This window comes from Nicotiana tabacum, chromosome 7 (assembly GCF_000715075.1).
Source record: "Nicotiana tabacum cultivar K326 chromosome 7, ASM71507v2, whole genome shotgun sequence".
NCBI classification, from domain to species: Eukaryota; Viridiplantae; Streptophyta; class Magnoliopsida; order Solanales; family Solanaceae; genus Nicotiana; species Nicotiana tabacum.
Window position 1 is genome coordinate 109,983,622 of NC_134086.1, and position 144,179 is coordinate 110,127,800.

A 144,179-nucleotide genomic window follows, 5' to 3' on the forward strand; every position below is an offset into this window, starting at 1 on the left:
TTCCGAGCAAACTCAAGAACCTTGCTCATACTCTTAACAAGTGGTCTAGGGATACAATTGGGGATGTCTTTGAAACAGTCAAACATATGGAGGAAACTCTTAATATTAAAGAGGAGGAATATGAAACAGATGACTCAAAACTCAATATAATGGCTCTACACAAAGCTCAAACGGACTATATAAGGTGGCTTAAGACTCAGGACTCCATTTTAAAGCAGAAAGCAAGGGTGAAATAGGTAGAGGAAGGCGACACCAATTCAAAATACTTCTACAATATTATTAAGGGTAGGAGTAGAAGAGCTCAAATTTTCAGAATTAAGGACTCTGAGGGCAATTGGATGGTTGATTCTAATAATATTGCTCAGGCTGCCATTGATTACTTCAACAACTTATTCCTTCAACCTGAAGTTAGTAGTGATATGAGTATCCTCAGATACTTGGAAGATAGAGTCAGTGACCAGCACAATGAAATGCTTCAGGAATGTCCCTCTGAAGAAGAAATTAAATCGGCTATATTCTCTATGGATCCTAATAGCTCAGCTGGGCCCGATGGCTTCAATGGGCATTTTTTTCAATCTTCTTGGGAGGTGATCAAAGTTGATTTAATAGCTTTTGTGAGGGACTTTTCACTGGAGCTAATCTCACTAGATACTACACACATGCTTGCTTGGTTCTCATTCCTAAGGTGAAGGCCCCGAGTGATTTAGCCAACTAAGACCTATAAGCCTTTGCAATTTCACCAATAAAATTCTTTCCAAGATCATTGCCACGAGATTAGCCCCTATTCTCACTAGTATTGTTTCTAAAAACCAAACTGGGTTTGTGAAAGATAGCTCATCACTGAAAATATTCTTCTGGCTCAGAAAATTGTCCATGGTATCAAGGGAGGGAAGGAGGGTGGCAATGTGGTCATGAAACTAAACATGTCTAAATCCTACAACAAAATGTCATGGACCTTCCTCATATTAGTTCCCAGAAAACTTGGTTTCAAGGAATACTTTATTGAGCTCATTCACAGGCTAATTTAAAACAAATGGTATTATATCATAGTCAATGGAACAATGCATGGTTTTTTTAGATCCTTTAAAGGTCTAAAGTAAGGTGATCCTCTTTCCCCTGCCCTCTTCATTCTTGCTGCCGAGGCTCTTTCAAAGTCTTTGAATCATCTCCACTTCAACAACAATTTCAAAGGTTTCAACATGAATGTGAACGGTCCACAAATCAATCATCTATGCTATGCTAATGATGTGGTCCTATTCCACTCCATCAGAAGACAGTCCATCAAGTTAATAATGAAGAAGATTGAAAGCTACCAACATGCCTCTGGGCAGGAAGTGAACAAGGAGAAAAGTTGTTTCATCACACACTACGATCTTGATTCAAGGATTAACAGAAGGATTAAGAAATGGACCGGCTATGAGCAATCTAACTTTTCTTTCACCTACCTGGGCTGTCCTATCTACACAGGCAGGAAAAGAATCAATATTTTCACGGATCTAGCTACTATAGTGGTGTCAAAAGCAGGTGCTTGGCAAAGTAAGAGGCTAACGGCCAGAGGCAAAGCTCTAATCATTAAGCACATTCTCCAGTCACAGACTCTACACCTCTTCGCAACCATGGAACCTCCTATATCCATCCTATTACAGATAGAGAAGTACTTCTCCAACTTTTTCTGGGGAATGAACGAGGGGAGGAGTAAATACCATTGGTGCTCATAATGTGCTACCCTATTGAGGAAGGGGGCCTTGATTTCAAAAGACTCAAAGATATATACAATACCTTCATAGGCAAACGATGGTGGAGACTTAGAACCATCGACAATCTATGGTCTAAGTTCACCAAAGCTAAATATTGCCCAAGAACCAACATGATGGCTAAAGTCATTGCTCAAATAACTCCAATATATGGAGAAACTTACTTCAAATCAGACCTCACGTGGAGCAGTACATCAAATGGGAAATAAATGCTGGTAACATATTCTTTTGGTGGGACAATTGGCCTAGTGAAGGCTCCATTGCTCAAAGGTTACAACTCTCCAGAAAACCAGGGAGTATCATGGTTAAAGACTATATTCTCGACAATCAGTGGGATATCCCCAACCTCAGCACTTTTCTTCCTAACATGATTGTTCAAGATATTGCACAAATAGAAATTGGGGACAAAGAAAAGGCGGACAATGGTATTTGGTCTCTGGAGAACACATGCAATTTCTCATACTTTTCAACCTTTGACAAGTTAAGACAAAGACAAACAAAGGACCCTGTGGCTGATCATATTTGGGGGGGGGGAATATTCCTTTCAAGGTTTCCTTCTTCATGTGGAAACTTCTCAGGAAAAAGTTACCTATGGATGATATTATTCTCAAATTCGGCATTCAAAAAACGTCTAGTTGTACATACTGCAGAAACGCATATCCTGAAACTATGGACCATGTCTTCTCTACTGGCTACATGGACTCCAAAGCTTGGAATCATCTTTCGGGCCCTCTGGGCATCACGCACACAGGGACTACAGTTAATGAGGTCTTGGATTGTTGGCGGCAAACAAGACCAAAGAATGCACTTCACAAATTATTACTCAATATTACCCTTTGTTACACCATGTGGGAACTCTGGAAAGCGAGATGTAAAAAAAAATATAATAACAAGTCTACTACTGTATTTAGGATTGCTAATCATATTTTCTTCAATGTGCATGTTAACATTCCTAAATGCTATAGCATAGTAGACTACAACTAGAGCTGGCAAAATATTTATCACTTAGCAGAAACTTATAAACCCAGGATAACTAGTGTTCTGGTGTGCTGGAAAATGCTTCAAGAGAATACATGAAAGATTAACACTGATGGTAGCTTTGTTGCCATTAGCGGGCAGACAGGAATAAGGGGGATTGTTAGAAAGGGAAATAGGGACTTGATTATGGCTTTTGCCAAACCAGTACAATTCTCAACTAACATTCTTTGTGAACTGCAGGCCGCTATCTATGGAATTAATTGGTGCTACCAACAACTACCTCCACAACTCACGATAGAGATGGATTCACAGGTGGTCGTGAAGATGATCCAAGGAATGGTTAAACCACCATGGAAGCTTTGAAGAGCTGTGGAGGAGGTGAAAATTAAAAGAAGATGCTTGAAAGACGCTTCAACACAAAACACAGTTATAAGGAAGCTAATACGGTAGCCGACTCTCTTGCAAAACTAGCAATAACATTGGACAATGAGAGAATCTTTCTCACAGAGGAGGAATTACCATAGAATTCAAGAAGGCCCCTACGAATGAATAAATTACATTTGGCCTCCTTCAGATTCAAAAAGGGCAAACACTCAGGATGTCATTATGATCCTCCCTAAACAACTCTCGAGGGGAGGCCAAATCTGTGAAGACAATCCTCTCCTCCCCCGACCTGTTATTAGTTATAGTATTGTCGTATGCAATTCTGCAATTATAATGTATGGGTCCTTTTGGTGTCCTCCGGAAGTTTTGGTTATATGTCCCCCTCCTTATCAATAAACAAGGTAGGGGTCCTGCCAAACCCCCCATTGAATCAGGAACACAACCTGGTTGGGTGGTTTGAAATAAAAAAAAAAGCCAAGATAATATTGGGGAAGTGTTCCTAGGTCGACATTCGTCGAAAAGATCTAAGAAACGGCGAAGTCTTGGATCAAAGAGTTTTTAAGGGCTGAAGTCGAGGAATCAACAAGGACCAAGGCCGAGGTCGAGTACTTTTGACAGAGTTGTAACTACTAGTTTCAAGATAGGACATTAAAGAGAATATTTTAGTGGATATTCTCTGCACTTCTACTGTTAGGGTATTTTTTTAGGAATATGTTTCCTATAAATAAAAAGAGACACAATTATAGGGGACATGCGATATTCATTTCGCAAAAATATACTTTGACTCGAAAAAGTGAATCAGATCTCATTGCTAGTAAAAACAAATATCACTTTTTCATTAAGATTCTTGTCTACATTTTTTTCACTTGATCCGAGAATCACACCGATATTCAAAGGATTGTCCATCATTCATCATTATCAGAAAGAACATGCACTGATTCCATCATTTCTTGGGTGACCCATTTAGTCTATTTACTTAAATGACATTTATTGTTATTCATTAATATTGAATGCTACATTATTGCCTTTGATTCCTGGAATATTTATTGCACATTGCCGCCATTATTCAAATACACCTACATAATATCTGTTGCATTTTTGAGAAATCCATCTTGAAGATATTATTGTTAGCTAAGATTAACCCTTATTTATATAAATTTGATTAGTTTAACCAAGATCTATGTTTTTTTGGTCAAACATCGCATACAAGAAAGAAAAAGAAAAAGAACCAAGAGAATTGCGTAAATTACATCCTTATCCCTAGAAAGATTTCTGAAACTAACGAGTACTTCATTAGTTAAACAAGCCTTTTTAAAAAATAAAATAAAAAGAGAGATTCAAAGATATTTTCGTCATTCCATCTAGATTACCCCCATGAGGTAATCTAGATACCCCCAAATACCCCCCAAAACAAAATAAAATTCTTTCCCGCAAACCAAACTCCGACTGTAACAATATCTCTATCTCCATAAATAAATGAAGAAATCAGCAATATCAACGGTGAAAAATAGAGGAATCCAAACCGAACCGGAGAAGCTGACGGAGCCGGAGATGAACGCGGCCTTGCAGCTTATTCAGCTCAGCGGCGATTCCGATAGCAGCGCCCGTGACATTGATCATACCGCCGGCGACAGTTGGAGAGTAGTGATTGCAGAAAAGGAGCACGGCGAAGAAGAAAGCGTTGGTAACACGGCGGAGGTATCATCAACAGCCGTCAATATGGAAGAGACTTTTGATGAAGCTTTTCCCTCTACGAAAAGGAAGTTTCGATCCATCTCCGCTCTCTATCAGGTTACAAAACCTTTGATCCTTAAGAATAAGCATCGTAAGTTTAAATCCAGGAACTAAATGCATTTATTTGCCCCCCAAAAAATAATTAAGGAAAACGAGATGTAAAATATTTTGTGTATACTCTAACAATATCAATATATGCTGACAAGTACTTCTCTTGTAGATATTTTGGTGTAGCATATAGGGTTATTATCCTTTAGGCTTTAACTAACTGAATGTTCATCTGTGCTTTTGTTTCTTTGGTTGGATCGGGGTTTAAGGGAGGGGTGGGGGTTAGTCAATGGGGGAGATTCTCGTGTGTTCCAGTATATTCTTAAGCTTGCAGGTTGAATAATCGTTCTGGCAAATAAAATCAAACTACTTGAAGGTTAATTTGAATTGCATGTGTTATAAATTAGTTTAGTGATGATTATTATAGTACGCTACATGAATTAAAAGCCAATCTAGAAGGCATATTGAAACGGACGACGTAAAGTTGGTTGAAGAAATTGGTCAAACAACAATTGTATCAAGTTAGTTTCTTCTTTTATTCTGCTTTGGCCTTTTTATCTGTAAATTCTTTCTATTAATTTGTGGTTGGAGTTGGAGTTTGAGTTTGATCAACAATATAATGATCCGTTTCATAGCTCACTTTTTTGTCAACTCATGTCTGTCCGCAACGCACCTTCTAGAACTTTTAAAAGCTAAGAGGTTGTTTGCTAGGAGATATTAGAAAAAATAATGCAAGCATTAGCTCGATGCATTACTAATACCTTGTTTGGTACATTTTTTCAATTTGTGTATAGCTAATACTTGTATTAGTTATACATCATACTTGGTATTATCCTATGTAGATAAGAAATAATATTTGCATAACTAATGCATACATTACTAACTCATGCATTACTAATACGTCTTATTCCGCATTATTATTGTACATCCTACCAAACGACCCCTAAGGCTTATATTTGTAGGTATTACGATCGTTTATTATGATTCAAATTCTAGTTTTGCGACTCGGTCATTCTTGGTTTTCATTCGCTACCTAGCTAGCCAAACATGCATAATACATTTTCAAGTTGGGATCTCGATAGGATGCAATATCTTTCATTCATATTCCAACACCTTAAGTTTAAACTATGACACCCTAAAATATTTTAGTTTCTTATATTTTTTGAATAGTTCTCCAATTATCTCGATGTAGAGAAAATAAGGCATTATGTTCTCATCCTACAATTATTCACCTTAATGGAATAAGCTGGCCAGGACACTAATGTTGTTAAAAAAAAAGAAAGTAATATTCACCTTTTGATAGCAAAATTTCAAGCATAAATCCTGCGCCAAGTTATTTAGCACAACGGGAAGGAGAAGGTAGGAAACCCTTATCCGGATCAATTATTCGCTTCCATGATAGACTTTTAATTCGTGTTTTTTATGATTCCTCGTCACTATTTGGAAGGAGTACATACCGATTTAAGAAGTAAAAGTTTTCTTTATTATAATGTCATCGTATCTTGAAAAGTTATGAAAATAGACCGTTTGAATTTATTTTTCATATGATACTTAATATGTGAGTTGTGGTTCCCACTCCTTGTAGAGAAAGATAGAAGGTATGAAATTACCTAAAGAATGATAACCACCAGAACAAGTGACACATTTCTAAATTTGGAAGTAATTCAACTACTCTTTCATTTTACTCATTTACCCTTAATGAGAAGCTTTTATAACCACACAAATGTCATGGCCCCACAAATTTTTTACCGCTTAAGATTTTAAGACCACAAGTTTCAAAAGTCTATTTCTTTTTTTTTTAAACTCCATGCCGAGTCAAACTATCTCATCTAATATGAACAGAGGGAGTAAGTTTTAGATTCCTAGAAATGACGCACAATCGATCGTTTCTACTTTTGGTTGAGAAAGCAAAGGATCATTGGTAACACCAACTTACCAATATCGAATGTTGTTTGAAGTAGAAAGATGGTACTCAAAACGAAGTACATGTAGTTGCAGTACATGTAACACTTTAATGGAGCCTTATTTGTTATATATAGGCAAGGCGGCATTAGACTTTACGCCCCTCTGGATGATGGATTGGACCGAGTCGATTATTTTTAGTGTTTTTCTTCCTTGGTCCGTGTATTGGTCAAAATCTGATCGCTACGGTCGGCCCATCCGAGATCCCGTCCAAGCAGCGAGACAATGGATGACGATATGGTTTGTTCCAAACCCTGTGCTCACAAAACCCGACAAGTCGAAAAACAACACTCAGGGAACGACAAAGGTGGCGTGGTATGAAAGTGTGTTGACCGAGAACGCGATAAGGATTCCATAACTATATATAGGGACGAAACTTTCCTAGAAAGGACGAAGGGGGAGGGGGAGGGGGGCTTCTTCTCTTTCTCTTTCCTCTCCTCTACAATCTTCTTAGCACAAAGAAGACAAATCAATCTCCCATGGAATATGTAAAATAGTAATCTCCACCGATTAATGAGAGGAAAAATGAAAAGCATCAATAGGATTGATCGCTCATATTTCTTCTTATGCATTATTTTCTGATTTGCTTATAGATCTGGAGTTCATTACGTTTGACTAAGATTTACATCATTATCTTCTTTAATTGATTTAATAAAAAAGATTTCAATATCTTTTGGGTCAAATAATTTGGCGTCATCATGGGGATTTCTTAGTGAAAACTTCCTAGTCTCCTCCAAATCAAAAATTTCGGAAACACGATCACCCATCGAAACGAATGGTAAGTAAACATCACACGCCAACCCAGATCAATTTTCTATACTATACACAAGTTGAAGTTGCAACCAACATCCTCCCTTGCACGTCGGGCAGCCCACGAGCCAGCCAAAACGAGCGTAGCCCGCATAAGACGAAGGCACAAAAAAAGGGGGAAGGGAAAGAGAGCTGAATATGGCTACTGAGTTCAGAAAATATCACCTCAATCAACCATTGAAATTCCAAACAAAGCAAGCAATGCCACAGATCCACCTTCTGATGTTTGCTCAAACAAGAACGCAAACATCGCACGGGCAAGCGAGCAAGGAAACATCCCAACTGAAGAATGGGGAATTGCTACAAAAGACCAAAATATCGTCTGCCAGACAAACCCAACTCATAGGAAATGACACCCCTTGAGCGATACCCCCTCTCCCTCACCAAGAAGGTTTCCTTAGAAAGCCTCTCGGGGACATAAAGACCGGGACAACGAGGGAGAACTCCCCAAGATCAAAAGGCCGACGAGGGTAAACTCCAATAGGTGCGTGAAACGAGTGTGAGCAAAGCAGCAGAGTTTTCTGCTCTCCAACACCACATTCCCTGACACAAATAAAATCAGGCAAACTGGGACTCCGCTAGAAGATACCCAACTCTCCGGAAAATTGGGACTAACAATGGGTTAATATTTCGACGAAAGTTCGAAATAACACCCTTAAGGCCAAGGGCCTTCGCCAAAAAGAAGAGTTCAACCTCGATCGAACAACGATGGGTTAATATTTAGACGAAAGTTCGAAATAACACCCTTAAGGCCAATGACCTTCACCAAAAAAGAGTTCGACCCCGATCGAACAATGATGGGTTAATATTTCGACGAAATTTTAAATAACACCCTTAAGGCCAAGGGCCTTAGCCAAAAAGAAGAGTTCGACCTCGATCGAACAATGATGGGTTAATATTTTGATGAATATTCGAAATAACACCCTTAAGGCCAAGGGCCTTCGCCAAAAAGAAGAGTTCGACCTCGATCGAACAACGACGAGTTAATATTTCGACGAAAGTTTGAAATAACACCCTTAAGGCCAATAACACCCTTAAGGCCAAGGACCTTCGCCAAAAAGATGAGTACGACCTCGATCGAACAACAATGGGTTAATATTTCGACAAAAGTTCAAAATAACACCCTTAAGTCCAAAGGCCTTCGCCAAAAATAAGAGTTCGAACTCAATCGAAAAACGATGGGTTAATATTTCGACGAAAGTTCGAAATAATACCCACAAGGCCAAAGACCTTCGCCAAAAAGAAGAGTTCGACCTCGATCGAACAACGATGGGTTAATATTTCGATGAAAGTTCGAAATAACACCCTTAAAGGCCAAGGGCCTTCGCCAAAAAGAAGTGTTCGACCTCGATCAAACAACGATGGGTTAATATTTCGACGAAAGTTCGAAATAACACCCTTAAGGCCAAGGGCCTTTGCCAAAAAGAAAAATTCGACCTCTATCGAACAACGATGGGTTAATATTTCGACAAATGTTCGAAATAACACCCTTAAGGCCAAGGGCCTTCGCCAAAAAGAAGAGTTCGACCTCGATCGAACAACGACAGGTTAATATTTCGATTAAAGATTGAAATAACACCCTTAAGGCCACAGGCCTTCGCCAAAAATAAGAGTTCGACCTCGATCGAACAACAATAGGTTAATATTTCAACGAAAGTTCGAAATAACACCCTCAAGGCCAAAGGCCTTCACCAAAAAGAAGAGTTCAGCCTCGATTGAATAATGACAGGTTAATATTTTGACGAAAGTTCAAAATAACACCCTCAAGACCAAATGCCTTGGCCAAAAAGAAGAGTTCGACCTCGATCGAACAATGCTGGGTTAATATTTCGACGAAAGTTCGAAATAACACCCTTAAGGCCAAGGGCCTTTGCCAAAAAGAAGAGTTCGACCTCGATCGAACAACGTCGGGTTAATATTTCGACGAAAGTTCAAATAACACCCTTAAGGCCAAGGGCCTTCGCCAAAAAGAAGAGTTCGACCTCGATCGAACAACGATAGGTTAATATTTTGACGAGAGTTCGAAATAATACCCTTGAGGACAAAGACCATCGCCAAAAAAACTGGGAGTCACGACGGGATAATACTTCGGTATAGGCTCGAAAGTAACATCCCTGCTGTCGCGCCCTTTTTTCCCTTCGCAGAGAGTGAAAAGTCCAGGTTCCGATGTTCATGGGGGTAATAACTCATTTCCTTTTGGGAATTGGGTGTTTTAAAGAGTCGACACCTAACGGATTATGGTGCGTTAGGGCACCTAGAGTAATTAACTCTTAGACTAGTTTGTATTATCAGAGATTTAGGGCAAGGGCTTGAAATAGCCTCGAGGGAAAGGTGTTAGGCACCCCTTTTGGTCCACAACGGTAGGTTCCGGCCGAACTTATACTTATGAATTAGTCCATTAACAAATAAATAGTTAAACACATACTTGCAAATAAGGGCATGTTTTGGACACTGTATGACTCAAAGAATTTGAACAAGTTGCATATAAAAGAGTAGGGTTTAAACATTGGGAATTGGGAAAGAGGGGTCCTAGGTTGGTTAGCCTATAGGATCATCCCACACAATGCCCGGTAAACACTCCTCAATGAGGGGCTACACGTGACGTTAGCGCGTAGTCATCATATCCTTTTCTACCCATGTCCCTCCCCTTGGTCACAACCTAAAGCGTTCTAGCAACCTTGAAAATGTCCTATGCGTGCACTACCCGTCCCTTCCTTGTGGCCTTGGAGGTATTTTAGGACCTTTACTTTGGACAGTTCTAGACCTTCCTAAGGTTTTAAAGGACAAAAGTCTAGGCGTCAATCAAGAACAAGTAGGACTGCATTTAAAAAGAACAAATTACAGGCTCACAGTAACCTTCACAAATATAACAAGTAAATGTACGTCTTCAAACAACAGTCAAGTATTTAAGAGAAAATCCTAGAGCATGATATCTAGGTGAGCAGGGATTATACAGTATTGAATTAGGACAAAGTGTCAAAATCCTATTTAGCTTGCCTACTGATTTAGACCTATTAAATCTGAACAATTTTAAATAACAAAGCACAGTTTTATAGTTGCAGAATTTAAATCACCCTACAGGCCTGCGTAAACGCAAAACAGTGGTCCTAAGAGCATGATATCTACATTCATACAGTAAAATAGTAACAGTTTTTAAACGGACACTTTGGGATCCTATAGGCATGATTTCTAGCGGTATAGATTTAAGGTAGTGTTTGAAAACTCATTTAAAGAAGCGGACTGCTGATTAAGCCAATTCAGAATGAATAACGTGAATTAAGCTGATTTGTTAACTAAACTGATTTTAAGTTCTATAGGCAGGATTTCTGATTTTAATTCCTATAGGCATGACATCTAATTGTTAAGAGTTGATTTTCGAACTTATATGCATGATTTCTAGTGAGACGAATGTAAACACATGTTGTAGCAGAAACTGAACTCAAACACTTTACACTCTATAGGCATGATATCTAATTATGAAGTTGATTTTAATCCTATAGACATAATTTCTATTATTGCAAGCCATTTAGATCCTATAGGCATGATTTCTACTATTGAAGCCATTTAGACCCTACAGACATGATTTCTAATATTGTGAAAGTAAAGCAAATATAGCAAGTGCATTAACACAATTCTATAGGCATGGTATCTACCCGAGTTACCCAACAGATATTTAACTACCAACCCCTTTTCACTAATCACCCCAATGTTGTTTACAAAAAATTATTACAGACCAGTTGAATAAATTACATAAACAAATAAAGAAAAGAAGAAGTTATCTATAGGGAGCCTGAAGCAGGCCCAAATGACTTCCAAGCCTCCAATATCCTCAAATGCCAAAGTTCCATTGACAATATCATGTCTAGGTGTGTCAGAGTTCCCTAAGGACCTCAAGGATCCCGGGCAATGCTCACACCTAGACTTTCTCAAATAGTAACTGATTTAGGTGCAATGTAGAAGGGACGACTTTGACATGCTAGAGTTCAGAGAGATCTCAAGGATCTCAAGGCAATACACAGTCAGGGGGACAAAACCTAATATTCTAGGAGTAATGTGAGAGTGCTTCACATAGTTTTGAAATGGTTTTGATATAAAAAACAATGTTGGAAATGGCTCAATTAAGTGAAGAAGTTTTATGAAAATAGGAGTTGACTAGTAATAAAACAGTTTTAAAAATAGTGAACTTGTGAGAAATCAGCAAACAGTTTAAACAACACCATTCAGACACAGATTTTACTCAGGGAGTATGGGAATTGGGGACACATAGAGCATATTAATGTAACAACAAGAGCACATAAGTTTCTTTTTTCAGAGTTCTTTATAGGATTTATGAGTCAATCATAGTTATACTAGGCAGAGTTGAACATAGGGTCAGAAGTACTTAGGGAGTAGTAATCAACCTAGCAAAGTATATTACTATTAGGAATTGGGTAAATAAACAGACAGACAATCAAACATACATACATGGAGTAGAGTCAATTTGAGATATGCTAGAGAAAACAATAAACAAGTCATCAGACATGTTAATCATACATTGAATAGGTAGTACTCATATATGCTAAGTGAAACCAGGATTTAAGCATGCTAGTTACATATAGAAAAGCCAAGTGATAGACAGGAATCAGTAAACTAATGCAGTAAGAGAACACATAGAGTTTTGAACTTGTAATTAAATTAGAACGTACCACTTAAGGAGAGCAAACACAAAGTATAGTGCAGTGTAGTGCAATAACTAGCCTTGGCTTACAACCGACTAGTTTAATGGGAGTAGCAAGTAACAGAAAAGAGCAGAAAGCTTTAAGTATAAGAGAGAGTTTTTTGAACTAGTCTCGTTGTTGTTCAGAATTTAGAATAAGAGGGGGGGATTTATATAGTAGTTAAAAACTAAACAAACAAGGTAAGAGATCAATCAAGTAGAAAAATCAAGGAAATCACATGTAAATCAGCAAGATATTCCCTCAATCAAGGGACAATTAAATCAACGGTAAAACTTGCTAAGTATTTAAGGAAAAAATCAAGTAAAGTTTAGGTATATAATAGGTAATTAGGGGTGAATGAACATCAGTTTAATTAAAGAAATAATCAGTAATAATCAACGGAATACAAACAAGGCAGGAAAACAATTAAGGCAAGCAAATTCAATCAAATTGAGTAAAGAGGTAAGAATCAGACGTTTAAAGGAAAGTGTTCAAATTAAACCAGGAAATAAGGGATTTAGAGAAATCAAGGGTTCAGGAAGTCATGAAAGAGTCAACATATAAAATAAGGTAGAACATGGATAATCAGTATTTCACATAGCTTTAACAAAACACATAATTAAACGATATTGTTCAAGGAGAAATATACAAGTCTTAACATGAATGGTCAGAACGAGCACAAGCACATAAAATCAATGACAGGTCGAACTAAGAAATTTAGTAGAAGCATATTAGGACAAGAAAATCACGGGAAACCAGAAGAACCCAAAGCAAGAACATAGTCAGATGCACCAGTACTCAGAAACCAAACGAAAAATCCTAGAAAATTAGGGCTTTCGGTATAAACGGGCTAATTAGTCAAAAACATATATGAGAAGCAGGAGTTGAAACACAAAAAATCATCAAACAAATTTTAAGAGAAATTCCGGAAACCCTAGTTTTAGGAAAAGATGAAAATCGCTTGAAAATTACCCGATTCTTGTAAAGAATCCCAAGGTTGTTGTAAGACTCACATGAAACAAACCCAAATCATCTTAGATTTGTACATATCTAAGAGGTTTAGAAAAGAAATTAGGGTTTCGAAAAGAACCATAGAGAGGTGAAAGAACCTGTTTATAAAACCATAAATCGAAGTCAATATAGGACGATCTCACTGGTGGGTTGGATAAACGGGTCAGGGGTCGGGTAATTTAAAATTGCAATTTGGTTTAATTGGGGGGTTGATTTGGGCTACAATTGAAATGAAATAGGGCTAGTATTTAAATATTCACTTTCCCTTTTTCATTTTATAAAAATAGTAAATGATTTCTGAAAATAAATTAAAGGTACCAAGCTAATTTATAATGTATAAATATTAAATAAAAATATTGGAATCAATTTTGTAATAATAAACACAATTAAATCTTACAATACGCTGAAATTATAATTATATGCAATTTAGCTTTAAAAATACTAAATAAATTTGTAAAAATGTGTAAAAATTACCTTAACTATATTTTGGTATAAATATGAGAATAAAATAAGTTAATCACGAAAATGATAATTTGAGGAATATTATTGGTTTTTGTACTGCTAAAATAGGGCAATAAATTGATTTAATAATCTTTAAATAATCAGGAAAAATACTAAAACATTTGGACACACTTATATATGCATACATATGCTATTTTGAAAGTATTTTACATTTATAAAAAAAATATATACAGGGAAAAATTGGGTGTCAACAGTACACCCGAACATGTTATTTAGGGGCTACAAACACCGGAGGCACCACCAGCCCAGCCAGTTGCACCTGCTCAGGATTTTGTGGTTCTAGTTATGCCTGATGATGAGCATCGTCGATTGGAGATGTTTGGTAGAATTTGGCCTCCAACTTTCAGTGGCGCAGAGTGCGAAGATGCCTAAGGTTGCTTGGATAAGTATCAAAGGATATTGCATACAACGGGTATTCTGGAGACTAGTGGGGTCTCATTTACTACTTTTCAGTTTTTTGGAGTTGCCTTTACTGGGTGGGAAGCTTATGAGAGGCATAGGCCTGTTGGTGTACCGCCCCCTTACCTGGCATCAGTTCTCCATTCTCTTCCTAGAGAAGTATGTACCGCATTCCCGAAGAGAGGAGCTGCACATGCAGTTCGAGCAGTTGCGTTAGGGGGATATGACCGTGTCGCAGTATGAGATAAGATTCTCCAATTTGGCCCCTCATGCTATCTGGCTAGTTCCCAAGGATAAGGAGAGGATCAAGAGGTTTGTTGATGGCCTCAACTATCAACTACGGATTTTTCTGACCAGAGAGAGAGTATCTGGCGCTCCTTTTGAGGAGGTGGTTGACATTGCTAGAGAGATAGAGTTAGTTCGCCACTAGGAGATATATGAGAGGGAGGCCAAGAGGTTTCGGGGATCTAGTAGTTTAGTGGTGTTCCTTCGGGAGGTCAGTCTCAGCACGACAAAGATCATCCATTCAGACATACTCAGCCATCCCGTTCAGGTCACCGTGGTGGGTCATCTGGCCATAGTTCTCACAATTCACATCATGGTCACTCATCTCTCAGTGCCCTTCCAGCTCAAAGTTCGACTCAGGCACCATTAGTTCAGGGCTGATCTATGTCTGGTTCTTCTAGTGGGCATCTTGGTGCATGAGGCTCCCTTCAGTCTTCGCCGCCATTTGTCAGGAGAGGTTGCTTCGAGTGTGGAGATTTGGGTCATATCAAGAGGTTCTGTCCCCGTGTTATAGGAGGTTCATCCCAGCAGAGGAGTCATCCTTCGGCTTCAGCACCAGTTACTTTTCCACTCGCTCAGTCAGCTCGGGGTGGAGGTTTGTCAGTTAGTGGTCGCCCTAGAGGGGGAGGTCGATCAAATGGTGGTCAGGCCCGTTTCTATGCCCTCCTAGCCAGACCAGATGCTATTGTTTCATATGCTATGATTACAGTTATTATATAGTCTGCCACAGAGATGCCTCTGTATTATTTGATCCTGGTTCCACTTTTTCATATGTGTCATCATATTTTGCCCATTATTTGGATATGCCCCACGAGTCTCTTATTTCATCTATTCATGTATCTACTCCGGTGTGCGATACTATTAGTATAGATCGTGTATATCGGTCGTGTGTAGTGACTATTAGGGGTTTGGATACCCGAGTGGATATCTTGTTTCTATGTATGGTTGACTTTGATGTGATATTAGGCATGAATTGGTTATCTCTGTGTTGTGCTATTTTGGATTGTCATGCTAAGACAATGACCTTGGCTATGCCGGGGTTGCCACGGATTGAGTGGTGAGGTTCGACGAATTATGTACCCAGTAGAGTGATTTCATTTTTGAAGGCCCAGTAGATGGTTGGGAAGGGTTGTCTTTCTTATCTAGCCTTCGTGAAGGATGTTAGTGTAGAGGCTCCTACCATTGATTTAGTCCCAGTAGTGAGGGACTTTCTAGATGTCTTTCCAGCAGGCCTGCCGGGCATGCCACCGGAAAGGGATATTGATTTTGGTATTGACTTGGTGTCGGGCACTCAACCCATTTCCATTCCACCGTATCGTATGGCACCATTAGAGTTGAAAGAATTGAAGGAGCAACTTCAGAAACTCCTTGATAAGGGGTTTATTCGGCCTAGTGTGTCGCTGTGGGGTGAGACTGTCCTATTTGTGAAGAATAAGGATGGCACTATGATGATGTGCATTGATTACAGGCAATTGAACAAGGTCACAATCAAGAACAAGTATACTTTGCCTCGTATTGATGATTTATTTGACCAGCTTCAGGGAGCGATAGTGTTCTCCAAGATTGATCTCCATTCAGGGTATCACCAGTTGAAGATTAGGGACTCGGACATTCTTAAGATAGCTTTTAGGACCCGATATGGTCATTATGAGTTCCTTGTGATATCTTTTGGGCTGACCAATGCCCTAACAGCATTCATGCATTTGATAAACATCATGTTCCGGCCTTATCTCGACTTGTTTTTCATTGTGTTCATTGATGATATTCTGGTGTACTCGTGTAGTTAGGAGGAGCACGTGGAGCATTTGAAAGTTGTGTTGCAGAGATTGAAGGATGAGAAGATTAATGCAAAGTTCTCCAAGTGTGAGTTTTGGCTTAGTTCAGTGGCTTTCTTAGGGCACGTGGTGTCCAGTGAGGGTATTCAGGTTGATCCGAAGAAGATATAGGTGGTTCAGAGTTTGCGCAGACCGTCTTCATCCACAGAAATTTGCAGCTTTCTTGGTTTGGCAGGTTATTAATGCCTGTTCATTCAGGGATTTTCATCTACAACATCACCCTTGACCAAATTGACTTAGAGGGGGGCTCCATTTATGTGGTCGGATGAGTGTGAGGCGAGCTTTTAGAAGCTCAAGACTGCCTTGACCAGAGCTTCAATGTTAGTATTGCCATCAGCTTTAGGTTTTTATTCAGTGTATTATGATGCTTCGAGAGTTGGTATTGGGTATGTTTTGATGCAGGAGGGTAGAGTGATTATGTATGCTTCTTATCAGTTAAAGCCCCATGAGAAGAACTACCCTGTTCATGATTTGGAGTTGGGTGCCATTGTTCATGCGTTGAAGATTTGGAGATATTATTTGTATGGTGTGTCATGTGAGGTGTTTACTGATCATCGTAGTCTCCAGCACTTGTTCAAGTAGAAGGATCTCAATTTGAGGCAGCGGAGATGGTTGGAGCTGCTAAAGGATTATGATATCACTATCTTGTACCATCTTGGAAAGGCCAATATGGTGGCCGATGCCTTGAGTAGGAAGGCGGTGAGTATGGGGCGTTTGCCGTATATTCTTGTTTGATAGAGACCTCTTGTAGTCGATGTTCAGGCCTTGACCAATTAGTTCATGAGGTTGGATATTTCGGAGCTTAGTCGGATATTAGCTTGTGTGATTTCTTGGTCATCCTTATTTGATCGCATTAGAGAGCGCCGGTATGATGATCCCCATTTGCTTGTCCTTAAGGACAAGGTTCAACACGATGATGCTAGAGATGTGACTATTGGTGGTGATTGGGTTTTGAGGATATAGGGACGGATATGTGTGCCCAATGTAGATAGGCTTTGGGAGTTGATTCTAGAGGAGGCCCATAACTCGTAGTATTCCATCCATCCAGGTGCCGCGAAGATGTACCGGGATTTGAGATAGCATTACTGGTGGAGAAGAATGAAGAAGGATATTGTGGGATTTGTAGCTCGGTGTCTAAATTGTCAGTAGGTGAAATACGAGCATCAGAGACCGGGTGGCTTGCTTCAGCATATAGATATTCCAAAGCGGAAGTGGGAGCAGATCACCATGGACTTTGTAGTTGGACTCCCATGGACTTTGAAGAAGTTCGATGCTATTTGGGTGATTGTGGATCAGCTGATCAAGTCCGCGCACTTCATTCCTATGAGTACTACCTATTCCTCAGAATGATTGGCAGAGATCTATATCCGAGAGATTGTTCGCTTGCATAGTGTCCCAGTTTCTATCATTTCACATAGAGGTACTCAGTTTACTTCACAATTTTGGAGGCCGTGCAGTGAGAGTTGGGCACTCAGGTTGGAGTTTAGCATATATTTTCACCCTCAGATGGATGGGCAGTCTGAGCGCACTATTCAGATATTGGAGGACATGTTGTGCGCTTGTGTCATTGATTTTGGTGGTTCATGGGATCAGTTTCTACCCCTCGTGGAGTTTGCTTATAATAATAGTTATCAGTCGAGTATTCAGATGGCTCCATATGAGGCTTTATATGGGAGACAATATAGATCTCTAGTTGGTTGGTTTGAGCCGGGTGAGGCTAGGCTTTTGGGTACAGACTTGGTACAGGATGCTTTGGACAAGGTGAAGGTGATTCAAGAGCGGCTTCGTATAGCATAGTCCAGACAAAAGAGTTATGCTGACAGGAAGGTCCGTGATGTGTCTTACATGGTTGGGGAGAAGGTTCTACTGAAGGTTTCACCCATGAAGGGTGTTATGAGATTTGGGAAAAGGGTAAATTGAGTCCTAGGTTCATTGGGCCTTTTGAGGTACTTTGGAGGATTGGGGAGGTGGCTTATGAGCTTGCTTTTCCACCCGGTTTATCGAGTGTGCATCTGGTATTTCATGTTTCTATGCTCTGGAAGTATAGTGGCGATCCGTCTCATGTTTTGGATTTCAGCACGGTTCAGTTGGACGGTGATTTGACTTATGATGTGGAGCTAGTGGCTATTTTGGAGCGTCAGTATTGAAAATTAAGATCAAAGGATATAGCTTCAGTGAAAGTGCAGTAGAGAGGTCGGCCCATGGAGGAGGCTACCTGGGAGACCGAGCGGGAGATACAGAGCAGATATCCTCACCTATTTGAGGCTTCAAGTATGTTTCTTGACTCGTTTGAGGATGAACGTTTGTTTAAGAAGGGGAGGATGTAACGACCTGACAGATCGTTTCATGAGTTACCGCTCCATTTCTACCATTTCTGCTTCTTTATGTCTTGTTCAGTTGTAATATGTGGTATTGGGTTGGTCGGTTCAGGTTAGGAGTGGTTTTGTAGAGGAATGTGACACTTAGTCTCTTAAGTTGGCTATTTAGTTGTAAAAGTCAATCGGAAGTTGACCTATGAGTAAACGATCTAGGAATTTGGTTTTTATAAATCGGATAGCTTTGTGAGGTGATTTGGGACTTAGGAGCCTGTTCAGAATGTAATTTGGAGGTCCATGGTAGATTTAGACTTGAATTGGCGAAATTGGAATTTTGGCACTTTCCGGTTGGTAGTGGAAATTTTGATATCAGGGCCTGAATAGAATTCCGGAAATTGGAGTAGGTCTATTGTGTCATTTGCGACGTGTGTGCAAATTTTAAGTCATTCGGAGGAGGTTTGATATAATTTTTGATCGTTTGCGGAATTCGAAAGTTTTTGGAATTCTTAGGCTTGAATCCAAGGGTGATTTGGTATTTCGGCATTGTTTTGAGTATTACGAGGATTGGTACAAGTTTGGATAGTGTTATATGACTTGCTAAAGTGAGAATGAGACGCAGATGCGGCCACAAGTGAAAAGAGCGGAAGTCGCAGATGCTGAGGAAGGAACGCACCTGTGTGACCGCAGGTGTAGATATTTAGTCGCAAGTGCGGTTGGATGGAGTGCAGAAGCGGCCCCGCAGGTGCGGGAAATGGACCGCAGGTGCATAATCGCTAGGTAGAAGGTATAAAAAGGCCCTCTTCGCAAATTTTGCTAAGTTTCTCCATTTTTGAAGACTGGAAGCAAGCTAGGGCAGTGATTTTTCAAGGGAATCGAAGGTTTTCAGTTGGGTAAGATACTTAAGCTTTATTACTTGTGTTTATGACCATTTTTACATTGTTTAGTCATGGTATTAGTGGAAAATTAGGGAGGAAAGTTTGGAGATTAGGGCTTGGAATTGGAGATTTTGATTTAGGGATTTGAGGGGTCGTTTGTAGTCGGATTTTGGTGTATTTGGTATGTATGAACTCGTGAGAGAGTAAGGATTCTAGTTTTGTCAATTTTCTTAGAATCCAAGACATGGGCCCGGGGGTCAGGTTTGGCTAATTTCGGGAATTTTGAGTTAAATTGATAATTTTCGTATGGGTTTCACTCCTTTAGCGTATATTGATGGTTATATACTGATTTTGGTTACATTCAAGGCATTTGGAGGCAAAATTGAGAGGCAACAATGTCGCGGGCTAGAGTTTGGCTTGGTTTGAGGTAAGTAACGCTTCCAAACTTGATTCTGAGGGTTCGAAACCCTGAACTACGTGTTCTATGATTACTATTGAGGTGATGGAAATGCCAAGTGACGGACGTGTGGGCGTACACCGTGAGAAATGCATCCTGGATCATTCCTTGGCACCGTTTAGAGACTCTTTCTAGATGTTATCTGTGTTGTAATTATGTGATTAAGTTAATAAGTTGCAAATCATGCTAATTATCATGTTAAGGCTTCACGCCAATACTGTTGAGACCTAAGAGGTCGTTTCTTGTTGTCATGTCATTAGCTTCATTTATATTTTGTACTCAGTCCTGTTCATGCATATTATATCATGCCTCAGTCTCGATTATTGCTATTTGACATATCATATCATTGTTCGGGCTAGTATCATGACATTTTGAGCCAGTGTGTGTGAGAATGGAGAGTAATGACTGAGTGAGGCCGAGAGCCTAATATTGAGTGACAGTATGGGATTGGGCTGCATGCCGTTGCGAGATATTGATCATGCCTTCGTTGCCTTAATATAGCTCTTGGGCTAAGAGAAGCCCCGTCCTGAGTCTTTACACCCCTGGAGAACGCAGTTGATGATATTAAGGGATGGATCTTCCCTGGACATGGATCTTGTCCAAAGTATTGATACCTAGAGATGGATCTTCTCCATAGGGCTGGAATGGCCTTCCTCAGTACTGGATGACTACGATCAGTGATGTACATATATTCCGGGATGGATCTTCCCTGGGCTAGATGGCCATATACAGTACCGAGTGGTTGAGCACTTGTGAGTGGAGGTTTAAGGATCATTGGTCATGCTATTTATGCATTGGTACTTAGGAGTTTCCTTAGCTTTATACTCAGTACTGTTCATACTGTGTTTAGTTACTGTTGAGAATTTACTTGAACTACAAGCATGTCTACTTTCTGTACAATTAAATGTTGCTACCTGTTGAGGTTTGGTTTGTCACTACCGTCGGTCCATAATTTGGACTTGTTACTTACTGAATTGGTATACTCATGTTACCCTTGCACCATGTGTGCAGATCTAGGTGTTTTGGGCCACGGTAGCGGTTGCTGATCATATTGGTTGGAGACTTTCCTTGGAGATTGCGAGGTAGTTGCCTGGCGACCGTAGTTCCACCTTCTCCTTCCTTATCTTACTTGTAGTACTTTTGTTGGATATTCTCAAATTATGTAGTCTTGTTTATTTCGAACTATTGTAGTATTTTGCTCATGGCTTAGTGACACCTGAGGTCGAGCTTGTATTTCTTTCCGCTGGTTTTGATTTCTAGTTTTATCTTATTGGATTTTTGTTAAAAATATGATTTTCTTAAGTTTTTAATTGAAAATTGTAGTATTTGGAAATAAGTTGGCTGGCCTTGTTTCACGATAGGCGTCATCACAATCATGTCGATTTTTGGGTCGTGACAGATGTATACGGTTAGGAGTGGCAAAACTAATCCAAACTCATTTGACCCGCCTAACTCGTCCAAGTTTTAAAGGTTTGGGCTATAAAGATTTTGAATTTTGGTTGTTTCGGGCTAGCACAAGTTAACCCATAAAACGTTATCAGCCCAATTGGACCTATGATGATGCCCAATCTTGACCCATGAAAATGCTCAATCATAGAGTTATACCTTGACACATGTGCTAGAAAATAGTAAAAATTGCACGGGGCTCCCTATTTGGTCACCCCCATTTAACTTATATCCATTTTTTTAAAAGTTTTAACTTGTACCCACTTTTTAAACAACTTCAACCCACTTCCTCCTCCTCCTCCTCCTCCTCCTTCTTCTTCTTCTTCTTCTTCTTCTTCTTCTTCTTCTTCTTCTTTCTTCTGCTACTGTTGTGATGCTATGAAACATCAGTTCATGGGGTTGGTTTCCATAAGTATGTTTTTCAGATTATTTAAAAATAAATTATAAATAACTTTCTAAAGTAAGTACGTACATGTATGTAAATGTAAGTCCATTTCCTTTAATTCACATTCTATTATTTTTTTTTGGATTTAGCTTTGTACATTACCAATGCACTTTAACTTGTTGTGCTAAATCATTATCTAGTTTTGTAAGTTACTAATTCTACTTATGATAAACTTATTATCTATAGAAAAAATTAATTACATGATAGTATAAAACATGCTGAAATTCAGCAAATATAGAATAAAATTTCAGCTAAAACATGATGAAGTTCAGTAAATAGAGAACAAAATATCAGCTACTAGAATGCTTAAGTTCAGCAATTACAAACAAAAATTTCAACAAATTAAGAAAAAAACTTCAGCTACTATGCTTAAGTTAATCAATTACAAACAAAAACTTCAGCAAATAGAGAACAAAACTTCAGCTACTATGCTTAAGTTCAGCAATTACAAACAAAAACTTTAGCACACTTGGTTCAGCAATTTTTGCTACTTCGGGCCCGTCTACTAGAATGCTGAAGTTTTGCGTGCCCTTTCTACTTCAGGTCCGTATGCTGAAGTTACGCAAAAAAGTGGGTACACTTGCAAATATTTTTTGCAAAGCGGGTACAAGTTAAAACATGACCCAAAAAACGGGTGTAGATGCAAATGCCCTTAGAAAATATTTTCTAATTTTTTCATGTTTGGTTGGTTTATTGAAAAATATTTTCTTTATGAATTTGTTTGTCTCCAATTAGAGATTGAAATGTTTTCCCTGTCAAGAGAATAGAAAATATTTTCCAAAAGTTTTTTTCAACCTTCCAAAACTAATTGTTGTTAGTATTGTAAGATGAAGAACTGTCAAATAAAATTTTAAATCTACATTGAGGAAAGAAATCATTTCACATGAATTGACATTTATTCCAAAACATAAGACATTTTTTATATATGCTTGTTTAAAAGTTGAGAATATTTTAATGATTGTGGTCAATATGGGCGGGTTGGGTTACAACCCATTATTTAGTCCATCTTGACCCAGCCCATTTTAATCCAAATGAACTTTGGGCAGGCTATGCATTAACTGTAACGATCCGACCGGTCTTTTCATGAGTTACCACTCTATTTCCCTCATTTATGCTTCTTATTGCCTTGTTCAACTGTATTTTGTGTTACCAGGTTGGTTGGTTTGGGTTCGAAGAGGTTTGTTAAGGTTTGGACACTTAGTCTCTTTTGAGGAAGCTTAAGTTGGAAAAGTCAACCAGATGTTGACATATGTGTTAAAGGGATCGGATGTGAAGATAGCTTCGGGAGGTAATTTGAGACTTAGGAGCATGATCGGAATGTGTTTTGGAGGTACGTAGTAGATTTAGGCTTGAATTGGCGAAATTGGAATTTTGGTGTTTTCGGTTAATAGGTGAGATTTTGATATAGGGTTCGGAATGGAATTCTGGAAGTTGCAGTAGGTTTGTTGTGTTATTTGGGATGTGTGTGCAAACTTTTAGGTCATTCGGACATAGTTTGATAGACATTTTGATCGAAAGAGGAATTTGGAACATTTTGGAATTCTTAAGCTTGAATCTAATGCAAATTTGGTGTTTTGATGTTGTTTTGAGCATTCCGAACATTGGAATAAGTTTGAATTATGTTATGGGATATATTGGCATGTTTGGTTGAGGTCTCGGTTTCCTCGGGTGAGTTTCGGGTGGTTAAACGGACCATTTTATGTTGTCAAAGATTGCAGAAAAACTATTGTGTATGTTGCAGACAATTGGCCTTCGCGTTCGCGAAGGGTTAGTAGGTGAGGCTGAAGATTTGGCCTTCGCCTTCGCGAGGGAGGTCCCACGTTCACGAAGGACTGGGCTATTGAGCTACGCATTCACGAGAAGGGGAGCCGCGTTCGCGAAGGTTGGAGTCAGGAAGCATCGCGTTTGCAAGAGGTCAGATGCATTCACGAAGGAGGAAAATGTGGTCAACGTCAGTTTGTGCTTCGTGAACGCGGGGATTTGACCGCATTCGCGAAGAAGGTTTTTAATGCCTGGGTAGAATGTTTAAATAGCCATTGTCCGCAATTTTGGGGCTAACTTTCACCATTTGTGGGTGATTTTGAAGCTTTTTGAAGAGGATTGAAGAGGGATTCAAGGGGGAACACATGGAGGTAAGATTTATGGACTTAATACTCAATACTAATGTGTTTTCTACCTAATTAATCATGGAATTTAAGCCTAATATTGAAGAACTAGGGCTTATAATTGAAGACCTGGAATTTGGCATTTGAGGGGTCGTTTGTGGTTGGATTTTGATGCTTTTGATACGAATGAACTCGGGGAGTGATAAGGAGTCTATTGATATAATTTTTATCGGAATCCATGACATGGGCCTGGGGGTCAGATTTGGCCAATTTCGGGGTTTGTGTTATAATTTGATTTCTTTCGAGTGGGCTTTGTTCCCTTAGCATATTTTGATGGTTTTGCACTGATTTTGGTTAGATTTGGAGTATCCGGAGGTCGATTCAAGAGGCAAAGGCATCGCGGGCTCGAGATTTGGACTAGATAAAGGTGAGTAATAATTGTAAATGTTGTCCTGAGGGTAAGAAACCCCGGATTTCACATCGTTGTGCTATATTGAGGTGATGCACACGCTATATGACGAGCGTGGGGTCGTGCACCATTGGGGATTATGACTTAGTCCATCCCGAATGACTGTTTTACCATGTATTTGACTGAAAACTGTTTGCTATTATCATGTTTTGGGGTGAATGCCATATTTGGGACTTGGACCAACTATTTGGACCCTTAGGGGGATTTTTACTGATATTTTCTCACTATTTTGACTGTATACTTGTACTAAGTCATGCTATATTCTACTGATTTCATAACTCAGCCATGTTTACTCTGTTTTAATACATTAAATGATATTCTAAATGATAATTTGAGTTGGGTATCATGTTTACTATTGTCCGAGTGGCTTATGATATTCTGATTGAGTAAGGTTGGGGGCCTGTGTTGTGAGGATACACAGATTTATGATTATGAGGCCGAGGGCTTGAAATTGTACGCCACGAGATGGCTTGTTGACATGAGGCCGAGAGCCTACTGACTATGCCATGAGATGGCTTGATATTGCCCTTGGGCCGTAAGGGGCCCCTCCCGGAGTCTGTACACCCCCAGTGAGAGCGGGTACCTATTGTGATATGATATATAGCCTGAGGGGCTGGTGTTGTTCCATGATATTGCCTGAGGGGCGGATTCTGTTGACATTGTGCCCAAGGGGCGGATTTTATGTATTTATCTGTTCTAGCTGCTTTTTGTTTAATTGTTTAACTATTAAAAAGGTGTTTTTAAAGAAGCTTCTTCTAAACTAAGGTGTTTTTATATGTTTTCATTGTTTCATTATTTTTTACTGGTTTTATACTGCATCTTTATAGCATGTTGATGTGCTTTTACATGATTTCTTATCATTCAGTCTTCATTTATTATTATTACTCACTGAGTTGGAGTACTAACTTTACTTCATGCATCTTGTGTGCAGATTCAAGCTCTTCGGGTTCCACTAGCGAGTGTTGATTCTTCCAGCTCAGGCGGATTCGGAGATTCACTAGGTAGCTGCTCGGCATTCGCAGCCCAGTGCTTTTCCCCCATCTTATTTTCTCTTGTTTTCGTTCTGTAATAGACTATGTAGACTCTTCCCCCAAGGCGACACACTAGGCCGAATGCGCCGGTTCTTTTTGTGAAGAAGAAAGATGGCACTATGAGGATGTGCATTGATTATAGGCAGTTGAACAAAGTAACAGTTAAGAACAAGTATTCTTTGCCTCGTATTGATGATTTGCTCGACCAGCTTCAGGGAGCGAGAGTGTTCTCCAAGATTGATCTCCATTCGAGTTATCACTACTTGAAGATTAGGGACTCGGATATTCTTAAGACGGCTTTCAGGACCCGATATGGTCATTATGAGTTCTTGGTGATGTCTTTTAGACTGACCAATGCCCCAGCAGTGTTCATGCATTTGATGAACAACGTGTTCCGACCTTATCACGACTCGTTTGTCATAGTTTTCGTTGATGATATTCTGGTATATTCGCGTAGTCAGGAGGAGCACGCGAAGCATTTGAGAGTTGTGTTATAGAGATTGAGGGAGGAGAAACTTTATGCTAAGTTCTCCAAGTGTGAGTTTTGGCTCAGTTCAGTGGCTTTCTTGGTTCACGTGATATCCAACGAGGATATTCAGGTTGATCCGAAGAAGATAGAGGCGGTTTAGAGTTGGCCCAGACCATCCTCAGCCACAGAGATTCGCAACTTTCTTGGTTTGGCGGGTTATTACCGCTGGTTTGTTCAGGGATTCTCATCTATCGCATCACCCTTGACCAAGTTCACTCAGAAGGGTGCTTCATTTGCATAGTCGGATAAGGGTGAGGAGAGCTTTCAGAAGCTGAAGAATGCCTTGACCACATCTCTAGTGTTAGTTTTGCCATCAGCTTTAGGTTCATATACGATGTATTGTGATGATTTGAGAATTGGTATTGGGTGTATGTTGATGTAGGAGGGTAGAGTTATTTCTTGTGCTTCTCGTCAATTAAAGCCCCATGAGAAGAACTACCTCGTTCATGATTTTGAGTTGGCTGCCATTGTTCACGCGTTGAATATTTGGAGGCATTACTTGTATGGCGTGTCTTGTGAGGTGTTTACGGATAATCATAGCCTCCAGCACTTATTCAAGCAGAAGGAACTCAATTTAAGGCAGCGGAGATGGTTGGAGATGCTAAAGGATTATGATATCACTATGTTGTACCATTCGGGGAAGGCCAATGTGATGGCCGATGCTTTGAGCCAAAAGGCAGTGAGTATGGGAGTTTGGCATATATTCCAGTTAGAGAGAGACCTCTTGCAGTTGATGTTCAAGCCTTTGCCAATCGGTTCGTGAGATTAGATATTTCGGAGCCCAGCCGGGTATTGGCTTGTGTGATTTCTCGGTCTTCCTTATATGATCGCATCAGAGAGCGCTAGTAAAATGATCCTCATTTTCTTGACCTTAAGGACAAAATTCAGCACGATGATGCAAGAGATGTGACTATTGGTGATGATGGGGTGTTGAGGATGCAGGGCCGGATATGTGTGCCTAATGTAGATGGGCTTCGGGAGTTGATTCTGGAGGAGGCCCATAGCTCGCGGTATTTCATTCATCCGGTGCCACGAAGATGTATCAGGATTTGAGACAGTATTATTGGTGGAGGATAATGAAGAAGGACATTGTGGGATTTGTAGCTTGGCGTCTCAATTGTCAACATGTGAAATACGAGCATCAGAGACCGGGTGGCTTGCTTCAGCAGATGGATATTCCAAAGTGGAAGTGGGAGCGGATCACCATGGACTTTGTAGTTGGGCTCCCACGGACTTTGAAGAAGTTCGATGCTATTTGGGTGATTGTGGATTGGCTGACCAAGTCCGTGCACTTTATTCCTGTATGTACTACCTATTTTTCAGAGCGGTTGGCAGAGATCTATATCTGGGAGATTGTTCGTTTGCATGGTGTCCCAGTTTCCATCATTTTAGATAGGGGCACTTGGTATACTTCACAGTTTTGGAGGAACGTGCAGCGAGAGTTGGGTACTCAGGTCGAGTTGAGCATAACTTTTCACCCTCAGATGGACGGGTAGTCCGAGCGCACTATTCAGATATTGGAGGACATGTTGCATGCTTGTGTCATTGATTTTAGAGGGTCATGGGATCAGTTTCTACTGCTTGTAGAGTTTATTTATAACAACAATTACCAGCCGAGTATTCAGATGGCTCCATATGAGGCTTTGTATGGGAGGCGGTGTAGATCTCCAGTTGGTTGGTTTGAGCCGGGGGAGGCTAGGCTATTGGGGACAGACTTGGTGCAGGATGCTTTAGAAAAGGTGAAGGTAATTCAGGACAGGCTTCACACAGCGTAGTTGAGAAAAAAGAGTTATGCTGATAGGAAGGTTCGGGATGTGTCCTACATGGTTGGTGAGAAGGTTCTGTTGAAGGTTTCGCCCATGAACGGTGTTATAAGATTTGGGAAGAAGTGTAAATTGAGTCCTCGGTTCATTGGGCCTTTTGAGGTGCTTCGGAAGATTGGGGAGGTGGCTTATGAGCTTACTTTGCCACCCAGCTTGTCGAGTATGCATCCAGTATTTCAGGTTTCTATGCTCCGAAAGTATAATAGGGATCCATCTCATGTTTTGGATTTCAGCGCGGTGCAGTTAGATGGTGATTTGACTTATGATGTGGAGCCAGTAACTATTTTGGGGCGTCAGGTTCGAAAGTTGAGATCAAAGGATATAGCTTCAGTGAAAGTGTAGTGAAGAGGTCGGCCCTTGGAGGAAACTACCTAGGAGACCGAAAGGGAGATGCGTAGCAGATATCCTCACCTATTTGAAGCTTCAGGTATGCTTCTTGACTCGTTCGAGGACAAACAGTTGTTTAGGAGGGGGAGTATGTAACGACCCGGCCGGTTGTTTCATGAGTTATTGCTCCGTTTCACCCATTTTTGCTTCTTATTGCCTTGCTCAGATATATTTTGTGTTACTGGGTTGGTTGGTTCGGGTTCAGAGGGGTTTTGGTAAGGTTTGAGACACTTAGTCTCTTTTGAGGAAGTTTAAGTTGGAAAAGTCAACCAGATGTTGAGTTATGTGTTAAAGGGCTCGGATGTGCGTTTCGATGGTTCAAATAGCTTTGGGAGATGGTTTGAGACTTAGGAGCATCATCTTAATGTGTTTTGGAGGTCCAGAGTAGATTTAGGTTTGAATTGGCGAAATTGGAATTTTGGTGTTTTCCGGTTGATAGGTGAGACTTTGATATAGGGTTCGGAATGGAATTCTGGAAGTTGCAGTAGGTTTGTTGTGTTATTTGGGATGTGTGTTCAAATTTTCAGGTCATTCGGACATGGTATGACAGACTTTTTGATCGAAAGAGGAATTTGAAAGATTTTGGAATTCTTAAGCTTGAATCCGATGCAAATTTGGTGTTTTGATGTTGTTTTGAGCATTCCGAAGGTTGGAACAAGTTTGAATGATGTTATGGGATATATTGGCATGTTTGGTTGACGTCCCGGTGGCCTCGGGTGAGTTTCGGGTGGTTAAACAGACCATTTCATGTTATGAAAGATTGCAGAAAAATGATTGTGTATGTTGCAGACAATTGGCCTTCGCGTTCGCGAAAGGTTAGCAGGTGAGGCTGAAGATTTGGCCTTCGTGCTCGCGAGGGAGGTCCCATGTTCGCGAAGGGCTGGGCTATTGAGCTACGCGTTCGCGAGAAGGGGAGCCGCATTCGCGAAGGTTGGAGTCAGGAAGCATCACGTTCGGGAGAGGTCAGATGCATTTGCGAAGGAAGAAAATGTGGTCAACATCAGTTTGTGCTTCGCGAACGTAGGGCTTTGACCGCATTCGCTAAGAAGGTTTTTAATGCATGGGCAGAATGTTTAAATAGCCATTGTCCGCGATTTTGGGGCTAACTTTCACCATTTTTGGGTGATTTAGAAGCTTTTTGAAGAGGGATTCAAGGGGGAACACTTGGAGGTAAGATTTATGGACTTAATACTCGATCCTAATGTGTTTTATACCTAATTAATCATGGAATTTAAGCCTAATATTGAAGAACTAGGGCTTGTAATTGGAGACCTAGAATTTGGGATTCGAGGGGTCGTTTGTGGTTGGATTTTGATGCTTTTGATATGAATGAACTCGGGGAGTGATAAGTAGTCTATTGATGTAATTTTTATCGGAATCCAAGACGTGGGCCCGGGGGTCGGGTTTGGCCAATTTCGGGATTTGTGTTGTAATTTGATTTCTTTCGAGTGGGCTTTGTCCCTTAGCATATTTTGATGGTTTTGCACTGATTTTTGTTAGATTTGGAGCATCGAAAGGTCGATTCGAGAGGCAAAGGCATCGCAGGCTAGAGATTTGGACCGGATAGAGGTGAGTAATGATTGTAAATGTTATCCTGAGGGTAAGAAACCCCGGATTTCACATCATTGTGCTATATTGAGGTGATGCACATGCTAGATGACGAGCGTGGGGTCGTGCACCATTGGTGATTGTGACTTAGTCCATCCCGAATGACTATTTTACCGCATATTTGACTGAAAACCGTTTGCTATCATCATGTTTTGGGTTGAATGCCATATTTGGGCCTCGTGCCAACTATTTGGACCCTTAGGGGATTTTTACTGATATTTCCTCAGTGTTTTGACTTTATACTTGTACTCTGTCATGCTATATTCTACTGTTTTCATAACTCAGCCATGTTTACTCTGTTTTAATACATTAAATGATATTCTAAATGATAATTTGAGCTGAGCATCATATTTACTTTTGCCCGAGTGACTTATGAGATTTTGACTGAGTAAGGCCGAGGGCATGTGTTGTGAGGATACACTGGTTTATGATTATAAGGCCGAGGGCCTGAGATTATACGCCATGCTGTGGCTTGTTTATATGAGGCCGAGAGTTTGTACACCTCCAGTCACCGCGGGTACCTATTGTGATATGAGATATAGCCCGAGGTGCTGGTGTTGTTCCATGATATTGCTCGAGGGGGGGATTCTGTTGACATTGTGCCCGAGGGGCGGGTTTTATGTAATCATCTGTTCTAGCTACTTTTTGTTTAATTGTTTAACTGTTAAAAAGGTGTTTTTAAAGAAGCTTCTTCTGAATTAAGGTGTTTTCATATGTTTTCGCTATTTTATTATTTTTTTTACTGATTTTATACTGCTTCTTTATAGCATGTTGATGTGATTTTACGTGATTTCTTATCATTCAGTCTTGATTTATTATTATTACTCACTGAGTTGGAGTACTCACTTTACTCCGTACACCCTGTATGCAGATTCAGGCGCTTCGGGTCCCGCTAGCGAGTGTTGATTCTTCCAGCTCAGGCGGATTCGGAGATTTACTAGGTAGCTGCTCAGTGTTCACAGCCCTGTGCTTCTCCCCCCTTCTTATTTTCTCTTGTTTTAGTTCTGTAATAGATTATGTAGACTCTTCCTATTTTTAATCAGTTAGTAGATGCTCATGACTGGTGACACCTCGATGTCGGGCTATGTCTATTCCGCAATTGTACTGTTTCACCTCATTTTGGGATTATTATTATGCTAAAGACCTAATTTGTATTATTTTAATTGCTAAGAAATGAATTGGGAGTATATCAGTTGGCCTTGTCTTTACGAGAGGCGCCATCACGACCGGGTCTGGGTTTATGGTTGTGACATTGACCCATTTAATGAGTCAGCCCATCTTGATCAGCCCAAATATCCCAGTTGCCACCCCTATTACGGCCATCATATACAAACATATTTCGCTTCTAAACATCAGAATACCAAATATAAGCTACTTTTTTTAAAAAAAAATATGGTATGAGATTATACTTCAAAATGAAATCAAAAAATAAAAGCTTCATATAGCTTTGACGAAGAATTTAAAATAGAAAGGAAAGCACTTCACTGTTGAGAAGAATTTCAAAAACTATAAAGCTGTCTTTGTCAAAAACAATTTGGTGCCACATATATAATCAGAAAGCGATACGCCAACTCCATCCATGTTCATAAACCATAATTAATCTCATAATTAATCACATGAACACACAAGGCAGAGAAACAAAATACCCAAACACACCATTTCAAGAGCGCGAAGAATCCTTATTATACGACCATGATCATCTGGAGTTTTTGTAGGAGGATACCCATGTTGTTCCTTAAAAGGAGCAATATTATTGCTTCCTCTTGTTCGGCTATTATCATCAATATTGGAAATTGAAGGAGTTAATATTAATAATAATAATGTGGGTGCTGATGATGTGCTAATAATATATGGTCTATTTGTATACGGTCGAGATCGAATGCCTTCGATCTATATACTTGAGAGATCATCTGAAGTCCAAGTCCGGGTAAGACCAAGTTCGGGCTCAAGGGACCAGACCCGAGTTCGAAGGAGGAGCATGATTCATACCGAGATCGAGTGTGCTCGACCTCGAAATAGTACCTTTATTGATTTGTACCAGAACAAGTTAGATTCCTGCCACGTCCCCAATGTCATGGCACAAATCCCGGAATATGATTGTACGATTCCGTACTAGGCAGTTAGATAGTTGTACCAAGAATATTCCTTGTTGTAAATAGAAATGTTCCTTATTTAGGGCTCCCCTATTATACAAAGGGGACCGCAATCATTTGTAAGACATCTTATCTTCACTGAGCAAAGAATATACTCTCTACCTTTTCCCTATTGTACATCAGCATTGTCCTTTAGCTCTATTGTTCTTATTTTATTTATATTACTTAATTGTTCTTATTGCCCTAAGCCACCTCGAGGTCTCTAAGCTCGTGGTTACTATTGTTGAGTAATGTTGGTTTGATTCACTTCTACCTTTCATTTCTACTTCATATTTCTTGATTATTAGTTCGTATTGAACTAAATCATGTATCTTTAAAACCACAAATCAAATTTAATTATTACTCGTATTTTCGAGATAAATAGTTTGGCGTCCACCATGGGGCTAAAGATTATAGTGATTATTTCTTTGCTAATTTATATTAAAAATGCTGGTTTACACTTTTTCTTGTCAAGATTTTTTGATTCTCAGGCTGAAACATGTCTAGCTCACAAAATGCACGCATTCACGACAGCGAACGTCTTGGAAAAAACAGCAATACAGGAGTCGGTGTAACACCGATAAAATCAAGGGAAGTGACAAATGTGGAACTTGTTGATGTTAGTTCACACATTGCTTTAAATGCAGATCTAGGCGCGGACCCCGAATGAGATATACGTAGGGAAGCCCGGGCTGGTGGCCAAAGAACACAAGGAATGAAATAAGGAGGAGGCAGCCTCCAAGTGATATTTGAGATGCTGCAAGCTTAGCAAGTCGCCATCGCCCAACTTTAGAGTCAGAATATAACTCCAAACACAGCCAAACCAGTGAACACTTGGCGTGCTGAACCAGCGCTTGAAAGGCCAGATGAAAGCGGCTCGGAGACTGACCCCACGATTATGAGAATGCTCGAGGAACTAACTAAGAGGATCGAGTCCAGAGAAAAGAAAATTGAAGACAATGATAAAAAAGTGGAAACTTATATGTCACGATCCAAAATCCACTAAGGGTCATGATGGTGCTAGATAAACTATTAGGCAAGCCAACCATATATACTTAATTTATATCCTATTTTAAATAACTGTGAAAACTATGATTTTTCGTTCAATTTGGCTAGCAAAAGATAATCTTTACAAAATAAATAAAAGAATGTTTAGAAGTTAATATAAAATACCCCATAATCATCCCAAAACCCGATATCACAAGTGCCTGTGCAATTTCTAAGAAATACTGTAATACAGCAACTGTCCGGAATACAATTGAACAGAAAAGAAAATATAGTACAATGCTTTGGAAGGGACTCTGCGAGCAGTGGATTGTCTCGAGAGGTGCATCTTGCCTAAGTCCCCGTATCAGCCATGCCGCTGCACCAAACTAAGCGACTAGTCTTACATGCGTCTGTGCAACAAAAATGCACAACAAGTGTAGTATGAGTAGAAAAACAACATGTACCCAATGAGTGTAACGACCCGGCCGGTCATTTTAAGAATTTATGCCCCGATTCATTATTAACTGCTTTCCTCGTATTTGTTTATGCTATTTTGAATTGCCAGGATGTTTGATTTTGAGTTTCGCAGAGTTTTGGGACACTTCGTCCCTAAATGAGAGTTTAAGTTTTAGAATTGGACTGTAGTTGGATCAGTATGAAGACGACCTCGGAATGGAATTCAGTTGGTTCCGTTAGCTCCGTTGGGTGATTTCAGGCTTAGGGGAGTGTTCAGATTGTGTTTTGGAGGTCCGTAGCTAATTTAGGCTCGAAATACTGAAAGTTGAATTTTTGAAGTTTTCGGTTCGGTTGTAAGATTTTGATATCGGGGTCGGAATGGAATTCCGGAAGTTGCAATAGCTCTATAATGTTGAATGTGACATGTGTGAAAAATTTCAAGTTATTCGGACGAGGTTTGATAGACTTTGATCGAAAGCGTATTTTGAGAGCTTTTGGAATACTTAGGCTTGAATCCTATGTAAAATTGGTGCTTTGATGTTGTTTTGAGCGTTCCAAAGATTGGAACAAGTTTGAATGATGTTTTAGGATTGTTTGGAATGTTTGGAATGTTTGGTTGAGGTCCTTGGGGCCTCGGGTGTGCTTCGGATGCTCAACGGGACATATTGGAAATTTGAGAAATTGCAAAACAATTGCAGCAACCCTATTTCGGTTTCCTTATTCGCGCTCACGAGTGGTGTCTCGCGTTCGCGAAGAGGAGCTGGGGCTAGGGGGAGGTTAATGCTTCGCGTTTGCGAAGGAGGGGGAGATCGTGCATCGCATTCGCGATGAAGGAAGATGGACCCAAGTGAAGTTGTGCTTTGCGAACGCGAGGGTCCTTCCGCATTCGCGAAGAAGGATATACCTGGGCAGTATTAAACATTTCAAAAACGAGGGTTTGGCCATTTTTATCAAAACATAAGTTTGGGAGCTCGGATTTGAGCGAGGTTTTGAGGGATTTTCAGAGATATCGATTGCGTAACGATTCTTAACTCCTTTTTGCTTGTAACCCATTAATCTAAACATGAATTCATCATTTAATTTCGGAAATTGTATGAAAATTGGGGAAAAGTTCTTAGACCAAAAATAAGAGTTTTGATTGGGGATTTGACATTGGATTTGGATAATTTTGGTATGGTTAGACTCGTGAGATTATGAGGATTCTGAAAATGTAAATTTTACCCGATTCTGAGACTGGGCCCGAGGGGTGTTTTGGTCATTTTACTAATTTCACCTATTAGCTTAGAATTTGTTTGTAGAATCAGTTACTTGAAGTGTTATTTACATTATGAAATTGAATTGTATAGATTTGGTCCATTTGGAGTCGAGTACTCGTGGCAAGAACGTGGTTTCGAGTTGATTTAGAGCTGGTTCGAGGTAAGTGGCTTGCCTAAACTTGTGGGGGGAAACTCCCCTTAGGATTTGGTATTATTGATAATTGAAATGCCTGGTACGTGAGGTGATGAGTGCGTACTTGTGCTAATTATTGAAAAATCTGGTTTTCAAGAAATAATTACTAGTATGTTTCTTTTCCTATTTATACTTCTTGCAATTTAAGCCTTTTGTTAGCTTAGGAAGCATGTCTAATTGACTTATGCTGAAACTACCTTATTTGGATTACGTGCAGCATGCTAGGTTAGAAATACCTATTTTACCTTGGCATGGAATTTGAATTGAACTGTGTACTCTTCTTGTTATTGCTGTGTGTTTACTTTGGGACTACGGGATAGTATCCCGGGATATCCCCCTGTATGTTTACTTTGGGACTACATAACGGTATTTTGGGAGATCTCCATACACATTTACATTGGAACTACGGGACTACACCTGGTAGATTCCCCCTATACTGAGTATTTACATTTGGGACTACGAATCGGTATTCCGGGAGATACCCTCGCATAATGAGTAGGACTACGGGATGGTATCCCGGGAGATCCACTGGATATTTATATTTGGGACTACAGGATGGTATCCTGGGAGATCCCCGATTGTTATCTTTGTGCTAAGCTGTATTTCTTTCTGTGTTTACTTTGCCTCCGTAGTAGTTGTTGTTGTCCTTTATATCCTGTGTTACTTTTACTGTTGAACTTATTTATACTGTTTTGTTCTACACTGTTAAACCTTATATTTTATTTAACCTCAGTAGGGCCCTGACCTTCCTCGTCACTACCCGACCGAGGTTAGGCTTGGCACTTACTGAGTACCGCTGTGGTGTACTCATGCCCTTTCTGCACATGTGTTTCATGTGCAGATCTAGGTACTTCCACTCAGTCTTATCATCCTTGAGGTGAGGTGCTTTTGTAGAGACTTCAAGGTTTATCTTCCACGTCCGCAAACCGAGGAGTCCCGTTCTATATTTCTGTAATAGTATAGCCCTTCAATATTTTCCTTTTTGTTAGACATTTCTGGAGTTAGAGCTTTTTATGTATCCCTTAGCTTGTGATTCATGGGGTTCCAGATTTTGGGAAGTGTTAGGTTGAGATTCTTGTACTTTTATGTGCTAGGAGGCATCTTAAACACTATTTCATTTTATTATTTCGGTTTTATATTATTTTCTTTACGCAAATTGTTTCTTTTTTCGCATTTGTTAGGCTTACCTAGTCGTAGAAACTAGGTGCTGACACGATAGTTTACGGAGGGCGAACTGGAGTCGTGACAAGTTGGTATCAGAGCTCTAGGTTCGTAGGAGTCATGAATCACAAGCCGGTTTATTCTCGCAGATCGGTATGGAGACGTATGTACTTATCTGCGAAAGGCTATGTAACTGTTAGGAAAATTCCACTTCATTTGATTTCCTTTTCGTGTGAGATGTTGATGTCACAATTCTAAACTTTTTTCTTCTATTCTCTCATAGATGGTGAGGACACGTGCCACCCGAGATGATTAGGCACTTGCACCCCCTACTACAGTCGCCAGTGGCCAGGGTCGGGGTAGAGGCCAAGGACGCGCACGTGGTGTAGCTAGAGCAACCGTGTGAGCTCCCACCGATGTGCCACCAGTAGTTCCAGCCAGAGTCCAGGCACCTGATACGCCTACTGCTACTACTACTCCAGCTCTTCAGGAGACTCTTGTGTAGTTCATGAGCATGTGCACCACTTTGGCTCAGGCAGGGTTGCTTCCCTTTGTTGCAACCACATCTCAGGCCAGGGAAGGAGCACAGACTCCCGCCGCTCGCACTCCTGAGCAGCGAGTGCATATTGATCAGGTCCCATAGATTATTCCTGTACAACCTATAGTCCCAGGTCAGGCTGAGGATAGGGCAGCGGCTTCAGAGGATGAGCAGCGGAGACTTGAGAGGTTCAAGATGTATGATCCTCCTGTATTCAGTGGGTTAGCATCAGATGATGCCTTGGGATTTCTGGAGGAGTGGCACCGTATCCTCCGCACTATGGGTATATCAGGATCGAGTAGGGTTTCTTTCACTACCTTATAGCTTCAAGGAGCTGCCTATGAGTGATGGTGCACCTATGAGTTAGACAGTCTGGATGAGGCAACTTCACTGACTTGGACCTAATTTTCAGATATGTTCCTGAGAGAGTTTGTTCCTTATCCTTAGGGATGCATGGCGCATAGAGTTTGAGCATTTGCGCCAAGGTACTATGACTGTCTTAAAGTATGTTGTCATTTATACCAGCTTGGCTACACATGCCCCAGTCTTGGTTTATACTGTTCGCGAGAGGGTTCGCCGGTTTATTAAGGGGCTTATTTGCAGCATCAGGTCTAGCATGGCTCATCAGTTGGAGATGGATATTTCTTATCAGCAGGTTCTGAGCATTGCTAGGAGGATAGAGGGTATGCATGATAGGGATAGAGAAGAGAGAGAGGCCAAGAGGTCTCGAGAGTCAGGCCATTATTCTGGTGCCCGTGCCCCAGCTACAGGTCGTCATGGAAGGGGTTATATGAGTCGCCCTATTCATTCAGCTCTTCCAGTAGCCAGTTGTAATTCAACTCCCCTCTAGGCCTCAGGAGCCTTATTATGCACCGCCAGTATCTAGTGCGCCTACTGTGCGGGGTAATTTCAATGGTCAGTCTAGAAAACCTGGCCCGAGCCAGTAACAACCACCACGTCCTCCCCGAGTTTGTTTTGAGTATGGTGACACACGCCATATGGTGAGGGATTACCCCAGACTTAGGAGGGGTGCGCCTCCACAGACCTCTCAGCCACAACATGCCCCGTAGAGTTCTCAGGCTATGGTTACAGCTCTAGTTGCTACCCTACCCGCTCAGCCAGCTAGAGGTAGAGGTCGGGGACGTAGGGTCGCCCTAGAGGGGGAGGCATGCCCGTACCGAGGCTGTTGCCTCCGATTCTGTCATCATAGGTATTATACTGGTTTGTCACAGAGATGCATCGGTTCAATTTGATCCATGCTCCACTTACTCTTATGTGTCTTCTTATTTTGCTCCGTATTTGGGTGTAGCTCGGGATTCTTTGAGTTCGTCTATTTATGTTTCTAATTCTATGGGAGATTCACTTGTTGTGGACCGCGTTTATCGATCATGTTTGGTTTCTCCTAGTGGTTTTGAGAGCAGAGCTGATTTATTATTGCTCAGCATCGTAGATTTTTATATTATCTTGGGCATGGACTGGTTGTTGCCCCATTATCCTATTCTTGATTGTCACGCCAAAACCGTGACGCTGGCTATGCCAGGTGTACCGCGTATTCAGTGGAGGGGTGCTTTAGATCACACTCCTAGTAGAGTTATTTCTTTCCTTAAGGCTCAATGAATGGTTGAGAAGGGGTGTGATGCATATCTAGCTTATGTGAGAGATGTCAGTATTGATACTCCTACAGTTGATTCAGTCCTAGTAGTACAGGATTTTCCTGATGTGCCTCCAGCTAACCTTCCGGGCATGCCGTCTGATAGAGATATTGATTTTGGGATTGATTTGTTGCCGGACACTCAACCCATTTCTATTCCTCTGTATCGTATGGCCCCTCCTGAGTTGAAGGAGTTGAAGGATCAGTTACAAGAATTGCTTGATAAGGGTTTTATTAGGCCCAGTGTATCACCTTGGGGTGCTCCTATCTTATTTGTGAAGAAGAAGGGTGGTTCTATGCATATGTGCATTGATTATCGCCAGTTGAACAAAGTTACAGTAAAGAACCTGTATCCTTTGCCGCGTATTATTGATTTGTTTGACCATCTTCAAGGTGCACGGGTGTTTTCTAAGATTGACTTGCGCTAAGGTTACCATCAGTTGAATATTCGGGAGTGATATATCCCGAAGACTACTTTCAGGACTCTGTATGGTCATTACGAGATCCTTGTTATGTCATTTGGGTTGACCAATGCCCCAGCTGCCTTCTTGCATTTGATGCACAGTGTGTTCTGGCCATATCTTGACTCATTCATCATTGTCTTTATTAATGATATTCTAGTGTATTCCCGAAGTCGGGAAGATCATGAGCAGCACCTAAGGACAGTGCTCCAGACTCTGAGGGAAAAGAAGTTATATGCTAAGTTCTCAAAATGTGAGTTTTGGTTGGATTCCGTGGAGTTCCTAGGCCACGTGGTATCGAGTGAGGATATTCAGGTGGATCCGAAGAAAGTGGAAGCAGTGCAGAGTTGGCCTAGACCATCTTCAGCTACAGAGATCCGTAGTTTTCTTGGCTTGGCAGGTTATTACCGTCGTTTTGTTGAGGGGTTGTCATCGATTGAAACCCCTATGACCAAATTTGACCCGGAAGGGTGCTCCGTTCCAATAGGCGGAAGAGTGTGCGGCGAGCTTTTAGAAGCTCAAGACAACTTTGACTACAGTCCCAGTTTTGATATTACCTACAGGTTCGGGGTCTTATAACGTCTATTGCGATGCCTCGAGGATTGGCCTTGGAGCGGTTTTAATGCAGGGCGGTAGGGTGATTACATATGCGTCCAGACAGTTGAAGGTACATAAAAAGAATTACCCTATCTATGATCTCGAGCTAGCTGCTATTGTTCATGCCCTTAAGATCTGGCTTCTTATTTTTACGGTGTTCCATGTGAGATTTATACTGATCATCCGAGCTCACAGCACCTGTTCAAGAAAAAGGATCTAAATTTGTTCCAGAGGAGGTGGTTAAAGTTGGTGAAGGACTATGATATTACTATTTTGTATCACACGGGCAAGGCCAATGTGGTGGTCAATGCTTTGAGTCATCGGGCAGAGAGTTTGAGAGTTTGGCTTATTTACCAGTAGCGGAGAGGCCCATGGCAATGGATGTTCAGGCCTTAGGCAGCCAGTTTGTGAGATTGGATCTATTGGAGCCTATTCGGGTTCTAGCTTGCGTGGTTTCTCGGTATTCCTTATTTGATCGTATCAGAGAGCGTCAGTTTGATGATCCTCATTTGCTTGTCCTCAAGGACAAGGTTCAGCATGGTGATGCTAGAGATGTGACTATTGGTGACGATGGGGTATTGAGGATGTAGGGTCAGATTTGTGTACCTAATGTCGATGGGCTTCGGGAGTTGATTCTAGAGGAGGCCCATAGTTTGCGGTATTCCATTCATCCGGGTGCAGCGAAGATTTACCAGGATTTGAGGCAGCACTATTGGTGGAGGCGGATGAAGAAAGATATAATTGGGTTTGTAGCTTGGTGCCTCAATTGTCAAAAGGTGAAGTGTGAGCACCAGAGACCGGGTGGGTTGCTTCAGCAGATAGAGATTCCAAAGTGGAAGTGGGAGCGGATCACCATGGACTTTGTAGTTGGGCTCCCACAGACTTTGAGGATGTTTGATGCCATTTGGGTGATTGTGGATCGGCTGACCAAGTTCACACATTTTATTCCTATGTGTACCACCTATTCTTCGGAGCGTCTAGCGGAGATTTATATCCGGGAGATTGTTCGTCTGCATGGTATTCTAGTTTCCATTATTTCAGATAAAGGTACTTTGTTCACATTATTTTGGAGGGCCGTATAGCATGAGTTGGGTACTCGGGTGGGCAGTACATCACTGTTCCGAGCGCACTATTCAGATTCTTGAGAATATGCTCCGTGCGTGTGTGATTGAATTTGGAGGGTCTTGGGATCAGTTCTTGCCATTGGCGGAGTTTGCCTACAACAATAGCTATAATCCAGCATTCAGATGGCACCGTATGAGTCTTTATATGGTAGGCAGTATAGATTCTTGGTAGGTTGGTTTGAGCTGGGTGAGGCTAGATTATTGGGCACAGACTTGGTTTAGGATACTTTGGAGATGGTTAAGGTGATTCAGGATAGACTCCGTGCAGCCCAGTCCATACAGAAGAGCTACGTAGACCAGAAGGTTCGTGATGTTTCCTATATGGATGGAGAACATGTTCTGCTTCGAATTTCGCCTATGAAGGGCGTTATGAGATTTAGAAAGAAAGGGAAGTTGAGTCTGAGGTTTATTGGCCCTTTTAAGATATTGAGGCATGTTGGGGAGGTTGTTTATGAGCTTGCCTTACCTCCCAGCTTGGTAGGGGTTCATCCGGTATTTCATGTTTCGATGCTCCGGAGGTAATACGGTGATCCGTCGCACGTGCTGAATTTCAGTTCAGTCAAGTTGGACAAGAATCTATCTTATGTTGAGGAGCCAGTGACAATATTGGACAAGTAGGTTAGAAAGCTGAGGTCAAAGAACATTGTATCAGTGAAGGTTCTGTAGCGGGGTCAATCGGTCGAGGAGGCAACCTAGGAGACCGAGCAGGATATGCGCAGCCGTTACCCTCATCTTTTCACTACTTCAAGTATGTCTCTATGCTCGTTCGAGGACGAATGAATGTTTAAGTGTGTGAGGATGTAACGACCCGACCGGTCGTTTTAAAAATTAACGCCCCGATCCCCTATTAACTGCTTTCCTCGTGTTTGTTTAAGCTATTTTGAATTGCCGGGATGTTTGGTGTTGAGTTTTAATGAGTTTTGGGACACTTAGTCCCTAAATAAGAGTTTAAGTTATAGAATTGGACCGTAGTTGGAGCAGTGTGAAGACGGCCTCAAAATGGAATTTTGTTGGTTCCCTTAGCTCCGTTGGGTGATTTCTTGCTAAGGGGCATGTTCGGATTGTGTTTTGGTGGTCTGTAGCTAATTTAGGCTTGAAATACCGAAAGTTGAATTTTTGAAGTTTCCGGTTCGGTAGTGAGATTTTGATATCGGGGTCAGAATGAAATTTTGGAAGTTGGAGTAGCTCTATAGTGTTGAATGTGATGTGTGTGCATAATTTTAGGTCATTCGGACAAGGTTTGATAGACTTTTTGATTAAAAGCGTAGTTTGAGAGTTTTTGGAATACTTAGGCTTGAATCCGATGTAAAATTGGTGTTTTGATATAGTTTTGAGCGTTCTGAAGATTGGAACAAGTTTGAATAATGTTTTAGGATTGGTAGGCATGTTTGGTTGAGTTCCCATGGGCCTCAGGTGTGTTTCGGATGCTCAACGGGGCATTTTGGAACTTAGAGAAATTGAACAAAAATTGCAACAGCCCAGTTCTGGTTACCTTCTTCGCGTTCGCAAGTGGTGTCTCGCGTTTGCGAAGAGGAGCTGGGGATGGGGGGAGGTTAATGCTTTGCATTCGTGAAGGAGTGGAAGATCGTACATCGCGTTCGCGACCAGGACATCCTGTTCACGATGAAGGAAGCTAGACCCAAACGAAGTTGTACGTCGCGAACGAGAGAGTCCTTCAGCATTTGCAAAGAAGGATATACCTGGGTAGTATTAAACATTTCAAAAACGAGGGTTTGACCATTTTTATCAAAACTTAAGCTTGGGAGCTCGGATTTGAGCGAGGTTTTGAGGGATTTTTAGAGATATCGATTGGGTAACGATTCTTAACTCCTTTTTGCTTGTAACCCATTAATCTAAACATGAAATCATCATTTAATTTCGGAAATTGTGTGAAAATTGGGGGAAAGTTCTTAGACCAAAATTTGAGTTTTGACTAAGGATTTTACATTGGATTTGGATTTTACCTGATTCTGAGATGTGGGCTCAAGGGGCGTTTTGGTCATTTTACATAATTTCGCGTATTAGCTTCGAATTTGTTTGTTGAATCAGTTACTTGAAGTGTTATTTACATTATGTAATTGAATTGAATAGATTTGGGCCATTTGGAGTTGAGTACTCGTGGGAAGAATGTGATTTCAGGTTGATTTAGAGTCGGTTCGAGGTAAGTGTCTTGCCTAACCTTGTGTGGGGGAAACTCCCCTTAGGATTTGGTATTATTGATAATTGAAATGACTGGTACGTGAGGTGATGAGTGCATACTTGTGCTAATTGTTGAAAATCCGGTTTTCATTAAGTAATTACTAGTATGTTTCTTTTCCTATTTATACTACTTGCAATTTAAGCATGTTGTTAGCTTAGGAAAGCATGTCTAATTGACTTAATTGTCTTACTTGCTCAAACTACCTTATTTGGATTACGTGCAGCATGCTAGGTTAGAAATACCTGTTTTACCTTGGTATGGAACTTGAATTGAACTGTGTAATCTTCTTGTTGTTGCTATGTGTTTACTACAGGACGGTATCCCGAGAGATCCCCCTATATATTTACTTTGGGACTACGGAACGGCATTCTGGGAGATCCCCTTGCACATTTACATTGGAACTACGGGACTGCATCCGGTAGATTTCCCCTGTACTTAATATTTACATTTGGGACTATGGATCGGTATTCCAGGGTATCCCCTAGCATTATGAGTTGGACTATGGGACGGTATCCCGGGAGATCCACTAAATATTTATATTTGGGACTACAATACGGTATCTTGGGAGATCCCCGGTTGTTATCTTTGTGTTGAGCTATATTTCTTTCTATGTTTACTTTGCCTCTATAGTAGTTGTTGATGTCCTTTATATCCTGTGTTACTTTTACTGTTGAACTTATTTATATTGTTTTGTTCTACACTGTTAAACCTTATATTTTATTTAACCTTAGTAGGGCCCTGACCTTCCTCGTCACTACCTACCGAGGTTAGGCTTGGCACTTACTAAGTACCGTTGTGGTGTACCCATGCCCTTTCTGCGCATGTTTTTCATGTGCAGATCCATGTACTTCCACTCAGTCGTATCATCCTTGAGGTGAGGCGCTTCTATAGAGACTTCAAGGTATATCTGCCACATCCGCAGACCGAGGAGTCCCTTTCTATCTTTCTGTAATAGTATAGCCCTTCAGTATTTTCCTTTTTGTTTGACATTTCTAGAGTTAGAGCTTCTTATGTATCCCTTAGCTTGTGATTCATGGGGTTCCAGATTTTGGGAAGTGTTAGGTTGAGATTCTTGTACTGTTATGTGCTAGGAGGCATCTTAAACACTATTTTATTTTGTTATTTTGGTTTTACATTATTTTCTTTCCACAAATTGTTTCTTTTTCCGCATTTGTTAGGCTAACCTAGTCGTAGGACTAGGTACCGTCACGATAGTGCACGGAGGGAGAATTGGGGTCATGACAAGTTGGTATCAGAGCTGTAGGTTCTTAATAGTCATGAATTACAAGCCGATTTATTAGATTCTCGTGGATCGGTACGGAGACATCTGTACTTATCTGCGAGAGGCTATGTAACTTTTAGGAAAATTCCACTTCATTTGATTTCCTTTCCGTGCGAGATTTTGATGTCACAATTCTAAACTTCTGTCTTTTATTCTCTCACAGATGGTGAGGACACGCGCTACCCAAGATGATCAGGCACTCGCGCCCTTACTGCAACTGTCAGAGGCTGTGGCGGGGTACATGCCAAGGACGCGCATGTGGTGTAGCTAGAGCACCCACGCGAGCTACCACCGAGGTACCACCAACAGTTCCAACCAGAGTCCAGGCACCTGATACGCCTACTGCTACTACTACTCCATCTCTTCAGGAGACTCTTGCGCAGTTCATGAGCATGTACACCACTTTGGTTCAGGCAGGGTTTCTTACCCTTGCTACAGCCACATCTTAGGTCGGGGGAGGAGCAAAGACTCCCGCCACCCGCACTCCTGAGAAGCGAGTGCATGTTGATCGGGTCTCAAAGATTATTCCGGTATAGCTTGTAGTCCCAGGTCAGCCCAAGGATAGGGCAGCGACTTCAGAGGATGAGCAGCGAAGACTTGGAAGGTTTAAGAAGTATGATCCTTCTGTATTCAGTGGGTTAGCACCAGATGATGCCTTGGGATTTCTAGAAGAGTGACACTGTATCCTCCTCACTATGGGTATATCAAGATCGAGTAGGGTTTCTTTCACTGCCTTCCAGCTTCGAGGAGCCGCCTATGAGTGGTGGTGCACCTATGAGTTAGACAGTCCGGATAAGGCAGCTTCACTGACTTGGACCCAGTTTTCACATATGTTCTTGAGAGAGTTTGTTCTTTAGAGCCTCAGGGATGCATGGCGCATAGTGTTTGAGCATTTGCGCTAGGGTACTATGACTGTCTTAGAGTATGCTGTCTGTTATACCAGCTTGGCTAAACATGCCCCAACCTTGGTTTCTACTATTCAAGAGAGGGTTCGCTAGTTTATTGAGGGGCTTATTCCCAGCATCAGGTCTAGCATGGCTCGTGAGTTGGAGATGGATATTTCTTATCAACAGGTGCTGAGTATTGCTAGAAGGATAGAGGGTATGCATGATATGAAGAGAGAGGCCAAGAGGTCTTGAGAGTCAGGCCAATATTCAGGTGCCTGTGACCTAGCTGCAGGTCGTCATGGTAGAGTTATATGAGTCACCCCATTCATTCAGCTTTTCCAACAGCCAGTGGTATTCCAGATCCCCCTTAGGCCTCAGGAGCCTTATTATGCACCGCAGTATCTAGTGTGCCTCCTGCACGGGGTGGTTTCAGTGGTCAGTCCAGCAGACCTGGCCCGAGTGAGTCACAGCCACCACGTCCTCCCAGAGCTTGTTTTGAGTCTGGTGACACATGCCATATGGTGAGGGATTGCCCAGACTTAGGAGGGGTGCACCTCCACAGACCTCTCAGCTATAGCGTGCCATGCAGAGTTCTCAGGCTATGGTTACAGCTCCAGTTGCTACCCCATCCGCTCCGCTAACTAAAGGTAGAGGTCGGGGAGGTAGGGATCGCCCTAGAGGGGAGGCCAGGCCCGATACTATGCCCTTCCTGCCTGTACCGAGGTTGTTGCCTCTAATTCTGTTATCATAGGTATTGCACTGGTTTTTCACAGAGATGCATCAGTTCTATTTGATCCAGGATCTACTTACTCTTATGTGTTATCTTATTTTGCTCTACATTTGTGTGTAACTCGGGATTCTTTTGATCCGGGGTGCTCTGTCTTGTTTGTGAAGAAGAAGGATGGTTCTATGCATATGTGCATTGATTATCGCCAGTTGAACAAATTTACAGTGAAGAACTAGTATCTTTTTCCTCGTATTGATGATTTGTTTGACCAGCTTCAAGGCGCACATGTGTTTTCTAAGATTGACTTGCTCTCAGGTTACCATCAGTTGAAGAATCGGGAGCCAGATATCCCGAAGACTACTTTCAAGACTCGGTACGGTCATTACGAGTTCCTTGTTATGTCATTTTGGTTGACCAATGCCCCAACAGCCTTTATGCATTTGATGCACAGTGTGTTTCGGCCGTTTCTTGACTTTTTCGTCATTTTCTTTATTGATGATATTCTGGTGTATTCCCGGAGTCGGAAAGATCATGAGCATCACTGGAGGACAATGCTACAGACTCTGAGGGAAAAGAAGTTATATGCTTAGTTCTCGAAATGTGAGTTTTGGTTGGATTCCGTGGAATTCCTAGGCCACATGTTATCGAGTGAGGGTATTCAGGTGGATTTGAAGAAAGTGGAAGCAGTGCAAAGTTGGCCCAGACCATCTTTAGCTACAGAGATCCTCATTTTCTTTGGTTGGCAAGTTATTACCGTCGTTTTGTTGAGGGGTTGCCATCGATTGCAGCCCCTATGACCAGGCTGACCCAAAAGGGTGCTCCGTTCCAGTGGGCAGAAGAGTCTTATACCGTCTATTGCGATGCCTCGAGGATTGGTCTTGGAGAGGCATTGATGTAGGGCGGTAGGGTGATTGCCTACGCATCTAGACAGTTGAAGGTATATGTGAAGAATTACCATGTCCATGATCTCGAGCTAGCTGATATTGTTCACGCCCTGAAGATTTGGCGTCATTATTTGTATGGTGTTCCTTGTGAGATTTATACTGATCATCCGAGCTTGCAGCACCTGTTCAAGCAAAAGGATCTAAATTTGCGCCAGAGGAGGTGGTTAGATTTGCTGAAGGACTATGATATCACTATTTTGTATCACCTAGGCAAGGCCAATGGTGGCCGATGCTTTGAGTCGCCGGGCAGAGAGTTTGGGGAGTTTGGTTTATTTACCAGCAGCGGAGAGGCTCATGGCGTTGGATGTTCAAGCCTTAGCCAGCCAGTTTGTGATATTGGATCTTTCGGAGCCCAGTTAGGTTCTAGCTTGCGTGGTTTCTCAGTCTTCCTTATTTGATCGTATCAGGGAGCGTCAGTTTGATGACCCTCATTTGCTTGTCCTCAAGGACAAGGTTTAGCATGGTGATTCCAGAGATGTGACTATTGGTAATGATGGGGTATTGAGGATGTAGGGTCGGATTTGTGTACCCAATGTTGATGGGCTTCGAGAGTTGATTCTAGAGGAGGCCCATAGTTCGCGGTATTCCATTTATCCGGGTGCCGCGAAGATGTACCAGGATTTGAGGCAGCACTATTGGTGGAGGCGGATGAAGAAAGATATAGTTGGGTTTGTAGCTCGGTGCCTCAATTGTCAGCAGGTGAAGTATGAGCTCCAAAGACTAGGTGGGTTGCTTCAACAGATAGAGATTCCAGAGTGGAAGTGGGAGCGGATCACCATGGACTTTGTTGTTCGGATCCCACAGACTTTGAGGAAGTTCGATTCCATTTGGGTGATTGTGGATCGGCTCACCAAGTCCGCGCATTTCATTCATGTATGTACTACCTATTCTTCGGAGCGTCTAGTGGAGATTTATATCCAGGAGATTGTTCGTCTACATGGTATTCTAGTTTTCATCATTTCAGATAGAGGTACTCAGTTCACATTACGGTTCTGGAGGGCCATACAGCATGAGTTGGGTACTGGGTGGAGTTAAGTACAACATTTCACCCTCAGACAGACGGACAGTCTGAGTGCACTATTCAGATTCTTGAGAATATGCTCCGTGCGTGTGTGATTTAGTTTGGAGGGCTTTAGGATCAGTTCTTGCCATTGATGGAGTTTGCCTACAATAACGGCAATCAGTCTAGCATTCAGATGGCACCGTATGAGGCTTTATATGCTAGGCGGTAGTGATCCCCGGTAGGTTGGTTTGAGCTGGGTGAGGCTAGATTATTGGGCACAGACTTGGTTTAGGATGCTTTAGAGAAGGTTAAGGTGATTTAGTATAGACTCCTACATCACAGTCCAGACATAAGAGCTATGCATACCGTAAGGTTCGTGATGTTTCCTATATGGTTGGAGAACGGGTTCTGCTTCGGCTTTCGCCTATGAAGGGCGTTATGAGATTTGGGAAGAAAGGGAAGTTGAGTCTGAGGTTTATTAGCCCTTTTGAGATATTGAGGCGCGTTGGGGAGTTGCTTATGAGCTTGCCTTACCTCCCAACTTGGCAGGGGTTCATCCGGTATTTCATGTTTCGATGCTCCGGAGGTATCACGGTGATCCGTCGCACATGTTGGATTTCAGTTCAGTCCAGTTGGACAAGGATCTGTCTTATGTTGAGGAGTTAGTGACAATATCTGATAGGCAAGTTAGAAAGCTGAGGTCAAAGAACATTGCATCAGTGAAGGTTTAGTGGCGAGGTCAGCAGGTCGAGGAGGCAACCTTGGAGACTGGGCAGGATATGTGCAGTCGTTACCCTCATCTTTTCACTACTTCAGGTATGTCTCTATGCTCGTTCGACGACGAATGAATGTTTAAGTATGGGAGGATGTAACGTCCCAACTGGTCGTTTTAAGAATTAATGCAATGATCCCCTATTAACTGCTTTCCCTGTGTTTGTTTCTGCTATTTTGAATTGCCGGGATGTTTAGGTGTTGAGTTTTGGAGAGTTTTGGGACACTTAGTCCCTAAATGAGAGTTTAAATTTTAGAATTGGATCGTAGTCGGAGTAGTATAAATACGACCTCGTAATGGAATTATGTTGGTTCCGGTAGCTTCGTTGGGTGATTTCAGGCTTAGGGGCATGTTCGGATTGTGTTTTGGAGGTCCGTAGCTAATTTAGACTTGAAATGCTAAAAGTTGAATTTTTGAAGTTTACGGTTCGGTAGTGAGATTTTGATATCAGGGTCGGAATGGAATTCCGGAAGTTGGAGTTGCTCTGTAGTGTTGAATATGACGTGTGTGCAAAATTTCAGGTCATTCATACGAGGTTTGATAGACTTTTTGATCGAAAGCGTAATTTGATAGTTTTTGGAATACTTAGGCTTGAATGCGATGTAAAATTGGTGTTTTGATGTTGTTTTGAGCGTTCCGAAGACTGGAACATGTTTGAATGATGTTTTAGGATTAGTTGGCATGTCTGGTTGAGGTCCCGGGGGCCTCGGGTGTGTTTCAGATGCTCAACGGAACATTTTGGAACATAGAGAAATTGCAGAAATATTGCAGCACCCCAGTTTTGGTTTCCTTCTTCGAGTTCACGAGTGGTGTCTCACGTTTGCGAAGAGGAGCTGGGGCTGGGGGGAGGTTAATGTTTCACGTTCCTGATGTTTTTTCCGCTTTCGCGAAGGAGGGGAGATCGTGCATAGCGTTCGCGACCAGGACATCGTGTTTGCGATGAAAGAAGCTGGACCCAAGCGAAGCTGTGCTTCGTGAATGTGAGGGTTCTTCCGCGTTCGCGAAAAAGGAAATACCTAGGCAATATTAAATATTTCAAAAATGAGGGTTTAGCCATTTTTATCAAAACTTAAGCTTGAAGGCTCGGATTTGAGCAAGGTTTTGAGGGATTTTCTGAGATATCGATTGGGTAACAATTCTTAACTCCTTTTTTCTTGTAACCCATTAATCTAAACATGAATTCATCATTTAATTTCGGAAATTCTATGAAAATTGGGGGAAAGTTCTTAGACTAAAAATTCTAGTTTTGATTGGGGATTTGACATTGGATTTGGATAATTTTGGTATGGTTAGACTCGTGAGAGTATGATAATTCTAAAAATATAAATTTTACCCGATTTCGAGATGTGGGCCCGAAGGGCATTTTGGTCATTTTACCTAATTTCACGTATTAGCTTAGAATTTATTTGTAGAATCAGTTACTTGAAGTGTTATTTACATTATGTAATTGAATTGAATAGATTTGGGCCATTTGGAGTCGAGTACTCGTGGCAAGAACGTGGTTTTAGGTTGATTTAGAGCCGGTTCGAGGTAAGTGGCTTGCCTAACCTTGTGCAGGGAAACTCCCCTAGGATTTGGTATTATTGATAATTGAAACGTCTGGTACGTGAAGTGACGAGTGCGTACTTGTGCTAATTGTTGAAAAATCTGATTGTCATTAAGTAATTACTAGTATGTTTCTTTTCCTGTTTATACTACTTGCAATTTAAGCTTGTTGTTTGCTTAGGAAAGCATGTCTAATTGACTTAATTGCCTTACTAGCTCAAACTGCCTTATTTGGATTATGTACAGCATGCTAGGTTAGAAATACCTGTTTTACCTTGGTATAGAACTTGAATTGTACTGTGTGCTCTTCTTGTTGTTGCTGTGTGTTTGCTTTGGGACTACGAGACGGTATCCCGGGAGATCCCCTGTATGTTTACTTTGGGACTACGGAACGGTATTTCGGGAGATCCCCTTGCAGATTTACATTAGAACTACGGGACTGCACCCGGTAGATTCCCTTTGTACTGAGTATTTACATTTGGGACTACAGATCGGTATTCCGGGAGATCCCCTCACATTATGAGTTGGACTACGGGACGGTATCCCGGGAGATCCACTGAATAGTTATATTTGGGACTACATGACGGTATCCTGGGAGATTCCCAGTTGTTATCTTTGTGCTGAGTTGTATTTCTTTTTGTGTTTACTTTGCCTATGTAGTAGTTATTGATGTCCTTTATATCCTGTGTTACTTTTACTGTTGAACTTATTTATACTGTTTTGTTCTACACTGTTAAACCTTATATTTTATTTAACCTCAGTAGGGCCCTGACCATCCTCGTCACTACCCGATAGAGGTTAGGCTTGGCACTTACTGAGTACCGCTATGGTGTACTCATGCCCTTTCTGTGCATGTTTTTCATGTGCAGATCCAGGTACTTCTACTTAGTCTTATCATCTTTGAGGCGAGGCGCTTTTGTAGAAACTTTGAGGTATATCTGCCACATCTGCATACCAAGGAGTCCTTTTCTATCTTTCTGTAATAGTATAGCCCTTCAGTATTTTCCATTTTCTTAGACATTTCTGGAGTTAGAGCTTCTTATGTATCCCTTAGCTTGTGATTCATGGGGTTCCGGATTTTGGGAAGTGTTAGGTTGAGATTCTTCTACTGTTATGTGCAAGGCGGCATCTTAAACACTATCTCATTTTGTTATTTCGATTTTACATTATTTTCTTTCCGCAAATTGTATCTTTTTCCGCATTTGTTAGGCTTACCTAGTTGTAGAGACTAGGTGTCGTCACGATAGTTCACGGAGGATGAACTGGAGTCGTGACAATGAGTATCCCGTCTTGAAGAAGTAGAGACAAGAGGCCAACTTCGACACTTACTAGTGGTCCAATAATAATATATAAATAAAGCAAATGATCATGGATTTATTACAACGGTAGTAAACTCAAGTAAGTCAAGAAACAAATAAACATTCCTTTTTATATTTAGAAACCTCCAAATTCATAATCTATTATTTATCAATTTGTCTCAGACCAGGGAGTCAATATAAATTTATAAATCTCAAGCAAGCATTACAAGCATGCGCAAATCACATTGAGGTCTTACGGCCCGATCCAACAATATTTAAACTGTGCACTGCCAGAGGGTCGAATGGCGCGAACCATAGATGCGTCTATTACCCCGCTCGTGAATCATACATGCGATGCGGTCAAATATAAATAAACAATCACCCCGCTCACGAATCATACATACGACGCAGGTACACATAGAAACACGCATTCAAACAGTCAATCAAGACTTCATCAGGGAAAAACAATTACCTAAAGAAATAGCAATTCTCTTTAACGGTCAAGAAAATGATGGTTAATTCCTTTAGAAATTCATTTAGCAATTCAATGTGATTTAAGCATTTTAAATTGACAACAAGATTCCAAATATCACAAGTAGAGCATGCTTTTAGGTCCTACACTACCCGAACTTATGCATAATAGCAGCTACGAACGGAGTCTCGTCACCTTGTGTGTACGTAGCCCCACACAAATAGGAGCACATATCCAATTAATTCACCTATGGGGACAATTCTCTCTTACAAGGTTAGAAAGGAGACTCAACTCGCTCTGAAGTTCCATCACCAGCATTCCACGCCCTTCCGAAGACTCAAATTGATGCACAACGCTCCAAAACTAGCCATAATTATGTAAACCCATTAATATATGTTCAATTACTCATTATAATCCAATTTATAACGATTCCTAACCCCGATCGAAAAGTTGACAAAATTGCCCTCGGGCCCACGTGCCCGAATTCCGAATTTTTTCTATGATAAAGTTTACCCATAATCTCACGAACTCAAATATGTAATTTACTCTTAATTTCATTCCCAAAATCGTGGTCAAAATCCAAGAATACCAATTTTCTAGGTTTTCCCTCAAACCCAAGTTTTCCACAAGTTTTCATGCTCAAATCCATATACAATCATGTATTTAACTCAAAACTAGCATAAACCACTTACCTCATGCTTGGTGGTGAACATGGTACTTCAAAGTTGCTCCAAAATCAGCTCCAATGGAAGAAATGGGGTTGAAATGAACCCAACCCCTGATTTAAAAGAACTTCACTTCCTCCAGCATTTCCGCACTTGCGTTCACTTGACCGCTTCTTCAGTTCCGCAGGTGCGACCCACAATCCGCTTCTGCGATCCTCTTCCAGGCCCTCAACTCCCGCATCTGCGCCCTTCCTCCCGCAGATGTTGTCTGCTTCCGCGGCAAGATGACCGCATCTGAGGTCCCAGCCTAGCCCAGCCACTCTCGCTTTTGCAGCACCCAAGTCGCTTCTGCAGCTCCGTACCTGCGGCCAAGACCTCGCAGGTGCAGTTATACTAGATGACAGCAGGCTTCAACTTTTCCTCCCAACTCAAATTTGATTCGTTAATTGCCCGAAATCCACCTGAGGCCCCCGGGACCCCGACCAATCATACCAACCAATCCCAAACAATAATGCGGACTAGCTCGAGGCCTCATATCACATCAAACAATGTCGAAATCATGAATCACACCCCAATTCAAGTTTTATGAAGTTACATTCAATGTTGAAACCTATCAAATCACCTCCGATTGACCTCAAATTTTGCACACAAGTCATATTCAACATTAAGGACCTACTCCAACTTCCAGAATCAGAATCCGACCCGATATCAAAAAGTCTACTTTCGGTCAAACTTCTCAAAAACCTTCAAATTTCTATTTTAGCCAAATGCCTCCAAAATGACCTACTGACCTAATTCACTTCCGATCGCTCTCCCAATACCAGAATTACCATATAGAGCTATTCATAGTCTCAAAATCCCAAACAGACATCAATAACATTGAAATGCACTTCAACCCAAACTTATGAAATTCTCCCAAAATGCTAACTTCCACAATAGGTGCTGAACCATTTTCGGGTCTTCCAAAACCCGATCCGGACATATTTCCAAGTCCAAAATCATCATACGAACCTGTTGGAACCTTCAAATCCTAATTCCAATGTCTATTACTCAAAAATCCAATCTTAATCAATTCTTTCAATTTAAAGCTTCCGAAATAAGAATTCTCTTTTCAAATCAACTTCGAACTTCCCGACATTCAATTCCGACCATGCGTACAAGTCATAATACCTGAAGTGAAGCTGATCCTGGCCACAAACTTTTGATCGACGTGCTAGAGCTCAAAACAATCGATCAGGTCGTTACATTCTCTCCCATTTAAACATACGTTCGCCATCGAATGTTCTAAGAACTGCACTGGAATTGTCCGAAATCACTATTTAAGACCTCGAGCACCTACTCATGCTTCCACAACTCAGCTAAGCACATTAGCTCAAGAAAATTTGAAGATATTCTCTTCATTCATGTAAATAAGCTTAGAGTTCAATACCAACATCCGGAATTCCCTATCAGGCCTGTTTCCAATATATGAATGTCGTATCAATACCCACACGATGTACCCAAACATGACTGCATACCTTTGGTGAATTCACACCATGCACCGCATAATTCATAGGATCATAATAACATTCTCTGATCATAATAACCAACATTCCCCGAATCTGATGCTCACAACGCACCTCAGGATATATATAAGTCTTGTTCCAACTCTCGCAATACTGCCACGACAGAAGAGATGTGTAGAAATTTATAACCAACTGCCAAGTTAACAAATCAGTGAGTCTATACTTCTGACAAGAACCATTACCTCATTCTGAACCAAATAATGATCCTTGCTCTTTAATGTACTTCATATAATCTGACTGCATTGATCCTAGATCCAATAATCTCGTCTCACCCCGTACGAACTGCTCAGGCAATAAGTCACCCCGGTCATGATCAAAAGTCCTATATGATGTAGTAACGTGCCAATTAGCTGCAAGCTCGAAAGTGATACATAAGGAAAACAAACTTAGGAAGGGACTACTCAACTCATGCGACTAATATGAACTTTCCTCAGAAAATGGGAAATAAAACACACAAAAACAGGTATAGGGAACTGTACTCAACATCACACTAGCAACCCGATCCAAACAATATATCCATGGTGTCGTGCCACTCGATCCACGCATAAAATTCACATAAGGAGATATACATTGAGCTAAATTGCTCATTACAACAAAATACTAAATATCGGTCACAAGCACGCTAAGTGCATAATACCATCCATGGGGATACATATAGAGCCATAAACTAACAAACTCAAGTACAACTGAGGTGCGATATATGTTCTGAAACTAAAGAGCCATCCTGCTCACATATCACCATCGCTACACGGAACCTCAATACATAAGAAACCGTTCACAACTCACACCTCACACAACACAATATAGCATTACCTGAAATAGCAGACGGCGAAATAACATCCAACGTCTGAATACTCCTCCATAAGGAGCGCTATGCTAAAATGAACACATCCAGCTTGAGATAGAGCCCATATTCATACTTAAATCCATTCATAGACCTCAAACCGATTCTGATCGTACCGAACTAGGTCCATAATCTTTCCTTGGTCCATAATAACCCCATTTTTCCCATAAAACACAAGAACAACCATCATAGTCGGAGTAATCCTCCATAGTCCACAACCCAATAAATTGAGTGCCCTCTAGGCATCAATTCTCAAATTAACGATATCACCATAATCTTCATACTTGGTTTAATTCTTTAATCAATTAAGTGACTACATGCCACACTTATACAACCTTCCCATGGGGCACGTTCCCACGACCTTCTATAACAGATAACAGGTCCATACATCCATACCACCGACCACACTAAAGCTGAAAAGCGATCAAGAATCCTTAACTAGGATGCAAATCCTTTTTCACAAAACACCAATCTCACGATCGCGATGTTGGTCCCGTGTTCGTGAAGGTTGAGTCTGATTGAGCATCGTGTTCGCAACTGAAGAAACGCGTTTGCGTAAGCTAAGCTGAGTAAGGCATCGCGTTCGCAAGGGTACTGTTTGCATTCACATAAGAGGAAATTTGAGCTGTAAATTATTTGTGTTTCGCGAACGCGGGACTTTGACCGCGTTCGCGAATAAGGAATTTTTGGCCTGGGTAGAATGTTTAATTAGCCATGTTCGTGATTTTTGGTCTATCTTTCACCATTTATGAGCGATTTTAGAGCTTTTTGAGGATGATTGAAGAGGGAATCAAAGGGGAACACATGGAGGTAAGATTTTTGAACTCAATAGTCGATCATATGTTGATTCTTACTTGTTTAAATATCAAATTTATGGAATTTAAAGCCTAAATTTGGGGAATTAGGGCTTGAACTTGGAGAGTGTAAATTTTGTATTTAAGGGGCCATTTGAGGTCCGATTTTGTTTTTCTTGGTATGTATGAACCCCTGAGAGTGTAAGGATTTTAATGGTATGATTTTTATTGAATTCCGAGACGTGGTCTCGATGGGCCGGGTTTGGTCAATTTCGGGATTTTTGGTATAAATTGGATATTTTCGAGTGGGCTTTGTTCCCTTAGCATATTTTGATGGTATGAATCTGCTTTTGGCTAGAATTGGAGCATTCAGAGGTCGGGTCGAGAGGCAAAGGAATCGCGGGCTAGAGTTTGGACCGGATTGAGGTAAGTAATGGTTGTAAATGTTTGTCCTGAGGGTATGAAGCCCCAGATTTCACATTGTTGTGCTACATTAAGGTGACGCACAGTGTGGGGTCGTGCGCTGTTGGGGATTGAGATTTAGTCCATCCTGAATGAATGGTTTACTGCGTATTTGATTGAAAATTGTTTGCTATGATCATGTTTTGGGATGAATGCCATATTTGGGTCTCGTGCCAACTATTTGGACCCTTAGGGAATTTTTACTAATACCTTCTCACTGTTTTGATTTTATATCTGTGCTCAGTCATGCTATATTATATTGTTTTCATAACTCAGCCATGTTTACTCTATTTTAACTCTTTAAATGATATTTTTCGGGCTAAGCATCATATTTTACTGTTGCCCGAGTGGCAACAGAGATTTTTGATTGAGTGAAGCCGAGGGCCTATGTTGTGAGGATATTATAGGATCGGGTTGTGCGTCGCAACAATATGGTACAGATCTATGATTATGAGGCCGAGGGCCTGATTTGATTATGCCACGAGATGGCTTGATATTGCGCTTGGGTCATAAGAGGCCCCTCCCAGAGTCTGTACACCCCCAGTGAGCGCGGGTACCCAGTGTGAGTGATATGTTGTAGCCTGAGGGGCTGTTGTTGTTGTTTCATATTGAAGCCCGAGGGGCTGTTCTTGATCCATGATTGCACAAAGGGCGGTTCTTGATTCATATTATGCCCGAGAGGCTGATTACGAGTGATTGTGAGGTAGCCCGAGGGGTTATTTCTATTGATATTATGCCCGATGGCAATTTATGGTACATGTTTTGCCCGAGTGGCTGTTTATGTTTCCATCATTTTTTACTCACTGTTTTTATCACTCGTTTGAATCTATTGAAAGTTGTTTTAAAAGGTTTTACTGAAATTGAGATTGATTTTTACAAAGTAAATGATTTCTGTACTATTGTGGAAATATACTGCAATTGTTGTAGCGTTATGATATGGCTTACGTGTTTTATTACTACTCAGCTTTTATTTACCTTTATTACCTACTGAGTTAGAGTACTCACATTACTCCGTGCACCTTATGTGCAAATTCAGGTATTTCTAAACCCGGTAGTGGGTGCTGATTGCTTAGTGGCAGAGTCATTGGAGTTAGCAAGGTAGTTGCCCGATGTTCGCAGCACTGCTTTTCTCCCTCTTGTTTTTATTAGACTGTATTTAGTACATTTTCAAACTTTTCATTGTAATCAGACTTTAGTAAATGCTCGTGACTTGTGACATCCCGATGTAGGGCTTTTATATTATTTCAGCACTGTTCATTTAGACTTACATTATGAACATTAGTTTAATTAAAGGCTTAAAATGATTCTTATTGATTAATGGTTGATTTGGGAGTTGTGCCGGTTGGCCTAGTTTCATGATAGGCGCCATCACGAGCGGGTCGGTTTTACGGTCATGACAAGTTAGTATCAGAGCCTAGGTAACATACGTCTCACGATTCATGAGCAATTTTAGTAGAGTCTCGCGGATCGATATGGAGATGTTTGTACTTATCCTCGGGAGGCTGCAGAACAGATAACTAGGGATTATGATGCATTTTACACTCCTTTTTGCTTAAGTTTTGATTAGAAATGTGTATAAAATAGTCCCAAAGGTTCACAAGTTGTGCTTGATTGCAGGTTTAATCAACAAGGTGTCAAAAACCATCTCAAAAAGGAGTAAAACTTGCACAAGTACCAGGACAAGTCCAAGCTCAGTCAAACAGGGCCAGTGTGACTGCACACCATTCTTTGCGGTTCGCAAAGATGAAGTTCAGAGAGTATGATTTTAAGGCCACCAGGCAATGTGGCCGCAAAGGGTTTTGTGCAGGCCACATTGGGTTCATTGCGACCGCACTCGATTTCGTGCGGTCTGCACAGCTCAGGTTCAGAGAGGTGACAATTTGGAGGAACTGGCCAATGAGGTCCACTGTCCTTTTTGTCTGGACCGTAGTAGAAGCCACCGCGGCCGCGATGTATTTTGTGTGGTCCGCGGTGGCCAACTTTAGAGAGCAGAATAGTTAATCCAAGAGCCTTAGTGTGGCCGCACTCGATTTTGTGTGGTCCGCACTATCCCCACAGGAGTATTTTTGTCCAGAATTTTCAGCCTAGTATAAATAGTATTTTTTTCCTATTTTTAGGTCATCAAATAGTGTTGGACATAGAGCTGCGCTCGTGACTTCTTTCCTTTTACTGTTTTAAGTAATTTTAGCTTAGTTTCAACATTGAATCTTCAAGTTTTATTTAGCAATTAATTATTATGGGCTTTTCTTCATCTATTGCTTTGTTTTATTCTCTAATTATGAGTAGCTAGATCCATTATCTAGGGTTGTGGCTCAACCCTAGTGTGCGTAATTGATGGGTCTTGTGTTTTGATGCTTGATTGTCTATGGGTGTTTGATATTTGGGCTAATTTAGTGCTTTAATGTGGAATTAGTGGTTGCAAACACTAGTTTATGCTTAGTAGACTTTGGCTCTTCTTGAGAAAAAGAGAGCCTAAGTCCATGAAATTAGTCCAACAAGGAATTGGGGTATATTCAAGAGATTGATAGCCCCAATTAAAGGGTTAAACCTAGAGATAGTAATACCCAACTTGAACCTTGATTGCTTGCACAAATTTGCATAACCAATTGGTCTTGAGAATGTCAATTCGGGCAAAATCACTCAAACCACCGAGAGGTGTAGAGTGAGTAGATTCGTGCAATGATTATATCATATTCCCCAAATGTGAAAATCTAGCCTTAGACTCAAGAATCCATCAATTAGCCACCTAGGAGAAAGTCACTACCCTAGTGACTTTTATCTTTTTGAACAACTTGCAACAGTTTAATCTTAGCTTTACTTAGCCTAATTTAGCATTGTAGTATTATAAAATTAGGATTAATATCAAACCCAAAAATGTTTAGAAGTGCAATTAGGAACAAATACACAACTCCACTTTAGATAGAAACTCAACTCCAATATCTAGCTCCCTGTGAAAATCGATCCCGAGCTTCTCGGGTAAAAGCTGCTTCGACCTCTCTTGCTACTCAATAGTAGTACAGGGTTGGACCCGATCAAGAACCTTTAGGAAAAACTTCACATTCTTGAACTCTTATCGTGCTTCCTTGATTCCTCTTGAAATGTAACTCTTTGAATTCCTTCCACGCGTTCATATGCGCGTAGAGCACTCAGTATCGGATGTGCATTGATAGCTTTTGATTATCTGATCGAGGGGCGAGGTGTGATCTATGTGTGTGGATGTTGGTCCAGTCTGGAGGACTTGAGGCTGGAGTTTGCCTATAGCTTGAGCTCTGAGGTGTTAATTGTGTGAGCACATGCTTTTGGATTTGTATGTCAGATAGTGTCCCGATTAGTGGGAGTGATGACTGGGTAGCTATGTGATGAGTATGATATGACTGCGAGATGTGTTCAGATGATTTGAATGAGACGAGAAGGGTCTACTTGGGGATAGTAAGAACTAACCGGTGCTTGATTTCCATCATGATTTGATGTATGGCCTGAGTTGTGGGCATGTTGAAGGATCTTTTCATGTTGCCTAGTTGGGAAGTGAAGTAGATTTCACGTTGTGAGATGAGTTCAAACTCAGGAAGATTAAGTGACTTCGTAATGTTTATGATGGTGGAAATGTGTAAAGAGATCTTAGTTTGAGGCAAAGCAGGTGGGTTATGTTCTGCGGAGTGTTCAAAAGTTGGCGTGATCCTTTATGTTGTTTATTGGAAGATCTATGTTACCAGTGAAATATATGTGTTGCAATTTGAATTTGAGTCGCCTTAGAGAGTGGGCTTTACTGTCACGAGAGTGAATGCGAGATTTGTGAAAGATTTAAAATGCTAGATGGTCTGTGTTGTACGAGCTTATGAAGGGTTGAGTTTAATCACACTATGGTATTAAGGCAGTGATAGAGTATATGCACTATGAGTTATTGTGTGTTTTGATCTATGACTTTGAGCCAAGTGGGGAAGTCTGCTATTGATTAGGTGATTGCACAGTTATGTGCTATGTTGGTTCCAGTCTGAGTTGTATTGGTGAGTTAGTTATGACTTACGGAGGTTGAGATCGAGGATGGCTTGAGTAAAAGGAATTTCAATAAAGGTTATATTATGCTTTATGAGTGTATGAGAATCATGGAATGACTTGAGTTATTGGTGAAGGATGTAAGGCGCATAGAACAGGAAGTTGCTTGGTTGCATTAGGGTGAGGTTATATTCTGTAGTGTCAGAATGTTAATGGAACACAGGTCGTCCGATTCATTTGATCGGTTAATTGCAGTTTCAGTAGAGTGGATATCTCTCGAGAATGGTTCTAATGGGTTTAAGATTTTACATGTAATAATTGGAGATTTTCAAGTTGTATATTTGGCTAGAAACTGAGTTTTTCATTGGAGGGTATCAAGACTCATGGTATTTCTATATCGTCATGAGATTCTATATATCAGTATCAGGAAGGTGAATATAACGACTTTGGGATCGCAAGAAATCCCTTCAGGGTAGGTATTTTGAATTGTGGTGTTATAGTAAGAAGGAATATCAAGTTGAAGGTAAATCAGAAGGAACTTGGATAGATGGGATATTTAGGTAGTAGGCCGGATCGACATGGTAAGGTTATGATTAGTTCTTTGGGTGCTTATGAGGTAATGATTTTCCATAGGTGTTTCGTAGCAATGCTCTTAGGTTTTGATGGCTTGTGTAGCTTGGTTGACTTACAAAGAGTCAGTCCTGATGGTTTGGTTTTGTGCAAAGGGGATTCGGAGAGTTCTTGATGATTTCTACCACGGTTTGGAGGTGTATATTTTCTACTGGCATGAGAAGCATGGGATGTATAGTGATTTTCTTCTAGATGGGATAAAATGGGAGAGTCTTGGCTAGTTGAGTACGTAGTTGCTTGTGGTTCAGAATGGCTATGAAGTTCTTATGTTTATCCTATGAAGGTATAGTATATGCGGTATGTTGTGTAGGATTGAGATTTGCATGTGTAAGGTCGCGGTTCAGTTCTGAAAGGAAGGTCATAAATTCTTAGACATCATGGGCAGTTTCTGATTACTAGGTAAATAATATTACTAACTGGTATGGCTTGATGAGGGTATATGTTTCAGAAAGAGGGGAAATGTGATTGAGTTGATGATACTTCATTAGTATTACAACACTCTCTGGTTGGATCGACTGTTGATATTCGAGTTTGCTTGGTGGCACAAAAGAGTTATAGGAGTACCTCTCATGGGATGATTGGGTATTAGAGGTGTATTGTATATTTGGATGGTGGAGTTGGGATCAGATATGGTGATTCACGTGCTGAATGGATTTGGAGACTGGAGTTCTCATAGATAGCTTAGGTCGTGGTTGTGGATCGCATGTATCGGCCTTGTGTGGTGGCTATCAGGGGTTTGGAGAACCAAGGGGATCCTTTATTGCTTGGTATGTTAGATTTTGGATGTGATATTGGGAAAAGACTGGTTGTCTTAGTGTTGTGTTATTCTAGGTTGTTGCACTAAGATGGCGACGTTGGCTATGCTGGGAATGCCACGGATTCAGTGGCGAGGTTCGACGAATTATGTTTCTAGTAGGGTGGTTCCATTTTTTTTAAGACCCAGCGGATGGATGGGAAGGGTTTTCTTTCTTATTTGGCCTTCGTGATGGATTTCAATGCAGAGACTCCTACCACTGAATCAGTTCTGGTGGCGAGGGATTTTTCGGATGTGTTTTGTGCTACCAGGCATGTTGCCGAGTAGGGTTGTTGATTTCGGTATTGATTTGGAGTCGGGAACCTATCGTATGGCATCGGTGGAGTTAAAGGAGTTGAAGCAGCAGCTTCAGGAACTCCTTGATAAGGGGTTCATTGATAGGCCAATATAGATGTGTGTTCTAACTCGAGTTAGCTTGGTTGACTCCGAGTTGTATTGTTGAGGGATGTGTTGATTCGATTATTATTGAGCTTGTTAGTGATATGGGTAGATCTATAAGTTACCTTTCCGTGTTGCAAGGCATTGGGATTTGTTGGTTATAGGCACATGTGGTGCGGTTTTATTGGGGTCTCTTAGTGGAATTCGAGCGGGAAGAGTATTGGGTATTGCTCGGCGGATGGCGTATCGGTTGTGTCCTTTCGGGTTTGTGTAATGTTATGTCAATTGCTTCGCGATGGTTATGATGATTTGATTTGGTTGTAGAAATCAAATTGCGCATGTTGTTGATTATGAGCATAGTGACTTGAGGTGCTTCATGTGGACCAGTGTTTGGATAAGGGCGTGTATTCCAGCGAAGTTACATGGACTATGACCCTTCGGGTTAGATTCGTGTGTTCTATTTCTACGATGTGTGACGGGTTCTCAACATTGTGTGTGGTGGTACTAGTGAGCTTGCGGTACAACTCCCATATTTGAGTCATGATTTGAGTATGTTCAGATTGTTGCTTATTGGCCCGCGGATTGCACGAGTTGTGGCTTTAGTTTGTACTGATGTGTCATGCCACTAGAGTAGTTGTGTTGGATTAGATGAGACCGTTGGGATCTAGAATGAATACAAACGGATTCAGTTTCAGCGTGTTGGAAGGATAATATCGATGTTCGGCTCAGAAATTTTCTATGGTCCAGGACAAAGGAGGAGTGGCTTCTCGAATGGTTGATCTGGGAAATGGTTATGACTTTCTACGTGTTTCATTCATCATTGGCAGTATATGAAATTGTTGGAATGAGACTTTAATTGATAAGAGGTTATTATCGGTATTCGGTTTTTGTGTGCAGCTGTCGTGATTTGAAGTTATCGCTACAAGTGTCTGAGTTACGCGGTATATTTTGTGATTGCATCTAGGGCTGCATGTAGGGTTTGTTACAGCTTGTTCAGGTGTTTTCAGACTATAGATGTGAGATTCTGATCTTGTAGATGATTTCAGAAGTGGAAATATGGTTCTAAGGTTTATGGGCTAGGTTGGATTGCAAAATTTAAGTTACATTGTGTTATCGGACCTATATGAGATACAGTGACAAGGGATCACCCCCGGTTATGTGCATGGTAAGGTTACATAGCGATTTGATGGGTTTCGAAACAACTCTGGGCACGTTTGAGGACGAACGTATGTTTAAGTGGGGGAGGATGTAACGACCCGACCGGTCATTTTGGGCTTTTGCACTTTGCTCGCCAGTTCTCTAGCATGACTAGCTCCGTGTGATGTATTACGACCTATATAAATCGTCGGTTTTGGTTTTCAGGGTAATCGGAATGAATTTGGAAGAACAATTCTCAATTTGAAGCATAAAATTTGAACGGTATGACCAAGTTTTGACTTGTTAGTATATGATCTCGGATTGGAATTTTTTTGATTTGGTTAGCTCCGTTAGGTGATTTGGGACTTAGGAGCGTGATCGGAATATATTTTGGAGGTCCGTGGAAGGTTTAGGCTTGAATTGGCAAAATTGTGATTTTGGTGTTTTCCGGTTGATAGGTGAGATTTTAATATAGGGGTCAGAATGGAATTTTGAAAGTTGGAGTAGGTCCTGTGTGCAAAATTTCAGGTCATTCGGACGAGGTTTGATAGACTTTTTGATCGAAAGCGAAATTTGGAAGTTTCTAGAATTCTTAGGCTTGAATCCGATCCAAATTTGGTGTTTTGATGTTATTTTGAGCATCCCGAAGGTTGGAACAAGTTTTAATGATGTTATGGAATATGTTGGCATGTTTGGTTGAGGTCTCGAGGGCCTCGGGTGAGTTTTGGGTGGTTAAACCGAACAAATTCTTGTTTTGAAAGTTGCAGATTTCTTCAGATCAGTGTTGCAGAGTTTTTCTCTTCGTGTTCACGATAGGGCCCTCGCGTTCGCGAAGAGATGTTGAGTGAGGCAGGCCAGTTACCCTTCGCGTATGCGATGTTGGTCCCACATTCACGAAGGTTGAATCTGATTGAGCATCACGTTCGCGACAGAAGAAACATGTTCACTTAGGCTAAGCTGAGTAAGGCATCGCGTTCGCAAGGGTAGTGTTCACGTTCGCGTAAGAGGAAACTTGAGTTGTGAATTATTTGTGCTTCGCGAACGCGAGGCTTTGACTGCATTCGTGAAGAAGGAATTTTTGGCCTAGGCAGAATGTTTAAATAGCCATGTGTCGCGATTTTTGGTCTATCTTTCACCATTTATGAGCGATTTTGGAGCTTTTTGAGGAGGAATGAAGAGGGAATCAAAGGGGAACACTTGGAGGTAAGATTTTTGAACTCGATACTCAATCCTATGTTGATTCTTACTTGTTTAAACATGAAATTTGTGGAATTTAAAGCCTAAAATTGGGAAATTAGGGCTTGAAATTATAGAGTGTAAATTGGGGATTTAAGGGGCCATTTGAGGTTCGATTTTGATGTCCTTGGTATGTACGAACTCGTGAGAGTGTAAGCATTCTATTGGTGAGATTTTTATCAGATTTTGAGACGTGGGCCCGGGGGGCAGGTTTGGTCAATTCGGGATTTTTGGTATAAATTGGATATTTTTGAGTGGGCTTTGTTCCCTTAGCATATTTTGATGGTATGAATCTGCTTTTGGCTAGATTTGGAGAATTCGGAGGCCAAGTCGAGAGGCAAAGGCATCGGGGGCTAGAGTTTGGGCTGGATTAAGATAAGTAATGATTGTAAATGTTAGTCTTGAGGGTATAAAATCCCGGATTTCACATCATTGTGCTATATTGAGATGACACACGCTAGATGACGAGCGTGGGGTCGTACACTGTTGGGGATTGAGACTTAGTCCATCCCGAATGACTATTTTACTGCGTATTTGATTGAAAACTATTTGCTATCATCATGTTTTGGGCTGGGTGCCATATTTGGGCCTCGTGCCAACTATTTGGACCCTTAGGGGATTTTTACTGATATCTCCTCACTGTTTTGATTTTATATATGTGCTCAGTCATGCTATATTATACTGTTTTCATAACTCAGCCATGTTTACTCTATTTTAACTCTTTAAATGATATTTTTGGGCTGAGCATCATATTTTACTGTTGCTCGAGTGGCATGAGAGATTTCTGACTGAGTGAGGCCGAGGGCCTATGTTGTGAGGATATTATGGGATTGGGTTGCGCGCCGCAGTAGTGTGGTACTGATTTATGAGTATGAGGCCAAGGAACTGATTTGTTACTCCACGAGGTGGCTTGATATAAGGCCGAGGGCCTGTTTGATTATGCCATGAGATGGCTTGATATTGCACTTGGGTCGTAAGGGGGCCCTCCCGGAGTCTGTACACCCCCAGTAAGTGCGGGTACCCAGTGTGAGTGATATGTTGTAGCTCGAGGGGCTGTTGTTGTTTCATATTGAAGCACGAGGGGCTGTTCTTGATCCATGATTGCCCGAGGGGGGGTTCTTGATTCATGTTATGCCCGAGGGGCTGATTACGAGTGATTATGAGGTAGCCCGAGCGGCTGGTTCTATTAATATTATGCTCAAGGGGCGGTTTATGGTACATGTTTTTCCCGAGAGGCTATTTATATTTCCATCATTTTTTACTCACTATTTTTATCACTCGTTTGAATCTATTGAAAGTTGTTTTAAAAGGTTTTACTGAAACTGAGCTTGATTTTTACAAAGTAAATGATTTCTTTACTCTTTTGGAAATATACTGCAATTGTTGTAGCGTTATGATATGACTTACGTGTTTTCTTACTGCTCAGCTTTCATTTACCTCTATTACTTACTGAGTTGGAGTACTTATATTACTCCATGCACCTTGTGTGCATATTCAGGTATTTCTGAACCCGGTAGCGGGTGTTGATTGCTTAGTGGAAGAGTCATCGGAGTTAGCAAGGTAGCTGCCCGATGTTCGCAGCACTGCTTTTCTCCCTCTTGTTTTCATTAGACTGTATTTAGTACTTTTTCAGACTTTTCGTTGTAATCAGACCTTAGTAAATGCTCGTGACTTGTGACACCCTGATGTTGGGCTTGTATATTATTTTCGCATTGTTCATTTAGACTTACATTATGAAACATTTGTTTAATTAAAGGCTTAGAAATGATTCTTAATGATTAATGGTTGATTTGGGAGTTGTGCCGGCTGGCCTAGTTTCACGATAGGCGCCATCACGACAGGGTCAGTTTTAGGGTCGTGACAATCCTGAACAAGTATGGTCCGGTTGCCTTTCCTCCACCGGGAATGAAATACTGAGTCTCTGAATTATGCACTGAGTAGGCCTCTTTTCAGGTCATTCCCTGCCCCGGCATATTGGTTAGTATCTTACTATTACATCAATATTGGGCGATAGAAATGCATGAATCGTCATAACATCGATGCCAAATCTTGAAACCTTAGGTAATACTGATACTGAGCTGAAACGATAGAATGGCCTTCTACAAGGTGACGACAATAGCCTAAACAACTATGTAGGGAGAAATATCCCGCACCATATCGGTAGTACTATTACAAATCCTCAATTCCCGATTTATAATAAGTGTTTCCCATCTCATAAGATTAAGTAGGAAGGAAACAGGGGCATAGCCTCAAAGGAATCAAACCACACGATGAGGAATCAAAAAGGAAAGTGCTCCTAACAGCCCTGTAGCCTCTCGAAGAAAAGTACAGATGTCTCCGTACTGATTTGCAATACTCTACTAAACTCGCTCATGACTCGTGAGACCTAAGGGAACCTAGTGCTCTGATGCCATGTTGTCACAACCCAAAATCCACTAAGGGCCGTGATGGCGCCAGACACACTATCAGACAAGCCAACCATATATACTTAATTTAAATCCTTGTTTAAATAACTGTGAAAACTATGATTTTTCCTTCAATTTGGATAGTAAAATATAATCTTTACAAAATAAATAAAAGAATATTTAGAACTTAATACAGAATACCCCATAACCATCCCAGAACCGGGTGTCACAAGTGCATGAGCAATTTCTAAGAAATAATGTAATACAGCAACTGTCCAGAATACAACTGGACAGAAAAGAAAATACAGTACAATACTCTGGAAGGGACTCTGCTGGCTACGGATCGTCAAGAGAGGTGCAGCTCGCCTTAGTCCCCGTATCAACTATGCCGCAGTGCCAAACTAGGCCACTAGACTTACATGCGCCTATGCAACAAAAATGCACAACAAGTGTAGTATGAGTATGAAAACAACATGTAACAAGTGAGTATCCCGTCTAATCTCGAAGAAGTAGAGACGAGAGGTCAACTTCGACACTTACTAATGGTCCAATAATAATATATAAATAAAGCGAATGATCATGGATTTATTAAAATGGTAGTAAACTTAAGTAAGTCAAGAAACAAATAAACATCCCTTCTAATATTTAGAAGTCTCCAAATTCATAATCTATTATTTATCAATTTATCTCATACAAGGGAGGCAATATCAATTTATAAATCTCAAGCAAGCATTACAAGCATGGCAAATCATGTCGAGGTCGTCCGGTCCGATCCAACTATAGTTAAATTGTGCACTGCTAGAGGGTCGAATGGTGTGAACCATAGATGCATCTATTACCCTTCTCGCGAATCATACATGCGACGTGGTCAAATATAAATAAACAGTCACTTCGCTTGTGAATCATACATGCGATGCAGGTACACATAGAAACACGCATTCAAACAGTCAATCAAGACTTCATCAAGAAAAAAAACAATTACCAAAAGAAATAGCAATTCTCTTTAACGGTCAAGAAAATGATGTTTAATTATTTTAGAATTTCATTTACCAATTCAATATGATTTAAGCATTTTAAATTGACAACAAGATTCCAAATATCACAGGTAGAGCATGTTTTTGGGTCCTAGACTACCCAGACTTATGCATAATAGTAGTTACGCACAGACTCTCGTCACCTTGTACGTACGTAGCCCCCACAAATAGGAGCACATATCCAATTAATTCACCTATGGGGACAATTCCCTCTTACAAGGTTAGAAATGAGACTCACCTCGCTCCGAAGTTCCATCACCGGCATTTCACGCCCTTCTGAAGATTTAAATTGATGCACAATGCTCCAAAACTAGCCAATAATTATGTAAACGCATTAATATATGTCAATTACTCATTCTAATCCAATTTATAACAATTCCTAACCACAATCAAAAAAGTTGACAATTTTTTAGGTTTTCCATCAAACCCCAAGTTTCCCACAAGTTTTCATGCTCAAATCCATGTACAATCATGTATTTAACTTAAAAGTAGCATAAACCACTTACCGCATGCTTGGTGGTGAAAATTACACTTCAAAGTTGCTCCAAAATCGGCTCCAATGGAAGAAATAGGGTTGAAATGAACCCAACCCCCGATTTAAAAGAACCTCACTGCCTCCAGCATTTTCGCACCTGCGGTTACTTGACCGCTTCTGCGGTTCCGCAGGTGCGACCCACAATCCTCTTCTGTGGTCCTCCTCCAGGCCCTCAACTCCCGCATTTGCGCCCTTCCTCCCACAGATACCGTCCACTTTTGCAGTAAGATGACCGTATCTGCAGTCCCAGCCTAGCCCAGCCACTCTCGCTTTTACGGCTCCGCACTTGCGGCCAAGACCTCGCAGGTTCAGTTACACCAGATGACAACAGGCTTCAGCTCTTCCTCCCTACTCCAATTTGATCCGTTAACAGACCAAAATCCACTCGAGGCCCTCGGAACCCTGACCAATCATACCAACCGGTCCGAAACCATAATGCGGACCTGCTCGAGGCCTCAAATCACATCAAACAAAGCCAAAATCATGAATCACACCCCAATTCGAGCTTTATGAACTTTAGAACTTCAAACTACTACATTCGATGCCGAAACCTATCAAATCACCTTCGATTGACCTCAAATTTTGCACACAAGTCATATTCGACATTGCAGACCTACTCCAACTTTCGGAATTGGAATCAGAATCCGACCCCGATATCAAAAATTCCACTTCTGGTCAAACTTCTCAGAAACCATTAAATTTCTATTTTAGCCAAATGACTCCAAAATGACCTACGGACCTCCAAATTCACTTCTGATTGTGCTCCCAATACCAAAATCACCGTACGGAGATATTCACAGTCTCGGAATCCCAAACGGACATTAATAATATTGAAATTCACTTCAACCCAAACTTATGAAATTCTCTCAAAAATGCTAACTTCCACAATAGGTGCCGGACCATTTTCGGGTCTTCCAAAACCCGATCCGGGCATACGTCCAAATTCGAAATCATCATATGAACCTATTGGAATCTTTACAACCCAATTCCAATGTCTTTTACTCAAAAATCCAATCTTAGTCAATTATTTCAACTTAAAACTTCCGAAATGAGAATTCTATTTCCAAATAAACTCCGAACTTCCCAACATTCAATTACGACCATGCGTACATGTCATAATACCTGAAGTGAAGCTTCTCCTGGCCTCAAATTGTCGATCTATGTACTAGAGCTTAAAACGACCGGTCGGGTTGTTACATTATAACTCCCGGGTAGACCAGACATTGGGGGCACCTCTAGTTTTGAAAGGTCTAGACGCCAAAAAGTTCATATAAAAACCATTCCCCTCGAGTGCGGCTTCGGTGCCCATTCTCAAGAAGTTTCGCATGCCCAATATACAAAACTATAATGGGACAACTGACCCTAATGAGCACATAACTTCATACACTTGTGGGATTAAAGGAAATAATTTGAATGATGATGAAATCGAGTCAGTTTTGTTGAAACATTTCGGGGAAACACTATCAAAGGGAGCCATAATTTGGTATAACAACTTAGGTCCTAACTCCATTGACTCATTTTCTATGTTTGCAGATGCCTTTGTGAAAGCACACGCCGAGTCCATAAAGGTGTCCACGAGAAAATCAGACGTCTTCAAAATAAAATAAAGGAACGACGAGATGCTAAGGGAGTTCGTGTCACGGTTTCAAATGGAAAGATGGAATTACCACCGGTCTCCGATGACTGGGCACTACAGGCCTTTATGCAGGGTCTGAATGAAAGGAGCTCGATCGCGTCTGGGCAGTTAAAGCAGAACTTGATTGAATATTCATCTGTGATGTGGTCGAATGTGCACAATCGTTATCAATCAAATATCAGGGTCGAGGACGAACAATTGGGAGCCCCCTCGGGTTCAGTCCTCGAGGGACAGAGACCGGGAATCAAGATTCAACAAAGAATGGTATCATCCATATACCGATCGAAGAAACAACGGCCTAAGCCGCAACACTCCTCGGGGCGATCAAAGAAACGATCAAGGTCAAAGTTCTCAAGGACTCATGAGTAAAAGTGGGTTCGATAAACACACTGACCCCGATGAGGCCCCTCGGTTATCGGAATAGAAGTTCATCATAGATGCATCGAGGATTGTCTCAGCTATTGGGAGAATAAAAGACACTAGTGGCCCAGACCTATACAGACTGATCCTTATCAAAGAAACCCAAACTTGATGTGCAAATATCATGGCACACATGGTCATCGCCAGAAGATTGCAGAAAGCTAAGGGAAGAAGTGGCTCATTTGTTCAATGAGGGCCACATTTTATAATTCCTAACTGATCGGGATAAGATTCACTTCAGGAAGATAGACGCAAGGAAAAATGAACAAGAAGAACCACAACATGTAATCCACATGATCATTGGCGGAGTCGATTTCCCTCAATGACCTATGTTCAAGTGCACCAAATTATCAATCACTAGAGAAAAACAGACTCGGAGCTATGTGCCCGAGGACGTCTTATCATTCTATGACGAGGAAGCAGAAGGCATATCTCAATGTTACAACGACACTGTGGTAATCTCTATCCTTTTGAATAAAATTCACGTTAAATATGTTTTAGTAGATCTAGGTAGCTCAGCAAATATAATCAAATCGAGGGTCGTGGAACAACTCGGTCTACAAGATCAGATTGTGCATGCATCTTAGGCCCTGAATGGCTTAAACATGGCAAGCGAAACAACAAAGGGAGAAATTATCTTGCCAATAAACACAGTCGGGACCATACAAGATACAAAGTTCCATGTCATCGAAGGTGACATGAGGTATAACGCATTCCTCGGGAGACCATGGATACACACCATGAGGGCATGCCTTCAACTCTTCACCAGATGATGAAGTTCCCAACAGAGGAAGGAGTAAAAACAATCTACGGGAAGCAACATGCTGTAAAGGAGATGTTTGCAACTGAGTAAGTAGTGCTGAATCCAGAGCCTTAGACCTCAGAGAAGTCGAACACTAAAGCTAAGTAGGCTGCCAGATAGCAATTACACCTTCCAGCCTCGATGGAGTCATAGCAACTGGTACTCGAAGACAAAGATGAGGATTTCCTTACTCCTCGAACCTTCGTCATTCCCAAAGAATCTGATGCAACCAAATCAACTATCGAGGAGCTAGAGTAGGTCATTTTGATCAAGTACATGCCCGAGAGAAAGGTATACTTGGGAACAGGATTAACCCCCGAACTCAAGATAAAACTCATTCAATTTCTTATTGATAATATGGATTGCTTTGATTGGTCCCAATTAGATAGGACCGGGATTCCACCAGAAATCACCACACATCGACAAAGAACCGATCCCAGGTTAAAACCGGTAGAGCAAAAAAGGAGGCCTCAGTCCGAGGTAAAGCATGCTTTTATAAAGGACGAGGTAACCAAACTTCTTAAAATAGGATCTATTCGGGAGGTAAAGTACCCCGAGTGGCTAGCCAATGTAGTTGTAGTTCCAACAAAGGAAACAAACTTAGAATGTGTGTAGATTATAAGGACTTGAACAAGGCATGTTCAAAATATTCTTTCCCCTTGCCAAACATCGATCGAATGATCGACACCACGGCTGGCCACGAGGAAGCAGAAGGCATATCTTAGTGTCACAACGACACCGTGGTAATATCTAACCTTTTGAATAAAATTCAAGATAAACATGTTTTAGTAGATCCAGGTAGCTCAGCAAATATAATCAAATCGAGGGTCGTGGAACAACTCGGTCTACAAGATCAAATTGTGCGTGCATCTTGGGTCCTGAATGGCTTAAACATGGCAAGCGAAACAACAAAGGGAGAAATTATCTTGCCAATAAACATAGTCGGGACCATATAAGATACAAAGTTCCATGTCATTGAAGATGACATGAGGTATAACGCATTCCTCGGGAGACCATGGATACACAACATGAGGGCATTGCCTTCAACTCTTCACCAGATGAGGAAGTTCCCAACAGAGGAAGGAGTAAAAACAATCTACGGGAAGCAACATGCTGTAAAGGAGATGTTTGCAACCGAGCAAGTAGTGTCGAATCCAGAGCCTTCGACCTCAGAGAAGTCGAACACTAAAGATAAGTAGGCTGCCAGGTAGCAATTACAGCCTCCAGCCTCGATGGAGTCATAGCAACAGGTACTCGAAGACAAAGATGAGGATTTCCTTACTCCTTGAACCTTTGCCATTCCCAAAGAATCTAATGCAACCAAATCAACTATCCAGGAGCTGGAGTATGTCATTTTGATCAAGTACATGCCCGAGAGAAAGGTATACTTGGGAATGGGATTAACCCCCGAACTCAAGATAAAACTCATTCAATTTCTTATTGATAATATGGATTGCTTTGCTTGGTCCCACTTACATAGGACCGGAATTCCACCGGAAATCACCACACATCGACAAAGCGCCGATCTCAGGTTCAAACCGGTAGAGCAAAAAAGGAGGCCTCAGTCCGAGGTAAAGCATGCTTTCATAGAGGACGAGGTAACCAAACTTCTTAAAATAGGATCTATTAGGGAGGTAAAGTACCCCGAGTGGCTAACCAACGTAGTTATAGTTCCAACAAAGGAAACAAACTTAGAATGTGTGTAGATTATAAGGACTTGAACAAGGCATGTTCAAAATATTCTTTCCCCTTGTCAAACATTGATCGAATGATCGACACCACGGCTGGCCACGAGGAAGCAGAAGGCATATCTCAGTGTCACAACAACACCGTGGTAATCTCTATCCTTTTGAATAAAATTCAAGTTAAACGTGTTTTAGTAGATCTAGTTAGCTCAGCAAATATAATCAAATCGAGGGTTGTGGAACAACTCGGTCTACAAGATCAGATTGTGCATGCATCTTGGGTCCTGAATGGCTTAAACATGGCAAGCGAAACAACAAAGGGAGAAATTATCTTGCCAATAAACATAGTCGGGACCATACAAGATACAAAGTTCCATGTCATCGAAGATGACATGAGGTATAACGCATTCCTCGGGAGACCATGGATACACAACATGAGGGCAGTGCCTTCAACTCTTCACCAGATGATGAAGTTCCCAACAGAGGAAGGAGTAAAAACAATCTACGGAAGCAACATGCTGTAAAAGAGATGTTTGCAACCGAGCAAGTAGTGCCGAATCCAGAGCCTTCAACCTCAGAGAAGTTGAACACTAAAGATAAGTAGGCTGCCAGATAGCATATACAGTCTCCAGTCTCGATGGAGTCATAGCAACAGGTACTCGAAGACAAAGATGAGGATTTCCTTACTCCTCGAACCTTCGTCATTCCCAAATAATCTGATGCAACCAAATCAACTATTGAGGAGTTGGAGTAGGTCATTTTGATCAAGTACATTCCCGAGAGAAAGGTATACTTGGGAACGGGATTAACCCCCGACCTCAAGATAAAACTCATTGAATTTCTTATTGATAATATGGATTGCTTTGCTTGGTCCCACTTAGGATCGGGATTCCACCGGAAATCATCACATATCGACAAAGCACCGATCCCAGGTTCAAACCGGTAGAGCAAAAAAGGAGGCCTCAGTCCGAGGTAAAGCATGTTTTCGTAAAGGATGAGGTAACCAAACTTTTTAAAATAGGATCTATTTGGGAGGTAAATTACCCCGAGTGGCTAGCAAATGTAGTTGTAGTTCCAACAAAGGAAACAAACTTAGAATGTGTGTAAATTATAAGGACTTGAACAAGGCATGTTCAAAATATTCTTTCCCCTTGCCAAACGTCGATCGAATGATCGACACCACGGCTGGCCACGAGGAAGCAGAAGGCATATCTCAGTGTCACAATGACACCGTGGTAATCTCTATCCTTTTGAATAAAATTCAAGTTAAACGTGTTTTAGTAGATCCAGGTAGCTCAGCAAATATAATCAAATCGAGGGTCGTGGAACAACTCGGTCTACAAGATCAGATTGTGCATGCATCTTGGGTCCTGAATGGCTTAAACATGGCAAGAGAAACAACAAATGGAGAAATTATCTTGCCAATAAACATAGTCAGGTCCATACAAGATACAAAGTTCCATGTCATCGAAGATGACATGAGGTATAACGCATTCCTCGGGAGACCATGGATACACAACATGAGGGCAGTGCCTTCAACTCTTCACCAGATGATGAAGTTCCCAACAGAGGAAGGAGTAAAAACAATCTACGGGAAGCAACATATTGTAAAGGAGATGTTTGCAACCGAGCAAGTAGTGCCGAATCCAAAGCCTTCGACCTTAGAGAAGTAGAACACTAAAGATAAGCAGGCTTCCAGATAGCAATTACAGCCTCCAGCCTCGATAGAGTCATAACAACAGGTACTCGAAGACAAAGATGAGGATTTCCTTACTCCTCGAACCTTCGTCATTCCCAAAGAATCTGATGCAACCAACTATCGAGGAGCTGGAGTAGGTAATTTTGATCAAGTACATGCCCGAGAGAAAGGTATACTTGGGAACGGGATTAACCACCGAACTCAAGATAAAACTCATTCAATTTCTTATTGATAATATAGATTGCTTTGCTTGGTCCCACTTAGATACGACCGGGATTCCACCGGAAATCACCACACATCGACAAAGCACTATCCCAGGTTCAAACCGGTAGAGCAAAAAAGGAGGCCTCATTCCGAGGTAAAGCATGCTTTCGTAAAGGACGAGGTAACCAAACTTCTTAAAATAGGATCTATTCGGGAGGTAAAGTACCCCAAGTGGCTAGCCAACGAGTTGTAGTTCCAACAAATGAAACAAACTTAGAATGTGTGTAGATTATAAGGACTTGAACAAGGCATGTTCAAAATATTCTTTCCCCTTGCCAAACGTCGATCAAATGATCGACACCACGGCTGGCCACGAGATCCTAACTTTTCTCGATGCCTACTATGGGTACAATCATATTCAGATGAATCTATAGGACCAGGAAAAGACTTTGTTTATAACTAAGTTTAGAACTTATTGTTACAATGTAATGCCCTTTGGGCTAAAAAATGCAGGAGGTACATACCAATGCCTAGTTAACAAAATGTTCGAAGAACAAATAGGTAAAATAATGGAAGTTTACATTGATGACATGTTGGTTAAGTCCCTGCGCGTAGAGGACCATTTAGTTCACTTGCAGGAAACATTTGTAATTTTGAGGAAATACAACATGAAGGTTAACCCGAAGAAATGTGCCTTCGCAGTTGGCTCGGGTAAGTTCCTCGGCTTCATGCTATCAAATCGAGGTATCGAAATCAACGCCAATAAGATCAAGGCTATCAAGGATATCATGATCGTGGAAACTGTGAAGGTCATGCAAAGTCTAACAGGGCAAATAGCTACCTTGGGTCTATTCATTTCGAGGTGATCAGATTAGAGTCACCGGTTCTTTTCATTGCTCAAAAAGAAAAAAGATTTTGTGTGGACCCCGGAGTGACAGCAAACCTTAGAAGAATTGAAGTGATACCTATCGAGCTGGCCTTTACTTCACACATCGAAAGTAGATGAAAGGCTTTGTCTATACTTGGCAGTGTCCGAGATAGTGGTAAGTAGGGTACTAGTTTGAGAAGAGCAAGGTACGCAATTTCTTATTTATTACATAAGCCAAACTCTAGGAGATGCTGAAACTAGGTATCCTCACCTAGAAAAATTAGCACTTGCATTGAGAAGTGCATTTCGAAAGCTAAAACCATATTTACAATGTCATCCTATATGTTTATTAACCCCTTAACCCCTTCGAAATGTTTTGCATAAGCCCGAGCTCTCGGGCTGATTGGCCAAATGGGTCGTCAAACTCAGTGGGCACAATATCGAATATCAACCCCGAACGGCCATCAAGTCTCAAATCCTAGCTGACTTCGTGGCCAATGTCATGCCAACCCTTATACCCAAAGTGGAGAAAGAACTCTTGTTAAGCTCGGGTACTACATTAGGGGTATGTATTCTCTTCACGGATGGTGCCTTGAATGTGAAGGGGTACGGGCTTGGCATTGTCCTGAAGCCACCCACAGGTGATACTATTAGGCAATCTATCAAAAGATCTATATTAACTAAGAATGAGGTCGAATATGAGGCCATGATTGCAGGTCTCGAACTAGCTAAAATATTAGGAGCAGAAATCATCAAGGCCAAGTACGATTCTCTACTGGTGCTAAACCAAGTAAACAAAAGCTTCGAGGTTCGAAAGGATAGAATTCTACGGTACTTGGAAAAGCTACAGATAACTTTGCACCGTTTCAAGGAGTGGACTCTAGATCATGTGCCTTGAGAGAAAAACAGCGAGGCCGATGCACTTGCCAATCTAGGATCCTCGGTCGAAGAAGATGACATCGTCCCGAGGGCTGTTGTCCAATTATCAAGGTCTGTGGTAAAAGAAGGTCATGCCAAGATAAATTCAACAAGTCTAACGTGGGACTGGAGGAATAAGTATATTGACTATTTGAAGAATGGGAAACTCCCTTCGGACCACAAAGAATAAAGAGCCTTACGAGCCAAGGCTGCTAAGTTTTCATTGGATAAAGATAGAATGTTGTATAGGAGAACATTCGATGGGCCGTTGGCGGTATGTTTAGGTCCAGGAGACACCAATTATGTCCTTCGAGAAATCAACGAAGGCACTTGTGGGAATCACTCCGGCGCCGAATCTTTGGTTTGCAAAGTTATCAGAGCAGGTTATTACTAGGATAGTACAGAAAAATATGCTAAGGAATTTGTTAGAAAATGTGATAAGTGTCACCGATTCGCACTGATGATCCATCACCCTAGAGAATAACTCCATTCGGTCTTATCCTCGTGGCCTTTCATAAAATGAGGAATGGATATAGTCGGCCCTCTACCAACGGCCCCAGGTAAAGTTAAATTTATTCTGTTTATGACTGATTATTTCTCTAAGTAGGTGGAAGTGTAGGCCTTCGAGAAGGTCCGAAAAAAAGAAGTCATTGACTTTATCTAGGACCACATCATATGTTGATTCGGGATACCCGCCGAGATTGTGTGTGACAACGGAAAGCAATTCATCGGTAGCAAGGTAACGAAATTCCTCAAAGCGATAAAATAAAGAGAATTTTATCGACACTGTACCACCCAACTGGAAACGGATAGGCCGAGTCAACAAATAAAACTATCATTCAGAATTTGAAGAAAAGACTGGAAAATGCAAAAGGGAAATGGAGAGAGGTTTTACCCGAGGTCCTTTGGGCATATCGGACGACATCGAAGTCTAGCACGGGGGCCACCCCATTTTCTCTAATATATGGCTCTGAGGCCCTCATCCCTATTGAGGTTGGAGAACCCTACGCCAGGTTTTGACATGCATCAGAGGAGTCAAATCACGTGGCCATGAATGCTAGCCTCAAGTTATAAGATGCATTGTAGGTTGCTTCTGCGCTTGTTCGGATGGTCGCGCAGAAGCAAAGGATCGAAAGATGTTACAATAGAAGGACCAACCTCCGACACTTTGGAATCAGGGACTTAGTTCTACGAAAAGCCACCCTCAATACTCGAGACCCAAATGAGGGGAAACCAGGCTAGAATTGGGAGGGACCATACCGAGTCCTCGGAATTGTCGGTAAAGGATCTTACAAGCTTAGCACAATGGAAGGTCAAAAACTGCCAAACAATTGGAACATATCATTTCTCAAACGAAACTACTACTAAGGTACGACTTTATCCTTTTGTCCATTTATGTTTAAAACTAACTCATTACATATTTTCGATCGAAGGCATCGTTTTTTACACGAAGGCTTTAGGTTTTAAAGCACGCGTTGCACGCTTTTTCCCTTAGATCAGATTTTGTCCCAAATGGGTTTTACCGGCAAGGTTTTTAACGAGGCAACAACTATGTGCTACCTAAGGAAACTTAACAGTATCTAAGGCTTCTTTTCATTCAACCTCGAATACTAGGGAGCATCACCCTCGGATGGTTATATTTTGAGGAAAATACTTCACGCCTAAGAGGGCCTCGATAGGAGAACTTTGTAATGGGCCAAATGGTTAAATGAATCGTGTCCATATAGAATAGTCGAGCCCCGACGGCAAAGCATGTACGCTTGTATCAAATATTTGAAGAAGCATTCTGGTTATATCAAAAATACTTTGTGTCTCAAAGAAGTTTACTATTATACGAGCTTTACACTTATAATCCTACGGAAAGCGGCTCAAAAGCCAAAACACAAATGCATCCCGAAATACTCGGGGACTGTCATTGGAAGTTAATACATCTGAGTCATCAAAAATGCGGACCTATGAGACCTCAAAGAGGCACCCCTTCGAAACAAAGGCCAAGGCCAGTATACTCGAGGACTAACTTTTCGGACAAGTTCAAAAGGTTATTGGGAAACGAGTCCAGGTGACGTACCCTAAGGCTACATCTATATTAAAGACTACGGTCATATAAAGGTCTACAACTAAAATAATGCGGCTCGGTGACATCCGACTTCCGCCATAAATTAAAGGCCTTTGAACATTGAAAAACTGGTTAAATTAAGCTACCCTCGGCAAAAGCAGAATATAAAGGGCTTCGATAAATTCAACCCTCGAAAAATCTAAGGGCTTCGATAAATTCGGTCCTCGAATAATCCAAAGGATTCGATAACATCAGCCTTCGGAAAAACCTCGAGAGGTATTCGATTATGTTCATACAAACAAATTACTACTAAGTTTCCAATTTGTCGAACCAACGAAAAATCCAAACATGTACAAAAAAATACATTCTAAGGCATACAAAATTTTTTACTAAGTCTTTTAGCCAGAAAGAGTGAAAAATTATAGCCATTTTAAAGGCCAAAACGACCCAACTTAAAGAGCCTAAGGGCCAACTTAAAGAGACTAAGGGCCAATTTTAAAAGAGCCTAAGGGCCGATATGTAAGAGCCTAAGGGCCAGCTTAAAATATTATATAAAACCTCAAGGGGTATTATATAGAGCAATAAAAATCTAAGGGTTTAATACGTTATGAGTCCGAACCGATACTCGAGCTGAGTATTTGAATTATTGAAATCTTCCACAAACGAAAACAAAATAAAATTTAACACAAGTCGAGGATAGAATAAAAAGATACTTTATAAGTGAAGTTTACAAAACATATTTACAACGCCTACAAGAGGCCCTTTCACAAAAAAGAAAACCTAATCTATTTTCGAGGTCACATCCCCGGGAGCGTCATCTTCAGAAACTACACCTTCAGTAGTTATATCTTTGGGAGCCTCCTCTCCTCGGGAACATTTTCTTCACCTTCCTCATCCCTAGATCCACTCGTTATATATTCATCATTGGAGGAGACAAGAAACCTGTTATCGATTTCCCACGCCTTTGCCTCGGCTATCTCCTCAGCAAGGTTGAACCCTCAGGCATGGATTTCTTCGAGAGTCTCCCTCTGGGCTTGGAACTTAGCCAAATCATTACTTCGCTTTCCTTAGTTGGAGGCCTCCTTCAACTCAGCTTGAACGGCTATGGCGTCCCTTATGTATATGGCAATGGATTTATCAGTCGTAGACTTCGTCTTCTCAGATTCAGCCTTAGCCTATACAGCTTCAGCCTGGGTTATAGCGAGCTCAGTCTCTAGATCCTCGATCTTCTTGGCCTGAGCCAGACCATTCGCTTCAATGCCCTGGAGCTGAGTTTCAGCCGAGGCTAGTTGGGCTGTAACAGCTTCCTTATCGGTAGCAAGTTGATCCATGTTCTTCTTCCACTGATGACAATCAGCTTTAACTTGATCAACCTCGCTCCGGAGCAGCCCAATCATTGCCAACTTTTATTGGAGCTGAGATACCGAAGTATTAGCCTCCAAAGTAGGGCCAAGAAAACTGTACCCTGTTAATATCACAGTTACCTGCTCATCCAGCTCGGCCTCGTTTTTCTGGGCTTTGGCTAGCTCAGCCCGAAGATCCTTAAGCTCCTCCTCCTTTTTGCTACAGAGGAGCCTCAAGGCCTTCTCTTAGCTCGAAACTTTTTTGAGCTCGGCCTCGCATTGGATCAGCTCAGCTGTAAACTTTACAATAGCCTACACCTGAAATGAAGATATATAGGTCAAAAGAAAAGAAATAAAGAAAGAAAGAGAAAAATACAAAAGTAAAGGACAGTATTTTACCCGAGAGAGGAGATGTTGAGCCTCTTCGAAGAGGGTGGATACATCGTTAAGATCGGCGGTATCATCGACCCCAGCAAAGCAACTTTGAAAGGGATCTTCTTCGAGGACCTTGTTCGGATCGGGCATACGCAGAGTATTGACTTATTATATTGCCCCCATGGAATAAGTTGGCAATTAAAGGGAATGACATGTTTTCATGGTCCCGAGCTCATCACTTGGGGCATTTAGCTTTGGGGGACTCCGCATTTGCCCCTTCTGACTTATTTGTTGAAGGTGGGGGAATGATCACAACCTCTAGGGACATGGCGACCTTGCCCGCATCTTTCTTGGAGTTTCCTTCACCATGGGAGGAGACCTCTAGTTCGGAGGGCTTGGCGGCCTCGATTGATTTCCTGGTTCGAGGCACCAACACTGACTCTTCACTATCAATCTCTTCGTCATATGAGGAATTGTGGGCCGAATCTACATCCACATGATCAAACCTCTTCCGCAACCTTCGAGCAGGGGTTTTCTTATCATGAGGGTCTTCAGGCTTCGAAACCCTCTTCCTTTTGTTGTCCCTCTCCGATTTTGGAATCAAAATCTTGGTGTTTTTCCCGGGCAGAGCCGGCCTCATCTCGGATGCATCTCTAAGGCATGCATAAGTGAACGTGAGTAAGTTGACACCACCAATATATGAAAAGTATGTGAAACTTAGGAAAAGCACTTACCATGGTTCTTGGTATCCCATTGGCCCTTCGATAATTCACGCCATTTGCGCTCATCGTAGGAAGAGGTGGCAGCTAACTTTCGGACCCAATCCTCGAGGTCAGGCACTACTGGGGGAACCCAGGCATTGGATGCCAATAGAAGGATAAAGGCGTTATGAAATGTGAAAGCAGAATATGAATAGATACTGGGAAAATGAACTCCACTTACGATTAAAGTTCCACCTCTCCGGGAACCGCATTTAATCCTCGGGGATGACATCTAAAGTCCTCACTCTAACAAACCGGCTCATCCAACCTCGATCTTTGGTTTCATAAGTATTGGCAAAGAAGGATTTCGTTCTTCGACGCTGCAGCATGATAAGCCCTCAAAATAACTGGCACCGATACAATCGAATCAGGTGGCTGAGGGTGAATTCCAACCCCTCGGCCTTTTCGGAAAAATACCGCAGCATGATCATGATACGCCAAAAAGAGGGGTAAATCTGACCGAGGGTGACTTCGTATGTTTTGCAGAAGTCGATCACCACCGGATCAAGGAGACCCAGTGTGATGGGGTAAGTGTAAACACTTAAAAAACCCTCCACATGGGAAGTAATGCTTTCTTCAGGGCCCGGGATCTCAATCACGACCTCATCTACCCAGCCACAATCCTTCCTCACATCCTTGATGCGCTTCTTTGATATCAAGCTAAGATATCGAGATGCATGCTCGCATAGGCCTAGGACGTAGGGGGATTCTCAATACTAAAGTCCTTCTTAATTATGCAAGGACCAGGGGTGATTTCCTCAAGAGTTGGCGGCACCACCGGTTTGGTCGGTCGGGAGGTATAAGAAGATGATGCTTTATCCTTCTTAGGGACCGTTTTTGAAGTTTTAGCCATGATTGTAAGCTAAAGAATATGGGTTGCACAGGGATGTGATGTTTCTTACAAGAGCTTGGCATTTTCCGGCACTTAAAGAGGTGGTGGAAACCTGTAATTAGAGAAAGAGATGAAGAAGGAAAAGATGTAATGAAAGAGTAAAGTTCTTTACCCAGAGGAATCGCCTCATATTTATAGAGGGGCAACGACGGTTCGGGGGCGCTAGTGGCCGACCAATACTGGCGTGCATTCAATATTTTGGGGAAGCGGACCACGAGACGTTTCGGTAACTTTGAACGCTTGTATCACATAAATGACATCATCACTAAAGACTTCGGGAAAATGAGGATCAAATCGTTTCTTATCATCTTACTCTAAGAAATGCGGGGACTATCTGTGTACAGTCAAGATCGAATGCCTTCAATCTATATACTTGAGAGGTCGTCCGAAGTCCGAGTCTGGGTAAGACCAAGTTCGGGCTCGAGGGACCAAACCCGAGTTCAAAGGCGGAGCATGATGCATACCGAGGTCGAGTGTGCTCGACCTCAAAATAGTACCATTATGGATTTGTTCCAGAACAAGTTAGATTCCTGCCACATCCACAAAGTCATGACGCAAATTCCGGAATATGATTGTACGATTCTGTACTAGGCGGTTAGACAGTTGTACCAAGAATATTCCTTACTGTAAATAGAAAATTTCCTTATTTAGGGCTTCCCTATTATATAAAGGGGACCCCAATCATTTGTAAGACATCTTATCATCACTAAGCAAAGAATATGCTCTCTACCTTTTCGCCTATTGTTCATCAGCATTGTCCTTTAGCTCTATTGTTCTTATTTTACTTTTATTACTTAATTGTTCTTATTGCCCTAAGTCATCTCGAGGTCACTAAGCTCGAGGTCACTACTGCTGAGTAACGTTGGTTAGATTCACTTTTACCTTTCATTTCTACTTCATATTTCTTGATTATGAGTTGGTATTAAACTAAATAACGTATCTTTAAAATCACAAATCAAATTTAATTATTACTCGTATTTTGAAGGTAAACACTTTTTGATAGGAGTAATTTTCTGGTACTAGTGGAATTAGGGAAAAGTAATACTTCCTTCATCTCAATTTAGATGACACACTTTCCTTTTTAGTCCATTCCAAAAAGAATGACACATTTCTATAATTGGAAATAATTAAATTTTAAATTTTTTATTTTACCCATTTTATAACCACACAAATATTATGAGCCCAACAAAGCTTTTATTCCTTAAGCTTTTAACACCAAAAGTTTTAAAAGTCTCCTTCTTTTCTCTTAAACTCCGTACCAAATTAAACTACCTCATCTAAATTAAAACTAAGGGAGTATTGGTATTATGAACAATTGAACATGAGTAGAAAAGAGGGAACGAACTAGTGTAGCCATAAAACTTTCATATAGAGACAATAGGCTTCCTTTCCCTTATTAAAGCAGTTGGCTATACCGGTAATGTATAAAGTTTGAGTTATTTTACCGTTCCTGTCAATAGTATTTATAGAGACAATTGGCTTCCTTTCCGTTATAGGGCTTTTTTTTGTTTTTGTGTAGGATTAGAACTTCCGGTTTATTTCTTTTTCTTTTCGTTTTAGGATTCAATTCTGTTAAACTATACTTAAAGTCTTTACACTATTACTTCAATATTTTATTTTCCATAAATAGAAAATTACACCATAAATTTGGAGATTTGTATGTGAACTATTAGAAAATATTTTATTTTTATTTTTTTGCGTAGGAATTTTGACAAAATAAGAAATTGTTACAAATTTTGAATTAGCTAATCAAGATTTCTTTCATTCCATAGTGTACTAATTAGGCTCTCATCATGAATATAATTGCAATTGTCCTACCAGAAAAGACTCAAATATGAATATTACGACCAAAGAAGATACAAGCATGAGAACCAATAAAATTGATGTTGGTTGTAAGAGAAAATGGAGAAAAAAGCATAATGACAAGGATGTTCTGACTTCTTCCACTTCCAAGATTGCAAAAATATAAGTATAGTGGGTAAATGTAAAATGCTTTCCATGAAACATACCTTGGAAAACTATTTTAGCTCTCTAGATTTTCCCAGTTTAAACGAGCACAAAGTTCAATGAAGTATGTGACTATACATGGTAGAGGATAAAGCATGTGGATGCTATTTTTTTTAGTGGTAATTTGGGAGCATTGTATTGAGTGTTAACAACTTAACAACATCTAATGTTGATTAAAGCAAATAATACAAAGTAAGAATTAGACTATTTGTTAAGAAAAAAATAACTTGTGCGATCTAAGTAATTATCAGTAATATGGAGTAAAACATTTTCTTTAGAGAAAACATTGTTAACAATTTAAGGTAACTAGACAGTAGAAATTATTTCATCAGCTAAAACATTCCTTTTTTTTCAAAAATATTTGATGATGTACTTAAAACAAAACAAGCATTTTCTTGAATTTATATGGTCAATTTCTTGACTACTCTTCTTGTATGTAATCTAAGATTGTCCATTAAGTCTTAATGTACATGTTTTTATTTCATCACATTCAGATTAAATTCTCTAGAGGTGAATTCAGATGGAGAAATAGTGGACAAAACGGTTTTTGTGAATAAACAAAAGCTACAATCGATGGTTGATATCTATGAGGCAACAAAGCCAATGATGAATATAAAGAAGCTATAATTAGAAGTAGTATATATGATTAGTTTGGAAACCTAAACTACTTTTATTAATTGTCATGTACAGCTTTGTCCTAATTATCTAGGTGTATCAATGCTAGTGATTTTGAAGGTAAATGTGAAGATATTACAGCTGTGGATTGAACCTCGGAAATTTTTGAAATTTCAAGGTTCTTCCAGAATTGCATGCAGTTGTGCGGTTCTTAATTCACAATTAGTGAATGTTTGACAAATTTTGAGGGGGTTTTTAAAAATCATTTTAAAATTTAAACGTTTCATTGCTCGGGAAATTTATTAAGGGAAATTGTTTGCTTTATGCAAGTACAGGATATATTCTTCGAAAAAGATTCTGAAAACCCTTAGGAAAAAACCATAATATGCTATTGAGAATTTCTGTACTGTTAAGTGAATTGTGTAAAATATATAATTGTTCTCCTTTGTCTCATTGTTTATCTTGTAATCGTACGATTCCGAGCCCCTAAAACTAGCTCCTAGTCTTTCACCTTCTCTCCTTTATTATAGGATCCTTCTTGATCCTTTCACACAATACTCTGCCCAAGTTTAGCTAGAAGATTAAGCGAGCTTAATTTCTATCCTTAAACTGTATTGTGAGTAGTCGATAGTGATGAACTGATGATCAGGCGTAGTTAGTAGGTTAGAAGATAAGTGAAGTAGAGAATAGACACAGGTGGAATGTTATCCTATTATAGGTAGCCTGTTTTTGTTTTCTTTTTTAGTCGTATATATTACTTGGTTAATAAAATTCTTTATTTATCAAAAAAAAATTACATATAGTTTCAATAAGTAAAATTTGTATTACATGCGTTGAGTATATGTTTATAAATTTCTCATCATTTTTATTCTCAATTGGTTAAATAGATAAAAATATCACATGTTTATAGAGCAAAAAAAGAGATAAATGTTGATAATATATAGGGTAAAATATGCATTTTAAAAAATCAATTGAGAAATAAGGGGAAGAATGATTATTGTTTAAAGTTGAAGGGGGGATTTAAATTTTAAAGCAAAGTTGGAAGGTGTAAATAATTTTCACCCACATTTTATTAAATCCACTTTTGTTTCCATAAGTACTCCGAGCATTGTATTACAAAAAATAGTACATTATTTACCCTTAAAATGGATAACAATTAAATTAATATGCAGTCTAAAGGATACATAGTTTAATTTAACACAAATGACCAAAGAACAATAAGTAATTGAATTAAAAGTAGACAAAACGATCAAACCAGGTGTGGCAAAGTAATTAAGCCTGGCATTAGATTTGAATGCAAAAGATCGGTTTCAGTCGAACCCTAAAAATAGAGGAGTTTTACCCTAATACAAGTCTAAATAAGGTAAAAATACTCTCTTTCCTTTTCTCTCACGAAAACACGTTCAATAGCCAATACCGAGCGTTATTCGCGCCATAATATCTGGCTAATGGTGGATATTCCGGCTCTTTGTTTGTCTTCTTTAACCGTCTTTTCTTGAACCCTCGATTCTTCGTATCGATTGAGCTGGAATCTCCCCGGATTTATCCATGCTTGATTCCCGACGTATCATTCATCTGCTCCTGGTTCCGATCTACGTTCACCCTCGGTCTTACTCGAGCTAGTAATGAGTAGCATTGTTCCTTACTTCTTGATGGGAAATCGGGGGTCACTATATCCCCGATTTTACCCGTACACATATATATTTCTCAATTTCTTAGGATTGCATGTTTTAATTTATAGCTAACACTTTAAAATCAGTACCCAAAACATTGCACCGACGACTTCTTCCTCGGCCACTAGCGCCGAGGCAGTGCTTCCGATAGTAGTCCTGGGACCTCCCCTTACAGATTTCATCCCCGGAGGCTGCTCCATAGATAAAGACTTCAAGGTCGAGAAAGTCTCCGCAAAAGGAGACCGAGGTAAGGAAGCGTAGAGGTACGTTTGCTCCATCAGCGGGGAAATGCTTAAAGTTGCCCGAGAGGACTACAAATGGGAAGGCAAGGACATAGTCGTTCTCAGTCCTGACGAGGACATCACAACACATATGGAAGAATAATTAAGTGTTTACATGTATCCTTTCACGTTTGGTCTGGTTGATATAGTGATACTCAAATTCTGTAAGAGGTAAAAATTCTGCCTCAGGCAAGTTCACACATCGTTTTGGAGGATCGTGACCCTTCTCTGTCATTTTTCGAACAACACAGAGGAGCCTCGGTTTACGGTCATTCACCTGATTTGAGTTTAAAGCCCCCGAATCTTCCGAGGGGGGTTAATCAAACTTTCCCGTCAGGCAAAGAAAGCTACTTTCTCCTATAAAAATGAAGCCAGGGACCGAGGTTGGCAGGGTAGGTTCATTTAGATAAAGACTGAGTACCTCATTCCTTTTGAGTTCATGTCGTTCCTCGAGAAGCAGAAACCAAATCGTAAATTTTCTTCCTTTTAAGTTGTCAAAGTCCCTTCTTGAACCTACTTCTAATTTTCATGACATATTTTATTTGATATACAACTGTCCGCCAAGTCCCCAATGTGGTCCGGCATTTCAAGGAGTGTATCGTGGGCATATGCAAGAAGCTCACCTATCCCGAGTGTGAGTGGTGTAAGCTCTCCAAGGGAAAATGGGAGGCTCATTCTCATGGTAAGTTCCTTTTTCTGGTTGAATCTTTCCCTGGCCATTTTTTATTTTGTTATTGTCATGGCTAAGCCCTTTTTTTCACAGGCTTGCCCAAGACCACCGAACTTCAGTAAATTGCCGATGTTGTAACCTCGACCCCGTCTACAAAATCGTCCACTTCTCCACAGACCGTTGTCGAAGTTGCTGCGAAGAGGGAGGAGGAGGAGAAGAAGAAGAAGAAGAAGAAGAAGAAGAAGAAGAAGAAGAAGAAGAAGAAGAAGAAGAAGAAGAAGAAGAAGAAGAAGAAGAAGAAGAAGAAGAAGAAGAAGAAGAAGAAGAAAAAGAACCCCTAACTCCTCCAACGCTCCTGTCGAGGCCAAGAAGAGGATGAGGATTGTACTCAGGGTCAGAAAAAGCACCAAAAAGACTTCGGGTGCCCAGGTCCCGAATTTCTAAGCTCTTCATCGGCTCAAGGACTTTCCCAAGGATGATGATGACATGGAGCTCGTCACTCACGAGATGATCTGTCACGACCCAAAATCCAACTAGTCGTGATGGATCCTAATCTCACTCACTAGGTAAGCCAAATAACAATAATCCGATTCAAAAGAGATTTAACTGAGAAACTAAAGATAATATATCGGACTTTAATATAGTCCCTAAGGACTGGTAGTACAAATCATGAGCTTCTAAGATTTAGAATTTACAAAGCTGATATGAAATAAAATACATGATCTGTTTGAAATATACATGAACAAACTAATAATTATAAAGCTACAAAGAACAAGACGCAGTTATGGTCGGAACACAAGTACATCTTCAAATTTAGCTCTAGCCATACACAACAACAACAACAACATCCAACATTTGCACGCAAGATGCAGAAGTGTAGTATGAGTACAATTGACCATATGTACTCAATAAGAAACAAACTTAACCTTAAGTTGAAAGTAGTGATGATCTTGGACAAGGTCAAAATCCAACACTGACAGTCAAAGAACAACTCAGAACAAATAAATAAACAATGCAAGTAATAGCTCAAAATATGATACTCTGCTTGTTCACAATTTTCGAAAAAATAAGTATGCCTTTTTCAAGTACAATAGTAAAACCCAAATCTTTCACCTAAATCACAAAAAATATGAGTAAATTTGATAGCTGTGATTTTTCCCAAAAACTTTCTTCCACAATAAGAAATTGCATTATCGGATGACATGAGAAAAATACATCTCTATGCCTACATGTCAATGTGCAAGCCAATGCAATGCAACATAGTGATATAATCATATGCATGCTCCTTGAGTATCAATTAACTCAGTCCTCCCATTCACTCAATCCTCACAATCACTCATGCCTCATAGCCACTCAGTTCTCACAGTCACTCATGCCTCACAATTACTCAATTATCCCAAATCACTCGGCAATCGGCACTCGGTAGGTATCTGCGTTCACTGTGGGTGTGCAGACTCCGGAGGATCGGATCCTGCCCAAGCACTATAATAAGCCAATCATGGCATGAATCAATAAACCATGTTGCGGCGTGCTGCCCAATCCCATAAATATCCCCACAATTAGGACATCGACCTCACTTAGTCATCATTCTCTCCAGTCTCTCGGGCTCAAAAATGTCATGAAAATCAGCCCAAAAATGATTATATAATGTGTCAATGAATGGCAACAGAGACTAAGATATGATATGAAATGAATGAATATGACTGAGTATATAATTGCAAATTAAGCAAATAATTCAATAGCAACACGACCTATATGGGTCCCAATAATACCGGCATATAGCCTCAGCATGATTTTAACAAGATTCTCAGTTACACAGCTCTATGAAGTCAATTAAGTCATAATTTCTACGGTGTACGCCCACACGCCCGTCACCTAGCATGTGTGTCACCTCCAAATCAATCACATAACACATATAATCAGGGGTTCATTCATTGAGCACGAAGTTTAAAAGTGTTACTTACCTCGAACAAGCCGAATCCAATGCCGAGCAAGCTAAACAATACTCCGAAAATTCCATTCTGTACGTATCAACCTTTGAACCATTCCTATCTCCTCAATTCAAATCCAAACGATCCGAAACTAGTCAAACAACATGCAAATTAATCAAAATATACACCAATGCTTACAATTTAACAATTTATAAAAAATTCCAACTCCACTTGAAAAGTCAACCAAAAGTCAATAATGGGGTCCGTGTGTCATAATTTGATTAGTTTACGAAATTCGAACACTCATTCAACCATGAGTCCAACCATATCAAATTTACCAAATTCCGATCAAAACTCGACATCCAAATCCTCAATTTAAAGTCTAGAAAAGTTCTACCATTTTCAACCCAAAACACCAATTTAATAATAAAAACAATAATATATTCATGCAATTTAACCAAAACTGCGTTGAGAACATTTACCCTAATTCATATGGTAAAAATCGCCTAAAAATCGCTTCAATCCGAGCTCCATAGCTCCAAATATGTTAAAAATGGCCGAAACCCCCATTCTTATAACCTTTCCAAGCAAGTCGCATTCGACACCTGAGACTTATAAATCGCATTTGAGACCTGAGACTTATAAATCGCATTTGATACTTGCGATTTACCTCTACTCCAAAAAACAGTAGTCTTTTCCAACACGGAAATGGGAATAACTCTCTCATACGACCTCGGAATGTGCCGATTCTTGTTGCTATGGTTCTATAATTACGATACGGATCTGAGGGTTCAATAGCATCACAAATCAAAGTTTGTTTCCTTTATGCCAAAAGAAATGACGCTAAAACATCAAATAAGTTCCGATTAACCTCAAATTTTGCACACAAGCCATAAATGACATAACGAAGCTATTCAACACTTCAATTAGATGAATGAAAGTGCAATTGCTCAAAACAATTAGTCAGGTCATTACACGATATATGCCGACCAACAGTTGGTGGCACTGGAGGGGGACACTCGCTAGATTGAATCCTTTTTAGCTTAGAAGCTCGAAGAAGAACACGTGGCTACTACTTCTTAAGAAGCCCCTCCAGTTCTAAAAACAGCTGCTTTCGAAGGTGATGCCGTCATCCACATTCAAGAATCACCACCCCGGTTGTAGGCCACTTTAAATGAAGCTCAGTTCCTCGAAGAGAAGCCAACCGAAGCATCCTGGGCTGTGGAGGATGCCCTTAACTCATTTTTTGAGGGCGTGGACATCGGCATGCTAGAATATTACTCTGGCTTTGGCCACCTAGAAATCTCAAAAAGGGTCGTGCAATCGGGAGCAAGTAGGCCAAGTTCGAGCTCGAAGCTCGAGAAATAATTTTCGGCCTCGAGTGTGAACCCTGAGCGAAAGAAAACGGGCATATTTACGGTGTCGGTGGATACTAGCATGTTGTCTGGGCCAGTCAGAAAGGCCAGCTATCTCCGCTCCTTGGTAACTGAAGAAGACCAAGTGAAGATGAATGAGCTATATGGGCGAAGTCTTTTTAACGAGGCCTCATAGGCGTTAAATCGGGTATACCCATTTTCCTATTTATTTCAGTGAGTTCCCACCATTTTAACTGTTTCTAACAATTTTCTTTCTCTATGTACTAGACCTTAGTGCTTCATTATGAAAGCTTCCATCGATCCAGGATGAAGGTGATCCACCTCGAGTTCGAGCTTAAGGAACAAGTTCGGTAAACAGAGATATACAAAGTTATCTGTAAGAAGAAGGATGAAGTCCTTAGGGACATGAACGGGCTCCATGATTTTCGGGCCGAGGTGGATAAGGCCCAGAAGGAGCCTCGAAAGCAAAGCAGGACCATGCTCTCCTGGTCGATAAGGTAAGAGTGCTCGAGATTGATAATGAGAGGCTAAATGCCAATGCTAACGACCGTAACCTTACAGGTCCAAGAGAAGATAACTTTGATTGACCAACTCAGCACCGAGATGGACGGGGTCAAGGCTTTAGCCGATGAGATGAGGGGCAAAATGGACCGCCTAACATCGGAGCGGGATGCCATCGAAGAGGACTTAGCACCGACCAAAGTGAAACTGCGAGTGATGAAGGAAAAGGCTGAGAAATAGGCTCGGCTGAATGAAGAACTCTGGGAACAACTTGCCTCGGCAGCACAGAGCATGATTCCCTCGGCCAAGAGTATGTTGCATTGAATTCCAAATTGAAGGCGTCTTTGAACGAGATCTCGAAAGCCCAAGACTTGTTGGCCTAGTATAAGGCCGATGTCGAGATAACTGAAGCCTAGATCATAACGAAGGTTGAGTATGTGAAGTAGCTATCTCGGATGGAGGCTTTCGGGAAGGTCCAAGCTAGGGGTAGAGGGGTCAACTTAGCGGCCAAGATCAAAGAGGCCAAGAGGCTTGAAAACGAGGCCAAAGCGAGTTACCAGCCCGAGAGTTCGGCTAACGAGCTTGGCTCAAATGAAGACTGGGCAAGAAGCTTATATTATTTTCTTGTATTTGTAAGCTTTATACTTTGGGGCAGTTTTTTCATGCCTCTGTAAATAACTATAACTATAACTATAACTATAACTATATATATATATATATATATATATATATATATGAAACTGCCTTTAAGCTACATATTGTGTCCTTTAACATTTTTGCATTTGCTTACATTTAGGACTTAGGATATATAATTTGTGCCCCAGTCTTAATACATCATGAATGCCTCAGCATAAATTTTGACATTGCTCAACTTCCAAAGTTTGGATAGGGCCTGGGTCAAGTAACGACTCCCAATTGTTTTGATATCGGAGGATCTGATAACAATAAAATGAAGTCTTCATTAAAATATTCGAATGGTTTATCCGAGCACAGTTAATTTGTGCCAAATGTGGTTCAAAACAAATTGATTTGATTAGATCAAACATAATCCTTATAGACTTAAAATGTGTAAGGACCTTACTTTTTATATTTACAAATTCAGATGTCTCTGAGTCATTTATACATCAGGATGGAAGCTCCAATGGCTTCAAATCGTAAGTTGGTCGTGGCCTTTCATATTTAGGCCCTGCCTTGTAGGTTCGATTCCCTCGGGGTTTAGTAGCCTGATTTACCCGATCTTACTATCAGACATCGATCTTCGATTCAGGTGACCCGTAGGCTTAGATTTCTTTATATGATTGGGCACAGTCTCGTGGACTTCTTATTGCTTGTGATTTCATGCCTCCGGTTAATGATGGCCCGAAGGCTTAGAAAGTTTTGAACTCAATATTTATTCTAAGTGATATAAAGGTAACATTGCTTGTGTAAGTGTGAATAAATGAAGTATAGAAGGTGAATTTTCTCACTTTATTACTCCAAATATAGTGCAAATAATCGAAGATACAAAAACTATCCGCCATGGCGAGAATGAACCATCCAGGCACGATTCATTTGATTGTTTGGCCCTTAAATGGATCCTATTCTTCAAGCCTTGGATTTGATGTCGAGTAAAATTATCTTTGAAGTTTCCGAACTCAGATCTTCAAATCTCGATTCAGGGTGTGATAGTCCCCTAGTACTTGCGGCTAAATTTTAAGGGATCGAGTACTATTGATTTGATGCGGATAGTCCCTAGTCTCCGGTTCTATACTGGTCTTCAAAACTAGAGTATCACGCTTACGGTTGCCTCGTTAAAAACCTTGCTGTAAAACCCACTTCGAGAAAAACCAGTCGAAGGGAAAAAAAAGTGCAACACATGCTTTCAGACCTAACTCTCGGATTTGACTTCGATAGAGTACCTACACGGGTTAGTTCGAAGGATAATAAACCTCAAAGGAATTTAGGTATCCATACCTCCGCAGTAGCACTACTTTAAGTGTGTCATATTCCATTTGTTTTGCAGTTGTATGCCATTTTCAGACTCAATTTGGTATGAGCCTTTTCCGGTTATACCGATGACTCTGTATGGTCCTTTCTAGTTCAGGCCTAGTTTTTTATCATTCGAGTTCTTGGTATGTAGTATGACTTTTCTCAACACTAAGTCCCAGATTTGGAAGTGTCGATGGTTTGCCTTCGGTTGTAATATCTTCCCATTTGCTTCTTTTGAGTTACTAACCGGACAAAGGTGGCTTCTCGTCTTTCGTCCACTAAATTTATACTTGTGGCCAGGGCCTCGTCGTTCGACATTTCTGTAGCATATCAGAACCCTAAGCTCGGTTCTACCACTTCTATCAGAATCAAAGTTTCTACGTTGTAGACTAGAGAAAATAGTGTCTCGTGGTACCGACCTAAAATTTGTTCGATACGCCCATAGGACCTCGGGCATAATTGCTTTCCACCTTTGTTTTGAGTCAGTCAGCCTTTTCTTCATGTTCTGTAATATTGTTTTTTTGTCGACTCTGCTTGAATGTTAGTGCTCGGTTTATATGAGGTCGATAAAATCTTTTTGATTTTATGATCTTCAAAGAACGTAGTGACCTTGCTGTCAATGAATTGTCTCCCATTATCACACGTAATTTTTGTTGGTATCCCGAATCGGCAGATTATATGATCCTAGATGAATTTGAAACCTTCATTTCTATAACTTTATCAAACACATGTGCTTCAACCCACATGGAGAAGTAATTGGTCATGAGTAAGATGTATTGAGCCTTACCAGGTGCCCATGAACAGGCAAGGGAAAAGGACCAGGTGAAGCAGTTCCCCCGTTTGGTAGATCATTAGGACATGCCTTTGGCATTCGTTGCATTTTTGAACAAAGTCTTCCGCATCCTTCTCCATCGCATTCCAAAAACACCCGGCCATGGTCAATTTCCAAATCAACAATCCCGCTCCCGAATGGTTTTCGCAAGTCCTCTCATGGACTTCCTCATTAAGTAATCGGTCTCCCCCGGCCCCAAACATCTTGCTAATGGTCTGAAAAATGACCTTCGGTACAGTTGGCCTTCAACCAAGAAAAACCTAGCAGCTTTAGTTCGAAGGGACCTTGATTCTTTAGGATTCGATGGCAGTTTCCCCTTCTGAAGGTAGTCTACGTATTTGTTTCTCCAATCCCAAGTCAAACTTGTTGAGTTTACCTTACCATGACCGGCCTCTATTACTGAGCTCATCAATTAAACCTTTGTTCCAGAGTTAAATTCTTCAGAGTCCACCGATGATCCTAAATTAGCCAATGCATCAGCTTCACTGTTCTGATCTCGAGGTACATGTTGTAGCGTCCTCTCTTAGAACCGATATAATGCTATTTGTAATTTATCCAAATATCTCTGCATCCAAGTCTTCTTTGACTTTAAATGTTCTGTTGACCTGTTAACAATGAGGAGGGAATCACACTTGGCTTTGATAACCTCGGCCCCAAGGATTTTGGGTAATTTCAGACCTGCAATCATAGCCTCATGTTCGGCTTCATTGTTAGTCAATTTCACGGTTCAAATTATTGTCTTATTATGCTACCTATGGGATTTTTAATACGATGCCCAACCCAGACTCTTTCGCGTTGGAGGCACCATCTATGAAGAGGGTCTAGACCCCCGAGCTAGTCCCCGAGGCAAGTAATAATTCTTTATCGACCTCGAGAATCATGGCCGCTGTGAAATCGGCCATGAAGTCTGCCAATACCTGGGACTTTATAGTTATTTGAGGTTTGTATTCAATATGGTACCCGCTAATCTCTACGACCCATTTTGCTAGCCAGCCTGAGAGTTTGGGTTTATGCATAACATTTCTTAATGGGTACGAGGTCATGACACATATAGAGTGGCATTGAAAATATGATTTTAGTTTCCTATATGCGCTTAGTAAGGAAAGTGCCAATTTTTCTAGGTATGGATACCTCATTTGGGCATCAACTAGTGTTATACTAACATAATACAAAGGAAATGGCGTACCTTCTTCTTCCTGAACTAGGTGACCACTTACTTCTACCTCAGACACTACCAAGTAAAGGTACAACTTCTCATTCGCCTTTAGGGTGTGCAGCAAAGGAGGTCTTGATAAGTATTGTTTGATTTCTTCTAAAGCCTTTTGGAACTCCAGGGTCCAAGAGAAGTCGCTCTTTTTCTGTAGTAACGAGAAAAATCGGTGGCTTTTATCCGATGACCTAAAAATAAATAGGTATGATGCGGATATTCCCTCGGCTAACCTTTACACTGCCTTGACGTTGTCTACCATAGTGATATATTCTATAGCCTTTATCTTATCCGGGTTGATCTATCCCCGATTAGAAACCATGAAATCGGGGAACTGGCCCGAGCCGACTTTGAAGGTACACTTCTCCAAGCTCAACTTCATATTGTATTCCTTTAGTATGTCGAAGGTTTTGTGCAAATGTTTCAAATGGTCCTCTGTTCACAGGGACTTAACTAAAATATCGTCAATATAAACCTCAATTGATTTCCCTATTTGTTCCTCAAACATTAAGTTAACTAGGCGTTGATACGTGGCACATGCATTTTTTAACCCAAATGGCATCATGTTGTAACAATAAGTGCTGAACTTAGTTATGAAAAATGTTTTCTCTTGGTCACCCTGGTTCATCCGTATTTGGTTGTACCCGGAATAGGCATCAAGAAAGATCCATGTTTCGTGCCCTGCTGTCGCATCGATCATTCGGTCGATATTAGGCAAAGGAAATGAGTCCTTTGGGCATGCTTTATTTAGATCTTTATATCTACACACATTCTAAGTTTGTTTCCTTTTTTAGGTACGATGACTACGTTAGCTAGCCAATTCGGGTATTTAACTTCCCGGATGGAACTTATTTTTAAGAGTTTAGATACCTCGTATTTGATGAATGCGTTCTTGACTTCGGACAGTGGCCTTCTCTTCTATTTAATCGGGTGAAAGTTCGGATCCAAACTTTTGTGAGTTGTTATCTTCAGTTGGATTACTGACATATCTAATTAGGACCAGGAAAAACAATCGGCATTAGCTTTAATAAAGTCAATGACTTTTTTCCTAAGCATAGGGGTTAGCCCCGTGCCAGGTATACCTTTCTATCCGGCAGATGCTGGAACAATATGACTTGTTCCAATCCTTCGATCGTTGACTTGGTGGTATCAGCGCTATTAGGTGCTATGAAGGATCTTGGGACCCCTAAATCATCTTCTTCATTTGTTAGACGCTCCTCCCGTTTTCTCGGCTCGGTCGAGTTTGAAACCTGTAATTTCTATTTGGTACCTTTCTCTTCATTCAGTCTCTTATTTTTTGATGTTATGACCGCGGGTGCTGGGATCATTTCTTTGACGGTGAACATCTCATTGCATCTGGTGGTTCCCCTTATAATGCTTTGATCCCACCTGGAGTTGGAAATTTCAATGCTTGGTGCAAGGTCGATAGTACCGCCCTCATGCTATAAACCCACGGTCTTCCGAACAAGGCATTGTACCTCATATCCCCTGGATAAAATAGAACTTCGTTTGCTGAGTGGTTCCAATTATGTTAACTGGGAGGTGATTTCACCCTTTGTTGTCTCGCATGCCATATTGAACCCGCTCAGTACTCGAACTGCTGGTATGATCTGATCCAACAAACCAGTTGTTCAACGACTCTCCATCGGATGATGTTGGACAAGCTACCTGGATCAAATAACACGCTTAACTCGAGATTTATTAATGAGTATAGATATTATGAGTGAAACGTTGTGAGGTTCAATGAAGCCTCAGCGTCCTAATCACTAAATGAGATGGATCCTTCTATAACATAATCTCGAGTTCGTTTTTCTCTTGTGACAGAAACTTTGGTGCGTTTTCTCATCAATCCTTGTGGAACGTCTACTCCTCCAATAATTGTGTTAATCACATGTTGAGGTTCTTATATTATGACCCAAAATTTCCACCTTCGGGACAGTGATGGCGCCTAACATTTCACTTACTAGGCAAGCCAATGTTAGAACAATTTATTCATTTTCAACAGTTCAAGTTAAATGATAAGAAAGAAGCTGAAATAACTGTAATAATCTAAAGTAAAGTGTGGAAGCCATAGCAACTGAAATATCTGATATAATTCTGGACCCGGTGTCACAAGTGCACGAGCTACTAGAATAGTACAAATAAGGGTGTGAATAAAACGTAAAGCTATCTGAGGGAAAATACACAACTAATAAAAAAGAAAGGGGACTCTAGGAGTTGCGGACGCTGAGTAGCTGTACCTCAAGTCTCTGCAAGCTAGCCAACACGAGCACGCTAATAACCGTCGTTGGGACCGACTCCAAAATTTGCACAAGAAGTGCAAAGTGTAGTATGAGTACAACCGATCGCATGTACTCTGTAAGTCTCGAGCCTAACCTCGAAGAAGTAGTGATGAGGCTAAGGAAGGTCACTTACACTACAACCTATATGCAGTATATAATAAAGATAGGAGAAAAAAATACGGAACAAAAGAAGATAGTTAACTGAAGAAAATAGCTAAATCCTTAAAGAAAAACCAGTGACGATCAGAATTACCAATCCTTAGAGTTTCGTATGAAAAATACCCAAAACCAACACAGTCCAATGAAATAGAACCATATAGATTGTTGTGGCGCGCAACCCGATCCCACCGTACAACACAATCCTTCCTTATTCCACCGTAATAATATCAATAATCATAAATAAATAAATATATGTTGTGATACACAACCCGGTCCCACCATATAACAAAATCAGTATCATAATTCACCCTTATTTCACCATATCAATCCATTCTTATTCCTTTTGTTGCGACGTGTGCAACCCGATCCCACTATATCAGTACAAATTTACCCTTATTCCACCATATCAATCAACCCTTATTTCACCTGTTGTGGCATGCAACCCATCCCACCATACCAGAATCAAATATTCACTGAGTACAATTCAATCAATAATTCAAATCACAAGAACATCTATGATTGATGAATATAAAGCTAAATCAGAATAGAAACCTTGTACCAACTTGGGAATTGACATATGTAATGTTACACGACAAGACAAGTCCAGTAAATAAAAATTAAAAGGTACAACCAAGTCAATTAAGACAAATAGCAGCGAGTCATGAAAGCATGAAAAGGTCTAACATTTTTAACAGGAGAAATAGAGAATAACAAGTAGCAAATAAAGCATGGGAGGCATTTAAAGCATATAACAGTTAATGCATGAAAGGAAATAGTTAAGGAAAAGCGGGAAATCAAGGAAACAAGTAATTAGGGGGCGTATAAGCACTCGCCACATCGCATATTTGCCGCAACACATGAATTTCACATAGCACATATTCTGAGGGTTCCTACTTCCCTCAAATCAAGGTTAAACTTAACACTTCAGAAATTGACTCAAAGCTCAACCATGGCTCTGCCTTTCGAACAAGCCTCCGAACCAATCAAATATAGCAATTTAACAACCAAATGATTCAAAATAAGCCTTAGAAACTACCCACAAATGAAAGAGGTTCAATTTAGGTCATTATTGAAAAAGTCAACAAAAGTCAACTCCCGAGCCCACTTGGTCCAATCCCGAAATTCGGACCAAAACTTTATTACCTATTTACCCCCGCGCCCGGTTATGTAATTTATTTTGAAATACGACCTCAATTTGAGGTCTAAATTTCAATTTTACAAAAATCCTTAATTCTACCCAAATCCCCAATTTCTACCATGAAAATCCTAGATTTTAGGTTCAAATCTTATGAAATGTAATGGGTAATTGAAATAAAGTAGGTTAGAATCACTTACCAATTAATTGGGGAAGAAGAGTTCTTGGAAAAATCGCCTCTAAGGTTTCTAGGGTTGAAAATTTGAAAGAATGAACAAAAATCCGTCCAACTTAGCTTTTGACCAGGCGCAGATGTCGCAATTGCGACCTGGGATTCGCAATTGCGGACCCCCAAATGCGAGAAATCCTTTGCAATTGCGAAGGCCCCCCCATCTCTGCAATCATCGCATTTGCAATGATTTATTTGCAAATACAAACTGTGGCCCCCTTGCAAATGCGACCTATCGATCGCAAATGCGATCCGTTGTTGTCCAGCCCTTCTTTACAAATGTGACGAAGTGGTTTGGAAAAGCGAACTTGACAGGAAATCTAATTGTTTGCAAAAGAGAAAATGGACCTTGCAAATGCGAGATCATTCCCCCTACCCATGCTCGCAAATGCAAAGTTTCCTTCACAAATGCGAGATTTGTAGCTGAAACCAGAAGCACAAAGGCTTCAACTATGATTCTAAGTCCAAATCCACTCCGTAGCCTATCCGAAACTCACACGAACCCTCGGGGCTCCAAGCGAACTGTGCACACAAGTGCAAAAACATGATACAAACTTGCTTGCGGGATTGAAATACCAAAATAACACCTAGAACTATGAATCAGACACCAAATCAAATGAAATTTTAGATGGAACTTTAGAATTTCTATTATAACAACTGGGCGTCCGAATCACGTCAAACTAACTCCGTTTTTTCACCAAATTTGGTAGACAAGTGATAAATATAGTAATGGACCTATAACGAGTTCCGGAACCAAAATATGGACCCGGTATCAACAAAGTCAAACATTGGTCAAATCCTTAAATTAATTAAACCTATAAACTTCAACGTTTCGACAAAAAACAATAACTCAAGCTAGGGACCTCCAAATTCGATTCCGAGCATACGCTCAGGCCCTAAATCACGATATGGACCCACCAGAACTGTCAAAACAAGGATCTAGGTCCATTTGCTCAAAACATTGACCGAAGTCCACTCAAATGGATTTTTAAGGCAAAATTTCATATTTTATCAATTTTTAACATAAAAGCCTTCTAGAAAAAGGCACGGACTAGGCACGTAAATCGAGGAAGGCTAAAATAAGATATTTGAGGTTTTGAAACATGAAATTCAGGTTTAAAACTCTAGATGACCTATCGGGTCATCACATTCTCCACCTCTAAAACAACCGTTCGTCCTCGAACAGACATAGAAAAGTACATGAACTGGTGAAAAGGTATGGATATCTACTCTGCATTTCCGACTCAGATTCCCAAGTGGTTGCCTCGACCGACTGACCTCTCCACTACACTCAAACCGAAAGATAACTCTTAGACCTCAACTATGGGACATGCTGGGCTAGAATAGTCACCGGCTCCTCCTCATAAGACAAATCCTTGTCCAAGTGGACTGATCTGAAATCTAACACATGGGATGGATCACCGTGATACTTCCAAAGCATGGACACATAGAACACCGGATGGACTACTGATAAATTAGGTGACAATGCGAGCTTGTAGGCCACCTCTTCCATTCTCTGAAAAATCTCAAAGGGTTTGATGTACCTAGTGCTCAACTTGCACTTCTTTCCGAATCTCATCACAACCTTCCTGGGTGAAACCTGGAGCTATACCCACTCTCCAACCATGAATACAACATCACGAACCCTACAGTCGGTATAACTCTTCTGCCTTAACTGCGTTGTGCGAAGTCAAACCTGAATAATATTGGCCTTATCCAAGGCATCCTTTACCAAATCTGTACCTAAAAACTGAGCCTCCCCAGGCTCGAACTATCCAACAGGTGAACGAAATCACCTCCCGTATAATGACTCATAGGGAGCCATCTGAATGCTCAACTGGTAGCTGTTGTTGTAGGCAAATTCCTCAAGTGGCAAGAACTGATACCAAGAACCCCCAAAATGTATAACACAAGCACGGAGCATATCCTCCAGTATCTCAATAGTGCACTTGGATTGTACGTCCATTTGAGGATGAAATGATGTTCTCAACATGCGTGCCCAACTCACATTGCACTGTCCTCCAGAAGTGCGAGGTGAACTACGTACCTCGATCAGATATGATAGACACAAGCACACCGTGAAGACGGACGATGTTGCGGATGTAGATCTCAGCCAACCACTCTGAAGAATAGGTAACTGCCACAAGAATGAAATCCGTTGACTTGGTCAGGCTGTCTACAATAACCCATACCGCATCGAACTTCCTCTGATTCCATGGGAGTCCAACAACAAAATCGATAGTGATATGCTCCCACTTCGACTTAGAAATCTCTAACTTCTGAAGCAACCACCAGGTCTCTGCTGCTCGTACTTTACTCGCTAACAATTTAGGCACCGAGCTAGATATGCAACTATATCCTTCTTCATCCTCCTCTACCAATAATGCTGACGCAGGTCCTGATACATCTTGGTGCCACCCGGATGAATAGAATACAAGGAATTATGTGCCTCCTCAAGAATCAAACCACGAAGTCAATCTACATTGGGCACACAAATACGACCCTACATCCTCAAAACCCTATCATCTCCAATAGTAACTTACTTGGCACCACTGTGCCACACCGTGTCCCTTAGGACAAGAAAATGAGGGTCATCATACTGCCGCTCTCTGATGTGCTCAAACAAGGAAAACCTAGCAACCATACAAGCCAAAACACAACTGGGCTCTGAAACATCCAACCTCACGAACTGATTGGTCAAAGCCAGAACATTTGATTCAATCAGCCTCTTACCAACTTGAATGTACATAAGGCTATCCATATTCACTGCCTTTTTACTCAAGGCATCGGCCACCACATTGGCCTTCCTAGGGTGATACAAAATAGTGATATCATAGTCTTTCAATAGCTCCAACCACCTCCTTTACCTCAAATTGAGATCCTTTTGCTTGAACAAACACTACAAGCTCTGATGATCCGTGAATACCTCGCATGGCATGTCGTAAAGATAATGCCTACAAATCTTTAACGCATGAATAATGGCTGCCAACTCTAAGTCATGAACATGTAATTCTTCTCATGAACCTTTAACTGTCGTGACGCATATACAATCACCATGTCATCCTACATCAATATTGCACCAAGCCCAATACGAGATGCATCACAATACACTGTGTAAGATCCTGAACCTGTAGGCAACATCAACACTAGTGCAGTAGTCAAAGTAGTCTTGGGCTTTTGAAAGCTCGCCTCAGACTTGTCTGACCATCTTAATGGGACACCCTTCTGGGTCAACCTGATCAATGGGGTTGCTATAGATAAAAACCCCTCCACGAATCAACGGTAATATCCCACCAAAACCCAAGAAGCTCCAGATCTCCGTAGCTGAAGTGGGTCTAGGCGAGTACTGAACTACCTCAATCTTCTTAGGATCTACCTGAATGCCCTATGCCGATACTACATGCCCCAAGAAGGTGGCCAAGTCCAACAAAAACTCGCACTTAGAAAACTTGGCATATAACTAGTTGTCTCTCAGAGTCTGAAGTACAATCCAAAGATATTGCTTGTGCTCCTGTCGACTGCAGGAGTAGACCAAGATATCATCAATAAACACAATTACAAAGGAATATAAATAAGGTTTGAACACCTGGTTCATCAGATCCACAAGTGATGCTGGTGCATTTGTCAACCGAAATGAGATCACTAGGAACTCATAATGGCCATACAGAGTCCAAAAAGTTGTCTTAGGGACATCGGATGCCCTAATTCTCAACTGATGGTAGCCATACCCCAAATCAATCTTTGAAAACACCTTGTCACCCTGAAGCTGATCAAATAAGTCATCAATCCTCGGTAGTGGATACTTATTCTTGATGGTGACTTTGTTCAATTTTCGGTAATATATGCACATCCTCATCGATCCATCTTTCTTCTTCACGAACAACACAGGTGCACCCCAGGGCAAGACAATAGGTCTAATGAAGCCCTTATCAAGTAAATCTTATAACTACTCCTTCAATTCTTTCAACTCTGGCGGTGCCATATAGTATGGTGGAATAGAAATGGGCTAAGTGTCCGGAGCCAAATCAATACAGAAGTCAATATCTCTATCGAATGGCATCCCTGGCAGATCTACAGAAACACCTCTGGAAACTCACGAAAAACTGGTACTAAATTTATACAAGGAACCTCCGCACTAGAATCACGGACATAAGCCAAATAAGCTAGACATCCCTTCTTAACCATATGTCGAGCCTTCACATAAGAGATAACCATGTTGGTAGAATGGCCAGGAGTCCCTCTCTACTCTAATCGAGGCAACCTCGGCAAGGCTAAGGTCATCGTCTTAGCGTAGCAATCCAATATAGCATGATAAGGTGACAACCAACCCATACCCAAGATAACATAAAAATCTATAATATCGAGAAGTTGGAGATCAACGCTAGTCTCAATACTACCAATAGTAACAACACAAGAACAATAGACACGATCTACAACAATACAATCTCCTACAGGTGTGGATATATACGCAGGAGCACTCAAAGAATCACGAGGCACAACTAGATATGAAGCAAAATAGGATGACACGTAGGAATAAGTGGAACCCAAATCAAATAAAACTGAAGCATCTCTATGGCAAACTAGAACAATACCTATGATAATAGTGTCAAACGACTTAGCCTCAGGCCTGGCTAGGAAAGCATAATATTAGGGCTAGGCCCCACCACACAGAGTGTAGTATGAGTACAACCGACCCCATGTACTCTGTAATTGCCGAGCCTAGCCTCAACGAAGTAGTGACAATGCTAAGGCAAGTCACTTACACTACAACCTGTAGGTAATATATAATAAAGATAGGAGAAGAAAATAGCTAAATCTTCAAAGAAAAAATAGTGACGATCAGAATTACCAATCCTTAGAGTTCCATATGAAAAATATCGAAAACTAACACATCCCAAGGAAATAGAACCACATAGATTGTTGCAGCATGAAACCCGATCCCACCATACAACACAATCTTCCTATATTCCACCGTAACAATATCAACAATCATAATTAAATAAATATATGTTTCTTCATGCAACTCGATCCCACCATATAACAAAATCAGTATCATAACTCACCCTTATTGCATCGTATCAATCCACCATTATTTCACCTGTTGTAGCATGCAACTCGGTCCCACCATATCAGTACAAATTCACCCTTATTCTACCATATCAATCCACCCATATTTCACCAGTTGCGGCGTACAACCCGATCCCACCATAGCAGAATCAAATATTCACTAAGTACAATTCAATCAATAATTCAAATCACAATAACCATTACGATTGATGAATATAAAGCTGAATCAGAAAGGAAACCTTGTACCAATTTGGGAATTCACATATGTAATATTACACGGCAAGACAAGTCCAGTAAATAACAATTAAAAGATGCAAGTAAGTCAATTAAGGCAAATAGCAACGAGTCATGAAAGCATGGAAAGGTCTAACATTTCTAACAGAAGAAACAGAGATTAACAAGTAGCAAATAAAGCATGGGAGGCATTTAGAGCACATAACAGTTAAGGCATGGAAGGAAATAATTAAGGAAAAGCGAAAAATTAGGGAAACAAGTAAGTCGGTGGCGTATAAGCACTCGTCACCTCACATATACACCACAACAAGGTTAAACGCAGCACTCACCTCGCTCCAAAAATGACTCAAAGCTCAACCACGGCTTTGCATTTTGAACAAGCCTTCGAACCAATCAAATATAGCACTTTAACAACCAAACGATTCAAAATAAGCCTTAGGAACTACCCACAAATGAAAGAGTCAGCTCCCGGTCCAGCTTGGTTTAAACCCGAAAGTCGGACCAAAACCTGACTACCCATTCACCTTCAAGCCTGGTTATGTAACTTATTTCGAAATCCGACCTCAATTTTAGGTCTAAATTTTAATTTTATAAAAATCCCTAATTATATCCAAATCCCTAATTTCTACCATAAAAATCCTAGATTTTAGGTTGAAATGTTATGACATGTAATGGGTGATTGAAAGAAAATAGGTTAGAATCACTTACCAGTGAATTGGGGAAGAAGAGTTCTTAGAAAAATTGCCTCTAAGGTTTCTAGGGTTGAAAATTTGAAAGAATGAACAAAAATTCCTTCCAACTCAGATTTTGACCAGGCACAAATATCGCAATTACGACCTGGTGTTCGCAATTGTGAACCCTGCAAATGTGAAAAATCCTTCGCAATTGCGAAGGTCCCCCATCTCTACTATCGTCGCATTTGCGATGATTTGTTTGCAAATGCAAATTGTGGCCCCCTCGCAAATGCGACCTATCAGTTGCAAATGTGATCCATTGATGCCCAGCCGTTCTTCGCAAATGCGAGGAAGTGGTTCGCAAATGCAAACCTGACAGGAAATCTAACAGTTCGCAAAAGCGAACATGGACCTCGAAAATGTGAGATCAGTCCCCCCAGCCGATGCTCGCAAATGCGAAGTTTCCTTCGCAAATACAAGGCTCGCATTTGCGAGCCATGCAAGATCTGCAGCGGACACCAGAAGCACAAAGGCTTCAGCTATGATTCTAAGTCCAAATCCACTCTGTAGCTTATCCGAAACTCACCCGAGCCCTCGGGGATCCAAACCAACTTTGTACACAAGTCCAAAAATATGATACAAACTTGCTTGCGCGATCAAAGCACTAAAATAACACCTAGAACTATGAATCGGACACCAAATCAAATGAATTTTTCAATGAAACTTTAGAATTTCTATTTTAACAACCGGACGTCTGAATCACGTCAAACTAACTCCTTTTTTCACCAAATTTGATAGACAAGTCATAAATATATGAATGGACTTATACTGAATTACGAATCCAAAATACGGACCCGGTATAAACAAAGTCAAATAGTTGCCAAATCTTTATATTCATTAAACCTTTAAACTTCAAATTAAAAAAAAAGCGATAACTCAAGCTAGGGACCTCCGAATTCGATTTCGGGCATATGACTAGATCCCAAATAACTATACGCACCCATCGGGACCAATAAAATATGGATACGGGTTCGTTTGCTCAAAACGAATGACTGAAATTAATTCAAATAGATTTTTTAGGCAAAATTTTATATTTTATCAATTTAACATAAAAGCCTTCTGAAAAAAGGCACGGAATGTGCACGCAAATCGATTAAGGCTAAAATGAGATATTTGAGGTTTCAAAACACGAAATTAAGGTTTAAAACTCTAGATGATCTATCGGGTCATCACATCTTCCTTCTTGATCTACTTGTTGGCGTCCCTGTTCTTGAAATGGTTTTTGGCCCGCTTACTTAGGAATTCCCAAAGATGCCCATTGTTGAACAGACAAGCCACTTCTTCCCTTAACTGCCGACAATCCTCAATGTTGTGCTCGTGAGTACCTTGATATTTGCATATCAAATTGTGTTCCCTCTAGCCTCTACCACTTGGTCTCTTTGATGCAACCGCTGGGTATTCTACCAAATTTTGCTTTAGTAAACGATAAGCAAATGAACTTCAATGGTTGAGCCCCTGAGTAAATGCCTAAACGGACAAATAGTCTACAACCGGGGGCGGGTCTATTCGTTCCATCTGGAATGTCGACATGAATTCCCTAAGCATCTTGTTGCCCCTTTGCTTGACATTGAACATATTCGATTTCCTTGTATCAACTTTAATAGCGTCGGCATGGTCTTTAATAAAGGCATCAGCAAGCATAAAAAACAAATCAATAAAATATGGGGGTAAGTTGTGATACCATATCATTGCTCCTTTGGACAAGGTTTCCCCGAATTTCTTCAGCAATACCGACTCGATCTTGTCATCATTAAGGTCGTTGCCTTTTATTGCACATGTGTAGGAGGTTACATGCTCATTTAGATCTATAGTCCCATTGTATTTAGGAATATTTGACATTTGGAACCTTTTCAAAATTGGCTTTGGTGTCGGGCTCAGGGGGAAGGCTTCTAAATAAACATTTTGGAATTCGGTCCCTTCAATATCGGAGTTTCTCCCGGGATCTTATCGACCCTCGAGTTTTAAGTTTTGACTTTCTTATCGTTCGCCACTATCTTCTTTTTGCCAGATTCCACCCGTTTTGTCAGTGCCTCGAGCATTTTCATCACCTCATAAGTTTCCTTGGGCCCGGACCCATCGAGTTCTGTGATAATCTGTTCATCCATCCGAGTGTATTTTCCAACCTGTTCAGGTTTAGCCGCGTTGTGTGCGTGATTTTGGCTCTACAGTTGTGCTATGGCAACTTGTTTGCTTTCAACATCTCAAAAATCAAACATAAGCTAACTCTTTCGCCTCCCCCTTCATGTGCCTCGCGAGACGGTGGCCGAGGTGCCCCATAAATGCTATTATCGGGATCATATGGTAGGTTGATATTGATAGCAACTTATGAATTGGCATCGACTAGATCAACAATCAGAAGGCCATTAGAGTCGATACAGGATACACTGTTACTTGGCACCGCATTGTTATTTTCACTGTGGTGGCCTGATTTGGTGGCAACACATAAGTGAGCAGATTGGGAATTTGACAAATTATATAATCATGAAATCAAATGTCACGACCCAAACTGATGGGCTGTGACGAGCACCCGGTACCTTACTCAATCGAGTACCAATGTAACGTATCTTTCTTATTACATTATCATATACACGTGACATACGGGCCTAATAGGCCAACATAATCATTTATAAACTCAAAACATAGGCCAACAAGGCCGTACAATCTTTCATGTACACGACATATATCTACAAGACTCTAAGAATACATAAATATCATAAAGGTCGAGATAGAGTCCCGCCATACCAAACAATATACGTCTAACTCATACTAACCAAACAAGCAACTCCGAAGCAAATGGAGCGCACCAACATCTTTCGCTGAGCTGATAGCCTACATGGAGGGCTCTCGAACTGTCTATCGGGACCTGCGGGCATGAAACGCAGCATCCCCAGGAAAAAGGGATGTCAGTACGAAAAATGTACTAAGTATGTAAGGCACATAAATAAATACATTAGAGACATGGAAGACATATAGAGTACATGACTCAATCTATAAGTCTGAATAACTTTTGTAAATCATAAATTACTTTTAGTGTCATGCATATGCGTATGAATGTCATGACGTGCATAGGTACATATTTCATAACATCATCAGCCTCTGAGGGCATCCCATCATATCATATCGGCCATTGTGGGCAAAATCATCATCGTATACCAACTGATCAGGTGGTGGTGCGTATATAAGGCCATAACCTTTCCCATATCCCATATACATATATATACATACATATATACGTGTATATAACACCGTTTGAATCTATATATATATATACGCATATATAACGCTGTTTGAATCATATTTCAGCCACTGTGGGCAACATCATCATCATATACCAGCTGATTAGGTGGTGGTGCGTATATAACGTCGTAACCTTTTCCCATATACCATATACATATATTTACATATATACGCGTATGTAACACCATCTGGTCATGGGTCAATGCACATGAATGCAATGCATGAAAAGTACGTTAATAAAATCTTTCAGAATCTCATAAGACCATTTTGCCTTTGAGTAATATCATAAAGTAAACTCTTTTCAACTTTCGTATTTTTCCGAGACCCATGAACAGATGATAAAATATTATGATACACGAAAATTTAAGAACATAGATATCTTTAATACTTCTATGAATAGAGTCATTCATGGAATTTGTGCATTTGCACGTTTCGTTCATATCGTATGGATCATGCCAAAAGAAATAAAGGATAGCCTTAACATACTTGGAGTAGGAACGACTCCGTATAATTATCCCGTTAAAAACCTTCATGGATTGAACTTAGAACCCAAAAATCGGATTTAGGCCTCTGCGCTTTTGAATTTAAGGAACGAAATTGGCTTGGTTTCACTACCAAAATAACAAAATAGAGCCAAGGATTTGGACGAGAATGATTCTGCGTCAATAGTTCTTGGTTTCCAATGCCAAAAACATTAAACTTGAAATGAAGCTAAGATTTGGACGAAATTTCTTGGATTTTAAAATACTTGGATTTGGCTAAGGAATATGTTCCGAGGTTTTGGATTTAAAAATCCAAGGCAGAATCACCAACTTCTAAATTGAATATTGTCTAAGCTTACCTTGGATAATACTTCACACAAGTCTTTAAGACTTGTAATTTAGTTCCTTTAATTTTCTTATGACACATGTAAATGTGAGTAGTTAGTAACCTTAACTAAAATGGGAGGGGGGGAATGCCACGTTTTCTTGAGGTGTGATTTTGTAAATTTTTTATCCACTTATTAGTTAACCAGGTAATATTATGTTACCCGGTAATTAATCAATTACCCGCATAATTTAAAATTAGCACAAATTACTAATTCTATTTAGTTTTAAAATACTTCATATATACTTTATACATTATACTACCGTGGTCATATGGTACCTTGCATGGTACTAGTTCATAATTATCGGGTATTATCGCTCGACCCGTATTTTATTCTAAATTGACTACTTTCAACGAAACTTGTTTTCTTTAATCTGTGTACCCTCTTATTCTTCATAACACTTATTTATTGCTTATTATAAATAGCGTAAGTATGATACCGTCAAGATGATCTCATCCTCGAGTCTTACATCGGTTAACTGAAAACAAAATTTTAACGTACAATACTTCACGGTGCAACATCGTTGTAACTTAATATTGCAAAACGTGACATCACCATAATGTAATATTGCGGGACGTGACATCTCACTTTCGGGCTCTCATTAATTTATTTATTTATGGCATATTTTCATGTACGAAAATATAGGGTGTAACATCATTCCCCCCTTTGGAACATTCGTCCTTGAATGTTGACTGATGTGCTTATCGTTATCATATCCCATAGCTCTTGCGAATACTTTAGTAGTACTCTTGCCATCTAGGCAATTGTTCTATGAATAAGTCCAAAGACCAGTGCATTCCTCCCTTAGGCCTCCTTCTCACACCCCAACTTGTAGTCAGAATCCTTCCAATCTCGTAACTGTTGCTACCTTTAATCATGAAGCCTCTATCATACTGACCTTGTAAGTGTGCATATGCGACTCTCCTCTCATTTTTCCTCCGTCTTTTAGCCAATCTCTAGGCATTACTTTGTAAATATATACAAGGCTTAATAGGATGCCCCTCTGAGCATTTATAGGTGTACTGAAGTCTTTCACTCGGTACTTTGTTGAACTTACGAATATTGCTATACCTTTTTTTCATAAATCCATTTATCCATCCGTATGACTTTACTGCATCAAGATAGGTCATATTATACCGTAACTCTTACCTCGATTTCTCGTTACTGAGGTCTGCTACCAAATTCCAGGTTACTTTCATTACTTATCCAATACGTATAAATTAATGTCCTTTAATGCTTCCACATTACTGTCCATCTTAAGAATGACGACCTACTTTTATCCGTCCATTGTTGAGTCACCTTAATATTGATCTATAATCTACCCCTAATAACATAACCTTTTATGTAACACTGTGCTAGGATTCACGTTTCATCGGGGAACATCTGAAATGATTAAATTGATCCCCCCGGGGATACCATGCTTTCATAACCGTATCTCACAGCATCCCAATATGATTCACCTTGCGTGGGTATTTTAATCATGTACAATTCATGAGATCCTTTTCTTTTCTTCGTCAGATCATTACTCAATCGATGGCCCAAATTATACCCTTATTCTATTACCAGGGCAGCATTCCATCTCTTCTAAATGCCACGAGTCTTAGACTCCTTTGAGCTCATTCAGGCTATACTGAACTTTCTATAATTTAGAGAAACCATTAGCTCTCTTGTTTTCATGGACTTAATCTTGAGGACTTATCCATTCTCGTCACCTTTTCACTTGCCTTTCCTCATTCTTACTCATGTTTTCTCAAAACTTTGTCGCTCTACCATACTTTAGCTTGCGACCTATAAATATCCATTTATAATACTCGCAAATTTCCTTCAACTTGCTTACACCATATATTTCCTTATATTATTCTGGAATGTCAAGCGATACATCATACTGTCTCCAACTCTTCTCTATTCTCTTAACTAGATCTCTTAGTACTTAGAAACCATAGGTTGGAAGACATGCCACTGACGATGCCATTATCATTCCCGGTTACTGGATCCCCGTGCTAATAGCCTTCTATCCGAAGTATGCACTATTCACGATCTTCTGCCTTTGAGTATCTTGTACGTTGTTCACCTTTACCTTACTTACTTTAAAATCTCGCATCGTATCTTCTATCTCTTTCCTGACCTCCCTTCCACCTAGGTGTAATTCACGTTCATAACTTGAAGCTCTATTATAATACTCGCACCTCTAGTACATACACAATCTAGTGGGAGCTTCATACTGACTTCTTATGAGGCTGATACTTCTTCTAACTGGCTTCCTTGTAAAGCCATTATAGATTATGGTTGTTGTGTTATTTCTCTTCCTTTACGTAGGCTTAAGCTATCTTCCAATCTGTGGCTCATGGTATCAGTTATTACCTTAGCCTTTCATGGGCATTATGGAATACCCATGATACAATCTTCTAACAATTCAATCCTTTGTCTATGCCCTAGTCTCAATTCTTTCTTTTAACTTATACCGGAGTCTTCTATGGATGTATGATTGTCAACAAATATACTGCCTGGATAATGCTCCAAAATCTTGAGTGTATCCATAACGTACTAACTCTGGATTATTGATCAAATAATTCTTTCATTCCATCTTAGCTTTCAACGTAAGCTATTACTTTTCCTGGTCCTTCTGCCACCTTGTTGCATCCATACTTAGCTTATCTTAGTTCCCACGCATGCCGAAGTTTGCGTACAACTCATATGATCTTCGAATATTTCTTTTGATTTTTACTTCCCGATCACTAATCACGGTAAATTTCTCTTTCTCATGGAGGATGTAAAATATTGTTGTGAAACTGTTGTTACAAGAGCATTTCCTCTCTAGGTCGTTGTGCCTAGATTGAAGACTTTTTCATTATTTCCTCATCTAATCTTTTGTTGTAGTACTTAGTGAGAACCCTTGACTCTCGTAAAGTTGTGGTCTTATTACATACCTTTTTGATATCCTTACTTGCCTATAATCATCCGTAGTTTCTTACTTCCATGCCCGTGTGCTTGTATGGTTGCTTCTGAACTGATATTTTGACTGCCTTCCCAGTGGCACTTTCTTTTATCACCGTAACACTCATATGGTACTTTTAACTATCCCCACTCTTGTTTGAATATATCTCAAGTATTATAATAATATTCTGTGAGGTTGAATTCTCCATGTTGGGTTCTACTATGTTTATTTTACACGATCTGATGACTCGTCTGTAATCTCCTGTTTAGCCATAACTGAGATCTTCATGTCCAATTACTAACTACGTTGGCCCATTTTCGTATCAATATTCTTCGTAATATTTCTTGGATTATTTACTTTGTTTTAACTTACGTCTTGCACTGGCTCCTTATTTATTAATAACAGCTCAGGCAGGAACCTTTACTTCCTCTCCTTGACGTCGTGCTTGCACAATATTATTGAATCGTAACGTATATGTAAGATTTAGATAAGTGCCATCTCATTCCTCTTTCATTTATCGCATTCTTCCTTTACCATTCCATAGTCATTAGAATTACTTAATTCTAACTTAATGCCACATTACTCCATATTCCCCCCTTTTGGGGTGTACTAAAAGTTGAAGCCACGAGGATCTACCTATAGATGTTTTACCTTTTCATCTTTGGCGTTGTTTCTCAACATCAATGATCCTTACTCGCCTTGCGGTAATTATTCCGTACCAAGGATGAAAAATTCCCTTACTCACGAGGGTGAATTTTAGTATAACCGGCACATACAACCCCTTAAGCTAAACTTTGTTCACTTTGCTTGTTGTAGGGAAGCGTCTTCCTGAATGACCATTCTCTGAACTTCTCATGAATCTTCTTTTGTCATCCATTCTATTATTGGTGGAACAAAATCTAAAATTCTTATGATGGCAACTATCACCAGTCACTCAGTCCCTAATTCATGTTTAGTTTATCTTGTTCACCAATCCATACTGGTTCTATTACTCTGGAGTCTGACTTTTCCTCTTGGTAATCACGCTAGAGTTGCGAATTTATTTCTTGAAATAAGGACATGATTGTATGACCTATACTCTTTTGTTGTCCTACGGCCTGTCACTTCTCGTTTCTTCCTTTACTCGACTATAGATTTTGTAATATTGTCATCTTTTGATCTTCCGTTTCCATCCATGTATCACATCTTACTCATAATGCTTTATTAACTCTTTTCTTATTTCCCGCTAACATTTATGCCTATCATTTTGTTCTGAAAACTTGAACAAGACATTCCTTTGCTCTTACCTTCCCTTTGCTCTATCCAATGCCTCTTCAAGTTGCTTAAAGTTCTCGCTTTACTAGGGACGTGAGCCACACTAAGGTAATATTTATCCCTTCAAGGCTTATAGTGCATGTCTTTGTAGTACTCATATCTGGCTTCACTATTTCAGAGTGCACCATCTGGTGTCTCATAAAGAGATCTATTAGCATATTTGCAATATCCTTCGAAAATGTCAACTGACGCAATCAATTCATCCATCATATTTTCTTATACTACTTTTGTTAATCTCCATAGGGCATACCTGGAATGGTTGCGACCAATTGTATATACCTCTGTTACTATTAAATATAACTCAAAAAACTTATGTTCCTCTGCCTCAATTATAAACGCCATTAGCCTTCATTAATTGGGTGCCTCGTACTCTTCTTCCTCTTTCTTCTTTTGCTTGTTGAAAATTGTATTTATCTTCTTAATCTCTTATTGTCTTTTACCATAAAGATGGATAGACATTCTTGCCATAAGGCTTCTTATAAGGAAGCTTGTACTTTTCCGTACACCCATGATCTGCTAAAGACCTCATATTTACTCATCGTAGGCATTATATAAAAATCCAATTCCTCTGACTCAGCTCTTCCACAACTATCTCTCTTTCCAATCCTTCTTTCTCGATGTAGGTATCGTCTTATTGCGAATAATAGAAAAAAAAAAGAATTTAAGAATTTGAGTTTCTTATAAGTGAGCTCTACCACACGATCTAGAGTAAGAAGAACGAGTGACAATCCTAAATGCCCTGTAGCCTCCTGCTTATAAGTGTGGTGCACGACACACCCATAAACAAAACTCTACTAGACACGGCTTGTAGAATCTATAGGATAGAGCTGCTCTGATACCACCTTTGTCACGACCCAAACCGATGGGCCGCAACGAGCACCCGGTACCTTACTCAACCGAGTACCAATGTAACGTATCTTTCTTATTACATTATCATATACACGTGACATACGGGCCTAATAGGCCAACATAATCATTTATACACTCAAAACATAGGCCGACAAGGCTGTACAATCTTTCATGTACACGACATATGTCTACAATCCTCTATGAATACATAAATATCATAAAGGTCGAGACAGAGTCCTGTCATACCAAACAATATACATCTAACTCCTACTAACCAAATATGCAACTCCGAAGCAAATGGAGCGCACCAACATCTTTCGTTGAGCGGATAGCCTACATGGAGGGCTCTCGACCTGTCTATCGGGACCGGCGGGCATGAAACGCAGCATCCCCAGGCAAAAGGGACGTCAGTACGAATAATGTACTGAGTATGTAAGGCACATAAATAAATACATAAGAGACATGGAAGACATATAGAGTACATGACTAAACCTGTAAGTCTGAATAACTTTTGTAAATCGTAAATTACTTTTAGCGTCATGCATATGCGTATGAATGTCATGTCGTGCATAGGTACATATATCATAACATCATCAGCCTCTGAGGGCATCCCATCATATCATATTGGCCGTTGTGGGAAAAATCATCATCGTATACCAGCTGATCAGATAGTGGTGCGTATATAACGACATAACCTTTCCCATATCACATATACATATATATACATACATATATACACGTATATAACACTGTTTGAACACATACATATATACGCATATATAACGCCGCTTGAATTATATTCCATCCACTGTGGGCAACATCATCATCATATACCAGCTGATTAGGTGGTGGTGCGTATATAACGTCGTAACCTTTTCCCATATACCATATACATATATTTACATATATACGCGTATGTAACACCATCTGGTCATGGGTCAATGCACATGAATGCAATGCATGAAAAGTATGTTAATAAAATCTTTCGGAATCTCATAAGACCATTTTGCCTTTGAGTAATATCATAAAGTAAACTCTTTTCAACTTTCGTATTTTTCTGAGACCCATGAACAAATGATAAAATATTATGATACACAAAAATTCAAGAACATAGATATCTTTAATACTTCTATGAATAGAGTAATTCATGAAATTTGTGTATTTGCACATTTCGTTCGTATCGTATGGATCATGCCAAAAGAAAGAAGGGATAGCTTTAACAAACATGTAGTAGGAATGACTCCATATAATTATCCCGTTAGAAACCTTCGTGGATTGAACTTAGAACCCAAAAATCGGATTTTGGCCTCTGCGCTTTTGAATTTGAGGAACGAAATTGGCTTGGTTTCACTGCCAAAATAACGAAATGGAGCCAAGAATTTGGACGAGAATGATTCTGCTTCAATAGTTCTTGGTTTCCAATGCCAAAAACATTAAACTTGAAATGAAGCTAAGATTTGGACGAAATTTCTTGGATTTTAAAATACTTGGATTTGGCTAAGGAATCTGTTCCGAGGTTTTGGATTTAAAAATCCAAGGCAGAATCACCAACTTCTAAATTGAATATTGTCTAAGCTTACCTTGGATAATACTTCACACAAGTCTTTAAGACTTGTAATTTAGTTCCTTTAATTTTCTTATGACACATGTAAATGTGAGTAGTTAGTAACCTTAACTAAAATGGGAGGGGGGGAATGCCACGTTTTCTTGAGGTGTGATTTTGTAAATTTTTTATCCACTTATTAGTTAACCAGGTAATATTATGTTACCCGGTAATTAATCAATTACCCGCATAATTTAAAATTACCACAAATTACTTAAAATTCTATTTATTTTTAAAATACTTCATATATACTTTATATATTATACTACTGTGGTCATATGGTACCTTGCATGGTACTAGTTCATAATTATCGGGTATTATCGCTCGACCCGTATTTTATTTCAAATTGACTACTTTCAACGAAACTCGTTTTCTTTAATCTGTGTACCCTCTTATTATTCATAACACTTATTTATTGCTTGCTATAAATAGCGTAAGTATGATAACGTCAAGATGATCTCATCCTCGAGTCTTACATCGGTTAACTGAAAACGAAATTTTAACGTACAATACTTTACGGTGCAACATCATTGTAACTTAATATTGTGAAACATGACATCATCATAATGTAATACTGTGAGACGTGACATCTTACTTCCGGGCTCTCATTAATTTATTTATTTATGGCGTATTTTCATGTACGAAAATATGGGGCGTAACATCAAACTTCAAAGAATAAGTGTAAAATAAAGTGTGTTATTAATATTCGTATTAAATCACCACTATTATCCTTAGCCCCATAGTGGGCGCCAAACTGTTTACCCTTAAAATATATAACAATTAAATTTATACGCGATCTAAAGGATAAGTGGTTTAATTTAATACAAATGATTAAAGAACGGTAAGTAATTGAATTAAAATGAGACAAAACGATCAAACCAAGTGTGGTGAAGTAATTAAGCATGGTGTTACTAGATTGCTAAAGATCGGTTTTAGTCGAGCGCCCGGAATAGAGCTCGGTTGCAACTAAGTAGATAAACAAGTGAAGAACACTTGAGCAATTGCTAAAAGCCAAAAATAAACTTTATTGTTTTGATATGCGTGCCAATAACAGTCTCCAAAAAATGAGAGGGTTCTCCTCTTTATATAGTAGAAGAGTTTTAACCCTAATACAAATCTAAATAATATAAAAATCCTCTCTTTCCTTTTCTCTCACAAAAACACGATCAATAGCTAATACCGAGCGTGATCCGTGCAGTAATATCCGGCTGATGACGGATATTTCGGCTCTCTGTTTGTCTTTTTTAACCGTCTTTCCTTTACCTTCGATTCTTCGTATCGCTCGAGCTGCAATCTCCCCGGGTTCAGCCATGCTCGATTGCTGACGTATCATTCGTTCGCTCCTGGTTCCGATCTGCAGGCATCCTCGGTCTTACTCGTGCTAGTAACGAGTAACATTGTTCCTTGCTTCTCAACGGAAAATCGGGAGTAACTCTATCCCCGATTTTACTCGTACACATACATGTTTCTCAATTTCTTAAGATTGCATTTTTAAATTTGTCTTAATATTTTCGATAGTTTTAATTAATTATTACATATATACTTTCGAGTTTTAAGTGTGTCAAACATTTGTTAATTTCTATATCCGAACAAGTTCGTAGAGAGGGGAGTTGGCGTCCTCCACCTCCCTGAAATTTCATATTTTGTAGTTAATTTTATTATCCAGTTGGGTAAATCTGATTAACTTTATGAGAACCGTTTGAATGCATTTTGTCAAAATCTTTGAATTGTAATTGGATTAGCATAAGAAGAATACTACCTAATGATTTTGAAGAGGTAGCTAGAAAAAATCGATTAACAAAAAATACATTAATCCCCATGAAAAAGGTTGTTGCATGTTTAATTCAAAATTAAAAGTACACATGAACCACTATAAAATTGTTCTAAAAAGATATAATTGCCAAATGCGTGAAAATAAATGGTTATTTTAATAGCTTGCTCAAATAGTGTTAAATAATGCGATTGCCACAACACATAAAATGAAATTTTTTTGGTGATAATTAGTACGAATATATCATCTTTTTATATTGTTGCATTTTAAAAGCCCTTCATGTTTTGATACGATCAATAAGCAATCAAAATTACTAGCCAAGAGAAGACATATAAACACGATAATGACACTGAATAATTGGTTTCTTCGTTTGATTCATTTTATTTAAATTTCCATAAGTTTTACAGCCATTGTATTCCAAAATTGCCTTTAAGATTGAGTTACATATATGGTATTTTCAAGGTTTAAGTGTGTCATATATTTGTTAAATTCTATATCTAGAGGACTTAACGTTTTCCACATCCCCAAAGTAGAAAATAAAAACTTTTAACGCAAAGTAATTACAAATATTTTTTTTTGTAAGAAAACTACTCCATAAATACTATTTTTATCAGAATTTCTGTAAAGATCTGACTGGTCGCTTTGGGAATTTGCACTTCTCTCGGTATCTTGAGGGCTCGAGTATCTCCGCAAGATGTATTATAACTTGCATAAATCGTCGGTATTGGTTTTCAAGTTATTCGGAATCAATTTGGAAGAATGAAATTCAAGATTTAAGTTCTAAGTTGGAAGAATTGACCGAGTTTGACTTTTTAGTATTTGACCTCGGAATGGACTTTTGTCAGTTCCATTAGCTCTGTTGGATTATTTTGGACTTAGGAGCACATCCGTATTGTAATTTGGAGGTCTCTAGTTGAATTAGTCTTGAAATGGTGAAAGTTGGATTTTTGAGAAGTTTGACCAGGAGTGGACTCTTTAATATTGGGATCAGATTTCAATTCCGAAGTCGAAGCAAGCTCGTAATATCAAATGTGACTTGTGTGCAAAATTTGAGGTCAATCGGATGTGATTTGATGGGTTTCGGCGTCGGTTGTGAAAGTTTGAAGTTTCAAGTTCATTGATTTTTGGATTGAGGTGTGATTCATCGTTTTGATGTTGTTATGTCTATTTTGAAGCCTCGAGTAAGTCCGTGTTATATTATGAGACTTGTTGGTTTGTTTGGAAGTGGTCCCGAGGGGCTCGGGTGAGTTTCGGATAGGTTTGGGTTGTGTTGCGCTCGTTTTTTTAATGTTTCGACGTTGTTTCTTCAAGCATAAATGGTACTACATTAAGCAAATGAGTTCCAATTTCTATTTTTATTGAACATCAATTTGGAGTTGAAATTGAATGAAACTAGTATGGTTGGACTCGAAATTGAATGGGTTGTCGAATTTTGTGAGTTTTGTCGGGTTTCGAGGCGTGGGCACGGGTGTGATTTTCTGCCGGATTTGGGATTTGATTTAGGATTCTATCTTTATCATTTAGAATTGTTTTCTTGGACTTTATTTGATGTATTTGAGTTGCTTTGGCTAGTTTTTAGCCGTTTGGCGGTCACTACGCACGTGATGGCATTTTTGGAGCATCACTTGGCTTGCTTGTTATTGTTATTGGCCTGTTCGAGATAAGTGTTTTATCTAACTTTATTGGGGGATTTTTCCTCCTATTTGTCATTGTTTGCTACATACGGGGGTAATACATATATGAGGTGACGAGCGTATATGTATGTGTCGAGGTTAATCATGCACGGGGGTAGATTGTGCTATAATTGTGTCTTGTAGAATTACGTAACTTCCTTGCTTCATGATTCACTTGATTTACCGATGTTAAGAACGTAGTATAAAATATTAGTAATCAAGAATTAGCCCAATATAACTTGATCGAATTTAGTAGAATTCTGATAATACATTGATGTGTCTAATTCAATCATCTCTACGCGAAATTATTATTACATTACTACGGCCAATATTCATGAGATACTAGACTCTTTGCTTGTGTTTGGATCATTATGAGAATTGTGAAAGTATTTGAATAATACAGTTCTTGAGGGTTGTTGAATCATTGTTGATTTGGAAAGATATGATTGGAATTTGTTTGAAATATCTGTTAAAACACTCTCCTTGATGTTATTTGTGCTTCCTACCTTATTTGTCATTGATACTCATATGCTTGGTAAGGAAGAGTTAAAGCACGAAGGGTGATGTCGTGCCATTGTTTATACATTATCATGTGAGGGAGAGTGTAAAGCACGAAGGGCGATGCCGTGCCATATCATTGAGAGTAAAAGCACGAAGGATGATGTTGTGTCGTATTATTGAGAGTAAAAGCACGAAGGGTGATGTCGTGCCACATTATTGAGAGTAAAAGCATGAAGGTTGATGTCGTTCCATATCATTTGAGAGTTAAAGCACGAAGGGTGATGTCGTGCCATTTCATTTATATCATTATTCTTGTATGTTATCGTGAGATCATGGCACGATGGGTGTTTCCGTGCAGGCGAGGATGGGGGACATGCATTATGTTTGATATCAATCTTCCGTGTATATATTCTTGTCTTTACCTTGAACTGTTATTGTCATAATTATGGATCTGATGTGATTTACTGCCATTGTTCTGTCATGATCTCCATCTCAATTGTTGTTGTGTCGCTCATACCTGTGAGCACGTGATTTTTGCCCTACATGAAATACTCCCATAAATTCAAAACAAAGTAATTTCGTTTCATTATTTGCAATTTTGTGGATTTTGTGGCATTTGTTGTTAATTATTTGCATTTTTGTCTGTGCATTTCGTTTGTTAATTAATTAAAAATACAAAATATGCTGCATTTGCATTTAGGATTTAATTTTTTGCATTTTTGAAATAATTAGTAATTTAGTGTTTTATAAAAATGGAAAAATCACAAAAAATAGTTCATTTTTGCACTTTAATTTTAATTTCTCGAATTTGGTTAGCTTTCATTGATTTGGTATTTAATTAGTTATGGTAATTATTTTTAGAGTTTAATCAGTTTAATTTAATAGGATAATATTAGTTTTAATAATTAATTTAGGTTTTATTTCTAATTTTGAAAAAAAAAAGAAATTTGGAAATTGAAAAGAGAAAAGATTCAAAAAAAACAAAGGAAAATTCGGATTTGGGCCATTTAATTAAGCCTCCTTCAGCCCAATTGCCCCCTCATACCCGCCCAACGTAGCCCAATACCCGCCTGACCCGGTCCGGACCCTCCCTCCCCCCAAACGAAACGACGTCGTTTCGATCAGCGTCAATCTGAGCCGTTGATCTCCACTTGATCGAACGGCTCGGAACATAAGCCTGGGAAGTATATATATGTCCGAACGCACCCCCCCCCCCCCTCATTTCATCGTCCCATCGTCCCAACACCCCCGACTTTAGAAACCTGCCCCCCAAACCCTAGTAGCCGCCCCAGAATTCCCCATCGTCCGGTGGCGGCGCCGGCGTCCAATCGTTACCAAAATTACACCTCGGAGCCCCCAAATCCCCCTCATTCCAAATCCCCACTTAGTTTCCCTCGAATACCCCTTGAACTCTTCAAATCTTAGATCAGAGATGAACCCTAGGAATTCCAGGTCAAGTTTTGGTGAAATTTCGTGTCTAATCCGATGTTATTCGTGTGTTCCTTGTAAGAGCACCCGATTAACATCAGATTTGGCCGGAAAATCAGAGGATTTGAAGACCCAGGCTACTTCCTTCGTTTTTCGATTTTTTTTAGGTATGTCTTTTCTTCCTTCTGTTTAATTTTTTCTTCGTTTGTTTTTCTGTTTTCTGCTTCTTCTCATCTTCTTGAATCATTTCCATTTTGTTCTAGAGTTTATGTGTTCATGCATGAGTAAATGTGAGTCTTTTTCTTAATTATTGTAGTTAGTCTATAATCAGATTAGTTCAAATTGTTAGTTAGTAAATCATTTAGGCTAAAGTTCTAATTGTCTCATGTTATTTGGTATTTACAACTTATTAATTGGATAATTGCTAGTCTGAGCCGAGTAGATTTTTGATCCAGTGAGTTGGGCTTTGGGTCCATTCCGACTCATTTGGGTCTGAACAATTGGGTCAACATTGACCCATGACCCGTTTTGGTTCAGGGTAATTTCAGGGGTTGCAGGGGTTACTTTGGGAACTTTAGCTTAGGGAATCTTTGGTAACTTCCTAGGGAAGCTTCTAAGAAGCTAGGGGAAGGGGGTATTCTGTAATTCTGATATGTGAACTGAGGTTATTTGAGCAAAATCAAAAATTTAATAAGGGCCTAAGCTAAAATCAAAATCAAAAAAGGGTTTCATTTGTAAATCTGATTCTGGAATAGGCTGCCCTAATGCCTTGCTTATAAAGGCATCAAGACTTGCCATTCAAGGCAGAAAAAAAGGGCTAAAATCAAAAAATCAGAGACGGCTAAAAAAAATACAAAAAATTCTGTTCCATTGAAAAATCCTTGGGAAATTCTTGTGGTACTCATTCTGTGACAAGTTCTGAGCAACTAAAGTTTAAAAAGAGCTGAATATGTTTGGTATACAAGTTTTTGGTTCACTCTTGGGTGGATTTTGTTTCTGAGCTTTATGTGTTATCATTGTGGGTTCAAAACTGGGCTAAAGTGGTATTTTCTCAATCATTTCTGGGCTGATTTTGTTGTTGATTCTTGTTCCTGCTACTGATTCCATTACTGATTCCTCATTTCTCTGTTTTGCTTTTCAACTTCCAGGTATTTCCTTCAAACCTTGAACGGAAACGAAGCTTTTTATGGCAATTGTGCTTGAATTATGTAGTTCGAGTTGAAGAAATTGATCGTTGCCTTTTCCCTGTTACCTTACCAGTTGTGATGTTTATTATGTGTTGTCTTCATGTTCCTCCTAGGCTCACATAAGTTATTTAGTTTATTGTCATTACCTTTTAGATTCTTTATGGTGTTGTATAAATGTTTCCCTTTCACTCGCTTAGCTTGAATGTTTGAAGGTTCTTGATCATGCGTAGGAGCAGTAGAGAATTATTTCAAAGAATTTTAGTAGTATCAAGTGTGGTTCAGGTCTGTTTTGGGTTTGTTGAGACCAGTGTTGTTGGATTGAATGCATGTTGTCCAGTTTTCTTTAGTTCAGCTATACACTTGCAAATTGAGGCCTGTTTATTAGACACACATTGTTTGCTGCTGAGGAGACTCGATATCGAGTCTTAAAGCTCCCAGCAGGTTACCTTCAAATCTGGCTTGGGCTCGTTTGGGCCCAAAGTTCATTTTTCTTGCGAGGTGGCCTTATGAGTCCAAGGCAAATATGGGCCTGAGGTGCAGATATGATTGGAATTATAAATTTAGTTGCTCTATGTTTGAATAATTAAGGAATAAAATATGTTGGTTTAATAACTGCTCAACATAGTTTTAGCTGATTGGTATTCAATAAAAATATGTACAATGCTGAGTTCTTGTGTATGATCTAGCGTTGGAGCTTGCAATTGGGCCTTTAACGTTGGCCTCGTGCCTTCGACGCGCTACAAATTTCATTCCAGACTTCCGTTATATTTTGCGATTTGGGCCTGTTATCGATTTGGGCCTATAATTGGTTGGATTATATATTAATGAGACATTGCATTCCGTTAAGTCATTTGTTTGCTTAGATGGTATTCAAATTACCTTAGACCTTTAGTTAAACTAGTTAGACCTTTTTAAAAAAAATGGGTTGAGGCACGCCCGACTAGTCAAATGTATAACTTATGGCCTTCAAAAGCTCAATTCCGAACTTCCTTTAAGAATTGGGAACGAGGTGTGCCATGCCGAATAAAATCTCAAGTGCATGGCCCTTGTTTTAACCCATTCCATTTTGATCCTTAGAATTCGAGGCACGCCATTAAGCGAATTTTCATGGCCCTCGCAAATTTGCAAATTCATAATTACTTTAGGCTCTTAGTTTAATAATATTACCTTCTTAAACTCGAGTGTGCATTTCATGTGACCCAAATCAAATCCCAAAACGTTGAATAAAATATGTTTAGGATTGCGGGTGCATTTCATGTGGCGCGATCCAAAGATATGTTTTAAACGACATTCAATCTTCTTTAAAAATTAAATAAAAGCGGTTAAAAGGTTAAATTCGCACATAGGTTCATAATTGTCTAAATTGGATAATCAAGCCGAATATAACAGTTGAGCGACCATGCTAGAACCGCGGAACTCGGGAATGCCTAACACCTTCTCCCGGGTTAACAGAATTCCTTACCCGGATTTCTGGATCGCGGACTGTTAAATAGAGTCATATTTTCCTCGATTCGGGATTCAACCGGTGACTTGGGACACCATAAATCTTCCAAGTGGAGACTCTGAATCTTTATAATAAATCCCGCTTCGGTTGTCCTTTAATCGGAAAAACTCCCTTGTATTTATACCCCTTCCGGGGGTGTAGATGAAAAAAGGAGGTGTGACAGCTCTGGCGACTCTGCTGGGGATCGAACCCAGAATCTCTGGTTCAGGGTTCAAGAATTCGAGCTTAGAATAATTGTTATAGTTGGCTTTATCCATTATCTGAATTTGTTACATGATTTGGGCCTAATGTGCTAATTGATTGCTTTTACCGCTTTGATATTCTGTGAACTGTATATAAATTATTGCGAAATCACTTTTCTCTCTGAGTCTTCTAAATCATGAAGAAGTGTGCGCTTCGTGTGACTTCTTTTCTGTTAGAGTCATATCCCAAATTTAGAACGAGGTTCGGACAAGTTGCAAAGCCAGTGAAGCTTCTGTATTCCTGGTACGCTGCCCCCCCCTCGGCTCGAGCTGTCCGTTCGGGTAAGCCAGGTCTAGAACAATAAACCCAGGATTTAAACCTAGCAAAACACAGCTTCATGTCGGATCCCTAGTAGGAACGTTTGTTTAAATCATGTGCATTTTGACTTTGAAGACTCAACACAGGGGTTGGGTATGTCTAGGACAGGTGCACCCGAAACAAAAGACCATCCTGATACATCTTACTTGCTACTTGTGCATTTATTTGCTTCGGATTTGCGTGCTGACCGGATTTTGAATAAAAGGAGAGAATTTGGGAAAAGAAATGGCAATATGAGGGGTAAAAAGAGTTAATCGCCTGTTCTAAAAAAAACCAATGTCCAAATAGTGTCAAACTCTGCCGAATTTTCGAGAACATAAAAAAAAAGAGAAAGAGGTTTTGTTTTCAAAATAGTTTGTTTTATTTACCAATGAAATGAAAAAAAAAAGAGAAAAAGTTTTTGTTTTCACAAATAGTTTTATTTGCCAATGAAATAAAAAAAAAAGAGACTTTTGTTTTCAAAAATAGTTTGTTTTATTTGCCCGAACTACGCTAGTTTGATTCTCACAGGGCGTGAGATATGTAGGCAACCCTCATCGGGTCCAACTTCCTTTTTGCAAAAATAGCCCAAAAGCCCAAAAATTTTACTTTGATTTGAAAATAATTAGGGTGATGCCATTCTTGTCAGAAATAGCCGAATATCCCTAAAAGGGCACCGGAAGGCTGTTTTTGCAAGAACAGCCACTCTTGTCACTTTCAAAGGTTTTGGCCGGTTAGCTGACACAGCCTTAAAATCTTCGTTTTTGAAGAGTTGAAAGGCCGTGTTGGCAAGGCTGGATGTTTTATGGAAATTTTGGAAGTGGTCATTTATCTTAAGTCAAAATGAGTCATGGTTTTCTTTTAAACTAAAATCACCTAAATAAATGTGCAGGATTAGCACAAATCAAAATGAATCTTTCTCAGTCCGTGAAGAGATCCCTTTGGAGCTATATATATAGTGGCATGACTTGGGGGACGACAGCAGAAAAATCGCGACAAAAGCACTGGGCGGTCTTATTTGGCGTTTGAAGGTCAAGCCCAGAAAAGACGTGATTGAGGCCTTAATACCGTTTTGGGACCCAGCACATAATGTGTTCCACTTTGCGGATTTCGAGTTAACTCATACGCTAGAAGAGATAGCAGGCTATGCCGGTTTCGAAGGGAATCTCAGAAGTCAATACCCGGTAGCACCAAGAACAGTGACCCCCCACAAATTTTTGGACTTGTTAAGCATCAGTCGGGATGTCCGAGACGGAAATTTGGCCAAAGGATTTTGTACCTTCTACTTTCTGTACCGACGATACGGGAATCCACGTGGCTTCGAAACACCAGATACTGGTCTTACTCATGTTGGGAATAAAGACAAGTGGGAAGCTCGGAGAGGATTGGCTTTCATAGTGGCGTTCCTGGGTATTTTGGTTTGCCCAAGAAAAGATGGGAACATCGAGATGGGATTAGTAGGGATAGCTGACTTTATGGTGAAGAAGGCAAATGGGACTATAGTGTCGTTGATCTTGGCGGAAATTTACCGAGCTCTTACTCGTTGTCGAGAAGGAGCAAAGTTCTTCGAAGGGTGCAATATGCTGTTACAAATATGGATGGAGGAACACCTTTGCCACCGCCCCGAATACTTGAATTGCAGTATGTTTGGCCTCGAGTGCATCGGAAAACCTGAAAAGCGAGTAGAGGGTTATGAGTTTCCAGATGGTACGGAAGCATGGCATGCTCATTTGAGATCTTTGACCGCAAATAAGATCGAATGAACATTCGGATGGCTCTTGGTCAACGAAGTAATCTATATGTCGGCTGAGGTGTGTTTTTTGCTTTTGATGGGTCTGCGGAGTATCCAGCCTTATGCTCCACACAAAGTCTTGCGTCAGTTGGGCCGGTACTAGACCATCCCACACAATGAGGATTTGAGTCAGCAAGTCATTGAGTTAGATCCAAAAGCTGCCTTCCCAGAAGAAAAAGTGCGTCGGGTTTGGCATTAGTGCAGATTCTTAGGGCCTAACACGCAAGTACGAGACCTATCTAGAGGAGAGATGGAGCCCAGTTATATTGCTTGGTATGGTAAAAGATCCCAAGTTCAACATGAGCCTGACAGGCCCGCAAAGAGACCCCATGTCCAGCAATTCACCAACGAAGCTCAGGTACAATGGGATTGGATGACCAAAGAAAATGAGTATCGGGCTACCATAAACAAGTTGGAAAAGCAAGTCAGAGAACTGCAATTCGAGAATAGCTTGTAAGTGGCGGTGGATGAAGGAGAAAAGAAAAGGCTAGCCAAAGAAAATGAAGCCCTTCGAGCTCAAATTCAGAGATTGAAAGTAGCGGCGGAAAATCCAGTCCGAAGTGACAAAGATGAAAAGCTCATAGCTAACCTGAGGTAGAAAGTGAGTGACTACAATTTCAATTTGAACAAAACAGAAAGTGAACTAGCCAAGTCTCAAAAACAATTGGCTAAGAACACAAATGAACGGGTATGCCTGGTTAAGCAGTTGAGAGAAAGGTATGATGATGAGGTTGCAGGGTTGAAGAAGAGGGTCATCGCCATAGAAAATAAAATGATCAAGCAGGCAAAAGACTTCAAGGTTGAAAGGGAACAGTGTTATACGGCATTGGCGCAGTTAGAAATAGACTTGCAACAACTTCAGGAACAAAATTATGCAGCAAAGCAAACTTTGGAGGCCAAGGCCCAGTAGATTGGGCGGTTGTTACAAGAAAAGGGCGTCATAAGAGAGAGAATTAGAAGCAACGCCGACTACATCGTTATGAAGTGCCACGTCTGTGAGGATATGACTTGCACTGCATTCTTTGCAGCAGTGATGACCTTTGTTAAATAAATAATGAACGACTTGGACCGACTTCAAATGGATCTTGCACATAGGCCTGTGGCGAGACCGAATGATGTCCCGCGGGCACCAGGAGCATTGATGTACTCGTGATTTTCCGTTTGAGATTGTATTTCATTTTCTGTCAGCGTCTGTAAGTCATGTTGGGTTTGTATTTGAGTCTGTATTTCTTTGGAAGTATGATAGCTTATTTTTGGAGTTTGTGTTTGTCTTTGCATCAGGTCTGTAAGTCTTTTGGAAGTTGTTAGTATAGAGTCTTTGTAATCGAAGCATCTATTTTATAAAAACTGAAAATCCCAAAAAATATTTTATTTCGCACTTATCTACAAGAACTACGCTTGATCTAATTCATGCGGGGTCATGATACGTAGGCAATCTCTGTAGGGTTTGACCGTAACCAAATAAAAGAGAGTAAATAGAAGAAAAGAGCGGAAAAACAAAAGAGAAAGAAAATAAGAAATAAGAGAGAGTAAAGACAAAGAGAGAACAGAGGCAGGAATGAAAGGAAAGGAAAGAAAAGAAAAGAAACGGGGATGTTTGCAATTAAAAGAAGGAAAAGGCCGGGATGACGCATGCAACCAATCAAATACACAATAGAGACGGTTAACTGTTTAAGTGCATTCATGCCCAATGTGCGGTTACCAATCTGTTAAAGCCTAATCGCTAACAAGGTTGTTTGTTTGATGTATTAAGTTCAGGCAGGTGGTTAGTTGATTGGCATTATGGCAACTCACTCCTACAACACCCGATCGAAAGACAAGCTGAATATGGTCGACCAAGAACTGGAAACAAGTATTGTCGACCCGTCGAAAGAGGTGGAAGAAATGGGCATTAATGCAATGAGGGAAGAAATGTATAAGCTAAAACAGCAGATGGTTGAAATGTACCAAGCTTGGGCGAAAGGGCATCCACCATCGGTTTATCCCGCCAATCCTGCTTATATCCCACCATCAGCCCAGCCTCTGTAGCCTCCCACTGTGAACTCATCTCCAACCTTCCCCCTCTACCAACAATGTCAAGGCACCACTTCCCATACTTCTCAAGCTCCACCACCCAAACAAGTCTCATACCCTCCCCCACCGATTACACCTATTTTCGTGGCACCTCCACCTGCTACATTACACTGATCTTCCAGTGAACCCCTGGGGGGAAACTCATGATAACCAGTACTATCCCCCTAAACCCACCTTCAAAGTTCCAAAACCATATCCTTACACTCCTCATCTTGATATCCCGGTAGAGACCGAGAAACAACCCAAAAATCTCGAGCATGAAGAGATGATTAGAAAGGTCAAAATCTTAGAACAATCATTCCGAGATATGAAGGGGATGGGAGGCCAAGTGAGTGTGGCTTATAATGATTTGTGTCTGTTCCCAGATATTCAGTTGCCAGCAGGGTTCAAAATGCCCAAGTTTGGTTTGTACGATGGGAATGGCGACCCGGTAGCACACTTAAGAGGATTCTATAGCAAGATGAGAGGATCAGGTGGAAGAGATGAATTGTTGATGGCATATTTCAGCCAAAGTTTGAGTGGGTCACTGCTAGAATGGTACACCAGACAAGATCATAGCAGGTGGTACACATGGGACAATTTGGCCCAAGCCTTCGCCTGTCATTTTCAGTATAATCTCGAAATCATCCCAGATCGTCTGTCATTGACGAAGATTGAGAAGAAGCCCGGTGAGAGTTTCCGAGAATATGGGTTTTGTTGGAGAGAGCAAGCAGCTAGGGTTGACCCCCCGATGAAAGAAAGCAAGATGGTTGATTATTTCTTGCAAGATTTGGAGCCTACTTATTTTGGTCATTTGGTGTCAGCAGTGGGCAAGTCCTTTAATGAAGTTGTGAAAATGGGAGGCATGGTTGAGGAAGGACTCAAGTCCAATAAGATTATGAGTTATTCAGCAATCAAAGCAACTACTCAGGCCATTCAAAATGGTACTGGGGTGTGCTCGGAAAGAAGAAGAAAGAGGATGTTGCAATGATCGAGTCGACAACTTGGGGTGGATCCAGGAACACTCCACCATTCTACAACCAGCCTCGACCCTATCCCCAAACATACCCCCACACTCTATATAGCCCACCACAACACTACTACCCACCGCCAGATCCCCATTTTTCTGTCTATCATGCACAAACCTATACCCAACCTCCCGTTCATGCGCAATGGCGTGCGCCAGCTCCACAGAGTCCCTACCAAGCTCCACAAAATACCCATCCACCCCCAAAAGCCTACAAAAACCCTCCTAGAACAGGTTTTTGACCCAATCAAGCCTTTAAGAATGAAAGTCTGCAGAAGACTTTCACTCCATTGGGAGAATCATATACCAGCTTATTCCACAGACTGAGACAGTTGGGTATGTTGAATCCGATCGAGGCCAAAATGTCGAATCCTCTTCCCAGAAATATTGATCACTCGGTGAGTTGTGAGTATTGTTCAGGGGCCCTGGGCCATGACACAGAGAAATGCTGGAAACTAAAAATAGTTGTATAAGAGCTCATTGATACTCATCGGATCGAGGTTCAGGCCCTAGAAACACCAAACATCAACCAGAATCCGCTACCAGCTCACCAGGAGACCTATATGATTGAGTTGATACACAAGGGAGGCTAAGAAACCCTCGCAGACAGTGATGATGATCTGCTCCAGTGAAACCAATTCAAAGGAAAAGGTAATCAGTGGGAAATTAGTAGTCCAGTGGAAAGAGGTAGACAACAAGCCAGCTGTGGTAGCCGAGAAAGGGTCGTCAAATATTGTTGCAGTGAAACTAGAGAAAGCTAAAGTGGTGGTACCAGGGGTTACAAGTAACCCTGTCGTGGTCGTAAAGGGTGCTCGCACAGAGCCTGTTATTATAAAACCAGTAACTCAGCTTCCAGTGATCAGCAGCAAGGTGGTCCCGTGGAATTATGAATGAGTGATAGTAACTTACCAGGGGAAAGAGGTTAGAGAAGAAGTGTGTGAGACCCATGGTTTGACTCGATCAGGGAGATGCTTTGCCCCCAAAGAGTTGAGAAAAGCTAAAACTTCCAAAGACAATCCAGTCTCGGTGAAGAAAGCTGTGTCCGAGGAAGAAGCAGAGGAATTTTTGAAAAAGATGAAAGTACAGGACTATTCCATTGTGGAGCAGTTGAGGAAAACACCGGCCCAGATCTCGCTCTTGTCATTACTGATCCCTTCAGACGAACACCGTCGTGCTTTGATGAAGATCTTGAACAAAGCCCACGTTCCTGACAAAATCTCAAAAAACCACTTGGAAAGGATAGCTAACAAGATATTTGAGGTAAACCGAGTCACTTTTTCTGATGATGAGTTACCCATGGAGGGTACCGAGCACAATAGAGCCCTCTATCTGACGGTGAAATGCAAAGATTCCATGGTTACTCGAGTGTTGGTTGATAATGGATATAGTGCAAACATCTGTCCTGTCTCCACATTGAACAAATTGCAAGTGGAGGATGAAAGGATTCACAAGAACAGTATTTGCGTTCGGGGATTCGACGGTGAAGGGAAGGATTCAGTCGGGGACATAGTGCTTGAGCTCACAATAGGGCCAGTTGAATTTACTATGGAATTCCAGGTGCTCGATGTAGTTGTTTCGTATAATCTGTTATTGGGATGACCCTGGATCCATGCTGCCAAAGCAGTCCCGTCTACTCTGCATCAAATGGTCAATTTTGAATGGGATCGACAAGAAATTATTGTACATGGCGAAGATAATTTTTATGTGCCCAATAGTGCCATTGTGCCGTTCATAGAGGTTGACGATGCCAAGGGACCATAGGTTTATTAAGTTTCCAACACAGTATCGGTAGAGAAAATTCCGGAAGGAAAATATGTGCCAACTCCAAATATAGTTGCGGCATCAATCATGGTAGCTGTCGAAATGTTGAAAAATGGCTTCGTACCGGGCAAGGGTTTGGGTAGCTCTCTGCAAGGTATTGTGCAGCCAGTCTCCCTTCTAAAGAATCTAGATACTTTTGGTCTTGGGTTCAAACCCACCATTGCAGACGTGAGAAAAGATAGGAAAATGAAGAAGAAAGTATGGGCATTGCCAAAGCCAGTCACGCGTCTGTCTAGGTCATTCGTCAGGCCGGGTACCAGAAGACAATTGTTGTCAAAGGTCCCTGGACCACTGATTTGAGCCGATGGAGACTTGGAGAAGGGGTTCGAAAGGTTATTCGCTGAGGTTAATATGGTTCAGGCTGGGGAAGGGTCCAGTAAGGCAGATGTGCAATTTGTGGGACCACGTGCAAAAGTCAACAACTGGGAAGCTATTCCTCTTCCTATCCGGAGGGAGTCTTGGTAGTGGGTTTTGATTTTCTTTTAGTTGTTTGGATTATTCCAGGGTAAGTAATTCAGATACTATGTTCCGTCCAGTTGGATGTGTTAAAACCTTGTTATCTTTATCTTTAATGAAATGCAATTGTTCCTTTTCCTTCATTTCTTCTAATTTTATTTTTGTTTTGTTTCCTTCTTTTGTACAGTTCTTTTATGCTGATATCAATGACATGACATGCATGAGGAATCTTCGGCCTAGTTTTAAAAGCCAATCCAACTCTGAAATAATAATACAAGAAATTGAGTGTGATGACGAGTTGGAATTTGATGATGATGAGGCCTATGAAGAAATTAGTAAGAAACTAAGTCATTTTGAGGAAAATCCCAAACCTAATTTGAATGACACGGAAGCAATTAATCTGTGGGACTAAGAAAATGTCCGTGAAACTAAAATAAGTGTCCATCTAGAACCTCAACTCAGGGAAGAGATCATTAAAGCACTGTTCGAATATAAAGACATTTTTGCATGGTCCTATGACGACATGTCGGGTCTAAGCACTGATTTAGTGGTTCACAAGTTGCCTACAAACCCGGCATTCCCTTCTGTCAAGCAGAAGCTGAGAAAATTCAAGACGGATATGAGTGTAAAAATCAAGGAAGAGGTCACCAAGCAGTTCGATACCAAAGTCATTCGGGTCACCCGGTATCCCACCTGGTTAACTAATATTGTGCTTGTGCCAAAGAAGGATGGCAAGACCAGGGTGTGCGTTGATTACCGGGATCTCACAAAGCAAGTCCGAAGGATAATTTTCCCCTGCCAAACATCCATATATTGATTGACAATTGTGCCAAACACGAGATTGGTTCTTTTTTGGATTGTTACGCGGGTTATCATCAAATCTTGATGGATGAGGACGATGCAGAAAAGACGGCATTCATCACGCCGTGGGGAACGTACTGCTATCAGGTCATGCCATTCGATTTGAAAAATGCTGGGGCAACCTACATGAGGGCAATGACAACAATATTCCATGATATGATACACCAGGAAATCGAGGTGTACGTGGATGATGTGATCATGAAGTCTAGAAAGCAGTCTGACCATGTTAGGGATCTGAAGAAATTCTTCCGAAGGCTTCGCAGGTACAATCTCAAGCTTAATCCTGCAAAGTGTGCTTTTGGGGTGCCGTCTGGAAAGTTGCTGGGGTTCGTAATCAGCTGTCGGGGTATTGAATTGGACCCATCAAAAGTCAAGTCCATCCAGGAATTGCCACCTCCGAAGAACAAGACCGAGGTGATGATTTTGTTGGGGAGATTGAATTATATCAGCAGGTTCATCGCTCAGCTCACGACAACTTGTGAGCCTATCTTCAATTTGTTAAAGAAAGGCGTTGCGGTCAAGTAAATAGATGAATGTCAGGAGGCGTTTGATAAGATAAAGGGGTATTTGTCAAATCCACCCGTATTGGTCCCGCCAGAGCCAGGGCCACCTTTGATTCTATATTTGACGGTATTGGACAATTCATTCGGTTGTGTATTGGGTCAACATGATATCACTGGAAGGAAGGAGCAGGCCATATATTATCTCAGCAAGAAATTCATGTCGTACGAGGTTAAGTATACTCATCTTGAGAGGACATGTTGCGCCCTAACTTGGGTGGCACAGAAGCTGAAACATTATTTGTCATCTTATACTACTTACCTCATATCTCGCTTGGATCCATTGAAGTATATCTTTCAGAAGCCTATGCCCACAGGAAGGCTTGCAAAGTGGCAGATCCTGCTCACAGAGTTTGACATTGTCTACGTTACTCGAACTACAATGAAAGCGCAGGCCTTGGCGGACCATTTGGCCGAGAACCCGGTTGATGAAGATTATGAACCTTTGAAAACTTATTTCCCTGATAAAGAGGTGATACACATTGATGAGTTGGAACAAGTTGAGAAGCCTGGATGGAAACTTTTCTTTGATGGAGCTGCAAACATGAAGGGCATGGGGATAGGAGCAGTACTTATTTCTGAAATAGGGCAGCACTATCCTGTTACGGCTCAGCTTCGTTTTTACTGTACCAACAACATGGCTAAATACAAGGCCTGCATTCTGGGTTTGAGGTTAGCTGTGGATATGGGTGTCCAGGAAGTCTTGGTCTTGGGTGACTCGGACCTCCTGATGCACCAAATTCAGGGAGAATGGGAAACACGGGATTTGAAACTCATACCGTACAGACAATGTTTACATGACCTTTGTCAACGGTTCCAATCGATAGAATTTAAGCATATCCCAAGGATTTATAATGAAGTTGCCGATGCTTTGGCTACTCTAGCGTCAATGCTACATCATCCAGATAAGGCTTATGTGGACCCTTTGCAGATTCAGGTCCGTGATCAACACGCTTACTGTAATATGGTGGAAGAAGAACTTGATGGGGAGCCATGGTTCCATGATATCAAAGAATACATCAGGATGGGGGTGTATCCGGTACAGGCCGCAGGTGATCAGAAAAGAACAATTCGACGATTGGCAAGTGGATTTTTCTTCAGTGGAGGGATATTGTACAAAAGAACTCCAGATCTAGGGTTACTAAGATGCATAGATGCAAGACATGCCACAACAATCATGACTGAGGTACACTCCGGAGTTTGTGGACCGCATATGAGTGGGTACGTTCTGGGAAAGAAGATTCTCCGAGCAGGTTATTACTGGCTCACTATGGAGCGGGATTGCATCCGTTTTGTGCGTAAATGTCATCAGTGCCAAGTGCATGGAGATTTGATTCATTCTCTACCATCTGAATTACATACAATGTCTGCACCATGGCCTTTTGTTGCTTGGGGCATGGATGTCATTGGGCCAATCGAACCAGCAGCATCAAACAGACACAGGTTTATTCTGGTAGCCATCGATTATTTCACCAAGTGGGTTGAAGCTAAAACTTTCAAATCTTTGACCAAGAAAGCAGTGGTCGATTTTTTGCATTCAAATATCATCTGTCGGTTTGGGATTCCGAAGGTAATCATCTCGGACAATGGCGCTAACCTCAACAGTCATCTGATGACAGAGACATGTCAGCAGTTTAAGATTATACATCGAAATTCCACCCCGTATCTCCCTAAGGCAAATAGAGCAGTCGAGGCAGCCAACAAGAATATAAAAAAGATACTTCGAAAAATGGTGGAAGGTTCTAGGCAGTGGCATGAAAAGCTGTCGTTTGCGTTGCTGGGTTATCGCACTACTATCCGCACTTCAGTAGGGGCTACTCCTTATTTGTTGGTGTATGGCACGGAGGCAGTAATACCCGCAGAAATTGAAATCCTATCCCTTCGAATTGTTGCTGAGGCAGAAATTGATGACATTGAATGGGCCAAAACCCGCTTGGAGCAGTTAAGTCTGATTGATGAAAAGAGATTGGAGGCGGTATGTCATGGCCAATTATACCAACAGAGAATGGCAAGACCATATAACAAGAAGGTACGTCCACGGAAGTTCGAAGTGGGTCAGTTAGTGTTGAAACGTATTTTGCCTCATCAGGCTGAAGCAAAAGGAAAGTTCGCCCCAAACTGGCAGGGGCCATTTGTTGTAACTAGAGTGTTGTCCAATGGCGCATTATATTTGACAGATGTAGAAGGGAAATGTGTAGAAATGGCTATCAATTCCGATGCAGTCAAGAGATACTATGTATGATTTCTTTCTTTGATTGTACTTGTTTGTATTTGGCATATTTTGAAGATTGAAATGACGAAGGCGTTTTGTTCTGCTATCTAAATACTTTATCCCTTGTCACCCCTTTTGAGCCTTATTTATTTTCTTTCATACCCCTCTTTCGAGATCAACGGCACAATTCAGAAAATGCAAGTACGGAGGATAAGTAAGTGAAAAGAAAAAGAAAGAATGAACAAGAAATGAAAAGGAGAAGAAAGATGAAAAGAGAGAAGAAAGAGAAAGAAAAGAAAAGAAAAGAGAAAAGCAAAAAGAAGAAAAAAAGAGAGAAAAGAAGAATAACAGAAGGAAAAGAGAGAAAGAAAAGAAAGAGAGGAAAGAAAAATCGCAACAACAAAGTAATTTCTATGACATGAACTACGTTCGACCTGATTCCTTCAAAGGATACGTAGGCAGCCTCATAGTTCGGTCCCATCAAAACAAAAGTCCAAAAGTCCCCAAGTAAGGAACCGGGGCAGAAGTTGTGGATGTTGTGAGAAACCTGATTCAGGAAGTTGTAAGTCTAACCCATTTGAATTGTTTTGAGCCTTTTTATACCCTCTCTTTTTAGCTCTGTCCAAAAGCCCACATTATGGTCCAAAGAAAGACCTTCTGATCAGTCTTTGAGAAATGCCAAGTCAACCATGTAAAGATAATTCATGTCAGGGGCAACACTCTGGTTCAAGCAGAAAAATAAAAATAAGAGAGACTTATTGGTGAAAACCTTCACAAGCACCGTAAGGCGATGGAATTTGAGAGAAATAAAAATGAGAGAGTCTTATTGGTGAAAACCTTCACAGGCACCGTAAGGCGATGGAAGTTGAGAAAAATAAAAATGAGAGAGTATTATTGGTGAAAACCCTCGCGGGCACTGTAAGGCGACGGGAGTTGAGAAAAGTAAAAATGAGAGTCTTATTGGTGAAAACCCTCACGGGCACCTTGAGGCGAAAGTGAGTTGAAAAGTCAACAAGTGAGAAAGGTCTGTTGGTGGGAAAACTGTTTCAAGGCACCGCAGGATGAACAAGGCCGAGGTTTGGGTAAAGTAATCAAGTCATGAAAATTCTGGGGCAACAAAGTACGGCAACTGAAAGTTGATTGGTTGGACAGATTGGGCCGATTAATCCGAAATGCATGTCATGATCATTGGTACCAGTTGTTCCACCCAGATAAGTTTCTTTGTCCTTCGCCTTCGGTAGCAGTCATCTGGTTTTGGATTCTTCTTATCCTTAACCCGCAAAGTCATTGCACTTCATTTTCTTTTGGGTATTTATCTAAAGATGTTTCAATGTCAGTCTTGTTCAAATTGAGTGAAAAGGATTTCAAAGCTCACTACCAACTTCCAAAATTGCAAAGCACGGAGTGGTCAAAGCATACTAAGGATAACACGATGTAAGGGGAGGGTACAAGGAATCACCAGAAGTCTCATCGGTGGAAGGGACTGGTAATATCATGGGGGATGCAAACATTCAGATAAAGGGGTCAGAGGTAAACAACAGCAGGAGTATAGAACGCTCGGCTCGTCAAAAGTCATGGGGTTTGAAAGTCAAAGCGGTTCAGGGCCAGTTCGGAGAAGCCAGTCAGAACAAACATTGCAGTAGAAAGTTCTTCAGCAAGAATGCCATCAGCTAACCACCACTTTAAACTAACAAAATTTTCTTTGATTGAAATAGGGGCAGAAAATTCATTGGATTCGGAGAAACTCTCCGTGGAGAAAGGTAGTCACCAAACAGGTTTGTTTTTATTTTCAGGACCCTCCTTGAAAATGGCACCTAGTTTAAAGTTCAGAAATAGCATAATCTAGCATAAATGTATCCCAAAGGAAGATAAGTTGGCTTAAAAGTTTGCATGTTCGAGATAGGATTCAATTAGGAGTTTTCAGGACCCTCCATAATCATGGGACTTAGCTTCAAGATTTTGATTAGATAGCAACATTTAGCATAAAGTCTGTTGTAGGGTAGTATAATTTAGCCATAAAAGTTGTCACTCTTAAGAGAAAATTGGACTTTTGATTTTCAGGACCCTCCTGGATAATGGGAAGTAGTTGAAAGATCGTCTTGGATAGAAAGATTTAGCAGAAGTCACACCTGTAGAAGATATAACTTAGATTTTAAATTGTCGTTTAGTTAAGAGTTGTCAGGACCCCCCTGAATAAGGGGACATAGCTTTCAAATCCTTAGTAATACTTGGTAATATGATTTAGTTTTACAATCACATCTGTCCCCAGCCATCAAACTGGGGCAGAAAATTTTCTTTGTTTTGTCTGTTTTGTTAAAGTCAGGAGCCCGCCTGGAGAGCAGGGAGTACATTTCAAGTTGAAATCAGGAGCCTGCCTGGAGATCAGGGAATACATTTCAAGTTGAAGTCAGGAGCCCGCCTGTAGAGCAGGGAATACATTTCAAGTTGAAATCAGGAGCCCGCCCGGATAGCATGGGGATACATTCACGTTTTGAAGTCAGGAGCCCGCCTGGAAAGCAGGGAATACTTTCAAGCACAACAGTCAGAAGCCCGCCTGGAGAACAAGGGAGTATCATTTAAGTTTAGCTTTCAAATTTTTGTTTTGTCTATGTTGAGGTCAGGAGCCCGCCTGGAGAGCAGGGAATACTTTCAAGCGCAGCAGTCAGGAGCCCGCCTGGAGAACAAGGGAGTACCATTTAAGTTTAGCTTTCAGATTCTTTGCTTTGATTGTGATAAAGTCAGGAGCCCACCTGAAGAGCATGGAATACATTTCAAGTCAGCAATCAGGAGCCCCCCGGATAGCATGGGGAAACATTCACGTTTTGATGTCAGGAGCCCACTTGGAGAGTAGGGAATACATATCAAGTTCAGCAGTCAGGCACCTACCTGAAGAAGGGGAAAACATCTCAGTTTACAATTCAAGGTGGCAACAAACGGATGTCTCCGAAAGAATGGAGAACAACAAGGCAGCAAGAAGCACAAGATCAAGTTTGAAGATATAGATAGGACTTTTGTAATCCATAGATCATAGTCTAATCTAGCTTCTTGTTTTATTTTGATATGGTATAATAAGGAGGTTCAGTAAGCAGTAACAGCAACAGCAGCAATAGTAAAATCACAGCTTCATGGTAGTCTCAGCTACCAAAACTTCCCGAACTACACTGACCTGATTCCTTTTTAGTCAAGGATATGTAGGCAAACCTCATAGGCAGGGTGCGGTCAAATCTTTCAAAAATGCTTCCCACGGAGTATTCAAATGGGCAAAAATCGCTCGTATCCGCTCACTTTATCTTTGCACGAAAACTCTTCGTGTTTCCGAACAAAGAGGGGCAGCTGTGAGCACGTGATTTTTACCCTACATGAAATACTCCCATAAATTCAAAACAAAGTAATTTTGTTTCATTATTTGCAATTTTGTGGATTTTATGGCATTTGCTATTAATTATTTGTATTTTTGTCTGTGCATTTCGTTTGTTAATTAATGAAAAATACAAAATATGCTGCATTTGCATTTAGGATTTAATTTTTTGCATTCTTGAAATAATTAGTAATTTAGTGTTTTATAAAAATGGAAAAATCACAAAAAAATAGTTCATTTTTGCACTTTAATTTTAATTTCTCGAATTTGGTTAGCTTTCTTTGATTTGGTATTTAATTAGTTATGGTAATTATTTTTAGAGTTTAATCAGTTTAATTTGATAGGATAATATTAGTTTTAATAATTAATTTAGGTTTTATTTCTAATTTTGAAAAAAAAAAGAAATTTGGAAATTGAAAAGAGAAAAGATTCAAAAAAAACAAAGGGAAATTCGGATTTGGGCCATTTAGTTAAGCCTCCTTCAGCCCAATTGCCCCCATCATACCCTCCCAACGTAGGCCAATACCCGCCTGACCCGGTCCGGATCCCCCCCCCCAAACGAAACAACATTGTTTCGATCGGCGTCAATCTGAGCCGTTGATCTCCACTTGATCGAACGGCTCGGAACATAAGCCTGGGAAGTATATATATGTCCGAACGCACCCCCCCCCCCCTCCCCTCATTTCATCGTCCCAACACCCCCCACTTCAGAAACCTGCCCCCCCTCCCTAAACCCTAGTAGCCGCCCCAGAATTCCCCACCGTCCGGTGGCGGCGCCGGCGTCCAATCGTTACAAAATTTACACCCCAGATCCCCCTCATTCCAAATCCCCACTTAGTTTCCCTCGAATACCCCTTGAACTCTTCAAATCTTAGAACAGAGATAAACCCTAGGAATTCCAGGTCAAGTTTTGGTGAAATTTCGTGTCTAATCCGATGTTATTCGTGTGTTCTTTGTAAGAGCACCCGATTAACATCAGATTTGGCCGAAAAATCAGAGGATTTGAAGACCCAGGCTACTTCCTTCGTTTTCCGATTTTTTTTTAGGTATGTCTTTTCTTCCTTCTGTTTAATCTTTTCTTCGTTTGTTTTTCTGTTTTCTGCTTCTTCTCCTCTTCTTGAATCATTTCCATTTTGTTCTGGAGTTTATGTGTTCATGCATGAGTAAATGTGAGTCTTTTTCTTAATTATTGTAGTTAGTCTATAATCAGATTAGTTCAAATTGTTAGTTAGTAAATCATTTAGGCTAAAGTGCTAATTGTCTCATGTTATTTGGTGTTTACAACTTATTAATTGGATAATTGCTAGTCTGAGCCGAGTAGATTTCTGATCCTGTGAGTTAGGCATTGGGTCCATTCCGACTCATTTGGGTCTGAACAATTGGGTCAACATTGACCCATGACCTGTTTTGGTTCAGGGTAATTTCAGGGGTTGCAGGGGTTACTTTGGGAACTTTAGCTTAGGGAATCTTTGGTAACTACCTAGGGAAGCTTCAAGGTAGCTAGGGGAAGGGGGTATTCTGTAATTCTGATATGTGAACTGAGGTTATTTGAGCAAAATCAAAAATTGAATAAGGGCCTAAGCTAAAATCAGAATCAAAAAAGGGTTTAATTTGTAAATCTGATTCTGGAATAGGCTGCCCTAATGCCTTGCCTATAAAGGCATCAAGACTTGCCATTCAAGGCAGAAAAAAAAAGGGCTAAAAATCAAAAAATCAGAGACGGCTAAAATAAAATACAAAAAATACTGTTCCATTGAAAAATCCTTGGGAAATTCTTGTGGTACTCATTCTGTGACAAGTTCTGAGCAACTGAAGTTTAAAAAGAGCTGAATATGGTTGGTATACAAGTTTTTGGTTCACTCTTGGGTGGATTTTGGTTCTGAGTTTTATGTGTTATCATTGTGGGTTCAAAACTGGGCTAAAGTGGTCTTTTCTCAATCATTCCTGGGATGATTTTGTTGTTGATTCCTGTTCCTGCTACTGATTCCATTACTGATTCTTCATTTCTCTGTTTTGCTTCTCAACTTCCAGGTATTTCCTTCAAACCTTGAACGAAAACGAAGCTTTTTATGGCAATTGTTCTTGAATTATGTAGTTCGAGTTGAAGAAATTGATCGTTGCCTTTTCCCTATTACCTTACCAGTTGTGATGTTTATTATGTGTTGTCTTCATGTTCCTCCTAGGCTCACATAAGTTATTTAGTTTATTGTCATTACCTTTTAGATTCTTTATGGTGTTGTATAAATGTTTCCCTTTCACTCGTTTAGCTTGAATGTTTGAAGGTTCTTGATCATGCGTAGGAGCAGTAGAGAATTATTGCAAAGAATTTTAGTAGTATCAAGTGTGGTTCAGGTCTGTTTTGGGTCTGTTGAGACCAGTGTTGTTGGATTGAATGCATAATGTCCAGTTTTCTTTAGTTCAGCTATACACTTGCAAATTGAGGCCTGTTTATTAGACACACATTGTTTGCTGCTGAGGAGACTCGATATCGAGTCTTAAAGCTCCCAGCAGGTTACCTTCAAATCTGGCTTGGGCTCGTTTGGGCCCAAAGTTCATTTTTCTTGTGAGGTGGCCTTATGAGTCCAAGGCAAATATGGGCCTGGGGTGCAGATATGATTGGAATTATAATTTTAGTTGCTCTATGTTTGAATAATTAAGTAAGAAAATATGTTGGTTTAATAACTGCTCAACATAGTTTTAGCTGATTGGTATTCAATAAAAATATGTACAATGCTGAGTTCTTGTGTATGATCTGGCGTTGGAGCTTGCAATTGGGCCTTTAATGTTGGCCTCGTGCCTTTGACGCGCTACAAATTTCTTTCCAGACTTCTGTTATATTTTGCGATTTGGGCCTGTAATTGGTTGGGTTATATATTAATGAGACATTGCATTCCGTTAAGTCATTTGTTTGCTTAGATGGAATTCAAATTACCTTAGACCTTTAGTTAACTAGTTAGACCTTTTTTAAAAAAAAAATGGGTTGAGGCACGCCCGACTAGTCAAATGTATAACTTATGGCCTTCAAAGCTCAATTCCGAACTTCCTTTAAGAATTGGGAACAAGGTGTGTCGTGCCGAATAAAATCTCAAGTGCATGGCCCTTGTTTTAACCCATTCTGTTTTGATCCTTAGAATTCGAGGCACGCCATTTAGCAAATTTTCATGGCCCTCGCAAAGTTGCAAATTCGTAATTACTTTAGGCTCTTAGTTTAATAATATTACCTTCTTAAACCCGGGTGTGCATTTCATGTGACCCAAATCAAATCCCAAAACGTTGAATAAAATATGTTTAGGATTGCGGGTGCATTTCATGTGGCGCGATCCAAAGATATGTTTTAAACGACGTTCAATCTTCTTTAAAAATTAAATAAAAGTGGTTAAAAGGTTAAATTTGCACATAGGTTCATAATTGTCTAAATTGGATAATCAAGCCGAATATAACAGTTAAACGACAGTGCTAGAACCACGGAACTCGGGAATGCCTAACACCTTCTCCCGGGTTAACAGAATTCCTTACCCGGATTTCTGGATCGCGGACTGTTAAACAGAGTCATATTTTCCTCGATTCGGGATTCAACCGATGACTTGGGACACTATAAATCTTCCAAGTTGCGACTCTGAATATTTATAATAAATCCCGCTTCGGTTGTCCTTTAATTGGAAAAACTCCCTTGTATTTATACACCTTCCGGGGGTGTAGATGAAAAAATGAGGTGTGACAATACCTTCTACTTGCTTAACTTGCAAATACCATGCCTATTTTCTGCTTTTATAATTATACTCATATTGTATCTATTATGTTGCACCTTAGTGTAAGCCTTCCACCATGCTAGTTATTCATGCCCTTACTTGTTAACTTGTAAAGATCTTGTGTTTCCTTCTTGTTTGCTATATTTGTACTTAGGCCTCCACTATGCTAGTTAATTGAAGTTGATACTCTTTGTATTCCTATTGGTTGTTATTACCCACATGTTTTTCACCTAGTCTTTTACCGTTGCCCACATGTATATCCTCGTCCATTGTTGTTACTTGCAATTTCCTACTTTGTAATTCCTGTTATGGTGTTTTTATCATCTGGTTGGTTCTGTTATACGTACATTTGGGAATGATGAGTTGAACGCATGAAGGGTGTTGCCGTGCTAATTGATTTGTCACATAAATTTATTTATATATGGTGAGGATGAGATAGAAGCACGAAGGGTGTTATCATGCCATTTGGCTTGATATCTTGGATATACTTCTTATACCAGGAAGGATTGTAAATCTTCTACTGTGATTCTTGTTAGTAATTGTTGATTATCTTGCAGAATTGTATACATTACTTTTATCTGTTATGTTTGAAACTGCCTATACTGTTAGTCTAATGTACAAGTTATATCAATAAGCATCTTTAAACTAAAAGTCTCGTCACTACCTCGATGAGGCTAGACAAAATACGTACCAGTACATGGGGTTAGTTGTACTAATACTGCACTTCTGCATGTTCCGTGCAGATTTTGGAGCGGAGCTGCTGGTGATGTCGGGTGTTGATTCAGAAGATGTTCTTGCGTTTGGTCATAGCTGCCACTTGTCCTTGGTAGTTTAGATTATTGCTAATCTGTTTATATAACCTTCAAAAAGAACGTGTATTTATTTGTATCAGTTTTGAAATTTCAAATCTTAGAAGCTCGTGATTCGTACTACCAGGTCTTGGTAAATTCGTAAATGCTCAGTTATCTATTCTTTTTTCTCTTATAACCTCAGTTGGGTTGTGTTTTTCTATTAGTTGGCTTACCTAGCCGGTTGAGTTAGGTGGCATCACGACTTGTGGTTTTTGGGTCGTGACAAGGTTAGGTGCCATCATGACTTGTGATTTTTGGGTCGTGACAATGTGGTATCAGAGCACTAGGTTCTACGAGTTATAAGCAAGTCTAGTAGAGTCCTGCGGGTCGGTATGATGACGTCCATACCTATCCTCGGGAGGCTACAGGGCATTTAGGAAAAATTTCCCTTTCTTCTTTCCTCATCGTGCGGCCTTGTTTTAGCTTGAAACATATGACTTTGACTCTTCTCGATCACTCATATGTGATGTTGTTCACTTATTATTCGCTATGTACCGACGATCGATGATGTTGCAGAAAGATTACGATGGGCTATGGATGCTTGATTATCATTGCGATGTGTTGTCTAGCCTCAGAAGCGGATGCAGCGTTAAAATCTTCTAGTCATTCATTTGTGGTACAAGGCAGGTGTATATGTCTAGTTGGTAAGCATAGATTTGGGAAGATTGGCGGGTGGTCAGGCTATTGTGATTAAGGTGGGCTCATGGCAAGGTGTGGATTTGAGTAAAATTCGGTGGGTCATCTCCTGTATGATGAGTTTGGATCGTGTGTCTCGTATGATATTTCCATTCAGTGGAGTGCTTATGTCATCATTCCAGAGCATTTGGGGGAGTTGTTTGACTGTTGTAATGATTGGAAAGTGTCGGCAGAGTCTTCAGGGTGTTCTATGACTGGCATTTCATGAGTTTTGAAGTATTCAGCTAAATAGTCATGCAGTATTGGGGCATGCTGTGAAGATATGGTACTTTAGGTTGCCGAAGAGGTATTCTATGGCTTTGAGCTAAGTGGTGGAGTCTGCTAATGACGATCGGATTGTAGGATTATGGGTCATATCAGTTTCTGAACTGAGAGATTTCTAGGTTATTTCTTTGAATGGCCATATGCTGGTGAAGCACGGGTGGGCTTGAAAACGGTAGCGAATAGTAATAGAATCTGCGGTATTTCCTTGTCAAGAAAGGTCTAAAAGTCAATATTGGGGTAGTGCAAGAAATGGCTCTAGGTTCCCAGGAAGTTCCTTCAGGGCGAACATATCGGATTGAGTCGCTTTTGGGTTGGCAGTCTGCGTGACTCTATTGAGTTGGAGGCAACTAGTTCTAATTGCTCGATTATGTGTTACTGAGTTCCGAAGAATTTATCATGGTTATGACCATGGTCGGAGTTGAT

General features: G+C 40.5%; 1 protein-coding gene across 1 annotated transcript in view; it reads left to right on the forward strand.

The window, feature by feature from the left end:
• Nucleotides 1–236, forward strand: part of LOC142162224 (uncharacterized) — a 1,013-nt gene extending 777 nt beyond the window's left edge. The window contains exon 2 of the mRNA XM_075218549.1: nucleotides 1–236. This exon is cut by the window's left edge and continues 101 nt beyond it. Within this exon, the coding sequence (XP_075074650.1) occupies nucleotides 1–236 (236 nt within the window).
• Nucleotides 237–144,179: the final 143,943 nt, after the last annotated feature.